This window comes from Leptosomus discolor, chromosome 12 (assembly GCF_034619465.1).
Source record: "Leptosomus discolor isolate bLepDis1 chromosome 12, bLepDis1.hap2, whole genome shotgun sequence".
Taxonomy (NCBI): Eukaryota; Metazoa; Chordata; class Aves; order Leptosomiformes; family Leptosomidae; genus Leptosomus; species Leptosomus discolor.
This window is the reverse complement of record NC_141402.1, coordinates 7,378,150-7,485,718: the sequence shown is the minus strand read 5'-3', so window position 1 is coordinate 7,485,718 and position 107,569 is coordinate 7,378,150. Positions and strand designations below refer to the sequence as shown.

Here is a 107,569-nt window from a genome sequence, read left to right as displayed (position 1 = left end):
GTTTATCTCTCACTTGTACTAAATAATACTGATATAATCTTATCTAGACACATGAGGGGGTCTTCTTTTTGCATGTTTTAGTAACCTCATTTAATGAACAATGTTGCTTGCTGGGATATGTGATTAGCTGTAGCTTACTCTTTCTTCAGTGGTTATCCACACTGATTCCCTTAGAGTTCATGCCAGAGACAGTCTTAGTGCACAGCCTCTGCCTGCAGCCCGGCTTCCTCTCTCAGCTCTATGGGGAGCTTGCACTACTCTGCCCAAAAGCAGAAAGGACACTAGCGCAGCCATGCTTCACTTCCTTTTTACTACTTTTGACAGTGAGGCAACCTTTAAAGTCCAATCACCCTGCATATGTTCCTCTTTTTATTTAACTTTGTACGGTTCTTTCCTATGGTGGTCAGGGAGAACAACCAAAACCTTAAGATGTACCATCTTTCTTTAAATAAACATCTCCATCTTCCAGGAGAGGTTTCCAGCATCATCCAGGAAGTTACAAAGCTGTTCCTACATGATATTCCAGTGCTTGCTATTAAACCCAACTTTAACATGCCTGGCTCTGTCTCCTCAAGTGTTACTCTTCTTTTAAGGCAACTAGGTGGAAAAAAAAGATGTCAAATTAATCATATTGGTACAGGACTACCTAGGCATGAGAGGGAGAGCTGTGTGAAGTCTGCAGGTACTATCTTGGTTGCTTTTGATCAGTGCACAGTTCCATCCTGATCTCCTGAGCCATTTGTGCTCCTGTGCTCACTTGTATAGGTACTGTTAAGTCTGAAAAGGACTGACCTTTTAAGTGGGTACCATCTTTGCACAGTGTATGTGATGCCTTCTAAAAAAGCTTGCCTAATAGAGCACGGCAATTTTCAAGAACATTCACTACTACAATATGAAATGCAGCTGTAGTACAGAGTTTACTTTTAGTTTTATTCTGGTATCTTTCCTCAAGGGTAAATGTCAGATAGCATCTTGCAGTTTATTGAACATAAACGCCTTGACCGTATCAGCACAGGGACGTGTGTGTTCTTCTGCTCAGATTTATTTATACTTTGATAATGAATTTGGAATTGTTTTTAGCTCTCCACAGGGCCCTAGTTGTAAGAATAGATGGAAATGCAAATGTTCCTGTTCAAAACAGCAGTAGGTTTGTTTTTAACTTGTTAACTCAAATGGTACTTAATTATGGTAGATGTGTATTTACTGTCCGGGGCTGAGGTCACTGAGACCTGGCACTGTCAAGATTAGTTTTTGATTTGGTTGCTACAAAATTATTTATATAGCTGAAAGAAAAACTTGGTTTTGTTTTGCATCCTAGGCCTCGCAATGCTTTATGATTAATATCATGATAGCATAGTTCTCACTATATTCTAAAGGATTTAGTTATAAATCTGTCCTTGTACACTTGTTCAAACTAGCCTGATAGGTAAAAACTTCTGCTTATAAATATTTTCTCTTTTCAAGACAGATTACAACTACATTTGCCCGATTTCATTCAAATGAATTTTAGAAATGTGCCTCAGTTGGATCCAGTCTATTTCAAAGTTCAGGAATACTCCTGAGCATATCTGGAGCTTCAAGGGGAAGGAACGGAACTGTGAAGTTCAAATTGAGACCCAAATGTTTGGAAAGAGCAGACACAAGTTGTAAGCCCTGTGATAAATACTGTGGAGAAGGAGAAGTATCCCGTTGGAGCCTCTTGAAGTTCACTGTCAATAGCTGAAATTGTTCATCAGACTGCGTTAATATCTATGAATCCCACCTTGATTCATGAAACAGGCCATTTGCTTTCAGAAAAGGAAGCTTGTGGCAGGGAAAGCAGCCCTGGTTTTCTATATATCCTTTAATACTCAAGGATATTCTGGCACATGCCTTGCAGCCTTTCTGCAGTAACGGGCCAAGGCATGGTGAGCAGAAAGTATGGTGTGGCTGTGCCCTTGACGAGGGAGCTGATCTTGTTATGCTGTGGTTTGTCTAGAGGAGCTCAAGCCTTGTTCTCTGGGGGTGGCATTTTTCTTATTTATTTGTTCTTCGTTTAGCCCTGAATTTTTACGTGCTGGCTGCAGGTCAGTCATTGCTCAGCCAGCAGTTGTACTGGCCAATTCAAAGAGTCACTAAGCTGAACTAAAATGTTAGCTTGTCTGTTCATCCCTAGGCTTCCCAGGATTTCCAGCAGTAAATCTGGAAAATATGTCTAATCCCACTGAAGCATCCTCCAGCTTTTTTGACATGAAAGATCGTGTGGTGGCCATTGTGATTTGTGTGCAGCAATGGACTCTCTAGACACAAAGCAGTGATTAGGAGCTACGTGATTTGGGGGGAAAGGGGAGAGTTTGTTTGCTATTTCTGAGTTAGGGAAGGCAGGCAGTTAAAGTTTATATTAATGAACTGCCTATAGGAAACAGACCCAAAATCCAAAAATCCTGCCAAATATTAACTTTTTGTTGATGGTAGAATTTGTTCAGTTTATACACCTGCTGTAGAAGTGCTTTTTATCAGAAATTGGCTTATTTCCAGGGATGAATATAAATCTCTGGCCAATAATAGAATAATAGAGAAAGAAAAACAAAATCACAGGCATCTGTCCGTAAGGATTTATTCGCGTTTTCATCCACATTGAAAGCAAATGTTTTGATTAATTTGCTGCAAGTTTACTTCTTTTGTTTTCCTTAACATTTTTCTTTATTATTAGATTTATATCTTAATACAAATAGTCTGCTATATATTTAGATATATTGTTTTGCTTATAACAATAGAAGAAATAAAGATGAAATTGAAGATAGCTACTGAGATAAATTAAAGTTTATCAAATTTGTTTTCAGATCCCTACTGCCTCTTAACTGTAAAAGGCAGAAAACCAAAATTTCATCATAATTTTGTTTTTCTTGTCGTAGAGATGGTGGTGCTGACAGGAAGGTTGCTGATGATAGCATAAACTTTAATAAAGAATAAAAAAAGGAGAGAGAGAGAAATACTTGTGATTTCTTAAAATGGAATGAAAGGGAATCTCTCCTGGTGTTGTACTATACATTTCTGTCCACAGATATGGTACACAGTGGAAGCATTTGGCTCCAGAATGGTCTTGCCAAATAAACTAAAGGGAGATTTGAGAAGTTCGGCCTGATGCTGTAACTCCTTGTGAACTTGGACTGTCTTGCAGAGTTGGTACAGGAAAACCTGGAAGCCTTTGTGCAGAGCCAAATAGATATTCCTTGCAAGGCTTTTTTTATTTATTTAAATGTTCTGAACTGTTGGATCCAGTTTGGGGCAGAAACTGAGGAATATCTAAAGTGGTATTACTTGAGATTATTGAGAGCAGCCCTGCGGAAAAGGACTTGGGGATGTTGGTGGATGCAAAACTGAATGAGCCAGCAGTGTGCACTCACAGCCTACAAAGCCAGTCACACCCTGGGCTGCATCAAAAGAAGTGTGGCCAGCAGGTGGAGGGAGGTGATTCTCCCCCTCTGCTCCACTCTGGTGAGACCCCACCTGCAGTGCTGTGTTCAGCTGTGGGGCCCCCAGTGTAACAAAGACATGGACCTGCTCAAGCGGCTCCAGAGGAGGACCATGAAGATGGCCAGGGGGCTGGAGCACCTCCCCTATGAGGACAGGCTGAGGGACTTGGGGTTGTTCAGCCTGGAGAAGAGAAGGCTGCGGGGAGACCTTAGAGACCTAAGAGTACTTAAAGGGGGCCTGCAGGAAAGGTGGGAAGGGACTCTACCAAGGAGTGTATTGGTAGGATGAGGGGTAACGGTTTCAAACTGAGAGTAGATTTAGATTAGGTATGAAGAAAAAGTTCTTTACTGTGAGGGTGGTGAGGCAGTGGTACAGGTTGCCCAGAGAAGCTGTGGCTGCCCCTCCCTGGCAGTGTTCAAGACCAGGTTGGATGGGGCTTGGAGCAGCCTCGTCTAGTGGAAGGTGTCCCTGCCCGTGGAAGGTGTCCCTGCCCATGGCAGGGGGTTGGAACTAGGTGGTCTTTCAGGTCCCTTCCAACCTAAACCATTCTGTGATTCTATGATCTTACGAGTTGTTTCTGTAAGATTTATGCAGTTGTATGTTTTATATACTGGAATGAAAACATCGACTGTTGGGTGCTTCCCTTTGGAAACATGCCCAGCTCTTAACATCTTTTCTGATCTGCCCACTGTTAGTGCTTTCACAGTTGCTGATGTGGAAATGAGCAGCTCTCTTCCAGTGATCTGAAATGAGCAGTGACGTTTCCTTTTTTCTTCTCACTTGCTGCATGCTGGGAAGGGGTGGCTGGCTCTGACTGTGTGTTCCACCTCCTGCCTGTTGGTTTTCAGAGGGGCCAGCCTCCACTTGGCCTCCTGATGTGCAGGTCCAGAAGAGGACTGCAGAGGCAGGTTATGTTCAGGCATACCTCTGCTCTCCAGGACAAGCTAAGCAATTCTCACCAACTGTTTTGATCTACCGGAAGTAGCTCTAATTTATTTAAATGAATAGCACATTTGACTCTCCTGTTTGCTGTCTGAAAAGCTGGATCCTGTTTTCCATGGCCTCACTCCTCCTTCCACCCCCACTCTCTCTTCCTTTCCCCCCAGAGGAGGACAGTGCTGGAAGTGGCCAGTTCAGGACAACTGGAAAGGAATTTGAGCCATTACTGGAATTCTAATCTCAGACTCTTCTAGAAAAGAGCTTAACAGCTTTTTGCTTGTCCTCTTGGGTCTGGTGTTTGACAGGAAATGAGTTTGAAGGGTTCAGGAGCAGGTCACAGAACTTGCCTTGCTGCCAGCTGCTCTGCCGACCTTAACAGTGTGTTTGCAGAAATCTGATACACTTGCTTATTATTAAAGCCTTTTCTCTGAGAAAAGTTACTTCCAAAGCCAGGTCCTACCAGACGTATTGCTAGCATATTGCATCCTCGCCTCTCTGAATTCTTCTCCACTGACACTTGTTATGACCTAAGACTCTAGCCATGTGAAAAATGCTGGTTTGTAATTCAAGGCAGAGTGAACAATTGTGTTTGCAGGCATGTTTATGTTTGTCTTTTGCAGCACTTATTTTGTTTGTCCTTTATATGCCCATCTGTGGGATCTCAAAGAAACACAGATACTTTCCGGATCTTGCATAATTAATGTTAGACTTCATAAAATACCTTAAATCTGGTCTTGAGAAAGCAATTTTAATGGATGGGCTGACTGTTTCCTATGTAGCAGCTGAGAAATATATTCCCAAGCAAATTTAAAAATAAAGCAGCCGCCATGCTTTCTTGGAATCCTATCAGCAAGTTAGTGTTGTTCAGACTAGTACGAAGTTCAAATAGGCCATGGAGACGGATGGCACATCCCTCTTTCTTCACTATGTTTCTGATTTAGAAATTACTTTCCCCATTAAAACTACCAGAGCATGGCAGAGTAGATCAGGACAGTGTGGAAGCTGAATAACAGAGCTACACTGACAGGAATAGTGCAACTAAAAAGCTATGGCAGAAGTACCCTTGATCACCTGCTTTGAGTGTGATACATCTTCCCAAGATGACAGTTTAGCAGCTCTGTATGTTATATTGTAGAGGGATGTGGCTAGAGAATAATCCTTGCACAGAGCCTCTACTTCAAACCCAGGAGGCTTGCTTTTCCCATCTTCGTCCTGCTCAAGAAGTTTGGGTGTTCTGGCAAAAATAATGGAGATGAAATTAAAATAATGCAAAATGTGTAAAACTGATTGGCTATATCACTGCATTTTTTAGCATCTTTGTCTTTTTATTTTTTATTTGGCTCATCTTCAGCTTCTGCTGCTTTAATACATTGGTCATTGCACTTCTGTTCAGCCTTCTCAAATGTCTGCTGTCTCTCCAGAATCAGTGTGTCCTGGAAAACTAAATGTGTGCAAATACACTCACAAAAAACAGACACATGGAATACATAAAGGTACCGCTATTTTGACTATTTAGTTTGTCTGGTGAAAAGTCTTCCAGAAATCTTGAAAAACAACTGAAATGGGCTTGCAAGCTCAAAAGACCTATCATTCCTGGATAAGAATTACTTCAGCCCTAATAATTTGTGGTTCCTGCCCCAGTTTAAAAATTACTGTGCCGGCCAGTCTACTATTAATGCAGAACTGAATAGTAACCCTCTGATTCAAAAGTATGGCTACCAGACTTGATAGCAGCGAGCAAAAATAAGACTTAATGTTTTGCTTCAGCATTACATATGTACAGCACTATAGAATGGAAAAGCCAGGAATTAATAACAAGTAGGATTCTGACTTGAAAGGTTTCTGGTCTCCTTGTTTTCCTTAGGGGTTCTTAAAAGTCCTGCTACCTGTTCTTAGCTGCATTATCTGAGAAGAGCTACTTCCATTGTAGCAGGAGCTCACATTTAAATAAGAGTGGAAGTGTAGCAAAACTATTATATTAGTTTTTAGTGCAATGACTTCTGTCAGTATGGGTAAGTAGGATAGGTCATGAATGGCACAGATAATGCCAAAGCCAGTTGAAGCTTACTGTCTGCTCAGAACCTCCTCCTTGTAGGATACAGTCAGGGTTTTCTATGTAAGAGCTGGAAAGGGGGCGGGGGATGGAGGGGAGAAACCCACATTTTTAAATTGCTGAAGGATGCCTTGTTGAGACAGGCCTGATTAAAAGAGGTCCTTCCATAAACATTACTATTTCTAAGACCTGTTTTGAGTATGGACATAGAAGGCAATTTGTGTTCCATATTTGTTATGAACAGTTTAGGCTGTAAAGAAATGAACGTATGTGTTAGTACAGCAATAATGGAGTTGTAACATACCTCTGTAGTAAGGCTGGACATATCTGGAAGGGCATGTGTTCCAGTCATCTAATGAGGATAAATACTTATTCTGCAAAATAACAAAATCATCGAAATTATCTAAATTAATAAAGTGCTTCTGCCTAATTCTTTGAGAATATCATATCCTTCTCATTAAGGAAATGGAAAAGTTGACTTGTATTTATAGTAGACGATTCATAACTAGACTCATGTGAAGTACGATGGAGACAACAATGAGACTGAAGCACACTGAAGTGAGAATGAAAGAATTGTAGGACAACTAATTAAATGCTAGAGGAGGAGATGGGGAGAGACACAAAACCTCATCTCAGTAATTTGATTTACAGCAGACATATAGTGGCAAAAGCCGCAATAGCCTGGTTCTTAAGTTAATAGTGACCTGCTGAGACCAGGATGCAATACGCTGTTCCTTTAGACCATTGTGAATTGGCCATGGCTTTGCTTAGGGCTTTCATAAACTTGGGAGAATCCAAAGACACTAACCCCTTAATGAAGGAGTGGTCAGCCTTCCTGATTACTTTACCAAAATATCTATGTGGCAGGGGCCACGGGACGTTTCACTTCTACATCCGTATATCCAACGCCAGAGAATGGATAACTTTCAAAAGTAGCTTACAGAAAGGAGAAAGTAGCAGCTCTCCAGAGGCCTTGGCGCTCTGTTGCAGGGGCTGCAATTCTGTTTAGAGCTTAACCCTGATCCGTGCCTCAGCACAGCACTGGTGTGGTGGTGGTCTCCTGTGGCCACTGACCTCAAAGTGTGTCAGCCCCGCAGGTTTCCCTCTTTGCCCACGTGAACATAATTAGCTAATTCTTATGATCATTTAGTTGCTCCTCTGTATCTTAAATAGCTAAGAACCGCAGATTTTAACTTCCTCTCTGCTGGCTGTTTTTTTAAAATTTTTAGGCAGATTAGCAAAGTACACTGATGAAACAAACATCAAAAAGGAAGTTCAGTCTTGGAAAGGTTAAAGACAGGAATGTTTGTAAAGGAGCTTCACAACAGACAACTACTGACCCAATGAAGTCACCTGAATGGAACCACTGAACATTGCTTCACTACGTACGGTATCGCTTTGGGGGATTCTTTTGCTTACAGTTTTGTGGTTTTGTTTTCTTAAAGAAGAACATTCCATTTTACCACAGTGGAAGCTGAGAAACCAGTACTGTTCTTGACTGGCCCTTTGTTTTGGAAAGTTCATATCACACCAAAAAAAAAAAAACTGACCCGAAAGATAATGATGATTCCAAGAATCGTTAATTTTTCCCTTCTGGACAGAGGCCTGAAAAATCTTGCTTGTAAAGGCAGAATTTCAGGGGAAACTCCAACTTAGAGTCATCCTTGATTCACAAGCCAAACAACTGTAAATGATGAATTAAGAGCAGTTGAAGTAAAATCTGCATGTGGATTCTCCCGTTTTTGTCATATGCTACCAGCTTTTCACATTTAAAGGTTCTCCTAACTGTTGTAAGAGAGTTACACAAAAATCAGAGGGAAACAATGAGCTTGACTGTGCACAAAGTGTTATCAAATGTGCAAGTTCACTGGGGTGGAGAGAAAGAGTAGAACACTATTTTCTATTATCATCTCTAGTCATCCTGGGTATGCTAGCAGTAAATGGGTGGAAAAAAATGTTGAAAACAAATGTTGTTTCATCCGAGCGATTCATCCTTGAGTGCTGAGGCTAGATGCATTGAGCTTTTACTGCCTCATGGGGTCTGTGATTACCTTAAAGGAAAATGCTGATTAAATTTATTTTTCTGAAAAAGTTGATTCTTCTTGCACAGCCACTTTAGTAATCATCTCTTGTGGCCCAATCGGAAAAAAAATCCAGTGAAGCTGCAGTGGAATTCATTTCATTGACTTCAATAAGCTCTAGATCAGACCCATGGGGAATGAAGAATGACTTTCCCCTAATCTCTTAAATTCTTCTCCTCGCTTGTTCCAAAGCAATTACAAAACTGGTGAAATGGAAGGAATAGTTTCTCTTGGTCTCGTGTTCTTCATCAATCTTAGGGTTTATTTTAGGCTATAAATCGCCCTAATCATGGATGCTTTCTTGTTTTTGTCTTACAATGTTTAGCTGCAGAAAGCCAAAATGCATGTTTACTGCCTTTCTGCAGCTGCTGTTGTACTGAGATTGTTTATCTGCATAGTGCCTGTCTGCTGTGGCTTCTTAGGTATTTCACAATCTGAGGAGCTCAAAACTAGTAGAGTTTCAAATTGATAAAAGAACCGAACCACATGTTCTGGGAAGAAATCTATCGGACTCGAAAAGCTACGGGTTTTACTCCTTTTTTTGAAAGCATTGCTGAGGGCCAGTATAATAATAGTAATTTTCTGTGGCTGTGCTGTCTTGCGGTGCTACATGCCCCACTTCATTGCTGGCAGAGCACGAATGTGTGCAGCAAAAGGTTTGCTTAAGGGTTTGCATGAGGCTAGTAACAAGATATGTTTGGTGGTTTTATATAGTTGAATTGTATATCCATAAACATTGTGCAGTGAATACTGTCATTCCACAGCCAAAGTAGTTTTAGCTATGTATCACTACAACTGTCCAGTGTTGCAGTGCTTGCAAACAAGTGTTGGGCTCTTTAGCCAGGCTTCCCAAGATGCGTTACCACTGTTGTGAAGATCCTGGGACTTTACATACTGTGTGTTGTGGCATCCAACTGCAAGGTGATGGAATTTTGAGGCTTGGAGTGAAATTTAAATTCCCATGATTCTTCTTATCTCATATCCATCTCATTTTTTGCAACCCAGCCAGCACCAGTTTAAAAACATTGGCAAGCATTGAGATGTTCATGGTGATGAATATAAACAGGCTGTTGCAAACGCATCTGAAGACATGCAAAGTTTTCGGGACTAGGGCAATAAGGGCAGCCAAGGAGAAGTCTGATACCAGGCACACAGAGAGCTACCCCTACCGCTACCAGGGCAGCCTTGCTCAGCAGTGTGGTCCATCTTGAGCAGTCAGTGATGACTGGTAGCAGATTAGTTTTGTAGATCTGGGATTACGAATGGGTAAAATGCCCTGTGACCAAAGCCCTCTGGAGGGGTAGCAGGGGATTCATTATGTAAAGGCGGTTCTCCCTTTGACTCATGCTTCTCCATCCTTAAGCAAGCCATGAGTTAGCCGCTGACTGTGCCAGGTAGAGCAGCTGACTGACTATTGCGTAGGAGCCATGTGCTGCTGTCATGCAGATGTCTTAGGCCAAACAGTCCGTGATAGGTACTTGCAAGTCTGTGCATTTGTGAGTCCCCATGTTGTTTGATTTGGATGGACTCTGTTGCCTGCACTTGGAGCCTCTGGAATAATTATATAAAGGGCCCACAAAGCCTGCAATTGCAGGTTCACTTGTATCAAGGTATGACTCTTGAAAAGCCCCTTGTGCCAGGCTTCCCACAGCCGTGCTTGCAATTCTTGGCCTTGTGACCTCTGGCTGTGTCCCTCACTGCTACTGCAAAGGAGAGACTAGTTTCTTTGCCTGTTGTCTACGTGTCAGGCACATAACCACCAAAATTTACAGCAACCACACGAGCTTTTTGCACAACTATTCACAAAAGAAAGGACTGTAGCCTTATGCAACAGATGGGGGGAGGAGGCTGGTAGACCCTGAAGGCAGATTTATCCTATAGCAATTCAAAACACTAAACAAATGCGGCCATGACTGGACTGTAGTCACTTATGCTCCTGCTTTGAGGATTAGGACTGCTCATGGAAAAAATGTGTGTTGTGCTTTGTTTGGAACTCATCCTGCACGACAATGTTGTGATGTATAGCCTCCATCCTCCCCTTAAGTGTGTGGCTGAAGTGGTGAACATGCAGAAATGCTTTATATGAGGGAAGGTTCATGCTTTGTACAGAAAGAGAAATTTTCTAATAATAAACACATTTTGTGTGGGTGTGTGGCTAATTGTTTGTTTGCATGGTTGTTCATGGTATTTTTCTAAAGAAATTATTTTTGAAAGATCATAAGTATGTGTCCTCAGTGCATGCTGGTCATTGAATGCTAGAGATAAACTGTCCTACTGGTAGAAGTCTGCATTAAGGGCTCTCCCAGCACCCAGAATTGTCTTTGCCATCACTTCGTGCAGAAAGGCATGATGGTGCAGGCCAGGCAGCAGCATTCAGTGTGCCTCGGAAGAAGATGGTTGCAGAAGGCAGGGGCTTACAGAGGCTGCCTGGGCTGCAGTCTGCAATCTGTGGTGGACTCTTTGAGTCTGAGTCCCTAGCTGAGTGAAGCAGGCTGTCTTCAACCTCTGCAGCAGCTGCATCTGTGAGGCCCCTTCTCTGTCCCGTTTTCGCTTCAGGCACCCTTTCCTCCACTGCTCTGTCTCTTTATTTGCCTCCTGGGATGCCCCTGCGAGCATTTTGAACATGTCGTCATTTCTGGAGCTCTTCTTTTTCCTACGTAGATTGGACAAGTATTTGCTTAATGACAATAGCAGCCCTGTCCTTAGTTGCCATGAGTTGTCAGCTGTTGGGGGGAAGGAGAAAATGAGCTATTGTAAGAATGATGCTTTCATGCCAACTGGAACAAAGAGCTTGGGTTGCTCCCCCTTCCCCCTTTGTTTTAGCTTTCTGGTTCTTCCCAGCCTCCAAGACATTTTCAAAATCTTTTGCCTCTGAAGAGGGGAGGGCATCAGTCTACCTTGAGAAGAGGAGTTTAGAAAAATTCAGTGCAAATCAGACTAATGTCTGCATCTGTTCTTATAGAGCATGTTGTGGCAAGGGGAAAACAATGATGCATGCAGAGGCAAGGTGGGTTTTGTTTGCATGTCGGTACTGGCTGTCCTTTAGCAGGTATCCCTTTTCCAAAAGATGTTGGACAAATGGAGCTGTTGCACTGGAGTGAAAGGACACCACTGGTTCTGAATGGTACCATCCATTAAGAGTCATTTTGAGAGAACTGCACTACTGTGCAATTCCCTTCCCTAAATTAGATTTCCTTAAGGTTGCTGTTATTTTTTGGTTCTCTTACCTTTCCCAACAACTGCAGTCAGCATGAATTGCACAACAGTTAAGTGACCCAACATCCAGAAAGAGGTATGTGAAACCCTAGTCGTGCATTGAATCATTTGTATTTTTGCAATCTCTGGCTGCTTTTTTTAATCCTCAGCTGCTTCTTTGCCACTACAGTTAGAGCTTGTATTTCTGTTCTGTTAATTGGTGCAGTGCTGCAGTCTTCAGTTAGGTGACCATGTAGGGTGGAAGGGAAGAGAGAGTGTTAAAAGGAAGATGGTGTAAGCAGCCAGATGGTACATGGCAGGACTGAGCAAATAAAGTGGTCATTCTCACTCATCATTAAGGGAAATCCAGAGAGCCTGTACTACTTCCAGCATGGCCTCTACTTGGAGTAAGAGACAGATACTGCCTTTTGATAAAAAAGGTGGGAGTAGTGTAGATGAATACTGCAGCCCTTGTGGACTATCTGCAATCAGGCTGCCTTAACTGTATCAACAACTGGAAAGGCAAGAGGAGCTCTGACAGTAGAAACATTCCCACCTTCAGCTCTGTGGTGCATTTTGTTTCACTGATCAGCATGATGGTTTTCAGACCATCTCTTCTCTGTCTGAATGTACTGAGGTTGAGGGTTTCGGTGTTATGTTGGTCCTGTTTGGCTCCCTAATCATCTGTCCCAGGGACAGATTCCTTCTGTGACACCCACAAAGTGATGTGATTTATTGGAGATATCTCCCAGTTCAGGGAGCAGTAAGGTGTGGGTTTCTTTGAGCACGCAGGTCAACTGGGGGTCTGTTCCATCCTGTTGGCTGTTGTTGGCACTATCATCTGGCTAACTGCTTTTATGTGTTTGTTGCTCACAGTGGCTGCAGCTCAGGTGCGTGCTGCTGCCCACCTCTCCCCGGAGCAGGGAAAACGAAGGCCTAGGTGCCGCGCCAGGCAGGGGCACAAGCCATGACTGTTGGCCCTGGCAGGATGGGGGATGCAACATAGCAATCAGGAGGTCCCATCTGTCCATCAGCACTGTCTGTGAAGTGAGCTCTGGTTGGGGTGATGGCAGCACTGTGTCATGCCTGGCAAAAATTACACAGGTTGCTAGGAAGACAGGAGGATGCGGACTGAGACCAGCCTCTGGTTGCACTGGAAGAAAACTGAATTCCCATCTCCTTCATGCACAACTGCTAGAAAACTCATAAGAAGCAGCAACAAAATTTGAATTCACAAGCAACTTTTTGGGGTTTGGGGTATTTCTTATGTTTCTTTTATTGATCTTAAGTGGAGATTTCTTCTGATCAATGCATGGTAAGTTACAGCTACAGATAAGTCCTAAAAGATGATACAGTGTAGATCATACGGTCTGCTGATAGAATACAGGTATGGGGTTATATTGAGGATTTGCCACAGACTGATCATAGTGTAGACTTAATTCACTGTAGGTTTAGGTCTGATTCCTAAAACTGTAATTCGTGCCTGTGATCCTTTCCCTCCCTGAAGCTTCGTTAAATGTATGTTTTAGTAAATTACTTTACGTTTCTAATAAAGTTGACTGACCCCTAGTGTTTAATGGAATTTCTTCTAACGGGAGTGTTGGAGCTGCAATGGGATGATGGATAGCATCAAACTAGGACAGCTTGCAATATGCATGAAATGTGAAGTCAAAATGTGTGCACATGAGGGACAAATAGCTTCCAGCAATAAAAATAGTTCCCTATTGCCGTATGAGTTAGTACGTCACAAGAGCATTAATCAATAGGTTTATTCCGGGAATAAACTAGGCTGAAGGGCAATCTGATCACCAGCAGAAGACTATTGGTGCTGCGAGAAAGAAAGCTGCAAACAGCGTAGGAATTTGAAAAAAATGCATTCAATGCTGTATTTGTAATGGATTTACATATTTGTATAACTGCAGAATGAATTAATTATATTCCCACTGCTTACAATACAAGGAAGATAATATTTTCCACTGATGGTGATAATAAATGTGATCTGTATTAAGTAGTTAAAAATTACTTGAGCCAAAATTCCATAAAAATTGGCAGATAATGTATGGGCAGTTTTTCCTGAAAACTGGCAAGAAAGTGAACACAAGGAGCATTGCTAGAAGTCTGTATATTTAGCTACACTTCTAATGCTGCTGGAAAAACCCAGGAAGTTTTATACTGGCTTATGCAAAAATACATAAAATGATGAAACACTACAGGAAACTGAAATTATTTCCTCACCACCTTTATGTTGCTCAATGCAACTGCCGTGCCAGCCACCTCGTATTGGGTCCAGGAGGCATGGCCGCTTTGTCAGCCCCACGAGGTTCCCCCATGGGGCTGAGCCAAGGGTGCTGCAGTTGGCAGGGCTATGGTTGCCGCTGGTCTGCATCACCAGCCCCTGGTGCCTGGGAAATACCTCCTTAATGGCTTTGTCTGTGCTTTCAGGTCGGGGAGGCTGAGATGTTTCTTTCAGACTCCTGTGGGAGTTTTTGCTGTTTCCAAAACAAGGGGTTTTTTCCCCCCATTGATTGAGAGGGGAAGCTTTCAAAATTAAAAGCTTTCAAAACCTTGTGTGTATTATGTGGATATATAAAATAATCTCTTTATATATATGTTTAGAGCTATATGTATCTGTAAAATAAAGATATTTCTAAACATACATATTTAGAGATCGGACTAAAGCTAAATCTACTTTTTAAGCCCTGGATTGCCCCTGTCCCTTTTCAGGTGGCAGACACGCAGCAGAGCCAGCTGCAGAGATAAGAGTCAGCCTCCCTGTGGCAGAGTGATTAAAACTTCCCAATCTGAACTCCCGCAGACTGCCAGCACTTCTGATCCAGATCTGAGCTTGGTGGCACAAGCCTGTTTCTAGCACCAATGCAGATAGCTGAACCACTACAGCAATCAAGGCTGAGCACTAGAAAATGGAAGAAGTGAGTCACATGAGGGAGATGAAAGCCAATGCTAAGTGCTGTGATTATTCTATCAAAATGACTGCTATAAACATATCTTAAAAAAAAAAAAAATCCTTAGCTAAACAATGCCATCAGGAGATATTAACTGGTGACACTTTCTAATCTGGGATTGTGAACTAGCTGGCTTTGTGTATGCTTTGCTTTGCAGCAGACTGTCAGGAGCGGAGGGGTAGCTGCTCTCGCCAGGCTGGAGGCCCAAAGGGGTACAAAACACCAGCTCTGGAGAGAGGCTAGCAGCCCCCTGACCGGTTGTCACACAATATTATTTGTGCCAGTACCACCCTGGAAATAGTTTTGCCAGCACTCCTGCGAAGGGCAGGGGCGATGCGGCAGGTGGATGGGACAAGGAGGTACCCAGTTACTCCTCCTCGTGGCCCTGGGTGATCCTTGCCTGGTGGCAGCAGGGGAAGAGAACCATGCTGTGGGGCTGCAGTGGAAGAAGAGTGCTTGACCAGGCACGTAATGCCGCTCGCTTACTCCATAAATGGGCTTAGCAGAGGTGGATTCAGATGCAGTTATGTAATCTGACAAATTATTTGCTGCCAGAGCAGTAGACCTAACCTGTAATCCCCAGGGGGATTTTGTAACGCTGCTTCCTTCACCTGTGCTAGCAGCATCCAGAGGTTCACTGCAGCCTGTAAAACCTGGCCAGAAACCACAGTGAATTTTTGGGACCTTGACTGGGATCAGTTCTGCATTGTTCCTTGGGATGGTACTTTGAAACTTGCTTGTGTGTCTCTACAGACAGTGCATTTACCTGGTTTATTCTGCTCTGTCGATAGACCAGGCAAAACTGTGGGTGAATTCAGAAGTCTGCTGTGGTTTGGTTCAACATGAACGGGTCACACAGTTGTGGCTATTATAAAACAAAAAAGTCCAGTTATTTTAGTGCTCTGATGGGTGGATGAAACCCAATATTTTGCTGCAGTGGTTGCACTTGAAACTGCTCTCAGCAGCTCTTCTTGCACACTTTGCCAGCAGGACATTTTTCAGAGGCAGCAGGAAAAGCTTCTTTGTCTGTAATCAGAGATATTGACTGTCCCTTTCAAAGAATTAAAGAACAGGTGAGGAAGGAGAAATTTTTCTCACACTACTGACTCTCTTCATGAGACCAGGGGAGTTAAACCCTAAAAAGTCCCTTTAAAATGTCAAGATGATGTAAGGTACCTGTGTCCCACCCTTCTTGGGTGTTCTTGGCTCCACTGTCCTTGACCTGAGTAATTTCAGTACTATTTGTTTTGAGTAATTTTGGTTTTGCTGCTGCATGTCCCTGTGAATAAGAAACAATGTTTCTGTTGGCAGCAGTTAGTTCTCCATCCACCCATGTCTCCTAAAGTATGATAAAAGCACAGAATGAACTCTCAGTCTCTGACCTTTCCGGCATGTGTGTGCGTTTTGTCACCCAAGCGGACTGAGAGCAACATTTCATCCTTTAAATGTTCACATGTCCATGCTAATGGAAGAAGTCAGAAGATTTGGGTCTGGAGTTTGAAGATACCTCAGTATTTGGATTTGCAGCTTTGGTTGATGCCACTTGTAAATCCAGCTCCAACTTCTGTAACTTGAGAACTGACTGTGTAAAATCACTGGGAGCGCTGCCATGCCTATTTGGGCGTTACAATTTCACACTCATAATTTCCTGGGTTTGATATTTGGTGTTTCTATCTGAACCAACTTTAAGTAGGGACAAACAGGTTATTAATGAGGTTAGCCCTCGAAGGATTATTTTTTTTCTTTGCATGTTCACATTTCTGGGAACTCCGCACTGCAGAACTTTGGACTAAAGATCATCTCAGGTTTAAAAAAGCAAGAAGGGTTCTACAAGTCTGTGGGAGGCATCTCTTTGGCATCCATATGCTCTTGGCTGCAGTCTTCAAGCCTACTGGGAAATGAGTGAGAATCTGGTCTTCTGCACATAGTGTCAGAATGCCTGCTAGTTTTAAACTTACATTTTTTTAAATGGTTAAAATGTTTTCTGTTTAAGAAGAATGAATCTCCCAAGAAGTATGTTTGCTGCAAATGAGAGGACTGCAGTTCCCATAAGCTTCTCCAAAGCTTGATGGAAGTGCCCTGCTAGATCTGTAAGCACACCCCATCAAGTTCTGAATTATGGAAAATATCTCTGTTGAGTTCAGATTTCATGACCATTTGTTCCTTGCAGAGACTATAATTTATTTTCGCTTCACTGAAATGTTGAATCACTGAATTCATAACATTTGCTGATGCCAGTGCCAGGTAGAAGCTGTCACTTAGTAGGAGTGTTAATAGATATGTTGGATGACTTTGTGGGATGCCTAGCTTATTTTTATTCTGCACTGCTACACAGCCATGTTTTTTATCATGCTATATTCCTAGAACCAACAGCAAGACCTGCTCTTGCATCTCCCCCACTCCTCCTTCATGGCCTAGAAAGGAAAGTGTAATGCTGCCGCTGTTCATGGGGTGCACATCTCTGTGGTAACAGTGGTGCATGGTCATGGTGACTAAAGGTCTTTCTGTGACTGGGTGTGTGCCCCATGACTTCTTCAGCTCCAAGCTCTGCTTTCCTTTTCCTACACTAAAATAGCCTCTTCTCAATACATGACTGTAGCAAGATACTTATCTTCTAATGTGAGATTCTTGTTTGTGCTGTGCCCATAGGTTGTTATTATTCCAGAAGAGAAAAGTATGCATATACACCTATACAGTATATATAAAAAGTACATACCTGAACAGAAAATTACTGATATTGTTTGCCCCTGCAATGAAGTGAGGCTGGAGTAATTGTTTTGTCATTGTGTGCTCACCTGGGTCTCATTTCCTTTTTTTACTCCCCTTAAAAAGGCAGTAAGAGCCTATATTAGAGAAAAGAAACCCCTGAACTTTTTGTCAGGGTCACATAGTGGTTACATGATAAAAAAGGAATGCATATCCTTGAGCATACTGTGGCTGACTTGACCTGGTGAAATCTCAGGGCCTGTGATCCCATGAGCGTTAGACAAACTGTGAAGTGGAGTTTGGACCTTTTCCTATGCATCCATGATATTTCGCTTGGAGGCTCCCTTCACAGCTCTGCTGCTTCTATGTGACCCAGCACAAATCCCTAAATTTCTCAGTACTTCAGTCTTCTGCTCAGTGAAATACAGAAAGTCTTGATTTATCCCTGCCTTACACGGTTAACATGTGGCTTGTTTGCACCGTGTTGTGTGATCCCCTGATGAAAGCTATCATGTAAGCTCTGATAATCCAGCATGCCCATACTGAAAAGCACGCAGTCTGAATAGTTAGACATGCTTTCTTCTCGCTTTCAGAGAAGACAACTCTTTCAACATGTTTTGTTTTCAGATGTTGATCTTTAACCTTGATACTTCCAATGACTGGAAAAGGGAGAGGGTTGGCAAGTGTGTTTCTGGTAGAGATTAACCAGACCAAGACCAGTGGAGCAGCTGGGGGGGATCCCAGCTTTTTCCTGTACAGCACACCTAGCCCAAGAGTAAAGCCTGTGTCATGTCAACAAGGAAAGCTCTGACTCTACTTGGCAACAAGTCCGTAATACTAAACTTGTTTTCTTGCTGTTCTTTCTCTCAGTATTGCTGGTATTTTCTTCATTTTCCTATGTCAGATTTCTTCTCCAGGCACAAGGAGGGTCATCACTGCTCTCTAAACAAAATTGAGATGAGGAAGTAACGCTAAAAGTTATTTTTTTAACAGCACTTCAGAATCCTTCTTTCCCCCTTTATAAGAGGGGAGAAGACAATGTGGGGAAGTTTTAGGATTTTGTTTTGACTTTGATTTGCTGAGGTGTAGAATCTACATGAAGCAGCCTGGGGTTTTAGTTTCATTTGTTCTGTCCTCTGGTTTCATCATTTTGGAAATGTAAACAATGCACAAAGGGTCTTGTTGCAACATCTTTCGATAAAACCAGTACAAAATTCGCTTGGTTACATGATTGTTTTAAATCCCTGTTGCCTACAGTATGCTTTCTGGTTAAGTAATTTGAAGGTATACATCCAAATCAAGATGTTCTTGATGTCTCTTGTTGCCACAGTGGCTTCTACCATAGGAAAGACTGTAAGACTAGGCCCAATTTCTGCAATGATCAGTCTGCACTCCTGCAGCTTGAACATTAGACCAATATTTTGAAAGCAGCTGATACCTTTGCAACACTGGGTGAGTGGGGAGCACTTGCTGCAGCAGTACTCCACTCCTTGGCTTGCCCCAGGACAGGGATAGGGTGGAGGGCCAGCGTCCATACCCACCGGGCTAACTCCTGGATGTGCAGAGAAATGCTCACTGAGCATATTATGAATGATTCACACCTACATCCCCAAAATGTTATTTCTTAGAGAGGTTTTGCATGTGTCTGAGCAATTTCCTGAACAAAGGCCTTCATTTGTAAATCTGATACGTTTGCTATACACCAATAGTGCTATGGTAATAAATAACTGACAGTTCTCACAATTAATGCCAGCACATGACAAGCCTCTTTCAGACCAAAATAAGTAATTCCATGGTCTTGTGAGTGCGACTATGAGGAAAAAGATTCCGAAATACTAAGTACTTGAGGGGATTAGCAAAAAAATGCTAACGTTTGTCTTTCAGGTTAATAGCCTGTGTGGATGCTGTCATTCTGCCCTCAGGACCCTGTGGGTTGGCATCAAGGCTGTCTCTGAGCATGTTGAGAGAAGTTAAAGTATTATTAATATGGGCCACATTCCACTGATGTGCAGCTTCGAGGTGCTGAGGACGCCCTTGTTAAAATCCTGGCAGATCATCACAAGCATCTTCCATGCTTTTGGCCTGAGGGAGGTGTTCCTTCATGAGCTGCATTAGTCAGGAAAAAAGGAGAATGTTTCAAAACAAAGCCAAAGTTCAAACTCAGAAAAAAAAATTCTTTTACCTTTTTAAACTAGTGTATGGTTCTGGGGCATGTAGTTGCAGGCATATGCAAAGCCACAGGAGTCGTGAGGAAGGTGTAAGGCTTGCTGAGAAGGGAGCTCTCGAGCTTTCTGCACAGTCTGACAAGTACTGACTCCTCTGTTAAAGACTTGGACTTTGCCAGGAAGTTTTCCAGCTCAAGCAGACATGTTCCTAGCAATGAGAAAAAACAGCTTACTGAACTTCAATGAACTTGCAGAAAATATCTGAATTTTAACTGTAAAAACCTCTTCACCATGCAAGTGAATGGAATGTGTAGGGCTTTATGACTAATGGCAAAAACTTTCGAGCAAAATGAGTGTCATAAAGTCAAAGTCTGTTCCTTAGCACCTGACCTGCCCAGGAGGCTGCTCAGGGGGCATCCTCTTTGGTTGGCCTCTTGCAGCTGCATGAGGAACATGTTGAGAACCGTTAATGTAGTCGATACCAGTTCCGCTTGCTCTTCAATGGGGGAATCTCAACGGCTGGGTGAACACCTCAGTAGCAGTGTCCTATGCAGTCTTACCCTACTAGTCCCTGACCTTTAAGCATAGTTACATACAGATGAATGTTAATTCTCTGGAAAGGGAACAGGCAGGATAGCAATTTAAAAAGCATTGTAGGGAAAAAAAGATAATTCCTGTTACACTAACACTTTGTATCTGTTGTGCATTTACTTTGAACAAGAATGCTGGAAGCTGGTTTAAATAAGTGAGCATGCTTTAAGTTCCTCTCTGCTTTGTACTAAGTGTTTTCAACCCCAGCTCTCACGCACAGATAGATAAGTCCAAAGAAAATGTAATTATAGTATATAGTTAGCTTTTCTCTGCACCGCAAAACTTGGAATCTGGTCGTTTTTACAGTTTATAAAAATTCATAATGTTTTCAGGCTTGGTAAAGCAATATTGACTTGTGTGTAGCTGAGGAGCTTCATCCCCCACTGTATTCTTTACAGGAGGCAATTCCTGACCACGGTAAAGACTCAAGTGGTCCCTGGAGTGGTCACCAGTTCAGGCAGGGTTGTAGTTTGACGATTGCTATGGGGTTTATGCCAAAACTTCCTGGTGAGTGGGACAGCAGCTGAACATGTGGGTCTGCTCTGGCATTGGTGATAGACCTGCTTCAAGCAGGAGGTTGGGCTGAGTAACATCCAGGGGTCCCTGCTGACCCACGTTGTGTGGCACTTTGTGGTAGTTCATGGAGGTGGCGCTGAGGTTCAGTAACATGCAAAGCCAAGCAAGCAGGCAAGGCACAGAAACAGAATGAATGATAACAGTATCATTAGGTTACGAAGGGGTGTTGAGGGATGGCAGTTGGGTTCACATGCCTGTGCATATGTTGGGGTTTGCCTACTCCTACTGTGTTAAGCTAGAAGTGAAAAGATGTATTTCTCCATCTCAAGAGATATTTAGCCTGCTTGAAATGTTTATAGCAGTTAAAGTTTCTCTGTTCAGAACAGGCCAAAAAGATTGGTGTACTTTGGATTAGTGTGTGTCTCTTCACATTTCAAAAAATGCCTGCATCTTAAATTACCTCCTATAGGCTGCTATGAAGAGTGAAGTATCAGGGAAGGGCCTTTATACATTTGTGAAGTGATATATCATGCTGATGTATTTGTCATCTGATTTTGAAAAAATTAACACAAACAGAGGAGAAAATGTTTCCTATCTGATTAGTTTATCTGTGAACAACTTATGAATCCAATTGGCCTGCTGTAAATCTGGGAGGGATTCATTGGACAAAACACCTAGTGTGTTTTGTACTGGTTTTGCTGAAAACAAGCAATCTTTTGAACTATACACTTTGAAAGGATGTTCACTGACCAAATTCAGCAAAATTTTACGTGCATGTTGGGGGGTGTTAAGTCTGAAAACAACAGTATTTGCTGTTAAGAGAAAACTTTTATCAGGGTGAAGAGAAATTATTTGGGATTGATATTGAACTGTTAACTATTTCTGGAGGGCAAATAAAGTGGGGAAAAATCAGTTCTGCCCCATAGCTTGTATTGGTAAGTAGGGGATGGTCATGCTCAGCAGCTCTCTGCACAGAGAGAAGAGAAACTACAAAAAATACTCAGGACTCCCTTGTTCTCTCTGATGCATTTGCAGGGGGACTTGGTTTAGCAAGTGAAGTCTGAAACGCTCGGTCATCACCCCCATTTGCTTCCCTGTGGTGCAGGCCTTCAGGTGGATATGATGCTGTGCTCCCAACATCGTCCTGCACCCCACTAACATCCTGGGCCGGGGCTCACATCCTGGAGGAGGTAAGAGCTCTCCTGCGTGGAAAGCAGCACCATGTTTGCAGCTTGCCAGCCTGCCAAAGAGAGCATGTTGATGGCCGCAGCAAGCGGGTCTCCAGCAGCCATGCTGGCTGCAACCCACTGCTTTAGCAGGGGGAGAAGCCACAGCCCAGCCAAGCCTGATGGAATGGAAGCATCCAGTGCGTGAGGAGGGAGAGCAATGATGTGCTAGGGTGGCAGGAAGGTCCACTGCAAGGAGGAGTTGTCCGACCAAGACAGTCTCCCACAAGAAATCTATGGCAAGTCTGAAGTCAGCTTGGTTCAGCATCTGCCAAAGGCAGACCCAGGAGCCTCCCTCTGTCCTCCAGGGCCTTGTCGAGACAGTCAAACGGATATTTAGGGGTATGCTGGAGCAGAGCTAAGCCCACAGCTGTTTTACCATTGTAGAAAGTCTAACTTACAAAGCGGAATTTTTCCTTGTTGATTTGTATGATTTTCTTTGGAGAGGGATGGTCCTTTGGGCTCTCTGCTTTTTCACTCATCTGTTAAAAAGCCCCATTTTGGGACATCCCAATTCTTCCAGCCAAGAAGAGCTGGATTCTGCTCCTGGCTTGCTCAGAAATGGTTGCTCAAGAGCAAAATGAAGCATTTCTGTCAGGAATTGGATGCACAACATCCAATGTACTCCTGGGGTCAGAGAAATAGGTCTTAGGCTTGAAGAGAAATCCTTCGCATGGCAGTACATTACGTCAGTACAGAAATGGACCATCCAATTTTGCATTCCAATATGAAACACAGCAGCCAGGTGATATGTCCAGCAATATGCAAGTTTAATAAACTTCCTGTTCGACTTGCAGACAGAATAAATAGTTCCATGATGTCTGCTTAACAAAGCCAAATTGTGCACCTCTCTATATTGCAACTAGAACTGCTGCAGTTAAGGGACTGTCAACATTTCCCATCTGGATGGATAATTTAGCTGCTTTGCTTCACATCAGGGCTAACTTGGCATTTGACTTACCCAGTGCTGCTACAAGATTCTGTTTTTACTGAATATAATTTGCATCATTCTTGGGCTTGAAAAAGGAGTTTTAAGCGGCACTAGAGTAGAAGGAAAATTAGTATTTAAACACATAATTTTGCAAATCCCTAGAGAATAAGAAGAAACTTAGAGACAGATGCACACAGAGTCTGGAGATGGCAAACATTCCCCCCTCCTTGCTTTTAGTTTTAAAAAGGTCCATGGGATTGAACTATTACTCATTAGCATCTGCCTCCCCAGTTTTCTGTTCCGTACCGGACACGCAGTGTTTGTATAGAAAGCAAACTTATTGCACTGTGTAATAAGATTTGAATGCAAACATTTAATTAACGTTATCTGTTCAGAAGCATTATTTAAACAAAAGTTAACCTTTCTGTGCCAAAGCTGAAAGGAACTTTGAAACTGAAGGTTAGTTTTTTTGTTCCTCTGACCAGTGCCATGGATTGATGTGCTGTTGATACAACCGCTTTCTCAGATTTCACCTATGGAAGTCTATGATGGAGTAGTAGCTTCATTAATTTGGCCCATACTGATTCAGTTGAATACTAATATTTTGACCTTATTCCCTAGGAAATATTCTTCCTGCTGCACAAACTTGGAAAGGGTGTCCATCCCTGTGGTGTGAGCCACATTTATGACAAGCTTTAGGAAAGATAATATTTCATACGTAAATACATGACTCTTGGTTCTTAACACTTTCTGTATTATCAGAAAGAGGTATGGGTACTCATTGTCCTGTGGTTTTTGAGTGTTCCTTTCTTTCCTTTTTTTTAGTACCCTGAGATTTATAATTCTGCATACTCGGTAACGGAGGGACAAGGATGTGATTCCTGTGCACAGCTGACCTTGCCTGGGCTGACACAGAGTTTTGAACCTTGAGTCCCAGCACAGAGAATAAGGATGCATATCTACAAAGGTATTTAAGCAACCAACTCCTTTAGTGTCTGTGTTTCTAAAGCCCTGTAGTGGATCCACCAGCCTCAGTTAAGTATGTATGTGGAGAAGCTGGACATCAGTTACACATTGACTGATCCCCATAGTCTAATTCAGTAATCACTGAGGTGGAATCTGCCTGATTATCTCAAGGAGGAGAGGGAAACTGGGCTAGGAGTTATGTTTTGTGAAAATACAATACAAATTCCTGACCCAGTTTTCAGTCAGGAGAGCATGTTATTGTTGAACAATTGATACCAGTTCATGGAAGCTTATTTTCTGTGCCTTAAGGGAAATTCAATTAAGTGAACTTCTATTTTAAAACACTGCTCTTTCCTGTCACTGGTGAAGCAATAACAATTATAGAACATGGGATCTTCTGGGGGTGTTCGTTGGTTGTTCTCACTGATATTCATTTTGCTGCCTCTGAATCTTAGCTATAATACTCCCTGAGGAAGCCCTCTAGAGACCTGATTTCACTGCTGACTCCAGGCTGGTGTGTACTTGCTGCCCACTAAGGCAAGAAGAAAGACATGTCCCACAGCTGCAGGAGTTAGTGCTAGAGGTGCTATGGCCCTGATGAATAGGGCTGTACATGACAGTAGCCAAGGTTTGTGGCATACTCTACCCATAGGCTGCTGCTGACATCGAGACGAGCTCGTTTCTCGGCATAGAGAACTGCTTCTGTCACTAACCAGCCCAGAAACCAAAATGTTCACAAGTGGTGCAAGTCTATTGTCTAGTCCTTGCCTTTCCATGCTTATTACAGCTCAGCAGAGATTTGAATCTAACATGACAAGAAGTGTCAGAATCGGGGATTAATTCCCTGTGAAATGATTTCCATGATGGGATGCTGCCAGGAAGCTTGACTCTGCATTCCTTGGACACCCCAGATTCCCACAAACTGCGAGGAGAGGACTGTGTGGGCAAGAGATGTGGCATGATCTTGTAATCTTTTCAGCTAGAGATATCTTAGCACATAAGTGCCTGCTGTGCCAAAAAGGCGACCCTTCTAGGACCGGGACCATTTATAGAATGCTGATTTTTAGTGCAGAGCACGTTTTTATAACTGACTTCTATAAATGTTAAATACCAGGCCAATTAAGCTTGACAGTGCTGATAGTGTCTTAATTAAATCAGCGTGAACAATATCAGTCTTGCATAACTCTGTTTCCATCAGAAGCATCAGAAATTATTTTTTTTTCTTTGTCCTTTGTAAGAGATGAAGTTCTGACAGCTTGTTCCTGTTTCCAGTACTGCTGGTTCATTAATTCGTCCATAATTCTGAGCTTTCTACTCCACTCCCGTCTCTCGCTGGTTCTCTGTTTTGCTTCCTTAGCATTGACATTTTGGCTTGTTCCCTACAATACTATATACTGGCTACAGAGAGTTCAAGTGTTCCTTTCCTGTAACCTTTCTGTCCCTCCACTTAATGGCAGAGGGTACAAACCTGCAGTCCTTCAACAAGGATGGATCTTGCAAAACACTAACTACCAAGACCTTGTATTTGGTGTTCAGCACTTCTTTTTTTTTTTTTTTCTGAGACTGAGTTCCTAGGCAAAACTGTAATTTAAGCACAGCATGCAAGTAGATTGCCGAGCCAGGGCCACTCCGGGATGTTGGCAACCCGCGTGACTTCTGTGAAATGCGTGCTGATTAATTACTGGGTATGTAAGAGTTAAAGGTAATGTAATGTCTGGTCTTGCTGTCATTGTCTCCTACCTGTCTGCCCATACACAAGGGGGACTGCTTGCATGCCAGGCTTTGAGTCATGCAGCAAGACAAGGGCAGCCACACATGCGAAAGAGCACAAGCTAGGGCAAAGGCCTTTGCTTTCTGCACAGATGAGGGGCAAAAATCCTGGCAGGCCCCCTGGTAGTAGCTCACTTCTTTCTTTGATTTCGATACCTGCAATTTAAGACCCACCAAAGCAGCTGTTACCTGAGGTGAAAGCAGGAAAAGCTCGTGTGATTTTTTTTTTTTTTTTTTGCAACTTCAGCCTGCTGGGCTCCTCCCTACCACAATACTGAATGCTGGTTGCCCCCTCCTGTAGCCAGATAGCTGGGGAGCACCCGCTTTCTCAGAGGGGAGAGAGCAGCATGAACCTGGCTTCATCTGGCCTGATGCCACCTATGGGTCCCCCCAGGAAAAGGAATTCCCAGCTGCTCCCAAGGACAGTTTGAAGTCCTCTCTTTTTCTGGAAACAGTGCAAGGGGAACTTAACCTGGACGTGATAGCTGGGATCTGGCCTGAAGTCTTCTCTTCAACTCAAGAAATAGTTTGCCTGACTTTATCTAAACATTTTTGGCTGTCTTTGCTTAAAAGCTTTATATAATTTCACAAAACTACTCACACGTCCAGCACTGCAAAACAGATAAACAGGGAGAGGAGCTGAGTGTGTATAACAAGCTGGAATACAACCAAAAAAGACTTAAAGCCTGTGATCAACTTGGTAGCACACAGGGACTACTAGGGGTGGTCACAAGGGTTGACTTGAGTTCTGCTCGCTCTCTCTTCTGCTTTCTTATCGCACTTACACCCTTGATCTCGGAGTTAATCGTTCTGTGATGACTTAGGCTTGATCAAACCTTCAGCTCTTGTGAGTAAAAGTTGTTAGCGTCTTCAGAGAACACATGGATCAAGTTCTCAAGGTCTTGAAAGTGCCACTGTGTCCTGAAATCCCATTTCTTAGACAACAGTTCATCTTCTTGTCTGTTCTCCATTTAGTGCCCTGCTGATTTGTGTTCAGAATCAGCCCGTGTGATGTAGAATGCAAATAAAGAGGTTTTGTGGAAGACTACTAGAAGATTGTAATCTTCTGGTCTTATCTCTCATTCCAGATGTATCCTGAAATGACTTGTTCTTTCTTCTCTTTTTATTTCACAATGTAAGCATTTCACAGAGGAGGTGACATCTTTCAGTGCTTTAGCATTTAATCTCCCTATGTCTTCACATTTTTTTCCACTTTCTCATCTGCATGTTACCAACTTAATTAAACTGCACAATGACTTTGAAAATACAAACTCTAACAAAGACTAACGACGATGTTTCTTGGCAGTTGGTCATTGTTTTGCCTTGGGCCCATAGCTTCGCTTGCTGCTCTCCACTGGGTGCTGAACTCGTGCTTGTGTTTAAAGATAACTGCTCTGAGAATGATTATATCACAGTTTCTGTGTATGCTTTCAGGAGCGTTTAATGTTGTATAATCTGCCCATTATAACCACATTTCCAGACAATGGCAGGCTGAGAATACAGCACGCTAAAGTGTTAGCAAATCTTGTTCCTGTTCATTCCCTATCATTTAGGTTCCAATAAGCTGGTTTAAGAGCAAACAGAAAAAAAAAAAAAAAAAGGGCTCAAAGCAATGGCTGCAAATGTAATCAGTTTTCTTAGTCCACAAGCAAAGATGACATGGCCTTTAGCCCAAGTACGTGATATTTTCCATCTGAATCTGTCCGCCAAAGCAGCATAAGCTTAAGACAGACCTGTTTTATCTAATCATGCAGATTGACTCATCATGTTGATTTGACTGGACCAGCTTTCAATGAAGGCATTGGGGAATAAATGCGGCAGCTATCATCTTTCTCTGTGGATTTCAGGTAAATTTCTGCAGCTCAGTGTGTCTTGCAAGTATAAGCAAGCAGAGTCTGTTAACAGCAGAGGAAGCTTCCCATTTTTATTGTCTTCTTATGACCTGTTTTCCACAAGCAATACCACAATGCTAATTACTTTTGTAGCAGAGCAATTTGTCATTATTTACTTTTCTTATATAAGCATAGTTAGTAGTTGAAGGTGTCAAATTGCATTCAAGATTGAGCATAAGTAACTTTGCCTCAGTTTCCTGTCTTGTTAAGGATATAGCTGATGTTTAAAGAGTTGAGAAGTAATGTTCCTTGAAAGACTTGTTCCTTTGAATTCCTGTAAACAAACGTCTTTAATTTCTGAGTGCCATGTGTCAGCAAAATCCTGAAGCCATGCTGAAGGTGTGTTATTGCCACATAGGTGCATGGGTCAGAAACATCTTTTGCAAGACTAGAAAGGATCTGATCTTGTCTCAAATTGTACTCCTGGTTCCTAGAAATAATCTTGCTAAAAGATAAGCAAAATTATGTAATCATGGTTGTCCACTGGGTATTCTGGATTGAATGAAATCCTCCTTGTGTACCACGGGACTGGTCATAGAATAAAAATTCCAGATGGGCTAATCATAACACAAGCATTTACCAAGGTTTCAAGCTGTGACATCTGGGAGAACAACTACGGAGCAAAATGCTAAAAAGAAAAGGTGTGTTCATCCTGACTGGGGAAGGCTTTTACCTCAGAGTGGCCAGGGCCTCTTATTGAGGGGAAATGCCCTCTTCATTTGGCCAGCATTACTTAATGACACGATTTCCCAGCCAGTCCACCCTTGAACTCGTAGGTGAGCTCATAAAGCTACCTACTGGGTGGGAGGAGGGGTCTGTTGGGGAGCCATGTCCCTGGGGAAGGGCAGCATGGAAATCCCTGGTGCCTGGGTGAGTCTTTAGAGCGGTGTCCCCTGTTTGTCTTCATTAATGTTTAAATTTATTGTGTGGAGAACAGAGTCAACCTTGAGTTTGCTCTATATGCCATCTACAGGTATCAGGATGCAAGAGACTTCTGCTGAATCCATCTTTATGCTTTGCATTTAATGTAAACAATGTGTTTAGAAATGTATTGTCTGTGGCAGATCTGACATCACAACCAAATTCTTTAGAATAAAATGTTTAGGGGGAATCATGTGTCAGCTGCCTAGCACTGAAATGTATGGAATGGAATTAAGCAAACCTTTTCTTAATTAAAAAATGAAAATGGATTCTGAACTTTATCTAAGGGTCACTTTGGGATGATTTCTAGACAGAAAAAATCTTGGCTTTCTGGCAGGACAGCTGTGAGGGAGTGTTCTATTCATTAGAACACAATTTGTCCAAGAAAATATGTTCCAAGTCCTAATCAATTTAGATGAAAACTTGCTGGACAGGGTTCAAGCAGGCCAGTTATGGAGTCTTACAAAGCCAAACCCACATGTCTCAATGGGCAAGAGGAAAGATAATCTTAGCTTACAATGGAATGTTTAAATTTATACAGCTAAGACACTGACATAGGCACAAGGGTTAGTTCTTTTGTGGGTTTTTTTTTTTTAACCAGAAACATGTGAAGAATGAGAATTTCTAAAGAGAGGGAATGTCCCTTTAAGATATAATCACTCATGGTGAATTGACTGTGGCCAAATTTGTCCTTGCTTTAGCGTCTATAGAAAGATTTTTGGAAAAGACCAGCTTCCAAAGCACTGGAAATGTAGGTGTGCCTGCAAATGAAGGTCCTTGGCATGACAGGCTCCTGCAGAGTTTTATAATTCCCAGCTGTATAAGGATTTTTTTAACGAACTGCTTCAGCAGTGGAAATTCAGCAGTTTGGAGAAGCCGTTGCACAGTTAGCCCTTGGGAAGGCGATACCATGCACAGCATTGTTCAGCTGTTAAATGTACGCTCTTTATGATGACACATCACTACTAAGCACAGAAAACCACAGGATAACACTCCCCCAGCCTTCCTGGTGTTAATGCTAACTATTTTAGGGTTTGCTTTTCTGTCATTCAGTTAGTTTCTCCATTATTGCAGCTAGTGTTTCGGGCTGCAAAAGGGTACTTAAATAACTCAAACACTGCGTTCGCAGATCCATGCTAAAAATTCCAATAGGCATGAGATGTAACCTGAGCAATCTTTAACCTGGGGAATATTTCATTTCTTAACTTGCAATAGTTTTCTAACTTGCAGCGTCTTAGCCAAGGTTAAACTCCACCACAAACATGAATCAAGTGTTTCTTTCACAGTAACTGTCAATGCTTGGTAGAAAGCCACAGCAACCAGTTGACTTCTGAAGTGCCAGCTTATATCGGCCTCTTTGCTAGCACATCCTCTGCTCTCCTGCATCTGTTGCTGGAAAGTGACAATAACCATTTCTCCCATCTTGTCATTCTCTTCTGGCACTTGAAGGCCTCCTCTGACTTCAGGGGAAGGAAAAAAAAAAAATCTTTCTAGCTGCCACTGGCCCTGTCTACACCACACAGCAGTCCCTCAGTCCCTACCTTGTTACTCACCAGCCCTCCACATCCAGGGACCGAGACCTGAACCAGGAGCTGTCTTTTCTCATCATGACTCCTGTAATTTCAAGGGGCAGCGAAACACCCCCTCTGCCGATCCTCCTCCTCTCTCAAACAGCACCATCCACAACGTCACCCATGCTCCTGCGTCCACTCTCTTGACTCAAAGGGGGATTTACCCACATGACTGGCACTGGATGTGAAAGAAAAGGAGCATACAGTGTTGTTAAGCAACTTGTGGTTAAAGTCACAGACTCTGGAGACTCCTCAACTACTGTAAAAGCCAGCGGTTTGTTGTCCCGGAGCTTCTTCCTTCCTTCATGCCCCGCTCTGCCAAGTTGGCCACCTGAGACTCTGCTCATTGCTCTTGTTTTCCATGGCTCTTCTCACTTGTTTACTTAAAAATCTCTTTCCCTCCCCTTCCCTTCATTTGAATTTCTTGCAGGAGGGTCTTATAAGGACACCTATTTTAATCAGAATTTCCTGTGAGTTAATAGGCAGCTTTTTTTGGGTTTTGCATGTTTTGAAATTAAAATGTAACCATTTCTTAAATGCCCCTTTCCAAAACTCTGCTTTAAAAGAAACCTTTTTCTTACAGAAAATAATGGTTTTAAAACCCCAGTTTAAAAGGCAAACTCTGTACAGAAGAGGAGGAGGGGTACTTTGAATGCAGCAGGACAGCCTGTCACCCAAGGGAAAACAGCCGACATGCTGCTGAAGCTGACTGCATATTTTCATTTTCAAAAAGCACTCAAGACTAAAACCACCTGTGAGTGAGTCTAGGCTCTCTGGCTGATTTAGTAGGGCCTAGTGCAGAGTGTCCTGTCAAAAGGCACGCTTATTTTCACAAAGCAAATGAATCAGTTTTTATGTCAGGGCTACAGCTCATTGGGATGAACTCATTAAAATTTTGTAAAACAAACTGCAAGTGAGAGGTGCAATATTTCATTATTCAAACCCAGAGGATAGACAGGCGTCCTATGGAAAAGTGAGTCATATTCTCTGTGGTACATTCCGTTCATTCTGTTATAATAAACATGAGTGTTTGTTTGCTGAGCCCATTAGCATCCAGCTACAAACTTGATTAGGAGGACAAGTTCCTCAGCCCGCTGCTGGGTTAGCATGTGCACTGCCATTTGGTCGCTCTGTTGTATAACAGCACCAGTCATGTCAAACTACCATTCCAAAAGGAAATAACAGCACTTTCCTCATTTCTTTCAAATCCATCCCAAATTTCTAAAGACATCAAAGAAATGACTCTAATACTTTCCATGCCTTCCAAATGACTCATCTAAAGGAACTGCTGCGAAATAAGGCACCACCAAGGTTCCTTAATTTCAGGGTTTGAGACTTTTAAGAATCTTGTGGAAAAACGTCAAGAAGCCACAAGCCCACCTTCTTGTAAAACCCTTCTCCATATTTTACATTAGTATTAATTTCTGTGCTGCTGGTTTGAGTTGGTTTTACAAGCTACATGCCAGAAGATAAAACAGGTCGTTAGTCTAGATTGCAGAAGGTAAATTAGCTGATCAAATGTATTTATTGCTACCATTATTGGAAGATGATGGCCAAGGGAATGACACTTAAATAGGATGATGGCTGGCTGCACCTAGAACTAGTAGTGAAATAAGGGATTGTCTGCTGGAGCAAGGGGACCTCTGGGAAGGAAGTTTCTGTGCAGCATAAATAGCATTTTGGAAATCTGACTCTTGCCCTGTTGTAAGAAAGGGCAAGCTCTCCAAATTTTTAGATGCTTGCTGCATTTCTAATGACTATAGATGGGGTGGGAGGGATTGCTGCTGACTTCAGCAGAAGGAGAGTTGGAGATTAGCCATGGGTTAGAAACTTGCTGTGTTATAGCTTGAAGTGTTTCACCTATTTCCATAGAATCACTTGCTTATTACAATTATTTATCTAGCACAGTGCTCTAGGAAGTGAGGTTACTGTCCTGCAGAATGTGAAAGGAAGGGATGAAGACAATGGGTGTCCACTGAGTGGCTCTGACAGGTAGGCATTTCCAGCTTCTGAGGTGCGTTATAGTATCCTTAAGACTGCTCATTTTGCTGACCATTTTCTTGCATCTTCTATCCACATGTCAAAAGGGCAGTGGCATGCAGTTGTAGACTCTCTCTAGCGCAAGATGGAGCGTGCACTGAAAAGCTGTGGAATAACAGCATGAGACTGCAGGTAAAATGGCTACTTCACTCCTCAAACTAAACCCACCTTGGGGGCACTCAAGTAGGAAATAAGGAATCTTTTGTCTTTTTATTATGGCAAATATCTGGTGATAGTTTTTGGGGTGCTTTCTGTCCTTGATAATGATATTTAAAAATAAATTTCACTTCAAGGTATCCAATTACTAAAGTCCATTTCTCCTTTTAAGTCCCATATTGCAGGTGTTTTTAGCAGTCAAGGAAAACCCTTGTATTGTCCCTCCTCAAAGGCTCCTCACGCCATTCTTTGTTGAAGTGGAGAAATGCTTCAGAGCAATGTTAGATGCTTTTGGCACGTGGCCACGTGGACAAGCCAGCTCCAGGAGCCAGTCCAGCTCCAGGTTCCCAGAAAGACATCTCCAATCAACACAACGAGGCAGCAGCCGAAGGCTCTCCTACCCCCTGCAGTGCCTCAGCTTACCTCTGTGAGTCATGCCTCACGTAAGGCTATCTCTAAACTGTAAATGGGATGTTTAATAAACCTGAAGGGTTTTAATCTTTAGATGTTCTCAGCTATTCACAAAAAATAAAATACATAGTCCAGCATGATAGGTTACATGCTGGGGAAAAAATACATAGTATTGAAGCGTTGTACTTGAGCGGGCCAGGATGTCTCAGTGGGTTCTCTGGCAGGAATGAATGGTTGGCATTCTATTTTCCTAGGTATAATACAGAAAGTTTATCTCATAATAGAGCCTGTTGAATCTAAAGCAGCATGAAGTCTTGTAACACCCCCTCTACACACATGCCTGTGTTGCAGGTAGAAACAACCCATTTAAGAAATGGAGAAATACTTGGTTTCTGCTATTTATCCTTTATTTTTCCCTGACAGTAATTATCTTCTTCCCATTGTGGAAATTATCACCCTGTGGACATGTGGTTGAAGTGATTTTTTTTTTTTTTTTTTTTTTTTTTTTTTCCTTTTTCATCTGCTCTCTCTGGAGAAAGGGATGCTATCTGTGTGTGGGTTAGACCAAAGCAGGGGACCTGCAGATGCCAGTCTTCGTTGTGCTGGCTCCCAGTGAGGCATAGATGTGTAAATCTGTTTGGTATGTGCTGCTGCAAGAAATACATGTGCAAGCATGATGTGGTATCTGTGGGTGCAGGAGCGTCTCTTTGGGAACTCTAATGTTTGGTTTGCTAACAGTATCACTCAAGTGAAGAAACTTTCAGTTGCTTCCCACCTCAGTTCATTTATCTGTAAAATGAGAATAGGGAACTTCCTAGAGCTAAACTTTTAATTGTTCATAGCTTTTGCATACCCTTGAGGAGAGTATAAGCTGTAAATCTCTGAAGCTGCATACCAATGTTTCTGTGGTTTAAGCATCAGGGAAGCCCCTTTTCCGAAGACACTGCTGTATTATTCGGGCTATATGTTTTGTGGCGAGCCTGCGTTCAGCCCTCGGCATGCAGAGCCTCAGCACCTAGACCCCGTGACCCCTTTCTGTGTGCAGACCCAGGTTTTTTTCTCTGTGGAGCCTGTCCTGCTGGGGGCTGCAGGTTTACTCTTGGAGCTAGGAAGATGCCTATCATGTGCGCTGTGCTTTTGAGGTGCAGAAAGCAGCATCTAGCAGAGCTGGACTCCACGGTCTGTCAGGGCACAATCCTAACATGCACAAGCAATGGCCCCCTCCCAGCATCAGCACAGCCCTTATCCAAGCCACAGCCACACTCTGCACACAGGGCCACTTGCCACGGTGCCTCCCAAACAGGCTGGAAGGGAGGGCAGTTGGGTCACCCTGTGCCTCTTGGTAAGAGGCCCCCATGCTTTACTATCTCCTCCTGGGAGGCTGTGACATTTGAGCTTACGCTGGCTGCCCCAGCGCAGGGAGGTCAAACAAATTGAATTGCTCTTCAAATTAGCTGGATATGGCTTTGATCACTGTCCATTTGAGACCTTCTGTGTTTTAGCTGGAAAAATGCACACCACGTTCCAGCCACCTCCTCCAGCCAGGGGAGCAGTGATGCCACTGGCAAACGCATGCGCTCGCTGAGCATTACTTAGCTGGAAAGTTATCGTTGAAGCGTGTCCTCTGTTGAGAACAATCTCAGCTTCCCTGGGCCTATCTCTTACAGATATTAATTCCTTACTATTATCTTTACAAGTTCCAACAGAATAGTAAGCTGCAGTAAAGAAAGGGGATATGTTCAATTTAAGCAATGAGATTACTATGTTCTGAATAAAGCCACTTTTATTAATAAGTACCTCTCTGCCATGACTTTGAATTCAAACAGCCGGACAGCTTCTGCTCTTTATTAATTTCCTTGGATCCTTTGGCATGAAGCCCTTGGTTCCTGTGATGTAATGGTATAAAAAGTTGGCTCCTGCTTGAGCTTCCACCCACAAGTTCTAAATTTGGAGCATGGCAAATTTCAGCAGATTCCAGAGACAGGCTATGCTCAAGACGTGCTGATGCCTTCAGTCCCATCCTATTGCACCAAACAACAAGACTGTGTGCTTTTTATAACTGGGATCATAAATATGACTCAGATGCACATGTTGTCTATGTAAGCACTTGGGGTTGGCTATCACTTTATGGCACTGGGAGGAAGCCAAGCCAAATAAAAATTGTTTTGAGTAAATATTACATTTCTAAAGCATGAATAATTTTTCTCTGCAGCCAACGTGTCACTAATGGGAATAAGGAAGAAGACGGGGTGGGGGGAAAGCAGTAACTAAATCATCTCACTAAACACAGACAGTCCGCAGCAAGACCTGTTGTTTCGACTCGTCTGGGGTGTAATATCCCAGATAATTCGTAGCAGGTCTCTGCAAGGCCACAAGTGATGGAAATAAAAACAGCTATATAGTTCAGCGCTATCCTGCTGCACAGCTCTCTCTTGGGTGGGATCTCCACAGTGGTATGTGAAACAGGCGACCAAAGAACCAAGTGTCCTGCTCTCCCCCGCTCCCAAATGTGCAGAGGCTCAAGCATGTGGATTGCTCCATGGAGATCAGTGTTGCTACTCACATGCTCAGCGCTAAGCATGTGCACATGTCTGTTCAGGATTCGGGCCAAAAGGAAGGATGAGTTTTTCATCCTGCGACTTTGGGACCCTGGGGGATGTCTGCACTGCAGAACACGGGGAAACAGAAAACGAGCCCACATGCAGCTTTGCGCTGCTGCACCAGAAGGCAAAGCAGCTGCTTATCGGCCACTCTCTGGGGCAGGGATATGCCATCCCACCACCAGCACCCACCACTGCAGGCCTGGTTCATCATGGCTGTGCTCCAGCTCTTCCAGCAAGTTAATGTGTCTCAACCTCCCCCCACCCCCAAAAAACCCAATTAGTTCTGCCCTTGAGCAGTACTCAGTGAGCAGCTTATGAAGTACTTCGTCTACTTGAAATGCAAAGGGATAAAAACAATGCTCTTTCTGTAAGAAATTATCAGGAAACATTCCCTAATAAAAGGAATCTTCAAGTCTCCCAAAAATAATAGCCAGATAGAAATAACAAGAGTCTAGCTTTGAAAATCATTAGAGGCTTTCCCATTTTCCTAATGGGCATGTAACCATGAGCATTGTGCATTCCTTTCTGTTGCGCCTGTGAGCTTTTGCATATCAGGTAATTGCTTTCCTGAACTTTGCTGTCTTTTCCTTTTTTATAGGCTGCTTTGACATAGCAGGAAGAAAATCTGGTTTTAAAAGAGGAGTTCAGACAGGAAGCAGCAATGTTCCAGAAGGATTTCCGAGTCAAACAGGAGAGCAACTGGCTTCTCAAAGCGCATATTTCAGAGATCCCTAAAACATTCAGCTACGCAGTTGGAGCAGGTGAGTGGGGAGGCATCAAGAGCCCTCAACATTCTCATGTACGAGCCGTCCCTATCAGAACCGTTTGAAGAGCTTTTCTGTGCAGGGGGCTGGGCTAGGGCTTGCAGTTAAAATGTTTTAAGGGCTGTGAGCCCTGCAATAACAACAGCAGCCTTGACGTCAGCAGACCTGCACCTCCAGGGACAAGCGCTGAGAAATCAGTGCCGATTTGCCCAGCTAAGGCAGCTTTGACTGTGTTTCCAGGATCTGGGTGATAAGTCTTTTTTTCCATCCCTTGCAAGCTGCCAGTGGTGATTTTCTGCCAGGAGAGCAACCCAAGTAGTGTACAAGGGACTCGCTCCCTCCCCTTTGTAATGCATTTTACAATTCAGAGAAACTTTTGTAACACAAGTGTTTTTATGTATTAGTGTCTAAATTGCTAAAACAGTTGGAAAATCCTAATTGCATGTAGGAGACAAGAAAAAAAAAAAAATGAAGAAAACATTTTGGATTGCAGAATTAACAAAACTGGGAACTGAAGATCAGTTTCCAAGACCAAAAACTTATTCAGGGAGTCCTGTTGTACTTGCAAGTTTAATACAAGACCTCGAGCCTTCAACAAGTGATTCGTACCTACCTGCAAAGCCTGTTGCTCTGGACTGAAAACAGTCCAAAGACACAGTGTCTAGGTCAGTCATGTTTAGATTTACCCCAGGATGTTTCTGGGGCTCCACGTGCACAAGGGACAGGAAAACCTACCTGGGATTGATTCAGCAGCCTGAATTAGAGATGACAAAAGAGGGCTTGGCTGGAGCACAGCGTGACTTTATGACTACTGGCTTAATTTTCCTGATGCTTTGAGTGTAGCTACAAGGTGGTTTAGCTCCTGTTAATTAGAGAGCTAAAGGCTGCTTCAATTTGTAGTTGTTACCCGGGAGCTCAGAGGAGGTTTTCTGGTCACTACCGATCATGCGTAAAGGTGGCAGAGCTGGAGGTGCCCCTGTGAGGGGCTGGGGGCTGGTGCCAGGGGGCTCTGGGCATGCAGGGGTTGCCCTGGTGGTACACATGGCCCTTTCCAAGTCCTCACGTAGTGATCTCTGATTTGCAACTTGTGGTTTACCTTGTGGTAAACAATTTCAGTTTATCATGGTATCGCTTGAGGACCTCTCTTTTTAGGGACAGCTGGGTATTTTGCAGACGTTTATCAGTCTGTGTGCTTTTTTATGGGTAGATATCACCCACGGGCAACTGAGGCATAAGGAGGTTGAGGGACCTGACGAAGGTGATAGCAAGTCAGATTGTTTGGAATTTTGTAGCTCTTAAATACCATCTTTCTAAAACAGGAAACCCTCTCAGGAGTAGTAGGTTTTCATTAAAACAACAGTTCAAACCTGTCGATCTTCATATATCAGGAGAAGGAGGAATGTAGAAAATGTGAGAGTTAGCTTAGTCTCTCTTAAACTAAACCACCAGGTTCACGTTCCTATGGAGAAACAAATACCCTGGAGGCATCATGTTGTCTTTGATTTATTTTTGGAAGTTGAAAACTCCCCCTTTTGGTGTCTGAGCTAAGGAAAAAAAAAAAAAAACAAAACAAACAAAAAAAAAAAAAACCCACAACACCCAAGGATTTTGTGGGCCAACAAAAGGTTTCTGGAGGAAAAAAACTCCAGTCCCACTTCTCAGGAGTTTATGACAGGGGCAGTTCAGCGACTGCAATCCAGCTCAGCCTCCCCTCCCTTGCAAAACTGGATGAAAGTTCGTCCGTCGTTGAGAGAAAACGTTACCCAAGGAAGGAGCAGCTGTGGGACTCCCGAACCGGCGTCGGGCCTGCACCGCTGGGGGCGCAGGCGCTGGTTTCGGTCACCCGAATCAGCAGCGGGAACCGACGCGCCCAGAGCGCGCAGCGGGTGCCCTGCACCGGGGGGCTCCGCCCCTGCGTTCGCCACCGCCCGGCGCTCGCGCTTGGCCCGCGCTGCGGAGGGGTGAGGCCCCCAGCCGCGGGGGAGGGTTCGCTCCGCCGGGGCGCGCGCCGGCCGGGCAGCGGCAGAGCGGGTTTCTCCTCGCGCGGCAGCAGTGCGCTGCCGCACGTACGCAGGTGACGCCGCTCCCGCCCGCCACCAGCTCAGCCGTGACGCACCCCTGCAGCGCCGCGTCTGGGCGAATCGGCCGCTCGAGCCCGCCTGGGCCGCGCGGCGGTGTCCGGCTGCCCCCTGGCGGCGGGGGCGGGGCGGGGCCGCGAGCATCCCCCGGCCCGGCCACAAGGCCGCGTCCAGGCCGCGAGCCAGCCCTGCCTGGGCTCCCCGGGCCCCGCCGCGGCGCCTGCGGCGGGCCGGTGCTTCTGAGGGCTCTCCGCGCCCCGTGGGAGCCGCTGCGGCCGCTCGGCGGGGGCCCTGGGCTCCGGGTCCCGGCACTGGCCGGGGCCTTTAGAAAAATCGCGTCAGGCTTCTCGCCCTGCTTCGGCACGTGGGGGCCGGGGCCGATCGGGAGGGGCAGCGTAAGAATGAGAAAAGGACGGAAAACCGGGAGAGCAGCGAGCGGCCGTGCGGCGGCACTCGGCTGGAGGCGCTGCCCTGCGCCCGGCGCCGGCCCGGGAGCTTTCTGCTGGCCTCGCTGGCGAAGGGAGCGCGTCCCATCTGCTGGGGGGAACGGCTGCGGGCGGTATGGCGTCAGGCGGGTCACAGGGACAGCGGCAGGACTGACGGGTCAGGGCAGGGAGAGGAGGGGAGGCAGAGACAGCACAGCTGTCTTCGAAGGTGTGCAGGGCTGGTCCCTGCTCTGCAGAGACGGCAGAAATGCCAGGGAGGCGTGTGGCAGCCGGTGTGGTTTTCTTTTTCCCTTTGCTGAGCTGTTCCTGTACCACACCTTGGCTGCCCATCCGTTTGGAAGGAATAAGTGCTCTGGATTTTCCTCTGCCAGCAGGGAGGATTTGCTGGCCGGAGGTGGCCCGAGAGCCGTTGTGGGTTTGGCTTTTGACATCTGTAATGGTGACGGTGAAGAGAGCGTGCGGGAGCACAGGCAGGCAAGTTTGTAAGCAGGGCCACGTACAGCTACACCGCGAGCCCAGGCTTGGGGTGAGGGTTGTCTCTGGCCAGCCGTCTCCCCAGGATGTGCCATGGGCCAGCAGCGACCCCCGTGGGTGTCACACAGCCCTCACAGGCAGGCAACGGCCATGCTGAAGGAAAACAGCAAATGCGGAAGATGCCATCTCCATCCCCACCAAAGGCAGCCCCATACCGGGTGCCTGGGACCCACCACACCACTTAGCTTTTGGGGGGTCACCTATGTGTGAGCAGGCCCTGCTCCCCCCCCCCCCCCCCCCCCCCCCCCCGATAATTTCCCACGTTCTCTGGGAAGAAGCAGCCCAGGACCAACACAATCTTTCTGGCAGGGAGGAAAGCCCGTCTGTGACGTCAAGGATGCTCCTCTCCTGCAGGCAGATGCAGCGGTCAGCTTCCCGCTTGGGAAGAGCAAAAGGGCACTGGTGACACAGGAAACGGTTGGGAAAACACAACCTCAGGCTACTCTAAATGCAAAATTTCAGTCCCAGCTGTGCTACGAGAGGGACTTTTCTAACGGTGTGTAAGCAGAGTCTGACCTTAAATAGGTTTCTAAGTGTGGTTTTTTTTTCCCTTTTTTAGTCAGGACTGAGGAACCTGTGCCCCAGAGCACCTGGCTTGCCCAGCACTTGCACACTGTCAGGGCCGAGCTGCACAAGCCGTTTTGGAGTGGAAGGAGAAATCCCCGTGCTCTGGTAGGCATTGAAACAGCTCATAAATGTCAACACCAAGGAAGGCCAGGCTGCTTTTGAAAGTGTTTCACGTCAGTGCTTGAGTTTTTAATTCCATGTGATACTGACGTGTTTGAATTAGACTTGGTCAAATTAGGTGAAAGGACATGGGCGCCTTGTGCAACGGTGGGCGAGGGCAGCCGCCACACGCAGGCCTGCGTGAGACGCTCAGAAGTGCTCGCCAACACCCCGGTAGGTTCCCTGTGTCGAAATCTGCATTGCCTGAGCAAATTGCTGTCCTGTGCTCTGAAAATAGGTGACAGCAGGAATAACCGCAGGTGAGCGTTTGCGCGAAGCCATTATTAGGTCCAGATCCTGTAAAAGCTGTTCGTGTGCTGTAGCCGTGGGAAGTAGTGCTATTAATTAGCAATTATATTAGTAATGGTGTATAAAGCTGGTACTAGAGTAACCTCTCTTGACAGGCAGAAGAGCAGTATGAGCACATTGACTGAGGTAAAAAGGGTTGGGGCTTTTTTTGTGCCTGCTTTATTTATTAAGGAATTTAAAATAATGGCTGATGGGGAAAAGTGACTGCAATTGTTCTGGGATCTGTGATTTTTTATTTTTTTTATTTTTTTTATTTTTTTTTTATTCTGCCCAGTCTGTTATGGGCTCTCGTCTGGCCAGCTGCTCACATCCTTTTATGTTACCTCTGTCAGTTAGGCTACAATATCAGAAAGAAGTGGGGAGAGGGGCTCTTGTCAAGTGGTCTTTCTGGGATTGTGCTTGTAGGGGTTAAAAACTGCCTCATTGAATCTCCCTCTCAAGGCTTTTCAGGATGTTTTTATCTTTTGTTTTGCATCATACTGTTCCAATTTTAATTTCTTGTGGAGGTGAGAAGCAGCTACCTTTTTCCAAATCTGTTTTCATCTTAAGTGTTAAAACAACCACTGGCCTTTCCAGTTTTTGAAGGATGTGCACTTCAGACATACAGCTAGAAAGCCAGCTGATAAAACAGTGCTTTTTCTGCACTTTCACTTCCCTGGTGTTTCCAAGTAATTGAAGTTCACAGTGAGACTCAATGTATGACAGTCAGGGTAGTCTCCAAACTCATGTAGTGTCACAAACTTTCTGTTCTATTTTGGCACTTGCAGCAGTAACAGGAGGCCTCAAGAAGCGATGTCTGTACAGCTGCTCACCCTGACAGGCGCGGAGCCCAGGAGTGTTTCAGACCATGGGCTGGGCTCTCGGGTGTTTTAAATTTTTCTCCACTCCCTCCCCCCCACCCCCACCCTGCTCTCACTTGAAGGGATGAGCCCGGTTCCTGCTCCAAAAAAGGGGAGACCATGTGAGGTGGCAAGGTGCCCATCCTGCCAGCCCCCCTCCTGCAGCCGCGGGTTTGTTTTTTATCCTGCAAGTCAGTGAGAAGGGATGGGAGTGAAGGATAGACAAGGCATGGATCCGAGGCCCCCGGGAAACCGCTCCGTGCAGGTGAGTATCCTTCCTTACATGTTGCTCCTGGGCCTGCTTTACCCCCGTTAGGACAGGTGGGCGGCAGCCCGAGCGTTGTGCTGAGGGCTTGCGGGATGATGGCTCCGGTGGTGCAGTGGGTTGTGGGGGTGTAGGCTCCGAGCATAGGTCTATCCCAGGCCAGCGGTAACACTCGCGCTGTAACATCCCCTTTCCCAGGCTCACGGGGCGGCCCTGGGATCGGATACGCAGAGCTGAGGCAACAAGACCCGACTTGGCTCATGACCGCGGGGACGACAGCGAGGTGAGGGTAACACAGCCGCACCCCTCGCTCCCTTAACGTTCCTCCAGCCTCGGGACGCCACTGTCCGTCTCCCTGGTCAGGGGTCGCTGAAGGGCACGCAGCTGACGGTGGTTGCCGCGCTCTGGGGCCGGTCCGCTGAGGCGGGCGGGGGCGGGGGGCCGGGCCGCCACCAGGGGGCAGCCGGAGCCCGGCTATGGGCCCGCCCGCGTTCGGCCGCCCGCACCCGCGCCCCGGGCGGTGGGGGAGGGCGGGGACGTCCCCCGGGACGCAAAGCGATTGAAAGGAGCCAGCGGAGCGCGCCTCGACCGGCAAATAACCAGCACAGCGCAGGCAGAGGTGGAAAGTCCCTCATCGATGAGCGGGGAACTCATGCCGGTGTTGCGGCCGGCAGACTGTCATTCTATTAGCGACGGCGCCTTCATGGCACAGTGTAACGGTGCTCTTTGTGCCCTTGGCTTTATGAACAAATGCTTACCTCTCTCCCGGAAGCAGCTAAAAGACCTTATGGGTATCCCCTTTCCTGGCTGTGCACTGGTTTGCTCAAAAATTCTTCACAACTGCTTCACATATTCCAGATAAAAATCAGAGCCCTTATTTTTCAGTTCTATTTTTACCAAAATGGCTGGCACAGCTACTGTTCCAGAAGGCCTGTGTGACTGACCAGTTGCTTCTTTTGGGGCTGGGTCCCCACGGCCCCAGGGTACAGATGCTGCCCTAACATGCTGTTGCTTTCTCAGACAGGGTTTGCTTTTTGTGGCTGTTTGTTTGTGCAGGAGAGTTAAACAGAAGTAATATGAGTTGCTGGAAACCAGCCTGTTAGCATTCAGGAATGCATGAACAGGGATGTAACAGTCCCATAAATCAGCTCCATAAAATGGTTACAGGTCAAAAAAACCCACAACCCTGTCTCAGGTGGGGGGGGGGGGGGCACGCAAGCATGGTGCTGTGCTAGTGGTTTGCAGGATTGTTCCACCATCAGTAGCAGGTAAACTTGCAGCAGGCAGAGGGAAAAAGCAGACTGAACCCTCTAATGCATCTTACCAAGGGTTCAAGAACAGCAGGCGCAGCTTTCCCCTGCCCTCTGGGTAAGGAAGCGAGCCTGGCGTGTAAGTAAGGCACTGCGCTGTCCCAGGCTGCTCAGGGCAGAATGGAGCCCAGGCATCTATAGCATCCCACTTCACTGGGGTATCCTCACCATTACCCGTCTCCCTGGTTTCTTGGAATACGAGTGCTGTGACCTTCGGGCTCACCAGAAATGGCACCACATCAGGGCACGCTTTTCCGTGCTGCACCATTTCATGAGATGTGGGGACTCTGACTCACAGCACTACTCTCTTGTTGGCTGCTGTGGTTAGTGTAGTTTCAATGGACTTAGTCTAAAGTGGTATTTTTGCTCAAAAGGCAATTGGTTAATTTTTAAACCAACCCCTTCCCCCACTTTTACTGTGGGACACTTCACACAAAGCTTTCTTAATTTGTCAGAGCAAGCAGGAACAACGCTAAAAGGCTTGTCTCATTTCCTCTTCTACTAGTAACTAAGAAATAACTGACATATGCAGATGAGACTTTAATGAAGGGCTGGTTTGCCTGCAGAGGCACACGTATGCAGACATTTTCTCTGTTAGCCCACTGATAAGAGCAGGGCTGCCCTTGTCCAGGCATCTCCAAGCCTTGATGTCTGTTCTGTCACTTCGCTTCCCCCCCGGCATGCTTTGTGCTTCATCCAACAGTGAACTGCACCCTCACCCGGCTGTTACTGAGCACTGCTGGCTGCAGTCGCTGAGCATCATTATCAACGTGTTCTGAAGACGAACTGCAAGAGAAGTGGTGCTGTTAGTTAAGACAAAATATATTATATTACCTGTGTGACCATTGCCTTTATTATGGCTTTAATCCAAATCCCATTGATCGGACCATTAAGAGCATTATTTCTTCCATCACAGTAATGCTGCCACACAACTCCAGTAACCCCAAAGAACCCATGCAAAAAGACATCAATTAATTCAGAAATGTAATGACTTTGTATTACTTTATTAAATAGCCAATTCTAAAGAACAGTGAAAATATGAAAACATGCATCATTTGGTGTTCTTAAAAAACATTTGCCCAAAATAAAGACTGTTAGAAAAATTAAAAGTTTAGCCCCAATACACCTTCTGCTCTCCACATAAAAGATGTCTGGTAGTTATAAATACTGTTCCAACTCTTCTAACAAAGTTTAACAATGTAGTTTAACATTAGTAGTTCTACTACAGGTTTTTTTCACATTTCTTCTGTAAACATAATCAATTTAAAAAATGCCGTGTTAGCAAGCATAAGGAACTACTGCTTTCCTGTACAGTAAATACAAATAGGAAGATCCTGGATGTTCCTGCCATTCTAATCAGCACTCCATTTACTGAAACATTAAAGATTTCAATTAGTATAAAAATATAACCAGAGAGTAAATGTCTGAGAAGATTCAGTATTTGAGTGAGTCTTAGTTAATAGGCAAATAAAAATGCTATTGAATTCCAAACCTGAAGATCACGTCTGTACAGGGTCTGCTCTTCCGAGATCCGCGTGTCTCAATGCCGTACGCAAATGCACTGCTATCTGTCAGAGAAATTCGCTTCTTACTAAAAATAATTTAACATGCAGCTGAACAGAAGAGCAGGTGCCAAGAGGTGGACGTCAGTGTTCAGGGTACACACAAAGGTCAGTGCTGACTCGCCACACCAAGGGGCACCTGCTCTTCGGGGGGCACTTAGTTCTCAAAACATCTGTAGGCTTCAGCAAGAAACTACTTTACTTTGCTACAGACTGACTTCTTGTCTGGTGTGGGAGATCTACACAGCAAAATCACAGACTTGTTCCTTTTCCCCACAGAAACAGAAATAACCATCTTTGTCCCTGAAGAGAATTTTGAGGCAGAGCAGTAGACTCAGTGGGAAGCCTTGTTACTAGAAAGGCTGCAGTTATTATACTGATGAGAATTCATTTTTTCTAAAGCACTACTGCTATCCATTTGTCACTTTTATCTAACATAAAAATGTCAAATTCAGTTTTCCGCTTGAATTTTTTTAATCTGGGAATAAGACAAAAGTGCTGCATCTAAAATGGTGGTATCTTATAATCACATTTCCTGCTCAAACATAGCCTTGATGCAGATGGTGTTTGGCCCATATGTGCTATCATCTTCCATCCACCTGTACATGAGTCAAAACTGTGCATCCTTTAAACTACCAAGAGAACTCTGAAGGGTTTTTAGCACTTCTCAAGTATGAGACAGTATGAGAACAATCTTGCATGGCCACTTTTTTCCCAGTTCTACAGCAGCATTTTGTACATGCCTATTTCCAGTTCTTTTGTTTGGACTCCTGCAGAGGAAAACGGGACACAAAATCAGAGCAGCCAGCAGGCACCCAATGATGACAGTCTACCCCGGCTAAGGAAGAAAGTATCTGAGCACTAAGCACTGTGCAAAGAGCAACAGATGGACAGAGAAAAATAACAGAAGACCCAATGGAAGGAAAGGTAATGCCCTATCTCAGAGTTGGACAGAACCTCGAGGACTGACTTAGCCTGGGTATAATTTTTCCTAACTGAACGAAACCAATGAAACAATTGCTTCCCTCCCTTCTTGGAATGAAGGTGATGCTGCTCGATTGGTTAGACTGTTACAGGCTAGTATAGAAACAACTTTGTCACAAGCTACATATAAATAAAAATCATCAGTTGAAAAGTTTTGTATAAAAGAACAGAATTTCCAGAAATGTGAGGGAAAACAGCAAGTACTGTCAGACACCACATATGTAATTACTGGGCTCTGAGTAGACACTCCTACGTGGTAAACAGTATTTCCTTTGTAGAAAGGCCAACCCGATGAGCAAACTAAGAGCTTTATAAGTAAGAAGCTGCTCTGTGCAAAGCAGAATGAACGAAGGTGAGCCTCTGTTCACAAATGATATACTACCGTTGTTACTCAGAAGTGGTTTTTTTCCCTTTCCAGCTCTTTTGTCTTTGCTCGAGTTCCGCTTCAGTGAAGGCGGCCGGGCCCCAGTTTGTGATTAAGTGAGGGTTCTTGGAGCCTGGAACACAGAGGGCAATACTGAAACAGGCGTTTCTGACAGCGACGTCGCTCACCCGGCGGCAGCAGGACAGGCCGAGTGTCGCCACAATGATTTGATAAGTGCTGTCCCTTCTGTGACTGGAAACCCTCTGGAAGGCGGCCTGAGGACCTGCCTAACCCAGGAGGGAGGAACGCCTGGGGCACCATCAGTGAAGGTGCTTAGTGTGAGAAGCTGTCAGCTGCTGCAGTCTCTTGCACCCTTATCTCCCAACTTCCCCCTCCCCAAACACTTGTATCTTAGCAAACCCCTCTTCCTGCCTTTAGAGACGCCCTTGAAGGAAAGCAATCTCTCCAGCACTGCAGGACAAAGCCACTTTGCTCTGGGCTGGCATGCTATTAATTAAACTAAGAAATTAAACTTTTCCCAAAAATCAAGTATTTTAACTATCTTTACTTTATGGTTTTGGCAATCAGCATTTATGCTAAACACCCAAACCATGCCATGTTCAGGTTGATCCTTGCTTTGTTTTAAATAAATAAACAAACAAATAATAATTCTAAAAAATGAATTGTAGTAGGGCCAGTAGAGGTAAAGACTTGAAAGTTATCACCAGCAGTTCTCACCAATGTGACATTTATAGGCTGCCATGAAACAGATAAACTACAGGAAAAGGTGGACTTCGATAAATCATAGACTCGTAGCATGTGTTGGGTTGGAAGGGACCTCTAAAGGTGCGACCGCCCTACAATAAGCAAGGACATCTCTAACTAGGGCAGGTTGCTCAGAGCCAAATCAAGCCTGACCTTGAATGTCTCCAGGGATGGGGCTTCCACTACCGCTCTGGGCAACCTGTTCCAGTAATCCAGCACCCGCATGTTAAAGATTTTTTTTCCTAATGTCCAACCTAAATCTACCCTTTTCCAGCTTAAAACCATTACCCCTCATCCAGTTGCTACAAACCCTTGTGAACAGTTCTTCCCCTGCTGCCTTATAGGCCCCTTTCGGGTACTGGAAGGTCACTATAAGGTCCCCCCCGCAGCCTTCTCTTCTCCAGGCTGGACAACCCCAACTCTCTCAGCCTGTCCTCGTAGGAGAGGGGCTCCAGCCCCCTGACCATCTTCGTAGTCTCCTCTGGACTCGCTCCAACAGGTCCATGTCATTCTTGTGTGGGGGGCTCCAGAGCTGGACGCAGTACTCCAGGTGGGGTCTCACCAGGGCAGAATCACCTCCCTCCACCTGCTGGCCACACTGCTTTTGATGCAGCCCAGGATGCGATTGGCCTTCTGGGCCGCAACTGCGCATTGCTGGCTCATGTCCAGCTTTTCATCCACCAGTGCCCTCTAGTCCTTCTTGGCAGGGCTGCTCTCTAGCATGCTCCGTGATCTACGTGTATCAGACAGAATGAATACATTTTTTTTGTAACTTTTACGTTGATAACTTACCTGGCTCTATTAGTCGAATTAATCCCTCATGATGAGCTACTTTATCTTTCCAGCTCTTGGTGTTATTAGCTGCCATTTCCAACTTCTTCTTAACCTCCTGAAATAAGATACAGCCCACTTGAAAACAAGAACAACTTTACTCTGTTTATATAAAAAGAAAAAACATCCTTTTAAATCTAAAAGAACCACACTCATTCAGCCAGCACTCCATTTAGTGTAGACAGGAGAACTTAATTCTAACCATCCTAAGTAATGTAGTCATCGCTAGGTGCATAAAAATAAGCTGTCGAACTAGAATCCAAAAATAACCAGGTTTTACAAGATCCTGTAGCTGCCTAAGTAGGGCTAGTCTTCATGAAGACTGAAAGCATGAACTGTAGTTACAAAACAGAAAGATGCATTTTCTGTTCCAGACTAAGAGCAGTGAGTGGTTATCTCTCACTATCAGAAAACATAAAATGTAAGCTAGGAAAAGGACGGCTGCTGTTACACCCATGCAAGAAAGAGGTATTCTTCAGTCTAATCCAGTCTTTTGATCAATTGAAAACAGAAGGCTAGAATATTTATTTACTTCTAAAATAATGAGTCAGCTATTGCAGTGATCTGCTCCATCATTTGTTTTGTGATTTTTTTTTGTTTGGTTGGGTTGTTTGTTTGTTTGTTTGTTTGTTTTTAAATGTCTACTGTATTCAGCAATTCCTTTGGAGTAACAAATGATGTTTCATATACAGAAAGCCTGAGATGTCACCTGAAAAAGGAGTGAAGTATTAGCCAAAAGCAATCTAATGACTGTTCGATTTAACACTGCCATGGTAAGTTGTAAAGCGGCCAGCACTAACCCCCTGGGCCCTTGCTTGCAGGCACTGCAGCACCTGGACTGCATGCCAGTCAGCCAGCTTCCCTAGCTGTCCTTCACAGAGCTGACCTCCAGGAGCACAGAGACACGTTCCCTAGTTAAACAGAAATCCAGTCATGTTTTTCTTCCTGACCTAAATACACTCAGGACCAACACGCCCAGCCCTAGGAAGTATGCAGCACTTCAGGCTCCGTACTCGCTGGATTCTGACTATTTCTTCCACGAATACAGCTACTGGCCTTCCCAGACACACTCAGCAGAGCAGAGAACAGGCCTGGCATTTGGCACGCAAGGCACTGCTACACATTGCGAATCTGGGCTAATTCCTAGCTGTCCTTGACATCAGTTCAGCGCTTAAACACCTTTTGGGGAAGCAAGGGCCTACATTAGCACATTGTTTTTTCATCTGTAGAAGACAATACTGCCCCATGACATCATCAAAACATTGCAAGAGTTAACTAATTCAAAAGCGTAAGGCATTTAGTTATGACGGTAATGTCACTGCATAAGAAGTCAGTCTACAGTAGAAGACAAATGTCTACGTAGTATTTCAGGATATACCTGAGCTGGCTTGCCAGTGAATTGGGACAAAAGAATAAAGGAGGTGGTGTGTCTGAAATGTCCTCTGCTCCAAATATATCTGCTGGTCTAGGCCAAAAAAAACCCAACAGATAACTAACCTCCCTGTTACTGTATTTCTTGTGCCATACTAGTCCTTAAAGCAGCATGATATTGGCGAACCTCAGATTCAGTTAAACTACTGAACACCTGGCTAAGTGCGGTAGGCTGATGAACAGAACAGCTCACCTCATACTGCTCAAGGGCCTCCTTCCTTTCCAGTTCAAGTTGTTCCAGTTGCTGCATAGCAACTTGAAGAGCCTGTTCCTTTATCATTCGCTGGTTTTCTAGCTCTTGCTTCTCCGCTTCTGTCATCTGAATGGTCTGTTGCTGCTGCAAGTGCCATTTTTCCAGTTCAGCTCTCTTTGCTGACTCCTCTTCCAGTAATCTGCAATGGGGATTTGGATGTTAACAGCACTTTAAAGTAAGGGGTATCCACTATGGAGCACGCATGTGGGAAAGCCCAGCTAATTATTTTCTCCCTCCCTCCCCCCCTTTTTTTTTTTTAAATACTAGGGAAGCAGGGAAAAAGTTACTGCTTGTTGGTTTGTCTTAAGTGTAAAGCTGAAAATCATGCCAGTAACGCGAGCAAGCTGACTGCTACAAAGGGCTATTCAGAAAATTTAGTCACTAATGCAAACACACGACACTGAAAACCGCAGAAGAAACAAGCAAGCATATGTTAACTTAACTGTCTTAGGAGGACTGAATATATGAAGAAACAAACCACACAAAACAAAGCCCATATGAGTAAGAGGAGACTTAATCCTTTATCAATAACAATTTAAACCTGTGATAAAATACAGCAGAAAGTCATATTTACAATTGCTGCTTTATAAAATACACAAGTGAAAATCCTGTACAGAGTGATCTCAGTTTTTCAAGTGTTGATGTGCGCAGCACCTGCTGAAAAATAAGCGTGGCTGCTTTTCTGAAATTGCTGAGCACTCCCACTGCTAAGGGCTAATCAAACATATTAAAAAATCATAAATACCAGGTTTAGCCTTCAGAGCTAAAAAGAAAAAAAAAAAAATCTAACCTGTATTTGCACTTCAAGCTAGTTCTCCCTTTCCAGCAATGCGTCCAAGATGCAAACGCTCCTGAACACTATGGCACAGTTATTTACTATTGTGGGGGGAGTGGGGAATTGAAATCACTCTCTACAAGGTCAAAGCCATACCTGGCTTGAAGTTTCCGTACAGTCTCTTCATCTTGGCGTGCCTGTTTCTCATCCTCCAAAGCTTCCTGTAGCTGCTTATACATTTCTTCCAGTTCACGTACTCTCTGTAAATACTGTTCCAGTTCAGACGATTTCTGAGCAACCTGCTCTTCCATTTTTTGTCTTACCTAGCAGCATAAATTGAGGACACACATGAGCTACGATTAAACTCAGGTTTCCAACTTTCAAAGGAATTGTCACATTTCCCTCAGATAATTTTTTTTCAGAGACAAACCTTTTCCCAGTGCCTGAAGAGCAAAACTGCTAAAATTGAGTCTAGATTTGTACATGTGTAACTAAGAACATTTAAAAAAATAAATAGTAATACAGGTTGCTTACATTGCCCTACTTCATGCAGCACAGGATTTTTACTGGGGCTTAAACTTAACTTCAGTTACAAGATCAAACTGTGTTTTCTCTTCCTTCATTTTAGTGTGTCTCAGAACTTGTAGAGTGCCCAGACACGAAGGTCAGGCTGGTTTAATGGTTTCCACTCCTTTCCTTAGGCAAGTCCTCCCTTGGCAGCAGTATATTTCACACACTGATATCTGGATGACGGCACCACGACAGTGTGGGATGGATAAAGGAGTGGAAATCAGCTGACTTTGCTTAAACAAGAGCAGCCGTAACAAAAACCAACAGTAAGGGATAGAGGAAGGTGAGGGAATGCTGCATATCCAGTCACCCAGTCTGTGACCCTCATTACCCCCCTTTCGCTGACCAGAGCGGGAAACCAGGGGTGCTGCAGCACCAGAGCCGTCCTCCCACCCAGCCCGTCAGGGTGCTGGGGACAAGAGCAGCCAGCTGCCTTTGCACCCAGTCAGGATAAAGCACCAAAACGGCAGCATTTAGCAATATGTAACGTGCACTTCGCAGAAGGTGAGCACAGCTCCTGAAGTCAGCAGGAGAGGCTTGCTGTCAAGTGTGGTAGGGTGGCACGTCCTGCTCCGCAGGCCTGCAGTCTGCTTTCCCTCAGCTAACCGAAATCCCGCTGGCCCAGAAGTGATCGTATTCAGGAATTCACGTTCGGCCCATAAAGCAGCACTGTGTGCGTTTATGTTCCCAGATGTTTGCTCACATCGACTTGACTATTTCTACTTCTTTTCTCCAGTTAACAGAAAAGCCTGTTATGCCTGACAAAGCCCTTCAAGACTGAAAATTAGTTCTTTTGGAACTTCTCAGTGTAGATCATAGTGTTGTGTTGTAAAGCTACAGTATTTCTTTAATTTTTTAGGTTTGTGTGTGTGTATAAATGTAAAAGAACACACAGTATAAAAAAGCAGTATTTTTAGGAATATATTCAAGTCAGAAAATTCCCTATTATGCCTGTGTTCGCTTTGCATATTCACACAGTATGTACTGTCCTCAGGTTCTCCAGCTCTGAAAACTGCAAGGATAACTTCAGTCTGCATTTACCCTTCAGCCAGTCAATTTTTTCCCCATTCTCCTACAATATTTAAGCTTTGAATGCTATACAAACCGTAGACAAGCTGTTCCAGTGTTTGAATTCTCTAGTAAAAATACTTTATTCCTACATCTCTAATAGATGCAACACAGGTTGTGTTCTCCCACCTCCTGCAAAATCTGCGGAATCCTTTCAGTGACTGCCTGTGAGGGAAATCACTGCTGAAAGCATTGCTCACTATGTGTAATCAGAGCAAAACCCCCCATGCACTACTCACCATTTTTTCTCTCTCCAGCTCCAAACTGAAGCGATCTTGTAATTCGACTTGAGTCTGAAGTCTTTTCTTCTCTTCCTCAGCAGCACGAGCAGCTGCTGCTTCCAGTTGCTGGAAGAGGAGGGGGGAGAAAAGAAAGAAAAAATAATTTGTCAAATCTAAAACATTTGAAGGGAATGGAGTTTTATTTAACAATTTTTAACAGAAATGGCAATAACCTTCAAAAGCTCTTTTTAAATGTCTGAGGCTATTCTCAGTCTCTAAATATATTTTTTAAACTTTTTATTTGCAAGACAAATTTAAATTTACCAATGAAAAGTCTATTATTAGACTTCCTCCAAGTTTCCTTTGAGTCCTGCTTCGCACAACTGACACAGAAGGAAATACAGTGATTTTGTCTGTCTCATATGGGATAGAAAACGATTATGGAAAACGGCATCACAGGCAGGACTGCATGGGAGTTCCAACAGCGAAAGCATGCCAGCATGCACAGAGTTCATACAGACACAGACGTGCGGAGGACTAAACGGCCATGGGAAAGCAGAAGTGCTGCAAACTTTGACGATAATCAGTGATCGTGCTACCGTGAATCACACCCCTTTAAAATCCCCTAAATTACCATGTAAGGTAAATAAAATTCCAGTTAATAATCATCACTTGAAATCAGGGGAAAATTAGATAGTCAGAGCTGAAGCCTAGGAAACAGCTGCTAGTACCTTCACACCTCTTTGCAACTTAACTTTTTCTGCATCTTGATTTCACATACAAATACAGTCAACACAGTTTTTCCTTTCAGGATTTTGATAGCATGTATTTTTAGAATGCACAGAAGTTTAGAAATGTACAAGTACCAGCCAAAACTTTACCAATACTGAAACCAAAATCATTCACAGAATTTTCCTAAGAAACTTCTCTGATGCTTCAGAGGAAACAGAAAGCAAGCACCCTTCTTTTCTAATACACTAGGCTGGTGCAATTGTTTCTGCAAACCTTCGGTAAGAGCGGGATATCCGTCATCTTCAGTATTTTTGGAAGGTAGCACATTTAAACCATCTTCCCTCACACAACCTAGACGAACTAATGAGATGCCTAAAGGATTGCAACTGCCAAGCTAAAAATTTTCCTTCAAGTGCCTGTGATATCACGCTAGTCTGAAATAGATGGGAAGAAGGGAGGGAGAAGGCTCCTAATTTGTTTTTAAGCTGTAGAAGATAGTACAGAATTGCTTTCCTTTGAAAGGCTTAAACGATGCCAGCCTTCAGAAGTAGTATTCTTCCTCTGCCAGAACATTTAAAAGCATGTAATTGTAGTCAAATCCAAGATGCCTATTTAAGTGAAATTTTCTTTTGATTTCCTTCTCCACTTTGAAATTCCACAAACATTGCCAATACTGAGCCGAGCGGGCGAACACGCAGAGTCACAGGCAAGGGTGGGTGCTAGGCTTTTGCCAGAGAGCTCAACAAGAACATACACTGTTTGTCCGCTCTTTATCAGCAACTTCCTGCTTAATCCGGGTCAGAGGACACCAGTTCCTGGCAGGTAAGGTTACTGGCAATAACTATGCAGTTCAGGGAACAGTCCCAAATGCTGGGGGCAGGGAGGGCGGGGGAATCAACAGGAACACACCATTCCAGCAGCAGTTAGTTAGCACACAATCTCCGAATCCCATGCAAGACCCCAAATTGAAACAGAAAGGGTGCACAAGTCTTGTGCATGCTCTCCTGGTAAGAAAAACTCACCTTTCAGTATGTTCAGTACGTGCATCTCAAAATTCCATTAGAAAAATATGAAAAAAATCTAGTTTAGACAAAGGCTCTTATTCTTCTGACATTTTCTACTGCAGGAGCTATCAAAATACAGACCAGTCTCAGAGGGCACTTTGGCAGATGCTGTGTGAGTGGTGGCTCACTGCCATCAGGAGCAAATCTAACTAAGCTTTCCAGTACAATTTCTTTTCCTGAACCATTTACAAAGCCTTTTCCTTGAAGAACATTTTTCTAACTAATCACTTAAAAGTTCCTCCAACACAGTACCTCCCCACTAACTCCATTTAGTCCAAGTGCAGTAGTTCATGTCAGAAACTAAACTACTCTCCTTGAGAAGTCCTTTTAATCCAGTCCCCTTCAAAACATGCTTCTTGCCACAACTCTTTAGTTTACACTTTGTGATTTCTACAAAACTCCCTGGAGCCTGTCACCATCCTACTGCTCCTTTGGGGTTGCTCATGTTATTGAGAAAAGGTTAGGGGGAAGATAAAGTAAACTCAGCACTGAAATCCAGCCCTATGCTTTCTGTTCACAGGGTATTACTTACCAGTAACTTGCAGCTAACACAGGGTATCCTTTAAAGCATATTTTGCATTCTGAATCTTAAACACATGGTAGAACATGTGTAAGTGCTAAAATTACATTATAAAATGGTTTTCCACTGTCAGGCTCCATTTAAGGCAAACAATGATACTTACATCAGTACCGTCAGTGTAAAGTTCTTAAAAAAAGATAAATTTCTCCTCACCACAAATTGTGACTTAATGACAAGACTTTAAAAAGACACATTTTAGATGATTTTATTTGCTTTCTAGACTCGGCACCTTTAACAGGCTCTCACAGTATTTATGACTCCCCCCCACCCCAAAGATCATTAAAATTTATTCTAACTGAGGGCTAACATTAGCTAGTGGTTTTCATTTATGAACAACTCAAGCAATGATGCAGCCAGGAGGGATATCTGGATACTAATCAAGTCTCTGTGGAGAACTATTGCAGAGGTACCATTGTTGCAAAGTACAAAGATCCATCAGCGTGTTCAATCTACTGTTAAGAGTGTGTGGCCACAGCAAAGGCACCTTGGTGCCTCCTGCCAGTCTAGATTTAGACTAAAAAGCTGTCACAAGGAAAATAATGTATTCAGCAAGTTGTCTGCTAATACCAAGAAATTTCTAGTCCAATTTTTAGGCTTTTAGAAGTCAATGCAGCATTTACAAGGAACATGTGTTTAAACAGTTTATAAATGGTTGCTATGTGCCTCAGCTCTATAAATCTCTCCCAAACTACTCTAATAAAATTATGCCTATACATAGTCACAAAATCACTTTGCATCTTTGGAATCTTTGTAAAATAAATTTGTATCTCTGGAAACCACATCTGTGTGAAGAGCAGAGTTCCCCCACACATACAACTCACATAACAGAACTCTGGAAAACTCAAGGGAAAGCCCCAAGTTCGACACAGGTATGTGTCAGAAAAGAAAAACAAAAACCTCACAAGTAACTCAAAATACTAGGCTCTCCCTCCCCAGACACCATCCTCACAGCTGGGTTTTCTTTACCACTAGCTCCACAATACCCTCCTAAGTGTGGGAGCAGGGTGGGCCAGGAGTCCCCGCCCGCCTGCTGCCCAGCCCGTGGAAGTGCTGCCTCAGCGCTGAAGGCGCTGCTGCAGGCTCAGCCAGCAGAGCTGCGTGCTTAGCGGGCTGAGGCGGACACAAGCTCACCTCCTCTGGAGGAGTCCACCCAGTGTGTCCGAACACCTGAACAGCAAACACATGCCTAATTATGCTTCAAGAAGCCCAGCTCAACCACAGAGACTGAGCTTAAAGCCTGAAGGTCAGCAGCTCCCACTCTCACCTTCCGTACGGTCTCCAGTTCCTTCTGCTTGTTCTCGTTGGCCGTTTGCAGCTCTTTCATCTGCCGCTCCAGCTCTTCTTGCTCAGCTAACAACTTCTGGCGCAATTCTTTTCGTTTTTGGCGTGCTTCTTTGTGGGGTGGAGGGCTCCCCGCTCTCAGCAGGCTTACAGTGGTCTGTATGGCTGGAAAGGAGCATGCAAGACAAAGGGAGAGGAAGAGAACACCAGTGAAGGGAAATGCTAAACTTTCTGGACAGCCTTAGTGAATGAATACTTGTGGTGTTGTGTTGCTTGTGGTTTTATTTTAATGTATTTTTAAATCAGAAATAACTGCTGTCAGTTCTCCTACTTCTCATCAGGCTAGCTGTCAACACAAACCAAAAATGAAAGACGCCTGGCTTCCAGTATTGTCTGTGTGCCACAAGGATGAGGGCTGACAATTCCAGTGCATTATGGCAATTCCAATATTGATTTCTAACAGGCAGTGGACAGACAAGTCACTTGTATGCTTAGCTGCAAAACAAACCCAACACTTCAAAGATTTCTTACTACCTAGATTCAGTGACTCTAATCAAGCAAGATGTTATCTAACATATACATCACTCACTTCCCTAGAACCACCCTTAAACCCTTTGTTCTTATTGATACTCCAAGGGAAAACTTTCTCCCAGTAAGACGGTAGCGCTTATTTACTTATATTCAGTGAGGACTTAATTGGAGAGCAAAGCTGAGGAATGGCAGATGATTTTGATATTTTATTCACCTACTACAGCTGTGAAGAGAGATCTACTTTGGAATTAAGTAATCGTCCGTCATACATCAGATTTTGGTGCAATTAAACATACGCTTGAGGTAAAGACAGAAGTACAAATGAAAGCACACAGCTCCAAATATTTAAATGCCGTACATACTTCAATGGCTTTGGCAACAGTGGATTTGCAAGGGCTTCTGCCTGGCTCTGCAAAACATACATGTAACTGTCACTCATCAGCAGGCTCCTGGGAAGGTCTCACAGGAGGAGGACCTTCGCCGTGGGAACAGAAGAGGATGCTGCAATTCCCAGCCTTATCCTCAGCTCACCAAACCATACTACCTCAAGCAAAACTGTAAAAGCAAAGTCAGTATTTTATGATGCTTAAATGAACAAGCTTTCCCCTTCTCCCCAAAAGCAGCAATTTACAATGTATTCCCCTTCCTCATCCCTAGAAGTACAGCCAATACAGAAAAAGCAAACAACAATACCCATTTCATTTTGGTTATGGGTGCCTACACTGAGGCACCTAAATGACTGAACCCAATTCCCCCTACGGGGATCCTTAGTTCTTCTTAAGTCTCAGGCTCCTTAAATGTGCCCAGACAGACACACCAAAAATCACAAGACCAAGAATTTCAAATTTGAGTAAAGCATGGCTGTAAGACTTCAGCTTACCTTAACTTTCACATAACCAAGACTTTTGAAACCTCACCTTGAATCCACTCCTGCTTCTTCTTTTTATCAGAGGCACTGATCTCAAAGCTTTTATCAAGACATTTTATGAGAAAAAGGCATTTCTTTCCATCTTTGTCAGGCAAGGCCTAGAACGAGTAACAACGGATTAGCCTTGCAAACACTAAAATCTAAGTTATATTGTCAAGCCCCGCATACACAGTTATCTGTTACAGTACAAATACCAGTACTAGGAAACTTTATAAGAAGAGTGCTTATGAACTATTTTTATATAAAGTAAAAAAAACCAAACCAAAACAAAACATTCCATTAATAGAGTACATCCCACATACAAAAAAGGATTCTTATCTGTAGAGACATTCATAGTTCCTGAGGTTTTATTTTTTTTTACCTCTACACAACAGTTGCCATCCAGTATGATGTCTCCCTTCTTGTCCTTTAAATCTTCACTTACATAGTAGGAAATAATATTGGGTTTTAGCACAAACCATCGTTCCATCCAATTTTTCCTTTTATGGCCTTTTTTCAACATATAGCCCTGTAAAAAGCAACAGATCAGCTGAAATGCCCGGCCTCTGTTGAACCACCTGGTCTTTTGGTTATGTGGCTTAAAGACCCAGTAGAGCACACCGACAAGTTAGCTCAAGGCCCGAAATACTTCACCTACACACTTCTACTCCTAATACCAGTGCACTGCTAATTGTTTAGCCCATGAGAAATGACCCACTGTTCTTCTGTCCAGTTTTTAAGTAACAGGGTTATCTGAAGAACTGAACAATTATTATGTCATTATCAAGTCACTATTACAACTGTTTGGTCCTCTTTGATGACCTTTACTTTTAATTTTCTTCAGCCGAGCAGAGCCATTTGCCATCACTAAGAGCCACCTGCAATACCTTAATGACAGCCGCTATTAAAAATCAGTCCTGTGTGGATGCACCCCGGTGACAGACGTGGGCCTGCATCTACATGCTGTAAATCCAGCCTGTTGCAGGACATGCCCAGGGACAAAGCAGAAGCACCACTGTCCTGGGAGCAGCTCCACCCTGCCACCACACTCATTTAGCTGCACCCCCTGGAAGAAGTGATCCCATAAAGGATACTTCAATGAGTACGTTAAAGAAACTGGTAACAGAACCATACTCCTGGCATCTTTATTGGACTGGATATGGGAACACTGGTGAACACTGGATTTTCCCTTAAAGAAACAGAGTTGTACTTTGATTTGAATAATACCAAGATTTCACTCATAGTATTTTATTATCTTGAAAGATGATCCACTCAACTTTCTATATGAGAAAAACACTTGCAAGCCTTAACAAGACTATTTCAGAAGAAGGAAGAGAAGCCCATACTTTGCCACCAAGCTTTATATAAATGAAAGAATAAAAATTATCATCTTCTGTAATGACAATAAATAGGGCTGGTATCATGATCAAATCATCCCAGTTTGCCTCTGTTGAATATTAACCTATCTAAAATATACTAAGTGCAGTCATACTAGTTACTCTATTACACATTATCCAGTGTGCCTATGGCAATTCAAAAACCATCTCATGGAAAAGAGGGTGCACAGGGAATGATAGAATAATTGGTTATTCTTTCAGGCATTTGATTTTTAGTGGTCTTATCAGTCAGTTTTTAATCTAGAGTTTTGAAGTTTTGCCAGTATTTCAGCTACACCTGCCATTTCTCAAACCATATTCTCCAGTAACTTACATACTTTCGTCTGACTCCTTCAAAAAAAAGCATAACCACAGATGTAACCGAAACATCTACACCAATATAGGTATAAACCAGTGATACAGAAAGCACTGTACTCAGAGGAGTCCAGATTAACAGGACTGAAAAGTTGGAGAGGAGACCAAGGAACATTTTTCTTGTAATGCCTTTTAGCTACAGCAATTCTGGATACAAGCAATCAAATTAATGTGCTGTGGTGTATTTAAGTCAAAGTTGTCTTTCTGTACAGGTCTGAGGGGAAAAAAAAAATTCAGAACAGCTGGAGAAGCTCTTTTGTTTAAAAAATCAAAACAAACAACAAAGAAACAACCCTCCTACACACACAGTTTATCTGTGCTCAGCTTTTCTAGCCAAGGCCTTGCCTATTCCCCATACTATCCCACCCCCTTGCTCCACAACAGGAATGCGCAGAAACAGCTTGCTTTGCCGCCTCTGTACTCAGGTGCAAGGTCTGGGTGGTCGCAAGGGCGTGTGAAGGACTCCTGCAGCTTCACTCTTTCGTGCCTTGCAAAGTTTAAGTCATAACCAGGTGTTTTTCCTGTTCCTGACATACTAAGTTTGCTTTTAAAACCAAGTCAGAATGACATTTCCCCTCAGATTTCTGCAAAATCTGTATTTCTGTGCCTCAGCTGCTCCTCATCTTCCAAGAGCACACTGGCAGCTCCTGGGGATCTTTTCACACCAACTATCACATGAAGGACACATCTTTCAGAAAATTAAATATCGCAAATTTAATCATCACCATTATCCTCCATTAGCCTTGGAGATCCAGGGTAAGCGTACAATAAAAACGGTAGTATGAGACTTGGCTATGACACAGTACGTCATTAATTAATACCTTGAAGTAATCACACACTGCAATAAACAGGACAATTCTGTGAATCAACAAGGTATCACGGTACAAGCTGTGACTGTAAGTCTCATGGGAAACCCCGTTCTCCATTAGGCCAGTGACTGTCCAGGAGGCACTGGGCCAAATCTTGACTCAAACTACTTTTAAGTGTCAAGGAGCCATTCAAAGGCACTCAGACATCCTTCAGAAAGAGGCTGAGCCACCAAGAGAGGAAAGAAGGGAGACAGTTAAAAAAAAAAAAGGGTGTGGGTGGAGAGACACAATGCAGTATCAAAACTATCTGATTTCCTCACAAGTTTCAAGTGGAAGAACTGACCTGACACTGGTTATTTTATTTTCATGGCATTAAACAGCAGAGTGACTTCATTTTGCCCTCAACTGACTCTGTGTATGCGTGTGTGTCCCTATCCCTCACCTCCAACAGGGAACCAGCAGTTAACAAAAATAGACTCTTGCATTGTTCTGTGGATATTCCAAAAGAATTTCCTGTGCCAAGACCTTCTGATGATTTCTTCAGAACAGCTCAGGAAAGCCTGCCAAGAAAGCCTTTGTTTCTCTCCTCACCAAGAAGCCAAGAAATCAAAGATGAAAAAAAATTCTCTGTCAGGTAAAAGTCAATTTTAAATCGCTGTCTAGGTCAGCTCTGCTGCGACTCCTCAGGCCCCTGTGACACTCATACTTCCTATGAAAGAAATACCATTGTTAAAGCCATTCCTAGACTGAAAATCCAGCCACTAGAAATCTGAAGAAACTGAAAACTAACAGAAGTTTGCTAAGAATATAAAGGCCAGCAGGACTTCTGTATTTGAGTATGGGTAAATAAGTTGTCAGTCACGTAGCCTGCTAAGCAGAACAAGAAGGGAGAGGGCTCTGGAGCTCTTCTACACCTTTTTGCCCTGTTGAAGTGGGGCAGCTTAGGAGACCTTTCAGCTGGAGCAATATCTTTGTCCAGACCCCCTTGTCTGAATACAGAGGTTATCATCAGCACAACTTTTATTTGCTACGAAGTAAGTGAAACTAGAAAAAAACATTTTCAAAGACTGAAGAGTTGTCACCAGTTTAAGAACTGACAGTGTTGCAGCTATTCTGTCAGCTAACAAGCAGTTGATACCAGTATAAAAAAGGCTGTATTTCAAGTCAGAACACACTTCTTTTACTTTCTAAAAACAAACTCTCCCAACAAGCAACTCATTCATAATACTGCAAAAATTACAACAATCTGAACAGCAGCACAATTTCTCTATTACAAAAATAAGCTCATGTTAAAGAGCCCCTGTAAGTAATTTACCTAATTTCCCCCTGCTCGTTACCCATCGGGTAAAGAAATTTCAGTACAAGTTGAACATTTTCTAATTAAGCAATAAATTGTTCTACTTTAAAACGTTAGTTCTATGTGGTTCTTACCTGTTTGAGTACATCTAAGATGAGCTCATTAAAGACTTCATTGATGGCCATGGACACCGTCTGTCGGTCCATCCCTTTACTAAACTGCCCACTTCCGATGAGATCAATCAGCTCCCACGCAGAAAGACCTTCTCGACTGGTGTTGAGAGCAATCTTATAATGGTCAAACTGCTCTTGCTGCCAGCCTGCCCCCATTGCTTCAGTGAGTTTTTTAAGTAAATATTCAATCTGTAGAGAAATACAAACAGAAATTAATCATTTTCGGCAGGCATGGAAATCAAGTGTTTCAGAGCTGTAAACTAAGCTTCTCTAGAGACTGTCATTACAGCTAGATTACCTACGTTCACATGCAGGCCCCTAAATGTAGGGGGTTTAATTAGCAAAGATTTTAGGCTCCTGCCTCAGTTGAGCTTTTGACTGCCAAGCTCATCCAGCAGCTACTCTCTTCATAGTAAAGAAACAAAGCATTGAACCTGACAGCCTCTCTTAGTGTTTCAGATTCCTAGAGAACATATGGGACCTTCCCTGCATCAGCTTCCAAATCGTGATGGCTGAAGTGCAAGAAAGCAGTAAGCTTCAAAAAATATTCTTGTAAGATAAAAAGCAAACAAATTAGAAAAAATAGGAAAAGATGACAGTTTGGACAAGAAGTGAAATGAAAAACTACCAAGGTATGATCACATATCTTAGTCTTCACCTGACCCCTCTTCTCTAGCTCTCAAGCACTCCGTCACGGGACACAATCCTGGCAGATGTATCAAGAGTAGTAAAAGAACAAATTTTCGGTGTCCGCTTTTCTTGTTTCCAAAATAAAGCTCTCCTTTTCCTTTAATCTTTCATCATTCTGTAAGCATTACCATACCCGAGTAATAGCACCAATAACACTAGTCAAAATAAACACAAGAATGAAAAAGAGGGAGAGAAGTCTGGCTTTCTTCTTTTGTCTATTTTTTATGTTGTTTTTAAACTCAGCACTGTTTGTTCTTTAAATAACAGCATTTTAAACTAAGACCATCTACAGCTTTGAGCACATGTAAAATGCTTTTAATGGCTCTTTAAACAAAAGAATTGGCAAGAGCCTTCCCACAAAGACCTCTACACAACGAAGTAAAAGCCTCGCTTCTAAGCTTCTGTGACTGAAGTCACAGGACATCAACCACAGCATTTAACCCAGTTTTGAAGACAGACCAAGCTAATGTGGCCTTCTGCTGTTTTGGACAATGGCTCACTGATTTCTCACCAGCTTTGCAGGGAACCCAACTGCCTTCAGCAATCAGCCAAGGCAGACAGTAAAGCCGCCTGCACCCTCCCTAAGGGGGAAGTCTGGGGAGAGGGTGCTCAGTAACCCCGCACTGGAGCACCCTCCCGCACCAGCCCACCACAGGAACAGGGCAGCACCAGCTCCCCCAAGGGTTGGCCTTTCTCTCCAGCCACCACAAGGCCAGCACAGAACCACCTCCTGGTAGGTCAGTCCAAAAGCTGCGGGGCTGGGTTCATCCCAGCTGCCCTGCTATTCTACAGGCATGAGGGATGCAACAGGGTGGGAACTGCACACTGCCCGGTGGAGGTGGGGCGGGAAAGCACCACAATCGTTTCAGGTTCTCTCTGTGCCCATGGGAATAACACCATTTCCTTACATGCTGCTTTTCTGGAGGTTAGTCCTTCAGGACAGTCTGCTCCACTTTCAGTTCACCTGTTTCGGAAACACTGACTCAGGAGTCTGAACCCCATTATCAAAAATGACTACAGTGTACAGCATGAACATGCCTCACTGAAAAGCGGTGGAAACCAAATGCTTTCCACAACCCCGTTTTTCTAATCATCAATGCTGGTTCACCTCTGTTCCTCAGCACTGCTTGAAAACACAATGTAATTTCTCCTACAGGTAAGAAAAATCCCAGCTGAGAGCCCCGCGTGTTTCACCACAGAATAAATTAACTTTTTAGATACAGTTCAGAGGCACTTTTCAGCTGGTCTAATAGGCTTTTGAGCACCCAGCGGTCTCTGTGTGAGAGATTTGGGAGTACAAAGAAATGAAGTGTTTTTTCCCCCACGCATTTCACCACAAGGACTCCCAGCCTCAAGGTTCTGATGCAGCATACATGCTAATTTTGTGGCTGCTGCTTCTGTCTCTTGCAACAGGTACAGACAAATCCCATCCTTTCTCTCACATCTATGATCAAGAAACACACAAGCGTGTAGCAGAACACACCCATATGGCAAAGCAATAAATTACCAAATTCACCCTACAGATGGGTGGGGCTTTTCTTACTATTTCAGCCCAGTAACTGTTCTTAGTCTCACAGCTCCTACTCCAGTAGCATGTGGTCTAATGCTACAGCAAAATGGAGAAGCTACTGAAAGCTGCTGCACTGTCTAGAGGCAAGTTCCTGCTCTGTCGAATGAGCAGGAAGCGTATATCCCTCTGAGATGTGGCTGGCGTGTCCTCCTTGTAAAGACTGTCTTAAGAGAAGACAGGCTAGTCAGGCACAGAATCCGCCTCCAGGGATTACAGAAATTGTAGAGAGCACTGCTTTTCCTTTCAGCTTCACCGAGTAAGGCATTCAAGTATTTTTAGCTCCTCATGCAATTCTTACTAGCAAAGACAGGATCCAAGCAGAGGCCTCTGCAAAAGCAGCATTCAAATGTAGGCAAGTGCAACTAACGCAGGGTACAAGGTTCAGGGTAATCACGGAAAGTGACTTCCAACTCTGTCCCAGGTTTAGGGAAAGCAGCTCGCAGGGAGGGCATGCCCGCACGCCTGCTTCGCCCTGCCAGGCAGGCCAGGGAGGTGGCAGGGGCCTCCTGCTGCTGCAGCGCCAGCGCTCCGCTGCACCATCTTCACTGCTGCTCGTACTCAGACTGTTCACCAGAACGAGTCATAAAACTGCGGTGGTTCCACGCACAGCTCCTAATCGCTGAAGGTAATAGTCACATGACAGCAAGGAAATTTTAGAACGCCCTCCCAAGCAGCCAACATACAACTTTTACTGGATTTCTACAAAATTCAGTAACTAATTCCTTTAAAAATCTTTAAAAAATGCTTTGCTGACTTTCAGTCTCCAAAATCCTTAAATTAAAAAACTAATCCAAGGCTCCTGAGCATCAACTAACATAAATCCTCAGCATTCAGTTAAAGGCAGGAAGCAGCTTACTTCCTAGTCCAGACAAGTTTTATACAAAAAAAACACCACCCACCCAAAAAAGCCCTTCACAGCATGCAAGAACAGTAGCACTGCAAACTTGTTTCAAAACAAACCTCCTAAAATCTGGATTTGATGAGCTTAAATGAGTTCTGGCACCAATGCAAGAGCAGCTTTTTTCCCCATGTTCAAAACACCTTCTGCCACTCAGCTCAGCCCCTCTGAGCAGCATCAGTTCTGGGCTACGATCCTGTACTTCAGCTGAAAGGAAAGCTACAGTAACTGAGGCTTAATTAGGTAGATAATATACCTGACAAAATGCTAGGCAGTGATTAAAAAAAAAAAAACCCAAAGCATTAAAACTTAATGAACTTTAACTTTAAAATGTATCGTTCCAAGATTTCACAACCTCTGAGCCTGCTTGAGGCATGCAGCTCTCAAATTCCTTTGGTTAATTATCTCAAAGTACTAGGACTCACTTGCAGACAAAGGGACACAGGCAAAAAAATACCTGGACAGATTTTTTCACTTTTTTGCTGAAGCCATATGAACTAAATGTATATCAAATTAATGGTCTGGAAAAGAAGCAATGCAAAACTCTTGGCTACTACATGTTATCACGTAACACACTAAAAAAGTCAATATATCCTTTTCCTTTAATGTAATTTGTACACATTTTACCTTATTTTGATTATTAGAACAGATTCAAACATTTAAGTCTGCTAACCCCCATCTACAAGTCACTAACATGACCACAAACATCCTATAATCCCATTAAAGTACATAAAGTATCTAATTATTTTTAAATACACTAACTCTCCTTAACTGAAAAAGGACCTGTGCATATTACAATTTAATTTCTAAAATAAATTAAAAAAAAAATTCAAGCCTTATCTTGCATTCAGATAACACAACTAACCAAAGTCCCCAGAAAAATTTTATCTAACATATCTGCTCAATAGCAGCAGTGAGTGTTGTCGTGGGGTATCAATATGGAGCAGTGAGAGGTAAATAGAACTAAGCTGGATCAGCGTGGAAGCAAATACACCATTCATTATGTGCTGAAATGAGGAACCTCTGAGAGCAAATGACATTTCCCCTCCTCCACAAAGAAACATGTCAACTCAGCAAATAACTGACCAATTAAGTCTACTGGCTCAAACATAAGCTACTCTCATGGCTAAAACGTACAGTGTCGAAAAGCAAACGTGAAGCAACATTTGCTACTATTCTGACCGGACCTTACTTTTCAGCTATGGACGTACAAACATGGGAGGACTGCTAACGCTACGTACTCCAGTATGGACCAACTGGCTCCCCAGGATGAAAACCAGCTTCCATCTAAAATCAACAGAAACTTTTCATCTAGACTTTTGCCAAGAAAAAGCAAAAAATAACAAAAAGAACAGAGGCTCTTTAACACAAGCTATGCAGCCCGTTTGCTATCTTTCAGAGGGTATTTTCTTTTCCCATGTCTGTTTTTGTTTTTCCTTTCGCAGGTATTCCTGGCATTATCCTCCATCGGTAATGAAGTATCATAGATGTTTCACATATTTTTCTGATATACAAGTAGGTCTCTTCGAAGATGAGAAATGAAAAATTACGTTAAGGAGGCCTTCATGCCCAGCAGAGCATGGCAGACAAGGCTATTCTGGTTCATACTATTCAAATAAGGTTTGTGATTTTAACAAGAGCAGATGTAAAAAGTCTATTCACATTGTACAAAATTCTGTGGAAGCATATGTTACTGGGCAAGAGACATGAAAACAATCATATCCCCTTTCACAGTCATCATCAATTGCATTTTTCATCCGATCAGACCATCACTTACTTTTAAGTCAAACATTTGTTTCTTCCTTTCCAGCAACAAAGCTGTGGTCATTATCCAGTGTAAGCCATCATCTTCTTTCTTTTTTTTTTAAATTAAATTAGCATTAAATAGTATAATAAAGGTCAAGTCAAAAACCAGTGTAACACATAAACATGTAAACCCTAAGGACAACCTGCTGCGTAAGCTGAAAATTATTTTTTGCAGTGATCAAGGAAAAAGGTAGTGAAACGGGAAGAACTGATGCAAGTCATAAGCCACGAAAAATCTTTCTAACCATCATCATCAACTTATGGAGAGCACAGGTCAATTACCGCCCCCCCCCCCCCCCCCCCCCCCAAGCAGATTTCATTCTAGGTGTATCAGTTTTGATTTTATTTCTGAATGGCCAAGGTTCAATTCCCTGTATTTCATTCACAGTATCAGGTTTTTGTACTAGAATGCAGAACAAGGAAGTAAACGTGGTCACAAAAAAAACTTCATTCTGCCAGAAATGCCTCCAGAAGAATCACTGCTGGACAGCTTCAGACTTTCACCTCCTCAGTCTAAAAAAACTACCTCATCTTCAAATGCACAGAAAGCCACACCTCATGGAAGAGGTAACGCCTGTGAGAGCTGAAGGAAACACGCACTTGGATGTCTGCGTCTCAAACGATCCAATGGAAAAGACTGGCTGCAGGGAGGGGAAGGAGCTCCCACCCAGCTCCCCGCTTTCCAGGTGCATTAGCAATATAGCTGCTTGGTAAAGCTCTGCCCACTGCACCAGAAGGCATTTCTGTTGTTAGCAGAGAACTGTATTAATCTGAAAGCTGTCCATCAGGAGTACTTTTAACTAGAGAAAACAAAATACAGCGTTGTTTTCCTCCAGTCCATCTGGAGAAAATGTGAAATACCACATTCACCCATTTCATAGAAGTGTTTTAGTTTGTGCATACCAAGGCTTCTCACTTGAAAGGGGAGGGAGCTTTCAGACTTGATACCATTTCACATTTCCCCAGGACACGAGCACCTTTGCAAAACAGACATTCATGGATCTCTGCTTTTCCAACTCTCCCTACTGCTCAGCTGCCCACCAGCAGCCAGCAGAAGCAACACTGGAGCCCAAGGCCATTACCAGCTGAGTCCAGCACCGTGCATAGCCACCAGCTCTTACCTCTCTGTGACCTGACTTCCCATAACATAGAGGGGTCCTCTCAGGCTTAAAGTCACATCCCAAACCCAAGCCATTCCCCATGTTGGATTTTTACTAACTTTATTTCCCTCAAGTGCAGGGCTGCCATCTCTCCTTCCACGGCAGGTGAGAAGCGCAGGCCAGAAGCTGCCTCTAGCTTTCAGTCTGGCCTCTGCTAAATGAGCAACTTCTAGACCTTGTGTCACCTCTCCACTGCTTTCAAAGTTCCTCTTTGTGACTACTTTCCTCACTTCGCTCCTTCTAAAGCTTTCCTCAGCCTGCATCTCCAAAGCCTTTCAAAGTAGCCTGCTTTCCCCTCTCTGGTTGAGTTGTAGCTGTTCCAATTTGGTGCCCATTCAACACCTGGGCAGGGAATCAAGACTTAACACTCCGCAGACGGGGTAACAGCCCCACCACAATTAGCTGTCTAATATAAAAGGACTAGCACAGCAGCACTAGCACAAAGGTATGCAACATGGGCAAGAAGGAAGGACAGCAGCCTCAGTGTTTAGTCAGCACAGTGCAAAGGCGGCAAAACTGCAGACAAGCTGGGGAGTTTTCCAGATGCGACATTGTGCAAATGAGCGCAGAAACCACTTATTAAAAAAAAAAAAAAGGAAAATCATGCTCCCAAGCAGGTCTCAAAGAGCAGCTCCTCCAAGGAGGAGGAAGACAAGGCAGCCTCATAGCCACATGAAGTTGTATCAACACATTCACTGGAGACTTAAGAAGTTCTTTCTGTTTTAATGTTCCCATCCACAAGATGGGATGCAAAAATCTTCAAGGGATCACACCCTTCCAACCTGAAAGTATGAGGCAAGTTCCCTAGTTACTTATAAAGGGGAAACAAAATCTGCAAAACCCAAAAGCCTACAAGGTGGAAGGGAGGGAGGAGGGGAAACAGCTGGATCCCACACAAAGGACAACAAGCCAGAAACTGCAGTAAATTGTATGTTGCAATATTCTCAGCCAACGATAAGAGCAACAGACAGGGAGGGAAGGAAAGCTTGCTCCCTGGCTGGGAAGCTATAGTCACCCATGAGAGATTTACATCTCTCTCACCAAAACATAAACATCACAAAACTGCAATGCTTCCATCACCCTCTCCTCTGTTCCTTAATTTGCAAAAATCCCCTCACTTTATACATGATGTAGAAGCCATTTTGTAATTAAATGAAAGCATGCAATATAAAGTGGTAAAGACTAAATATATAATCAAGCTTTATTATGAACTCAAGAGGCACAAAAAGTAAATGGAAAAAAATCCCACCTTTACTAGTTACCAGTACCATTTTGAATACTATTGAAAAGAGTTATTTTCAGGTGGAAATTCTCAGCAGTAAGTCAACAAGTTTGTACAAAAAAAAATGCTTTGCAAATCTGGAGTTTAGATTTAACACAAAAAAACCCAGACATAAGAACATAAGGCAGATATGAAAGGTCACACAGAGAAAAAGCAAAACCGACAAAAATGGAGACTTTGCTTCTTTACTTTTGGAATTTTGTGTAAAAGGGTAAATAAGTAAATGTGGAATTTTCTAGAGTCAGAGAACGCGACAACGGCCAATGCAAACCAGAAAGGAGTGCGTTTAACAAACAGCATTCCTCTGCTGGCTGATTATATTACCTGTGTGGTCTAAGGCAAAAGGTTAGAGTGAATACAGGCATTGTATATGATAAGAACAGAGCAGCCTTTCTTTGTCAGGCTCTATAAGCTTTCTTTAAACAGTACTGCACAATTTAAATCTTGCCATGATGAAGGAGATACAGACACAGATCCACCCTAAGAATTTTAAAAATAACCCAAGTAGAAAAGCAATACAGGTTAACCGTGGACATTAAGGATGGGAAGGAAAGCAAACAGCAGCTATGAAATCTGGAAAACCTCTTTTGGGCTCGGAGCTGACTCCGCAACCCATCTGCCAACAAAGAGACACAGTGCCATTACCTGGGATCAGCTACTGAAGGCAGCTCGAATCTGGTGGCTTGCTTGGTGGAGGGAAGCAGCAATGCTGACACCCCAGAGCTAGCAGGTCTGAAATTTTTAACCATGCCAACAAATAAGGAGATGGGAAATATCTACCCTCAGGTAAGCCAAGCTGTGCAGTGGGGAACACAACAACAAACCAGAGACATGGATTTGAGTCCCAGTTTTGACATTTGTTAGTGGCTCTGACCTTCTACCAAAGCCAAATCTGGCACCATTAAGAAAGGAGCTATCTTTGCTTTTATAACCATGACCCCCGTCTCCCAGAACTGGCAGAAAAAAAACCAGGAAACCAAGCAAGAAGACTGTCCCATATCTCATGGGAATATAGCATGCCAGATAGGACCCTGTCATCAGCAGCCTGCCAAAAGCAGAAACATTGTATAGAGTGGAAGTCTTCTGCTAAAAAGTGATTGATAACGCAAAACCAAGCAGTTTATTTTGATGGAAGAGTTATCTGTACTTTATGGTTCGGCACAACAGCTTGGAGTCCAACAGTTATGTCACAGTGGCATGTAAATCAGACTGGTTTGGTCCCTGACTGTTCAGCAATTTGCAAATATTTATTAATCAGTACTCCAGTGCTGAACTGCAAACCCCTGGGATTTCTGCATACAGTTTTGCAAAAGGTTATTTATGCCTACAGTTCTGATTGTTCTGCTTCTTCTCTCACCCCTCCGCAAGGGGAGAATAGTAGAGATACCAAAATCTTGCTTCAGGGTTAAAATACCTACTTGAGCGTTGCCCATACTTGTTCATGAACTTAAAGTATAAAGAGATCTCTCTGGTATTATTCATTCAATCATTTCGAGCAAGAGTGTTCAGGTGATGACTGCTTTTGATCAGAAACAGACATGATCAGAAAAGTTTGTACTTCTTTTCATCAAGAGGGTGACAGGAGACTGAAGACCCCTCTTACAACTCACAGTAACACAGAGCAGAGGGGAGGGGGTTTTTTTCAGACTCACACTGATGTACAAACTGTGCAAAACGTTAACCACATATAAGCAAGTGCAGTGATTACCGATCACATACATGCACTACTCAGGAGTGAAGCAAGAACCTCAACAGCTCTGACTGCTGGTACTGGAGCTAGTGTCCCCAGCACCAGTCAGTCCTCACAAAAAGCAAAATAAGCTATCTACTAGGGGGCAAGCAGCACGTTCCATTTAGTCCAGGCTATTTAAACGACAGACACACACATAGCCATCAATATCTAAAGTATCTTTTCTCTTAAATCTCTAGAGAGCAGCAAACATGAACATAGTTTAACTGGGAGGTTAAGCAAACTGGTGTTAAACAGCTTAAGTTTCTTACCTCCTCAGGTACAATGATTAAAGGGTATTTGTCCTCTGATAAGAAGTTAAAAATAACCCACACTTTAAATGCATCTTCCTCGCTAATCAGCAAAGGACTTTTAGAGAGGTTCTTTTTAGCACAGAGAGTCCAGCACATCCTGTTGAATTCAACTTTGTCAAAGTTTCCTTGAACCTAAAATGACGAAATTGGACAAAAAGAATTAATATGCATGAATGGCACAGAGTAACAAACAGACAAAGTTTAACAAGCTAAATCATACAAAAAGCATCAAGAAAATTCTAGTTTGCAAGAAATGTCAAGGCCCAAAAAGAGCACTGTAGCAGCCTAGTTTTACTTCCTGCATGGGGTCAACTAAGGAATTCTTCCAGCAAAATCTACATCCAACCTCCAACTTCTGGTCAAGTTAATAACACCCTGACTTCATGTGAAGGAGGCTACACCACATTCTGCATTTCCTCCAGCACATTAGCGTTAGCTTCCAAACTGTCTTCATAACTGTCTCAGTTCCAACAGCCCTTCTACCGCGCTAAGTTACTGCAATATTATATAGTAAATTCAGAAACCAACATAGCCAAAACTACACTTGGATATGCTAAAAGTGATATTGAAACAATAGCTGGGAAAGACTTTTAATGTATTTTTCCACTTCATGTTACTCAAATGTAACTCTTACAAGATATTCATAAACATCTCATAATTTTTTATTGACTGCTAATCCACTTACAACCTTTCCTTTTTCTTAGACTTGCAAATCTTCACCTTATTGATAAAAAAATTTCTCGTTTGCATTAGCCTATCATACGTAGCAAACGTAACATACCCATCTGTGAATTATTCACATATGCAAAAGCTTTCTTTATTTTCTTTATAAACCCTCATTTATGTTACAGATTAAATCTATTTATCTCCCTACAGCTTCGCAATGATATTTCTTTGCCAACATGTAACTGATAAAGGCATGTTCTGCGCTGTAATATTAGTCCCTTGTGATTTCAGAAACCATGTCTAAGAAACAGGTTCTTGTACCTCTTGTGGTAACGACACCAGCACCTTTCAGTGACATTTTCTTATGGTAAACCAAACCATGCATCTTAGATGCTTCAAGGACACCATTGCAAACTGTATAATCTCCTTTCCAGTCTGGTAAGTGGTCAAACATAGTGGAGGGTGAGCCACAGCGGCTAAGTCAAAGCTAGACTAAGGAAGTGGATGAACTGATGTGGGTGGAGGAAAAAAAGGAGGGGGGGGAGGGAAGGGAGAAGTAAACAGGAAACCAACCCTATGCCAAGAAGCACTTCACAGTACAGTTTCCAGGACCAAAAGTGAGACTACAAAAGGAAGCCATACACTTTGCATGCTTGCAGAGCAGGCCACCAACGTAAGTGATAATGAAAGAGGCCAGCTACAGGCTACAGCTGTCCTTTGAAGAAGGTGGAAGCTGTAGGAGCTGTAAGTGCTATAGGCACAAGCTGAACATCCTGGTTGTTCACACAAGAAACAAGGGTCTTAAATGAAACACCAGCTAAGCAAATGAACACCCTTTGGAATAAGGGCTAGAAATCAGAATCCCTTCTCCTTCCTTCAATTTGCCAGTGCCTCATCCCTGGGCTACTTTTGCCTGTCCTTTTTCCTTGTCTGTTCTCCCCACCCTGCCCAATGAAGCTTGATTTCTAAACCAGCTGATGATGAGCAGTTCCACTCTGGAAATGACCTAGTGGTTATGCTACTCTGGAGAAAGATGCCAATGGTGGGAAAGCTCCTTTGCTACAGCCACCACCTGGCAAATGCTCTAAGCACTATAAATAAGGTGGGTTGCCCTACAAGCAGCTCATGTTTTAAAGCATGGCAGCAATCAATGACCACAGGGAGATGGGTGGAGAAAGGCACAGGCCAGGGTAAAGGAAAGTGTGTGGTTTCTGCTCATGTAGCAAAATCAGACTGCACGTGCCTCAAACTCGTGTCAAAACCCAAGTCACCTACAGGATGTTACTGCCACCAGGATTATGCAGCAGCCAAGCAGGAGGCTTCAGGACCATTTTGCCTCACGGGACTAGGTCACGCTGTGTCAGCGGTCCCACTTTAGACTTTTTCTGAAGTCCCCTTTTAGAGCTTTTCTAAACTCCTTTTTTCAGAATCCAGACTCAATTCTGAAATGGACTTCATGGGAACCATGTGTCATCCAAAGCAGAGACACTGTTTAGGAATTATTCAGGAACAATAATCAGACGAGCGCACAAGCCCCTGCTCTCCAAAAGAACTCTGATTTGCATCTGTGGCTTTTTTTTCTAAATCATCAGGCTGGCTGTTAAATAAAGGATATAATCACAAAATTGTTGTTCTGTGGATATTGGGAGCCAGGGATGGAACTAAATAGTTCTCTCTAATGAAGAATAAAAATTTTCCTTGGCAATTTCACGTAGCCAACTATTGCTGGTATCTATGTTCTACAAGTACATTTACAGAGGGTGAGAGGGGAAGGAAGGTGAAAATCCCGCAACTAAACCCAAATTGCTTTAGAGCTAACTCCATACTTAGATGTTCAAAATAGTCTTGGTTGTGCTACTTTGGCTTTCTGGACTGGCAACACTCCACTCTAGGTAGCTACATAATAATTACTCTGAATGAACAATTTCTCTGGATTTATGACTGGTGATTTCTAAGCATAGCTTCAAAAATTAAAAATATTTGAACAGTTTCTAAAGTTATACTTGAATTTATTTGCAAAAGTACTTCTAACTTAGTTAAGAAACTGCAAAAGTAGAAGCTTTTCAAACAGGAGGAACTGAAGGCAAGAAAACCAGTCATTAACCCATATACACATTGCTTTTTCATGGCATGAAGAAAACACGTATTTATAAAAACAGATTGGGTCAAAGACTATCCTGGTATTTAAATGGAAACAGAATTTCCCAAAACATCTTTAATTACAGCAAGACTCTATTGTGAATCCCACACTCAAATCATCTTGGTGTGAAACTAGAAGAAATTTATGACACTTTACTGAGAAACCAAAATTTCAATTTTATTTGGCCAGAATACTCATCCGGCTTGCAACCTGTGTGAATACCACACAATTCTATTGCTTAATTAATGAACAAATTCTTGTACAAGACATTTTTCCTGTGCACTAGTACATGCTTTTAACTGTACTTCATAATTTGTCCCAATTACGTGAAGTCACCATTTTATTTGGAATCTTCTACAGCAGGCCACACTATTGACTACAGCAACTATCATTTTTATTTGTGAATCTGTCCAAATGATGAAACATGCCAATGAACCGACACCTCCAACCTCAAAGCTGCTTAAACTCATAGAGATAAAACCACGATAAGACATCTACTTTTCCTTTCTAAGAGGTTTCACAAAACAATCAAAAGAAAAATGCAGCAAACCCCATACAATTTTCTAGATCTTTAACTTCTACTAATATGCAAAGTATAATTTACCATCATCAGTATCTTACCAAATAACTCTAAAACCTAAGGAAATACAGAAAATATTTGGCTTAAGTACCAGTGATAAGAATAGTTCCAAAAATATAACAAGCATTTGTAGTGTAACTAGCATTCACTAAATTGTCTGGAAGATGAGATAACCTGAGGTTTAGATCGATGCCCTTCTTTGTCTCCCCCCATTATGACTCTTCCCTGCTATAAATAAGTCATGTTGTAAAATACCATGATTACTGAAAAGGAAACATTTTTAATTGGTATTAAGACACACATTGTAAATAATGGAACACGCTAAAATACAGTTACGAAACCAAGTAAAACAAATTATGAAGACATTACATTCACAAGCAACAGCTCCCTGCTGAAACGGACACTTAGAGAACAAGAACAGATTTCGTTTCAGATGCAAGAAAATCCTAGATACATCTATCTGCTAAGTAACAAGCAGCACAATACTGGAAATCATCAATGAGGCAACACTAATTATTGGAACTATTTATTCAAACTCCCTATTTGGATAAAGGAAATTAGTTGCAATCAATTTGCCTCATTAAACTACGGACTTGTGCCTTTCTTGACAATTCCTTGGTTCTATATAAAGAAGCTTTATTGCAGGGTAACGGAGGGTAAGCCAGCACTAAAAAATATAAAAAGCTACAACGGCATTTTAGAGTGCAACAGAAGTTATTTTAAGCCCTCTCAATAAAATTATAATTCGCAGCTACATATCTGTTTTAAAAGAAATAGAAGGATTTATTCTTTAAATATTTTAATAATGTTATAAAGCAAAGTATCTTGAGAGTAAAAAAAACCTCTCTTGAGCAGGTTGCTTTTGCTCAAATTAATTAATTCACCAGAAGATGTATGACTGGAAATTGAGAGAACTTCCTCTGTATTTGGGGGCATAAAGCACCAGTCCTTCTTTAGCAGCTTTGCTTACTAGCATAAATTAATAGCATTTGTTCTACAATCACCCCATCTAAAAGAACAGATTAAGCCTTGGAAGAATGAAAAAAGAAGGGGTTTCTTGTTTGCTTTTTTTGCTCGTTTGTTCTAAACAAAGGAGACATACTATGAACCAGTGACTTCATCCCACTGCATGTTGTCTTTTGGCACTTATGTAAAGTCATCTCTAAAGGATCAGATCTTTCCAGGCCACACAGACAGACTTCTGTCTAAACAATTTCACTAATTTTTAATAGTACATATCTAAAGCATTTACAAGCATTTAGTCGGGATTAAATAACATGAAGTTACAGGTAACTTAATCCTGTTCCTTAACATTTTCATCTTTTAAGATGAACTAATGGTATGGGTATATCAGGCAACTACCGGAAGCCAGATCAGTGTATGAATAGAACAACGCAAGAAACTACACGCCATCATGCTTTTTCCTTTCATGAGAAATCAAGGTAGCTTGTCCTCTGTTTTTACCATGGGGTAAGAAGGTGCCCCAGAGTAGCTAAACACTGAAAGTTCACACCAACTTGCTTTTGTAGCCAGGTCTTTCATTTTCAAATTAAAGAGTATTTAAATGCAATTACTCCTCATTTCCCTAACTATTCTTCCTATAAACACCCTTTAACAATAAAGGACATTTATATTTGAAAAGTCTTCCAATCCTTCCCCCCCTCCTTAATGGTTTGCTACTGCCTACAAATAATATTAACAAAAAACACTCTGGTTGAGACTCTACTACCATAATGCTTTGGAGACAATAAAGTAAGGCCTTTTCTTTTTCCCCAAAACTTGTATACAAACTGCTTGGTCTCCACTGAATCTTACAGGAGCTCAGCCAGCCAACATGAAGTGGAAATGAGATCACAAACTTCTTAGGGACAGAGCAAGATTCTTCAGCATCAAACAACCAAGACATTAAGCTGGTACCTTTATGTGTTTTAACGGCCAACAACTCCCACACATAAACCAGGTCTCCACTACTGGGTACAAGAGAAGCACAGACTAGAGCGGCAGAGGAGCTGAGAAGTCTTAGCAAGATATAAGAAGCCTCTACTGCTTCCAAGCTGCCAGTCTGCATTATATTTATCTCACTTTCCATCAGTATTAAAAGTAGATTGAAGCAGCAGCAAAAATCAGCAAATCGGGCTAAGGAGTTTGCATAATCTGCAATTGCTACATTTGACTTTTCAGCAGCACGTCAGTTCAGGTCTTCTTAACGTTATGAATGAAAGCAAACATCTATGTATCTCTGCAACCACACCATCAAAGTATGAGGACTTCCGGGGTCAGCCAGAAAGCATACAAGAAATCAGTGGTATTGAAGCTGATATATTTGCACTATCACATGGGCTGTATTTTACCATCTACACCAGTATCTCAACAGAAGTTGTCAGAAAAAAAGCAGGAAGATAGTTTTGGGGTTTTCTTTTACTTTCAAACCCAGTGACTGCCTGTCTTAGAACAAGATGGAGAGTAGGAGGAACCCTGCTGGCTTTCCACCAGAGCTTCCCCCAAAACAAGGCACAACAGAAGACTGAACAGTGCTTAGACATGAAAGAAGAGAACTTGCAAGATGAAACCTAACAACACTCCCTAATGTCACCCACTGTAATTATTTGAAAGGATCTATTTATTAAAATACCTTGTGAATAGGCATTAAAGATATTTTTGCCCTTCCTGTTTGCAAAGGAGTCTATGACAATATTCTGTGTTATAGCTGTAGTATAAAGTGGGGCAATCTATAGCTCCAAGACACTTTCAAATAAATTCAAGCTGAGGTGCTTTATTAATACAAACACGGTTCTGCATGAACATAGCTTAGACAATACCAGATGTAACAGGAAATAGAAAAGGAGAGAAAAAAGTAGTAGAGAACAGTGCACCCTTCCATTCTAAGGCACAGGCTCTCCAGAGTGCCTGCCCCATCACAACCCCACAGGGGCACACTCACAACCAGAATGTCTTCACACCAGCATGTTCCCTGCAAGACGTCTACAGTAAAGACACTCTAATACAAAACCTGATGAAGAGAAAAATAGAACACAAGAATTCAAAACTTACCTTTTCCAAGATGAATTTGTTTAGATAAGGCATATAACCCTGATTGGAAACTGGTCCTTCATCATCATCCCTAAAGTGCTCTTCCAAGGCCACTGGATCGTGGGGAACATTTAACACTGTGCACAAGTTGTGAGAAAGGACCTAGGGACACAAGAGAAATCAGTGACACTGCTGTCAGCCTTAAACATGCTGCGGTTCCCTCCAGAGCAGACCTGTGATTTGCAAAACCATGCACAAAGCGACACTTTCTTCTCAGCACAAGTTCTGCCCTGCAGATTTTTGTCAAAAAACAAAACGTAACTAAAAAAGTTGACTCCACGGATTCAAAGGCTTCAGACAGTTGCACATTTACAGAAGCAATGTGATCACAGACAGGTCCATTCCTACAGAAGTGCAAACACAGCTACAGAAACTACCCTTTGTACACATGTACTTATGGACTGAAAACCAGGAGAGGCATTCAAAAACACCAAAGTAATATTTAGAGAGTGAAATTAAATAGCTATGGAAAACAACCACAAACACTTAGCCTTTGAAATTATAAATATTTACTCTCTAGTGAAAATTACTAACAAAGAAAACAACTCAATATGCACCTTTAGTTCACAAAGAAATGACCACTCAAAGCACTAACTATGGATTTCTCTCATCTGTTTGCTTTTGGGTTGCTTCTCAACATTCACCCCATGTTTCAGTTGGCAAGGGAAAAGTAATGTTATAGAAAGGAGAAGGGTTTAGGCATGCTTCTCAAATTTTTATTTTAAAAAGGTATTTGCATGAATTAAGTCAAGAGCTTAACACCCACCAGCACTCCTGAGAAATGACCTTCAAGAAGAGGCTACACGCTTGATTAGTTTTAAGGAAGTACTGAATTACTGAAAACTAACCCGCAGCCAATGCATCTCAGCTTCTTCAACTTGGGGGGAGTTTTGCACATGCAAACTAATGCCTCAGTACCAACAACAGAAAGGCAGAGCCTAGGTAGCAGCAACTCCTGTGCCACCACAATGCTTCTAAGGAAGGCACAGACTGCAACTGAATTCTGGTGTATATTTTACTTTTTCACTGTGCAGTATAAAATTAAAAAAAAAAAATCCCACAGGCCCAAACGATGCAAAAAGAAAGCAGTAAAAAAAAAGTGCAGAAAATTTATAAGTGCATCTATTTAGGTGAGCAGACATAAAGCAGTCAAGATGGGGTAGCTGCAAAACAAGAAGTGAAAGTCTGAAGTCGTCAAAGCCTAGGAAATCAAACCTATGCCACACTTAAAATGTCTGGTCTTCTCCCCCTCCACCCCCCAAAATAATGTACATTTACCTTTCGTATGTACCATAAGGAGACACGCACAGTCTAAGCACTAGTTATCACAAAATCCTACAAAGATAGCCCAAGAGCAGTGTGGAAAGCATGCAAGTTCAGTTCAGAGGAGAATTCCTCTCCGAGTACCTCCAAAGCTACACTTTTTTTTTTAAGAAAAGCACACATTTCCACAAGAAATACATCTTTTCATTGCCATATGATAACGTTAAGCCACTGGAGCTAAGCAGGCACAAAAGTTTAAAAACAGAAAAATTGTAGCATTGGCCATATTACGACAAAAGCTCTATTTCCCAGAGTAGCAAAATAGTATTTAGAAGTTATCACGTATCACACTGCCCTCCATCAACAGTATAGTTCCCTTCAATCTATCCTTATTTTTAACCACCACATCGAATCAAGTATTTGAGTCCATGTGATTTACATATGGGGGGGGAAAAAACGTATTATCATGAGTGTTTCCCCTTCTATTTAAGGCTTCTGTTGTTATTTATAGAAGACTGAGGGATTCTTGAATTTCTGAGAGATAAAGATGATCTCAGTTTTCCAATCAGACTGTAGTGGCTAATACTATAACTAAAAAAAAATACTCGGCTAATAAAAATACTCTAAAAGCATAACTGATTTAAGCTTACTACCAAAATAACTCTAAAGTCTCAATAAAACACTTTCTCATCATGTCCTTTCTGTGTGTTTCTCTCCTCCCTTTTTTGGCCTTCTTGCTGTATTTGGGTTGTCAGAAACCTTGGTGGTTTTCTGCATCAAGCAACCAATTTACCGGGAAAGAATTCCACTTTCAATCATTTTCTAAGATCTGCCTTATCTGCGATCTCTCCTGTGCCCAACGCTCTCTTTTCATAACCCAGGAAATTCCTCAGCGCCTGCCAAAGCTTGCCATTCTCTAACACGGCCAAGTGCCAGCTGAATTCTTCAGTTGCAGGGTAAGCTTGAAAAATTCTGCACTGAGTTCTCGTTTTGTTGTGTTCTCTCAAATTATTATTTGGACCATGATATAGTCTATTTTAATGATCAATTTGGAAAAAAAAAAATCTAGCAGAGTACTACATTAATTTGGGTATAAAAAATGGCTTTGCCTTGCAGAAGGTCCATCAACCATGAGGAAGTTTTGCACCAGTAGGGCTATTCCCCCCCGTGCCCATAGGGTTGCTAGGCAGCTTTTTCTTTCAGCACTTACTATGCTCTGGATGCCCCGTTTAACAATCTACCTTCATGCCAGAGCCAACTACTACCCCAAGCCTAGAGACTCATCTCTGTGCTGCCACAAATCAGTACAGCAGTGGTCCCGAAACTGTAGGCCGTGAGACAGTACAAGCAGTCTGCAAAGGGTCCACACAACCAGTGCACTCTCGGCAGAAATTTTCCATTTTCAATGAAAAGGTTCGTAAGAAAGATGCCTACCAGTGCCCAGGGAATACTGAAGGTGTTCTGCTCTAAATAACTGGATGAAACAAGCAAGCTGAACCCCAAAGGTCATTACAGACTTTGGATATACTTTATTTACGGCCAGTCTCATGTTGCTTTACCTGGAAGCGCAGATCTCCAGCCCAGCTCTACTCTGCCACAGCCGCTCCCCTCTGAGCTCCCATTTTCCAAAACACTGATCTTCCAAAACTTTAAGCACATGTTGAATTCTTACCAGCTGTGTAGTTCCATTTAACCTTGTCCATAAAAGTGATCTGCATTTCTAAAGAGGAAAGGAAGATCCGCTAGACTACTTATTGCTTAGCGACAAAAATTTGGCCCAGATGATAGCAAGGGCATTAATAGGGCAGACTAATCCTACAGCAGCTATTGTCAGTTTCCTCAGTACTTTTTTCTTTTTCTTTTCCATCTTTCAGGGGGGTCTTCTCCCTCCCCCATCTCTTTTTAAGATTTTAAAATGTTGGCATTGCAGATCCCGACAGCTCCATTCAGTGGCTTCATGTGAATTAATTCCAAGACGTTCTTGGCTCATCCCTCTCTGACATCCATGTCAGCAGCTAGCCAGCCAAAATAAGGCCACTCACAAGTACATTCCCTTTCCTTTTTCGACCAGTGTGGAAACCAGCATCATATGCCCCTTGTCACAGGCACAAGGTCTTCTCAAACAGGGTACGTCTAAGCATAACAGTTTCTTGCATTACAGCATCTCCAAGGTACAGAGTCCTTATCCACTCAGGTAAGAAACGCTCCATTCAGAGTGTCACTATTTAACATCGGGGTTAGTGCAGCAACCTCTTTCCCAGTCAGACAAGCATATTCAAGCCCAGCATCCACCAGCTCAGGTTCCTGACACTAGTGCCCTTCACCCACATCACCTCTCCATTCCTTCATTTGCTCCCTTCTCCCTTAGGCACTCACAGACCCCTTGTCACCATTTTCGACAACCTCACCCTTCCTCTTACCTACATTATCAGTATCCCTTTGGCCCCTTAATCACATACTGGTGCCAGCCTGCATCTGTCCGGTTGCCAAGGGAACTGCCTTTCTGCCTTGCGGCTCCAGGCCCTTAGGAAGAGCTCCCAGTAAACATCCTCTATCTACTACACCTTTCTTCTGCATCTTCCTTGAAACCAGCTGACAAAACCTCAAGGACAAAGGTTAAACGGGTTGCTGATCCATTGGCAGCTGATCCTCTCAAGCACAGTATCATGGCCCAGTCGTGTGCTGCCTCCCTTTTTAGTCTACAGGCTGCCTTGGTTTGCCAGCTCTTCTGGAAGAGGGGCATCTCATCCCTCATACCTTACAGACACGATTCCTCCCTAACACAAATGCTTCTGAGCCCCATTAATAACGTCAGAGTACAACTCTCTCATAGTGAGTCATAATGACTCATTTCCTACCATCCTTCAATGTTGTACAAAGCCAATTGTCCATCTAGGGTCCTGCCCACTCGTCACAGGCTCTCAACCTTTCCAGTGCCTTGCTACATTGTTTGAAGTCTTCCTCTCCACTCGGACCGTCCCTCTTGCCCCTGATTACACCATTCTTCCTTTCTACCGGCCACTGACTTCCCATTTAGTAAAAAGGCAAAACAAAGATAAGAGGTATAATAATCCTATAACATCCTAGATACGATTAAAGACCAGTTTAAATTTTCTAAGCCTGACTAGTAACTTTGGTCACCCACGTATTATGAGCCCAAATGAGACTGTATTTTCATGAGGTGCTCACCATCCATGTCCTGCAGATACCACACCAGGAACCCAAGACTTTGCAAATCCACCCCAGTGGTAGCACACAAAACAAGAACAGCCAAATAACCCCACTGCCTAAGCAGAGACAAGTCACAAAGCAATGTAAGGAAGAGCTTCCAGACAGAGGGTAAAAACTAATTGGTATGTATTCTTTCCAAGATCCAAGCACATACACATACTACAAGGAGTATTGCTGGCTGCTAAGTGTAACTACATTTAAAACCACTGTGTTTCAAGATCCCTATGAAAAGCAGATTGAATGTCAGCACATTACAGAAACTTTTAAAGTAAGTCAATTTTAAAATTGCAGATTGCAAGAAATATTAAATTGGATTTAAATATAGGAAAGCAAGTATTTGCATGTAGCTTGTACTCGAACCACAACAGCAGCTATAACTGCATACACAAAACTTATATTTTAGCCTTGCTATACCAGCGTTTGAACGTGCTGAAACACACTGACAAAATAATGGTTGTGTCCGTATTTGAAGGTGTAATTTAAGAATAGAATACACAAATGTTTAATGTTGATGTAGGAAAAAAGGTAAGATCTGCAGAGAGCATAACAGCAGAACTTACAAAGATTACCAATTAGACAAAAAAAAAAAATAAATCAGTGCATACTGGAAGAAGATAATATTCAAAATTATATAGAGGATTAATTTGACTATCTCTTCTCTCAGCAGCTCAGATCATATACAAAATGGATACAAATGGTACAAATGGATAAAAGACATCTCATTAAATCCTTACTATTCCAAACAAGTCCTAGTTTATCTCCAAGCGGTTGCTGTTTCTCCAGACTACGGAACAGCCCAAATTCACTCACCTCCATCCCTTTGCTCTAGATATGTTAAAACCAAAGTGTGATGCAAACCCTTCACAGAAGGGCCTTCGCTACATAACATACATTAATTTTTCTCACAGTATTTAATGAAAACTATTTATTTTTATGGAAGGCTTAAAGATCACTTCTAGGTAGAGAAACTAGAAACTGCTGTCTTTAACAACCAATGTTATACTTAAGACTTTCTGTGCAACATGATGGCAATACCTTATACTGGATTATACAACTCAAAGATCCATGGTCAGAAAGTTTTCTTACTGAGGAGGGAAGAGTTCACCAAATTACAACAATGCATCAGAAGAGTATTTTTTACCAAGTTCTCTTTATAACAGGAGTTTCACTAAATTATTAAACATGTTTTTCTAATGCCACAGATTTCTAGTAACCTGTTTATCTCCAAGTCTCATCTCTCCATTTTATAGGGGTGCTACATCTTCCTCACGGTAATGTGGATGAGAAATACTTTATTGTGAAATACCTTCTTAGTGCAACAAAGCCCGAAATCAATCAGACAGGAACTTCTGTTTTGCCATCCTGCCTACCCCTTCCACCGCAACAATGTGGGGCTACTGCCATAACGTACACCTTTCCTCCCTCCTACAACTATCAGTTTGACACCACATCCATCACTTGCCACAAAAAGCCTAAGGAAGAACACTCTCTATGCTTTGTGGTGTTTCCTGAAAACTAATTCTTGGTGGCCACAGGGGAAGGCAGCAGCCTCATTTCAGACTTGTTTCTGCACTCCCAAAACCTAGTCGACACTTCCCTCAGGAGTCTTTGTATCACAGACAGAACTGCACAGATCGACAAACATCCACTTTTTTTCATCCCTTCTCTCCCACAGATAGATAGTATGAAACATCAAAACTGTTTAGGAAGATGTTTGGTAAGTAATGAGGGGACAAGTTTAACTTCTCCTCTCCTTTTTATTTTTTCACCTTATTCCATCAGAGCAAGCGGTACAAGCTCACCAGCATCCTGGCTGCTGCTTTAACCATTTAATTCAGCCCAGAACCTGTGCGACGGTGACAGCTTCTCCACCGACCGGCACACCAACATGCTGCAGACACACCTCCCGGTGTGGCAGAGTGACAGGAAAATACGATTCCTTTAAAAAGCAGGACAATAAAAAAATGTCTTTCTGCAACCTACTTCAGCTGCAACACTACAACGCCAATACTCACTTTCATGACATCACCTTGTAAGAGTCGGTCCGAAAACAGCATTGTCTCAACCCTGTCATCAGGAATATGGACTCTGAAAGTCAGGCTAACACCTTGACATGAGTCTGCAGCGGCCTGCCTAAGACACAGTTGCTGATCCTGAATGCCAGACTTGTGAGGTCATTATGTCCCGGACAGAGCAAGGATGAGAACTGAGCAACTTGTTCATCTGGCAGAAAATGGCAAAAGGATAAGAGATGTTGCTGTCTGCTTCTCCCTTCTAGAAACCTTGTGGGGGGGATAACAGCCAAAGGAGGGAGCCTTGCAAAGGCAAGACGGCTCTGTTTTGGCTAAGGAGTGCTGTGCTGTTCTCCAGTGCCAGGGACAAGCCTAAGAACTGTTATCAAGAAGAATCAATCAGCATGGATGGAGCCAAGAAGAGGCGGAGATACAGAGGAGGAACAAGGGGTGCTATTTGGCATAAAAAGGGGCTCCTCAGTACCCAAATTTTGGAAGCTTCCCGCACCAAGGATCACAACGATCGTTAGGACCAGCGGGACGCTGCCTGGACCTGGGACCATAGGGATGCTTTGGACCCATGACGGTAGCTATTGACCTCTTTCCTCTTTTCACTTTACTTTCCCCTTTCCTTTCACCCTTTTTACCTATCGCACACCGCTTTACAGGCAAACAATAAAGTTTCGCTGTTAGATTTTAGCAAACCCCTTTGGTGTGGTCGCCTTAATTTTGCACTTTGAGATCACAGCAAACGAACCATCACGAGTCCACTGAGTGGACCGTGACACACCTGTAAAAGACCTGGGACATGTACACGTTTACAGCTTGAGGTTGCAGTCACATCTGGCCTCTTGCCTGATTCCTGTCACACAGTCCCTTCTGGGTGAGTTAGGCTGTATCTCACAGCCTGATTGCCCGAAGCAAAGAAAAGAAGAAGAGGAACAGGCTACTTGCAGCACGCTGCATGCTGTGGACTCCTCTTACATAATGCTGGGGGGAAAAAAAAAAAATCTATTAGCTACTGACCATGCTTGGAAATACTGCCTGCAGCATGGCCACTCTCACTCGTGGAGTTAATCCCACAAAGGGCACAAGCTTCAGCTAATTGTCGCAGCCGACAACTCCAGCACTCAGTACAAGGACCTACAGTCTCAAATATCAACAGGTGTTGCATTCTTACTCAAAATATTTATTTAGCCAGATTCCTGCTATTATTCCCAGGCCAAGAGGGTCCCATAAAGCAGGGCCAAGATGGGATCAGATTCAGCAAGCTGCCTGAGAGCTCTTTTAAGAGCACAAACATTACTTCAGCATATAAGCTAAGGAAAGAATGGCACAGTTGGAGCCTCTTGACTAATACTCCTGTTTATATCCAAATAAGAGGGCACTGTGGAACCTCGCTCTCCCCTTGGCAAGCTATGAATTTCCCTTGGACGCAGCCAACCCCTATAGATAGGACCTTGCGGCTACCTCAAAAAAGATTTTGGCCAGAAAGGGTATCAAGCACACGCAGTTGAAAGTGAACCAGAAGCACAACAAGGGTTTGTGCATTGACATCTCGGGGAAGACAAAGCACTTGCCTGGGCAGAATGAAAATCAGCCTCCTCAAGTGTGAGGAAGGGCCCGTGCAAGCCTCCCGCGGGATGGAGGCGTCCAGGAGCCACAGCGACTGGCAATGCCGTGTGATGAACGACAGCCTCAACAGAGAGAATCAATTCACAGCCCCTAAGCAAGCTTCAAAAACGGGCGGCCGTGTCCCCTCGTCCAGCCCCGAGTGCGACCCCCTCAGCCAGGCCCCAGGCCCCAGGCCCAGCATCCCCATGTCCACCGTGGAGGCGGCCGGTGGGGACAGCCCAAGCTCACATCACGGCCTCTCACCACCCACGGCGGCAGCCCCTCACACCCACACCGCGCCTCGGCCCCACACCGCGTCCCCTAGGCTCGCCGCCCTTCCCTCCTCGCAACCCCCGGTCGGGTCGGGCCGGGCCGGGCCGGGCCGCCTCACTTGCCTTGAGCTGGGACTTGGAGACCTTCCCGCTGCGGTCAAGGTCGAGGGCAGTGAAGGCGTGCCAGATGGACTTCAGCAGCTCCTCCTTGAGGCCCACCATGGCCGGCCCGCCGGCTGCCGCTACCGCTACCCCGCTCCCGCGGCCGCTCTGCCTTCGCCTCGCCCGGCCCCGCCGCCGCACGGCGCCCGCCCCGGGGGCGGGTGCCCGTCCCTGCAGGCGCCGCCCCGGGAGCCGCGCGCGTCCCGCCTCAGAGGCAAAGGCCGAGGGGCCGGGCGGGGCAGGGGCGGCCGCAGGCGCTGCAGGAGCGGGAGCCCGGCCGGCCGCGCCCCAGCGCCCCGCGGGCAGGGGCACCCCCGCAGGGTACCTGCCTCGGCCGCGCCGGCTCGGCGGCCGCTGCGAGACCCGCAGGCGCTGCGAGGGGTCCGCGCCCCAGCCCGCGGCTCGTCGTACGGGAGACGCCGTCTCACGGCCTGAGGAGGGTCCGCTCACTCAGGGGAAAAGTAACTTTCCTCGTAGACTACTTTAGCCCCCATAATTTCATAAAGCAGCTTGCGACGAAGGCTGCGTACAGCTGGAGTGAATGAAGTTCAATCAAAAATAACGGGGGGAGGGTTAAAAAAAAAACCAAGTTCACCGCAACTCTCTGAGCAGGAGTAGTACAAAATACCATTCAAGGAAGAAGTTTTATTGGTGGGGGTTTTGGGGATGGTCTAGGTTGGGGTGGTTTTTTTTTTCATCTGTTAAGCCCTCTTAAATGCTGTGGGTTCAGACTAAACAAGGGCAAGGACTTCGGCTGTCTTCCCCCCCTCCCTGGGCGTGCTGGCAGATCCCTCATGGTATTTATCTGCTCACGGTAGGGTTAGCTGCACCTAGGCCAGAAATGGCAAGAAGATAATGCTACAACATGTATTGCTTTGAATACAGCATCTGAGATAATTCAGCGTACACACCTCGTGATGAAGGTAAGGTTTCGTTTTCATGGACTTTAAGCAGAACCATTAAGATGCTGAATTCAAGACATCTAGCAAACAAGGAAAAAGGATTTTAACTTTTGTCCAATTTTAGTCTTCAATCAGCTGCATCATCATAACAAATAGCTCTCTGGAAGTGCAATAGTTCTGGCACATACAGCAAGATGTCTGTTTTGCACCAGGTGGTGCTGGTTCATTATGATCCCAGTAGAAAAGGCACTCGTACTCTAAAGTACCACTTAAATGCCATTCATTGGAGCTAATGCTATAATGGAGGGCAGTATAAATAACCTTATATTCTCCCAGGTGCTGGGAACCCTGAGCTATGCAGCATTAACCAGATCACTGATCAAAGTGCAGTACATCACACAAATGCTGCCCATGGAAAAGTTACACCATTTCAGTCATGCAAGATATTACAGGGTTTTCTTACAAGTGTCATGGTTTAACCCTAGCTAGCAACTAAGCCCCACACAGAAGCTCCCTCGCTCCCTCACAGCAGGATGGGGGAGAGAATCAGAAAAGTGAGAAAACTTGTGAGTTGAGATAAAGACAGTTTAATAAGTAAAGCAAAAGCTGCGCACACCAGCAAAGCAAACCAAGGAATTCCTTCACCCCTTCCCATCGGCAGGCAGGTGATCAGCCATCTCCAGGAAAGCAGGGCTCCACCACGTGTAACAGTGACTTGGGCAAACACCATCCCTCTGAACATCCCCCCCTTCCTTCTTCACTTGGTTTTATATGCTGAGCACAAGGTCATATGATATGGAATATCCCTCTGGTCAGTTGGGGTCAGCTGTCCCAGCTGTGTGTAACCCCCACAACTTCTTGTGTACCCCCAATCTGCTCACTGGTGGGGTGAGCAGCAGCAAAGGCCTTGGCTCTGTGCAAGCCCTGCTCAGCAGTAACTAAACCATCCCCGAGTTACCAACACTGTTTCCAACACAAATCCAAAACACAGCCCATACTAGCTACTGTGAAGTAACTCTACCCCAGCCAGAACCAGCACACAAAGAAACAACTCTACACGTCATTTCTGCTGCCATACAGAAAGGATGTTAACACAAGGACCTCCTGCTGCATTTTCAGATAAAGGGCAGGCCACGCAGGGGTGCGACTGCAGGTACCCAGCAGGAGTTGCCTGCAGGCTCCTCTGGTGCACAGGACAGACGCAGCCCCACATGGGCCGGGAGGCCAGGCTGGACGGGCAGCGCAGTGCGGCACAAGCCAAGCAGGCACAGGCCTAACTTACATGGATCACTAATCCTCGATGTAAATGGTCTTCTGGCCAGGATCACTACAGATAAGAGATAGCAAAGTCCGCTGTAGGAAGTACTTTTAGTTCTCCTATGTGATAATTCATAAAATGAGTTTTCTGTATGTGGGAAATTGGAGACTAGAATCATCCACAGAATTCTGGTAATTTTTATTCTTTAGTGTCTTCTCTAGATTACAGCAAGCAACAAAAATACTCTACCAATGCAAAGATGTAGTCTCTCAGTAGCACAATGAAGAGTCAGACACAACCTGCCTTAGTGACTGGGCATACCCTAGCAGCCTCCCCCCCCCCCCCCCCCCCCCCCCATTTTTCTTAACCTTTTTCTCCATAGCTTATTCAGGACTTCAGAATCCACAAACAATTATTTATGCTCTTTCCTCAAGATGGGTGGTGTGAACTATACAATTAACATCACAGATTAATTGGATTAAATTTCCTAATGAACCTGATTTGCTAATATTATAGCTGTTAGTATTACCAGAAACATCTATCATCTTGAAATACATTAGCATTTCTCCAGTTTGACCACAGCTATTCCACTTGAGGAAGGAGACCACTTTTGTGTATGCAGATAACCTAACAAACTGTTTTACTTTATTTGGTAGCTGAGCAACCACAAGGTCACCAGTAAATACAGAACATACCTAAAATACAGTTCGGTTCTGTGAAACATCACTGACAAAAAGCAATTAATATAGTTCACACATGAATCTCCTCCTCGTGGCAGGGACTTAACTTCTGTTTTGAACAGAGTTCAGTAATTTTTGGCAGCTCATTTTTATAAAAACAGAGTGGAAAAATTAAATTACAACAAAATGCCCCACAAATTAATTGTAAAAAAAACCCCTGTGTGCTTCTTTTAATTCTTTTTGCTGGCTTCTGTTATTCCCAATTTAAATGACATGCTAAAGTCCTTTGCCAGAACAGGACTTGTTTTTCACTAAGAATATAAAATAGTTCTGTTCAGATAGATAGGTTAACAGTCCATACTTAAATGTTTCATTAAAATGAGTAGTTTACATAAGCCTCAGCTGCTCCAGCTTTTGGTAGGTTAAACAAAAGGATACTTACAAGTTATGCATAAAGCCAGTACATGATTTTATATAGTATAGACATACTCATCTTTAAAATACTTTTTATAGGATTGAATTAATTGAGCAAAACCAGTTAAATTGAAGTTCATAAACTTGCTGTTAAACAAAACCTTTGGTTTTTATACTTGCCCAAAATAGCTTTTACAAAGTTACAGGATTAACCACACCCACACTCAAAGTGTGAGTTATTTTAAGCAACTCATTTGTTTGAATGTGCTAGTCTGAATTTTTGCTTATCAAAGACTTTACATGCTATATTTTTGAAGGCTGACATATAATCCCCAGAATATCAATTAATAGTGACCACCCTTAACCATGAAGTCCTTGATAGCGCTACATAAATTTTTGAATTGCTTGCAAGGTACCACAGTAAGTTCTGATGCAACTTAACGTACTTCTGCTTTCTTGAAAGTTGTCCAAGATCTCAGCAAGTTTATTTTAAATCTGTGCTTATTCTAATCTTGTTTGCTCACTATGGTTAAAAACATGAGTGAAGGGTGGAGAGGAGATCAGGGAGGGAAAACTGGCTCACAGTCTCATAGAGTGACTCACCCTTTCAGGAAGAAGCCTTAGTTAGATCCTGCTGAGGCTCAGCCTTAAGAGGTCAATCACTTTTCTCTTCCTCCTCCCTGCAGAAGCTTAATTATTCCTTGTTAGCCAAATAATAAGTATTTGTCAGGGAAGTTCTAACCAGAGGAAAGATTACACACTTGAACTGTTACTAATTTTGTTTTATGCCACTGAGTCAGTTAAAATGCCATTAAGGAAAGAATTCAGACACATCAGCAACTCAGTTTTCTGCTCATTGTTAGCCCAGAGAAAATCTTCCTGAACTGTGGCTACACCAGTTGTTTTAATTCTCCAGAGGAAAACTAAACTGATGCACAGAAATCAAAGACCATTAAGCCAACTTTGTGGCAAACTGTTTTTCCAGTATCTGCCGTTTCACAGAGATGTTTCAGTAGAAAGTAAAACTAAAGCAAATGCCAGTGTTCATGATCAATGTGTGTTAGAGCTGCTGAACAGACTGGTCCCACCATAAAACATCTCAAGGAAGCATTTGGGGACAGAGTAAAAACCAGTAAGTATATTTGATATTATACCATAACCTGGTCCTCAAGCCATTTGAGGAATTTGCTTTTTCTGTTATTTTAAAATACTCCTAAATCTATGGCCTTATACACATGCCTCAAACATTCTCACTGAAATTATGTAGAAATTAAGCATGAAAGTTATTTTAAGTGAAACAGGAAGCAGCTTAGATGCTGAATCAGAATGGCAGCTCAGTCTCTCCTACAAAAAAGTTAATTTTTGATTTACTTCTAAGACTTCTAAAACAATCTTTGAAGTGATTCCAGCAAGGCACATCTACTTTACTATAGTTTTTGGCTATTTATACACATAGACAACACGCATGCATTTCTATTCAAACTTGACAAAAGAAAGATAACAAAGAGTTAAAACACAGAGACGTAAGTTACCTTTCAGTTCCTCCCTGTTAACACACATCTTACTCTACACTTGTAGAAGTATTTCTCACCCAGTTACACAACTCACCGTAGACCAGAATACCACAGATACCTTACTTGCAGAAAGGAAATCAAATCCCTGGTGAGTACTGCAGTAACCATCTGACACCATGTTTGGGGATGGAAACTGGAGAGAGAAATGGTCAGTGGAAAAAGCCATTTAAGCAGGGTTAGTGTAGAAGACTGTCAATCAATATTGACTCAGTGTCTACAAGACCAAAAGGAGATTAAAATCTCATTTGCTAAAGATAGAACAAATATATGGGGAGATTCTACCCTAAATGTGTAAACACCTAAGTAGCTGAGAGTGAAAAGAGGCAAGAGGAAACAGCTGCAGAAGTAGGAAGATCACCTAAGACCAGTGGTTGGTAAGACTACTAAAAGCTGGGAGCAGGAGATACTTCTGTCCCCCCCATCCCCATCCTGCAGAACACCTTGCCTAAAATGCTTTCAGAAGTGGTGCATTGTGTAGTCTGTAGACAAAATCTTCTCCATCAGGGTGCAGGCTGAACACACAGAATCTTCTCCTGGGCACAAACAGCAATTCAGTAATAGCACCAGTTTTAAGTCTGTTCGCTCGCCTATCTGGCAGTAACCCTAGGGATGCATAGTCGATCATTAATTACAATTAGGCCGGATATTCTGCTTTCACCTTGAGTCAAACAGAGGGAACAGTTCAGACCAGTATTATTCAGATGTCCCGCTAAATATTGGTGCTGCGCATTAAAACAGTCAAACCACTGTCAAAAGAAAGATCTCTGAAACCAGTTTTTTGGATTTTTCAAGACTATCCAGACTATCAGATCATTTCCAAGTGTGTATAACCTCAGATCTCTGAGCAACACATTACACAGTAATAAATTGTTTCCTGTTTAATTAGGCACAGCAATATTGTCTCCTCAGGGCACCTCCCTTTCCCCTACCCCAATCCCATTACACTTTGGGAAGACAGCATCTTCATCCAGCTCCGACTGGTTAAAGAGAAACAGGACCTTAATCTCCTGTGTGCTGTCCTGCCCTGTCGCTGCTCCTTCCTGCGTTCTCCCCGCAGTGTTTCTTGAGGCGAGAACCTGTGTCAGCTCAGCAGCCTCCAACCGGAGGAGCTCACAGCTCGCTCTCATGATTTCCACGGTTCACTGACAAAGGGGAGGTTCAGGCAGAAAACGGCCCTCCTTTTGGCTCTTGCTGGCCATTGCTTCAAACTTGTCCTTAAGCATAGCTATAGCAGTGATGTTCATAGGTAGCACACATGCACAGAGTTACCAAGTGTGCACACATGTCATATACCAAATCACATAGATGGTGAAATGATGAGGATGCCTTTTCCAAGCCTACAGAACCAAGGGGCTAGGCACAGATGAAAAAATAAGTGAACACTTACCTGAGCTACTGCTGGCCAGAATGCTCAATTGCTACTGCAGAACAAGATAATGATTTCTAATAATCAAGGCTGGGTGTCATACTAGCTCATCACAAACACTTTAAAGACAAAAATTTAGCGTACAGTTGACTATTTTGTCCAGCAGATGTTCCTGGAGACTACAAAACACATTAAAGACAAGGTCAAGCTGGTCAGCTTTTGGCAGGGGGTCAAACAATGCATAGCACACACCCCCCCACCCCCCCCGTTCAACAAGAAGGAAAGGGTGACTCAGGTGTACTTCTGTTCATGAAACTTCTCAATGTTATAGTCTAAAGTAATGTAATCTATGAAATTGAAACCCTATTTTCTATCTACAAGCAATGCCTACCTCTATTTCTAGGTGGAGGTAAAGCTTGTCTGTAACTTCATAAAAAAGCCAAGTAGTAAGTTTTTCAGGTTCTCCATCTTACTAGTTCAGATCCATCCTGACTAAAACAAAAGATGTTATTAGGTCTGTGGTAATCAACAGCTTGTATCCAGGGTTGGAGGGGAGCAGGAAATCAGTGAGCAGACAGGTCACTTGCAACTGCAAAAAACACATCAAACTAGACAAATACTGTCTATCAATAGCTTAACAAAAACATTAAAAAACCCAAAACAAAGCAAAAAAAGAGACTAAGATGACCATAGTAATTCTAGCTGGTTAACCCTGTGTGAATTCATGGTAAAAACTGCTGGGAGTTTGACATGCGATCTATGAAAGCAGAACAATTTCTAGTTATGCTACAGTTTGCAACTGGAAGGTGCTGACTTCTCTTTACAGACATACACCTTGCCCATCTGTTGGCCTTCATGGCTATAACGGACAAAAAAAATATTCTCTCAGTAAATCCAATTGTGTTTTGACAGTAATGGCATAAATAAAATTTCATATAGTATTTGAACGCCATATGTGAATCGAAGTATTTTTTAAAATAGAGCATTTATGATTCAATCATAATGGTTTAGCCTGCAAAACAATGAAAAACTAAGGACCATCAGTATTTCTACAGGTAGTCCATAGAAAGGTTCAATTCACAAGATGAATTATCCAAAACATGAACCAATCCTTGATACTTTAAATTCACATGAAGTTGGGAGGGGTTTAATGCCTTTCCTATTTCCAACAAGAACTAGTTTTGTACAGTCAAATGGAAGACAATTCATCCACAAATAAATCATTTAGATTGAACAATTTCAGAATATTATTTTGTAAAGCAGCATTTGTCAGTGTTAAGTGGTGTCATGTCTTTACAGGAAACTAATTCTGTAAGAGCTTTAGTCCACCATACCACCCTTTTTTTGGGCACAAGATCCAGCAAGACTAGACAGGTAGTGTTATCCAGTAATGTATCATTAGAAGATGGATTACAGACACTGGATTTATATCCAAAGACAGAAGACAAAGAAGCAGACAAATACCTAGAGGCGGCGGGAAAATGCAAGACCTGCTTTCAGTTATTTTTAGGTTCTCTTTTCTATGTAGTTCTTCAAGAAATAGGGTACTCTGATCAAAAAAGCTAAGGTACTATACTACCTCTGTATTGGAAAATTAATGTAGATGAATGAATGAGAAAAACAGTTAAACATTAAATGTACCTATTTTGAATAACATATTTGCCACCCAACTCAAATGCTTGCTTCTTAAATTGAGGTAAAGCTTTCTTAAAGTGCTGACACTCATCTTTTTATACTATACTTGGTCGAATTTCTTGAACTGACATCTGACTTTCCGTATCTTGTAAGAGGCTAGTAGCTTCTTCCACCTGAAAAGGTGGCTTCCTTAACTACATACAAGTTTTGCCCAAATGTTGTTTTTGCAATAAATTTGTAAGCTACTAAAATTACTGTAAGACTGTTTCTATTAAAAGAAAAACCCTTCAACGTAAGTAAAAATAGATACCACTTCTCACTTAGCAAGCATCCGAATCATGAATCGCTGCATGCTGGGAGTATTCATGGGAAGTATTAACACACACTTTCCAAATTCTCTTGCCTCTTCCCACTGGCCACTGTTGCAGCCAGGATTCTCAGCGTCACCACTGGCCTCAGGAAAGCTTATGAAAATTTGAGATAACATTTCACCATTCTTACTGCTTCCATGAACTACTTAAAAACCCTGAAGCTCCTTTTTAAACATTCTCCTTGGCACACAGGAGAAAGTTAAAATACCCAAAGCCACTTCAGTTGCGTGGTTTAGGCTGGGCATCCCTTCCACAGCAGATACAAAACCTGTGACTAGCAATAAAATATTGTGACCAGCTTCACCAGTGCAAAGTACGGGGGACGACCACCTCCCTACTCCTGCTGGCCATGATATTTCTGATACAGGCCAGGATGCTGTTGGGCCTTCTTGCCCACCTGGGCACGCTGCCGGCTCACGTTCAGCTGCCTGTCGACCAGCACCCCCAGGTCCTTTTCCCCCGGGCAGCTTTCCAGCCACTCATCCCCAGCCTGTAGCGCTGTGTGGGGTTGTTGTGACCCAAGTGCAGGACCCGGCACTTGGCCTTGTTGAACTTCATACAACTGACCTCAGCCCATCAACCCAGCCTGTCCAGGTCCCTCTGCAGAGCCTCCCTACCCTCCAGCAGATCAACACTTCTACCCAACTTGGTGTCATCTGCAAACTTACTGAGGGAGCACTCCATCCCCTCATCCAGGTCATCGATAAAGATGTTAAACAAGACCCGCACCAAAACTGAGCCCTGAGGGACACCGTTTGTGACCAGCCGCCAGCTGGACGGAACTCCATTCACCACCACTCTGAGCCCAGCCATCCAGCCAGTTCTTTACCCAACAGAGTACACCTCTCCAAACTTACGGAGCTACTGTGCACGGCTTGTTTGCGCAGCAATACCTGTACCAATGTTACAAGCCTCTGAAAAGGAGTGACGCAAGAGCACATGATTATCATAGGCAGATCAGATTTATTTACACTATAGGGGAAGAAAGGCTTGTTAAGTTTGTCGATTCCCCCACCAGTTGATATTTATGACTGTTTCAAAGTACACTTTAAGAGAAGTCTCATTTAGGGTAAATGAACATTAAAATGCTGCAACAAAACAATGAGATATTCTAAGCTGTATCACAACCAAGAGAGGACTACCTTACAAAGTAGAAGCTTAAAGATATTCCAAGTCTATTAATTTTTACTGATGAGAACTGCATATTCAGAGAATAGTACCTAAAAAAACTAAGCCTCTGAATTTGTCACGTATGACTAGAATAGCACTGAGATTTCTTACAAATAAAAAAACCTAGCAGTTTTCATTTGCTAATTACAAAGTTAAATTTTCTGAGTCCATTCAATTCATATACAGCTTCTCTGATACTCACCTAATACAGCAATGTAAAAGCTTCCCCAACAGACTAATCTATTAAGCCTTTATTAATTTTACTGTATCTCTCTTCTTTACACGAGGTAATTACAAATGCATAAATAATTTTGCATCCATGCCACAGAACATGACGTTGCTGTGTTCCCTAGACTATCCCAATTCCTCCCACTGTTCTCTTCCCATTCTCAGCAATTCATGAGTTTCCCTCCTTACCTCAGACCCAGATCTTTCTTCACATAGTTTCATCTAGTCCTCCATCTTCACTGTCACAGGTTCCACTTCAAATCTTCCAGGGGCTTCATCTTTCCAACATGCAGTACCATTTCTGAAGCTGTAGAGACAGACTGCTGTAGGTACTAATGCACAGACCGTGGTGCTACTATCAGCAAGTACGTTCTCTCTGTCGCACTCTCATGAGAGGGAACCACAAGCATTATGCAGGAGCAGGAAGCAGATCTAATCAGGACTTGCCATAGTATATTCCTGACTCAGTATTTTATTTCCACAACTATAGAGTTAAATAAGTGTTAGACAATATTAAACAAACCTTTTAACTTTAATATTCAAATTCAACACTAGTAAGAACAAATAGAGCACAAATGGGAAACACTGTTTAAACTAAAATTAATGAAGAGACAAGCCAGTAATTAGAACAGTTCTATTTTTTAGGAACATCTGTCAGCCTAAGTCCAACATCAGTACAGGTTCCAACAGCCACATCCTGTTCATTCCAGAGCTTAAAACTGAATAGTTAAGCTTTGTATGCTCAGGCTGCGGCTGCAGCTTCAGTATAGTATACTATAAGCACAAACTTATGTACATAAACAATGAAGAAAAACCTGAACACTTACACTAAATTATTTACAAGTACTCCAACATTAAAAAAAAAAATACAATAACCTCAAGAATGGACAACTGAAAAGAACACCAACATTTAAAGAACCTTATTAGAAAGAATTACAAAACATCAATAGCCAAGACATTAACAATTGCACTACACTAATACAGAGTCCAAATATTAAATTGGTGCATGAATTCACAATGCACTAGCTTTGAGAGAAAAATGCTGCCTTCACTAAAATGCAGCTTAGATTTATTTCACGTAATTGTTTTAACAAGAAGCCTATTAACACAATAATGATTGTTTTAATGCTACAGTTTACAGCGAGGACAACAAACTAAAAATAGCAGCAGTTCCACATGGCACTTAACTCCACAGGTTTCTAAGCTGTGGTTTATGCAATGCCTACAAAGTGCTCCCAGTTGAATATACAAATAAAATTCACAATAAAAGTCTACCTGACATCAGGTACATTGAGTGTAGGTGGCCTTAAAGCCTGTCTTTCAAAATTTCTTCCCCTCTACTCCAAAAAAAACAAACCAACCAGTAACTATCAAAGCAACGCCCCCTCCCTCCCTCTTAAAGATCATTAAGGATATCACTTCTCATTACAATGCCGTAACACTACAAAGCAGCACACCACTATAGTGGTTAACCCTGGGACGATGTAACATCTAACAGTGTAATTGAAAGGCTTATGGATTAAGATCCAGGATCCTCTATAGACAAGACAGAAACTGAGTCCATTAACTCAAATGGTTAATACAGCTAACCAGCCATATTGTACAAGTAAAAACCCAGGAGCAATTCCCATAAAACTAGTGACACTGATCTAAGACAGGACAAGAAGCCAAGAATTGAATGCTTCCTGCAATTCATTAGGCTTCAGTCTGGCAGAGATGCTATAGCCATCCTCAGTAGCTCTTTTAGACTTCATAGTTAGTATATAGTAAGACTAACTGAGCGGTTCATTTTCTTTCCAATGAGTCGAGATGGTCTATTTTGTGTCGTAGATCTAGTTGTCATTCTGTCAGTGAACAGCGCTCGCTCCTCGGCTGCGGCCTTTGCCATCTGTGCCTTCTTCAGCTCTCTGCAAGACATTGAGAGTGTCACACCTACGCAAGGGTATCGATAAGGACTACAGGCGTATCACACCAGGAGTGCTTCAAATAAATCTCAGAAGTTCAGAACTTAAGACTTCTCGTCAATTTAGGTCATACTAAGACCATTATCATTCGCATCCACCTGATAACAACCCAGAGGACAGAAGTAGGATGTTCATTGCTTGTTGTTCAAAACAAAGAACATCTATCTGGACAAGAGAAGGAAATGAAAAATACACGCAACTCAGTCAGATTTTGAAACCCAGCCTTTTATAAGCAGCTCAACACTTCCAATTACCAGAACAGGGCAGGATGCTGTTTACTTTCTAGTACAAGCCGTATGATAATCACTGAAGAGCCAATTGCTGAGGTTTACCCAGATGAAGCATTCAGCCACAACAGAACTTCTGTGGAAGATTCAGACAGACACACACTTAGATGAACACAGACGAACATAACTGGCAACAGACAACTCAGGAAGCGTCCTTTTCCTTTAGCATACCCACATCAAAAGCTTATCACCACCTAAATCTTTCTGCCCAACATAAAAATTTGAGCCCAAAACTGCAAGTCTGAGTCACTGAAGGCAGCACAGGCCATTGTCCCTGTGCAATGTTCTGTCAACTATGCTGTTTCAAAGAATTACTAATACTCAGTCTGAAGACAAAGTTAAATAAAACTCAGGATAAAACTATGAAATAGTTTGACTAAAGAGCAAAGTTATCTTTAGCAAGGGGTTTCCCTACACCCCTTTTTCTCCTTTCCTTAAATGCAGACATATGTCTAAGTGCAAGGACTGCCCCATACTCTTTTCCTTCTCCTATCCCACACTATCCCTCAAAGAATTTTCTCTACCATAAGAGCTACTATTTGTAATCTCACTTCACATCTGCACGCCAAAGCAAGATCACATTTTACAAGCTTGATACATATTGGTGTAGGTGTATTAAGTTACATGTTTTAGTTTAATAAGCTACTCCCATTCTTCTAAGTCAAAGTATAATTCATTAACACCCATGCCCCATCTAATCCTCCCCACATTATCACTGTGTCAGTTCACTACAAAAGAATGTTATCCATTTTTAGTTATCTTCCCTAAAGATTAACATCTCACAAACACACACACGTACACCCACCCACCACACCATTACCAGGAAATACTTCCATTCTCCCCTAGAAGTCTAATCTTGAATTCTTCCTTCCTCTGAAGAAGACACCACAGTAGAAAAGCTGAGTTTCCTTACAAGGATTCCTTTCACTGATGATAACTTAAATACACAAGTGGTATCTTAAACGGGTCAAATGTGGGAGTGTTAAAAAAAAAAAACCAACCAACAACAAAAAACCCAAAAATACTCACCTGAACTATTTTATGGAACACTATCCTACACAATGTTAAAAATTACTGTGGGTAAGTGTTCTTTTTAAATCATTCTTGGATTTACAGTTACTAATTTAGAAGGATGTACCCCTACTTGTTGCCAGGCCAGTAGCAGTCTTCACAAATTATTAGCTTTGACAACTTCTTTCACACAGTACAAAAATGTTGTCTTTATATAAGCAAGTTACCTCAGCAAATTTGTCCTTGAATAACCTGTCAAATTACTCTTTCTATAGTCAGAGTAATTAATAAGATTATAAAGGTAACTATCTAAAATGGCAAGTCTGGCTACATTCAGATCGTAGCAATGGCAAGATAAGCAGATAGCAATGGAGAGAATCCAAACGTGAAGTTAACATCTTCGTTCAAACTGAGCCAGTCAGAAAGTAATCGGTGTTCTATATTCCCTCATAAAAGCCTGTTATGCATAACACATGCAAATGAACTGCAGTGAAAGATTCTGTTAATTGCTTCTTAACTTATTATCTGATTTCTCTGAAACTTAACCAGAAATCAGACTTTCCTAAAGGGAATCTCTTCATCAAAGCTTTAATTCAGAGTTGAGCGTTTGAGCAAAGGGTAGGACAAGACGATCTCCCAATGCAAATGATTCTCTGGTAACCTAATAAAATTGCTGTGTACAACTGAAATGAGTCCAAAAACGTTCCTGATGTGCCATTTCACTTAAGTTCCAAACAGCTCATTTAAGTCATGTTTTCCAGCATGTTTCAATGTACAGATGACCTAGGAAAACACAAGACTCAAATAATGTAGATGTTAAATTACACTATACGTCACAGAAGTATGCATTGTGCTTGAAACCTTTTCTAAAAACTGTAATGTTTTGTATGCCTTGAATACTAATAGTGTAGTTGAGATTCCCTTAGAGTGTTCAAGAAGTTCCTTCTCTGGAGAAAGCTTCTTTTAAAGTTACATGACCCACTTCGTACCCCCAGGTATGTACATGAGCACAGATTTTTGGACCTCATGCAGAAACAAGGACGGTCATGTTTTATCATCACTCTACTATCATATGAAAACCCACTGGAAATTAAGTTATATTTAAGGACCCCAAGGAACTACTTACTTCTGCAAGAGCGAGTTTTTGAATTTTTCAGCATTCAGTTCTATCCGGAGCTGCTCTGCACTCTTTTTGGCAGCAGAGAGAAGCACTGAATGCTTGACTAGTGCCACAGCTGAAGGCCTTTTCTCTGGATCAGGATTAATCATAACCTTGGAGAAAAGTAAACAAGGCATTCTAGTTAAGGCCAGTAATACAGTAAATTACACTAATCAGTGAGCCACTAGTACAAGAGTTCTTACTTTTAGTAAGTCTAGTAATTCTTGAGAAAGCACTTGCGGTATTCTAGGTAGTTTTCCTTGTCGAATTTCATGCCATTGGTCCCCATTAGTTGGAAGTGGTTCAGCCCCAGCAGCACAGACAACAGTCAGAGCAAGAGCAAAAATATCTGCTTTTGGCAAATGAGTGTAGTTCTTGAAAAATAAAGAAAAATAAACTTACTACACATACCACCCAGTGTAAGAAGAAATCTAACAGACAACTAAACTATTCAATACTAAACACATCCACAGTATCATATTCCCCTTTAAGTAGTACCAGTGTTCAAGGGGATATCATTTCGGAAGCTTCTCCTCCAGCAAGGAGGCGACAGACAGCAACTCATTACTCTAAAGAAAACAGCACACAGACCTAACACCACTATCTTCCACAAACAGAACAGTTACCTCTTGTAGGACTTCATTTGCAAGAAAACGGCTATCGCCTTCCTCCACTTGTGGACTAGATACTCGAGTTACATGGCCAAGGTCACCTGCAAAAGAAAAGAAAGTTGTTTTCCAGAAGACAAATAGACAATGCAATTCTTTTGAGCACAAGTGTGCTGCTTCTCACCTATTTTAAATATGACTCTATCAGACGACCAGTCATCATCATCACCTTCTTCTGAAGTTGTACTCGGGACTGATGTCCTAGATATGAAAATATTACCTGAAAAAGCACAGAATTGTTAAAATAACAAACCACATTTGTGTCCAATTTCTGCTTCATCTAGTTTCACTACAGTTTGCTTCAGCCACACAGAAATGTCAGTTGTATGCATACCCAGTTCGCAAAGCGGGAAAGTGTAACTTACTTGCTCTGGCCCCTCTGCTGGGAGGGGAGCCAAGTGTTATGCAAGTAGTGTCGATCACATAAAAAGAACCCAAGATAAACTCAACAACGGTTCCAGCCAATTCTATAACTGACGTCTTTGTACTGCTACTTAGAACTTCAGTGAAGAATTTACAGTTAGTAAGGTGTGGCTAACTGCTCATTTTTTCTACAGCAGATTAAATGAACGGAGGAAATTGTCAACAGAGAGTAAAGCAGTTTACAAACTTACTAGGTTTGATATCCATGTGTACCAGTGACATTGAGTGAATGTACTTTAAGCCTCGAGCCACCTGAAGCAGCAGGTCCTTCAATTCTGGTTCAGTAAAATAACGCATATTCCTGTAATTTTCACTTATGGCATCTGCTAAACTGCCACCTAAAACAACATTAAAGAAAACAACTACTTATTTTACATCAAACAGTTGACAAAGTAATGACAACTTATTTCCAGAAGTAATTACAACTGGCTTCCAAAATTAACAGACAATATATCACAAAGAACTTTCTGATGATACACAGGAAGTGTAAAAATCTAGTGCTGTATCCCCGCTTCATAGACATGTAATATAATAAAACTTTTTCTGCTGCAGTTGCCGTGCAAATTAACAGGATAGGAACACAAGTGAAAACACCTCTCCCCCTCTCTCAAATCTCTGGCAGGGCATCAACCATAGCAGAAAACTTCAGAAATCAGGCCCACCTCCCTTGTTAGAGGAAGCCGGTAATTTTCTCTTTTCCAGCTTGTACTATTGTACAGAAGAAAAGTTTTGCTGCTCACCGTACTTGCAATAATCTTGAACACTTTTAAGAATTTGTCTGCAATCTTGTAGTTTTTGTTTCACATATCTGATATGCCTTTTCCAACAGAAAGGAACATCAGACACACTTGAGACAACGAGGGCATGAGCGATGTGTAAGGCAATCAATTCCTAACTAGTGCTAGGGATTTGCAGAGATACCTGTATATCTTCAAAAATTTTTTTTTTTTTTGGAAAACAAGTTCAGAACAAGCAATAAACTTTACTTACCATTGCAATATTCATTCTGTATAAGCATATGATCATCTTCTGCCCATGCAGAGTAGTATCTTACTACATGAGAATGCTGTCCCAGAACTGCATGTGCATAGACCTCTCTTAAAGCATTTTGCCTGTTACAGTCACAAAAAATAACAGCACACAAGAATATCATGAGGTGAAATTAGCCAAATTTCAGCTTGACAGAAACCCTTATTATATCATGCCCCTCTGCCACCTCAGATTTCTAATTAAAATCATCTTATTCAGTTCTGTGGCACCTTAAGGTGGATTTGTATTTATATCCAAACAGCTAAAATAGATACATTATATTAAAAGACTAAGTATATGGAACACCAAAACCCAAGTTTTGTGGCAGGTAATTCTTGAGGGAGCTACCCCTTCCACTACATACTTTGCAACCAGCAGCAAGCTTTGAGAAGCATCACTGAAGTTGTAGGAAAAATCTAATGATGATCATAAGCCAGGAATATGACTGAACTCAACATTCTTGACTTCTGGTGCACAAGTCCGATATGCAATTTTGAGCAACTCAAACTCATGGCATTTTGTAATTATTAGAACAGTGGGCGAAAAAGTCACGAATCGCAGGCTCATTCACAAACGCCAAAAAACACCCGCAAACTGACTTAAGTAATCTGCGTGTCACTCAAGTTGACGAGGATGAGGACAGAGTCGAGAATATTGCTTTCCTTTCGTATCTCAAAGGAGCGTCACTGTAGTTTATTCATACAGTCCCTCCTGCCATTAATGCAAGTAAGCATTATTCTTACTTCGCAGACGAGACCAACCTGTTTCCACACAGAATACTGGGACAAGGAGAAAGGCCAAGTAGCCTTTCATCCCCAGTACTGCACAGTACTCAGAAAAAGAAAAAGCAAAGTGACTTCAAAATTGTACCTGTTTTACATTTAATTCATGTATATTTATACTTTTCTCTTAAATGCCTTCTCTAGACACCAATACAAAGAAACATGGGAGGAAAACGCACCAAGAGGTGACTTCTAACTTTTTATAGCAGGAAACACTCACTCATCCACTGAGCCAGCTAAGGGTTTCTTGGATCGCTTTATTGCGTAAATACAGCCGTCAAGCCTCTTCACACATTTAAAAACAGAACCAAATTCACCAGATCCAATCTTCTCCAACTCATGAAATTCAGTTGCATACCGTGACTTCATATTGCTTTCTGTTATTGTTATCCTCTGCAAAGATTAGAAAGGAAAACACTTAGATCTGCAGATACACAAACTGCCAAACTTAGTATCAAGTTCTAAAGATTAATTACCTTCGCAGGTCTGACAGTTTCATCTTCAGGCTCTGCATCACTCGCTTCCATGTCCTCTCCACAAGAGCTGAAATTCACACTGGTTACTTTTGCAAAAGTGATATGGCTTAAGTGAACTTTAAACTGAAGTCTAGCAGCTGTTGATTCTTCTAAGATCTAATTCTCCCATTCTACCTTAGCTTAACTAATTGAATGCTAGACATTTGTAAGCACAAACTCATAAAAAAGGTACCATGCTAGTATCTTTGTCATGTCTGTCTTCAAGTTTCATACTAGTATTTGGTGTGTTTCTCCCTCCTCAAGACTGCGTGCATAGCTGAGTCAAGTAAAAGGCTAGGCTGCATCCTACAGTCTTATCGTCTCTGTACTAATCAAAATATCTAGTGCTAAATGGTTATTTCATGGTATCACGCATCTCAAAGCGGATACAAAAAATAATTCCATAGAAGCGATTTGTAACAAAACTTTTGCAGCTAGAAGTAGTTCTAAAGGTAAGTTTAACAAAGGCAGATAGATGCAAGTTACTCACTCATTCCAGTGTGTTCTCTTCCTCCTACGACATTTTCCTTCAGAGTTGTGAAGGAACATGGAATCAGGAGTGAATGGATTGATGTTCACATGAGGTGTTCGTCTAATATCTTCTTCTTGCTTCTCTGATTTCCCAACATTCATAAATAGAGAGCCCCCTCGAAGTTTGACTGAGCTGGAGCCTACCCCTTGTGCCTTAGAAAGCAAACTCTATATTTATTAAAAAAAAAAAAGGGAAAAAAATTTGTAGCCTTGATGTTCCTTTAGACGTAAACAGTCAGGTCATGCTTGAAAGCCATCATTACAATATTGTCTAATCAAAGATACCATGAGTTGTTGAAATACTCGCATTTCCATCAAAAAGAATTCCAAACAAACTATCAGGCTTTGCACTCCACACAAAAACGTCAAAGGAAACGCTGAACGTTAAAATAATTTTTAAAAGACACGAAAGATTACAAGAGCAGTGTTAGTCTTCAATCATGTCATCACCTGAACTTCCTGGACAATTCTTTGTTCAGGAAGTGAACACAGATGGACCATCCTGTGCTAAATCACCATGATTTTCACATACAAGATATGAAGTCAGATCATCTTTGGTGACTACAAATTTAGGTGGCAAACTAAAAAAATAAGCAAATTAAAGATTTAATACTGATGCACAGATGCCTCTTCGTGAACTTACAAAAAAGCTGTTCAAGAACTGACAGCACTATCGCACTGTCCGTTCAATATCCAAAACGGACCTGCCGGGTGGCAATTTGTCAGACCAGGCATTTTCCAGGCACACGATGAAACCTCTCCCAGTTAGGCAGGGAAGTTCGCACCCTAATCTCCTATACCCTCGTGAGGATGCAACCACTGACCTACTGGAGCACAAGCAGGAGTATCGCCTGATCCTAGGAACATCTTTCAAAATAAAGGAATCTGGACGAGATTAAGACTTTTAAGTCACTGTGCGTCTGAACGCACATTTCAGTACTTTTAGCACCCATACCCAGTACTTGCTGGATACCTTAACCAGCAGATTCTTCCAGATTACAGAAGTTATCGCTCCAAGATAACCCGTGCAGAATTTGGACACCTCATTTATGAGTCCCACTGAACCGCGGTGTTTTAAGACCTTGTTTTTAGTGCCACAATCCCCATCTGCTCCTGACTCGGTACAAGATCAGCACGATTCTACTATTCCTAAACATGTACCTCCGATTTCTACCAGTGAAACCTCATTTGAGATGGGAGCTGTAGAAAATCAATTAACAAGGTTGCCTTCCTCGCACCTTAAGTCAGATGTTTTCAATCTCTAGTCTATAGACCGCTGGGAGATTATCCCCGGGATTATCCCTGCTTACTTCTAAAGGGCTATATGAAAACTAATGAAGAAAGCAAGCCTATCACCGCTGGATTTAAATTCACTGAACGGTGTTTTACACGAGTGTCGAGTTCAAAAGTTGAAATGCCTTCCAAAAGTCTGTTATTGACAGAGATCAGAGCTACCTAGCCCTTTAAGCTTTCAAATCCATTTAACAGCATCGGCTGCTCCAACAGCCGTTTACGTCTGGTGCAAAGAGTGCAGACACTGAACCGCCGCCGGCACAACAGCGCCCGGACACACCGATTTACCGACAGACACGCAGGAGCGAATTCCAATTCGAGGTTTAACTTTCCGGCTATAAATGCAGAAACGCCCATACGACACCGAAATATTTATTTTAAGAGTTTAATATTCTACTTTCACCCTTTGAAAAAATCTTTTCCACAAAATAAAGCCGGGCACTTACATATATTTATTATGTATATGTAAGTACGTAAAAGCGCATTTCTAAGTTGTATTCTGTCCGCAGAAGCGGGGTTGTTCCGCGCCCGCAGCCACCCTACGGGACGAGAGGCAGGGTTCGGAGGCGCAGCACTACTTTCGCCTCCCCGCTCCCCAGACCCCGGCCCGCCGGCAGCAGCGCGGGGAACCGGGAGGGTAGCCCCGGCCTGCGGGGACCGCGCCGAGAGGCGGCGCCCCCTCCAGCCTTTAACGCGGCGCCCGCGGCCGCCCGCCCCTTCTCCCGCCCCCGCCGGACCTCCGGCGCGCGCGGCCGAGTGCCGGCCGGAGCGCCGCCCGCCGCAGGTTACATAACCGTAACGGACGGGCGGTGGGCAGGTCCCGCGGCAGACGCCAACTCGCCGTTGCGGGCAGGCGCGGTGGTGCAAGCGGCTAGCGGGGCGGGCCGCAAGCCGGCCAGCACCGCCCGGCCCCCACCGCCCCCTAACCCCCGCATTTCAACCGTCGGGTGCGGCGCGGCCCAGCGCCCCCCTCCGCCCTCCGCCCGGGGAGGGCGCAGCGCCCCGGCCTCACCTTGGGGGTGTGCGGCGTGTCGAAGAGGCGCAGCTTGCGGAAGGTCTTGTGAGGCGGGGTGCCGGGGTAGTCGGGCAGCGGCGAGCTAGGCTCCTCGCTCCGCACCCGGTAACCGCCGGCCGCCGGGTGCGGCGGGGAGCTCCCGCAGTAGCGACGGCCCTTGTGGGGGGGCGGTGGCGAGGGCGAGCCGGCCATGAAATAGGCTCCGGGCGACTTCACCGGAGAGGAGCCGAAACCTTCCTCCTCCCAGGAGTCCCCCTCGTCCGGCAGCGGCGCCGCCGCTGGCTCCATCTCCTCCTCCTCCTCCTCCTCCAGCAGGGGCGGGTCACCCCGCGCCGGGGTACGAGCCGCCGAGAGCGGCGAGTCCGCCTCCTGGAAGGCCGAGTCCTCGCCGGTACTGTTGCCGCTGCTGCCACCTTCCTCCTCCTCGTCTTCCTCCTCCTCCTCGCAGTCGCTGTGGCCGCTCAGGAAGAGCAGCTTCTGCCGGATCGGGGCGGCCGCCCGCCGGGCCGAGACCCGCCGCGGCGGCGCCGCCTGCTGCAGGCTGAGAAAGCTCATGGCGGCTTGCTGCGAGCCTCGCTCCCGGCCGAACCCGGCCACGCCGCTGCCGCTGCGCTGCCCCGCGTGCCCTCGGTGCGCTGCGTCCGCGGGTGCGGCGGCGGCTCCGCGCGGCACTGCCCCCGGGCACGGGTCGCCTCGCGCTGTTCGGACTCCGCGGCTTTCCCGCGACCGTTAGTCACGTGGCGCACGCGCCAGCCAATCACGCCCACCCACTCGGTTTGAAAACACGGAGGGCGGGGGCGGGCCTACACACGGCCGCGTCACGAGGCGCTTTGGCGCGAACGCCGCGAGCGGTGCGGGCGGAGGGGGCGGGGCGGGGGCGGTGCTCGCCAGCCCCGAGGCGGCCGCACGTACGTGTCTGCCCGGTGAGGCGCGGGCGAGGCGCCATCTTAGCCCAGGGGCGCGGCCCCGCCCAGGAGCGGCGGCGCCCGGGGCATGGCCGGTACCGCCAGGGGAGGGGGCGTTGTACGGGCGGGGGCCCCGCGCTGCCCAGCTCGGCCGGGGCGGGTCGCGCGCTGCCCTTCCGAGGGTGCAGCTCCCCGCCGCGCAGCAGGGTGGTTCTGCTCCGTTTGGTGCTAGAAGTGCGCGCAAAAATCTCCGCTTCGCGTGCCCCTCAACAATAACGACTCCTTTTAGGCCAGCTAAAGACGGCCTTTTTCAGCTCAACCAAAAACCTAACGGATTCTGGATAACTATTCATGTGATGTAAGTGCAGTCAAACACAGGGCCCTCAAATTCACCACCCCATGCTGTCAGTGATAACTCCTACCAGACACTTTTAAACAAAACAAAAACTTCCAGCCCAGCCAATGTGATTTGCAGTGGATGTCATTTACCAGACAGGCCATCTCCCTGCAGGTGCCACAAATGCCTTTCGGTGTTATTTTCAGTCTTGTACCACTTTGATTAAATGTAACCCAACAAATAAACCTGCCAATCTCTCTCCTGTACCAAAATCGCCTTAAAATTAAACACTTGGGTAACAAAGGTCCTAAAAAAAAATCATTATTTTCCAGCCACAGAGCCCCGAACAACTGAAAGCCTGGTGTGTATTGCTGTTGAGTGTCTCTCGGCTTCCCCAGGCTCTGCAGGCAGACACACCATCCCCAGACGTGCAGGTAGCACCAGGGCCTCGCTTCCCTGAGAACCGAGGGCATGTGGGATGCTCGAACCCTGCAGCACAGGCCCTCTTCTGTCAGCCTCCTCCCCAAAGCCTACCCCTCCTCGCTAAGGCCCAGTCAGTAGAAAACAGAAGTTTGTACTTCACCATGTTTCCATTGCTTGCTGATCTCCTGTCGCTGCACCACTAGTGCCCGATGTCCATGGGCAGAAGCCTCAGAATCAGCTTTGGACACGGTTCCAGCTCCTGTGGCTGCGGCACGGACGTCCCCACTGCTGAAGGGCAGGCTCTGGTCAACAGTGGGGCTCGGAGGCGCTTTTCTGTTGCATGCTGCAATTTTAGACAGATTTTCTGTTGAGGGAGTCCCAAACCAAAAATACTGGGATACTTTTTTCTCTGCTTTTCACACTAGTGCCACTCTCCAAGCCTATGTGCTTTTGGGACATAAGAAACACCACAGGGATGCTACTGCCCCACACTCCAATTTCTGCTAGCAATTCCTCCTTTTATAACCTCTTCTGCCTGAAAATACCCATTTCTTTGCAGAGAACTGCCACACAGGGCAGCGTAACTGTCCCCAGTGGCTCTCACCAGCACCTTGCAGAGATTGAACCAGCAACATGCACAAGGGCAACTGCCTGTGCCACCAGCATCATACGAACATAAGAGCATTTTAAATTAACCTGGCTAAGCAGGCTAAGCAGACCAGCCGTCAGTACAACTCCGTACTCACACATACTCCCTGTGCCTGCGCAATGAAATGGT

General features: G+C 43.5%; 2 protein-coding genes across 2 annotated transcripts; both read right to left on the bottom strand.

Annotated features, from left to right (window-relative positions):
* Positions 1-45,356: 45,356 nt before the first annotated feature.
* Positions 45,357-84,911, bottom strand: SWAP70 (switching B cell complex subunit SWAP70). Its single transcript, XM_086472141.1, has 12 exons — positions 84,813-84,911; positions 76,259-76,399; positions 69,780-69,953; positions 60,334-60,561; positions 56,725-56,871; positions 56,353-56,461; positions 54,888-55,069; positions 51,266-51,373; positions 49,545-49,711; positions 48,554-48,752; positions 46,891-46,987; positions 45,357-45,466 (listed from the first exon to the last, which is right to left on the bottom strand). Exons 1-12 carry the CDS (start codon positions 84,909-84,911, stop codon positions 45,357-45,359), a joined length of 1,761 nt encoding a protein of 586 aa, XP_086328267.1.
* A 10,285-nt stretch (positions 84,912-95,196) lies between these two features.
* On the bottom strand, positions 95,197-105,681 carry WEE1 (WEE1 G2 checkpoint kinase). Its single transcript, XM_086472129.1, has 11 exons — positions 105,124-105,681; positions 102,778-102,986; positions 102,249-102,315; positions 101,993-102,165; positions 100,952-101,073; positions 100,153-100,299; positions 99,663-99,758; positions 99,497-99,582; positions 99,074-99,244; positions 98,838-98,983; positions 95,197-96,356 (listed from the first exon to the last, which is right to left on the bottom strand). The coding sequence occupies exons 1-11, from the start codon at positions 105,679-105,681 to the stop codon at positions 96,206-96,208; spliced, it is 1,926 nt and encodes a 641-aa protein (XP_086328255.1). The 3' UTR covers positions 95,197-96,205.
* Positions 105,682-107,569: the final 1,888 nt, after the last annotated feature.

Coding starts and splice junctions, on each gene's coding strand:
- WEE1 (XM_086472129.1), bottom strand. CDS start 105,681: ATGAGCTTTCTCAGCCTGCAGCAGGCGGCGCCGCCGCGGCGGGTCTCG. Junction 102,166..102,248: donor AAACTGTCAGACCTGCGAAG/GTAATTAATCTT, acceptor TAATCTTTGCAG/AGGATAACAATAACAGAAAG. Junction 96,357..98,837: donor AAAAACTCGCTCTTGCAGAA/GTAAGTAGTTCC, acceptor AATGTCTTGCAG/AGAGCTGAAGAAGGCACAGA.
- SWAP70 (XM_086472141.1), bottom strand. CDS start 84,911: ATGGTGGGCCTCAAGGAGGAGCTGCTGAAGTCCATCTGGCACGCCTTC. Junction 76,400..84,812: donor TCTCCAAGTCCCAGCTCAAG/GCAAGTGAGGCG, acceptor TTGTGTCCCTAG/GTCCTTTCTCACAACTTGTG. Junction 48,753..49,544: donor GTACGGAAACTTCAAGCCAG/GTATGGCTTTGA, acceptor TCCCCATTGCAG/ATTACTGGAAGAGGAGTCAG.